This window comes from Martes martes (genome assembly GCF_963455335.1).
Source record: "Martes martes genome assembly, chromosome: X".
Lineage (NCBI taxonomy): Eukaryota > Metazoa > Chordata > Mammalia > Carnivora > Mustelidae > Martes > Martes martes.
The window spans coordinates 89,376,185-89,516,640 of NC_137897.1; the positions used below are offsets into that span (position 1 = coordinate 89,376,185).

Here is a 140,456-nt window from a genome sequence, read left to right on the forward strand (position 1 = left end):
AGAAAACACTTCATATTTGCATAATGCTATATGGTGAAAAAGGGTCTTCCTCAAATTTTTGTGCTCAGCCCTCACAGCAACTCTGATCAGAAAAGTGAGAGGCTTTTTGCGATACTACATAGTAATTGTGCCAAGAAGCTCGTATTCGGACTGAAGTCTGGCTCCTTATTTCACACTAGACTGCTTTATTATTGCTTAGGATCCCCTGGACCAACCACCTTGACCTCCCGAAACAAATTGTATACTGTACATTTTAGAAAAGTTTTTATTTGAAAGAAAAATATCTAAATGTTTGTAATATTATACAGAAATGTATTAGACTGAGGGTAACCAATGGAGTAGGCGTGATAGAATGCCGACCTCCCCCCAATCTGAAGAAAGTATGGGGTCCTATTTGTGACTGCCCCGCTCGTAGATTTAATCATGTTTCAGGCTCTAAAACCTTAGTGGTCAAACATCCTGTGAGGGACCCAAGGGGATTTTTATTTAAGAAAACTGTCAAAAGCAGATGGAGAACTTCTATGCTTCTACTTCATCTGTGATGAAAGATATTTTCATTTTGGCCTGGGAGCTGTTCTTTCTCCATCACTCAGATTACTTTATGAGCCATTTGCTTTGGAAGTAGGTATTTTTACTCTTTTAATGGAATGAAATGGCATAATGTTAAGGCTCATTATCAAATTGGAATGCAGAAACAACATCGGCCCATAGTTGAAATTTGCCTCTGTAAAAATTGGAAAGAAGAAGAGGAAAAAAATAACATATATATATGAAGAAGTTTGTTACCCACAGAAAGACGCTGAGGAGACCTAGATACATACAAAACTGTCAACTTTAATGATATGTTCGAATTCACTAAACACATACAAATGAAGCAACATACTTCGTATTTCATATTTCTTGAAATTTTAACCGTCCAGTTTTGACCTCTCTGAATATAAATAGAACAATATCCCTATCTATAGGTGTCCATGAATATTAAATCACTTAGCAGTCATTTAGCAAATTAACTAAATATAAACAAAATTTTGCCACTGAATATAAGTAGCTGAATGGAACAGATTAACTGATATGCGTGAATGAGTAAAAAAGGTTCATTCTAAATTTTACAAAAAGGACGATTCAAAGACTCATATTCTATATAGAATAGTGAAAGTTACATCACTTTCTGTTCTTTTAAAAAAATTTTTTCATTTGAATAGAGCTGACACAGTGTTACATCAGTTTCAGGTACACAAAATAGCGATTCAACTTCTCTCTACATTACGGTCTATTACGCTCTGCTCCCCACTAGTGTAGCTGCCCTCTGTCACCATACAGCACTATACAATGCCATTGACTATATTCCCTATGCCGTACCTTCTAGTCTTGTGACTTCTTCATTCTGTAACTGGAAGCCTGTATCCCCCACACCCCTTCACCCATTTTGCCCATCCCCCAACCCCCTTTCTTCTGTCAGTCATCAGTTTGTTCTCTGTGTTTACAGATCTGATTCTGGTTTTCATTTGTTTACTCATTTGTTTTGTTTTTTAGATTCCATGTATGAGTGGAATCATATGGTATTTGTCTTTCTCAGTCTGACTTATGTCACTTAGCATAATACCCTCTCGGCCCATCCATGTTGTTGTAAATGACACAGTCTCATCCTTTTTTATGGCTGCATGAAGTTCCATTATATAGAGAGACAGAGACATAGATATCTATTCATCTACATAGAGAGATACAGAGATATATCTCACATCTTCCTTATCCATCTTTTTTTTTAAAGATTTATTTACTTATTTGAGAGAGAGAGAGAGAGAACTGAGCAGGAGGAGGGGCAGGGGGAGGGGGAGAGAGGGAATCTCAAGCAGACTCCCTGCTGAGCATGGTGTTGACCATGAAGCTCTATTTCACACCCCTGAGATCACAACCTGAGCCAAAACCAAGAGCCGGCCACTCAGTCGGCTGAGACACCCAGGTGCCCCTCCATTCTTCTATTAACAGACACTTAGGTAGCTTCCATATCTTGGCTATTATAAATAAAGCTGCAATAAACATGGGGAGGCATATATCTTTTCAAATTAGTGTTTTCATTTTCTTTGAATAAATACCCATTAGTGGAATTATTGCATCCTATGGTGTTTCTATTTTTAATTTTTTGAGGAACCTCCATACTGTTTTCCACAGTGGCTGCACCAGTTTATATTCCATGCTCATGGATCGGAAGAACAAATGTTGTTAAAATGTCCATAATACCCAAAGCAATCTATAGATTCAATGCAATCCTTATAAAAATACCAATAGCACTTTTCACAGGACTAGAACAAATGGAACTAAAATTTGTATGGAACAACAACAACCAAAAAAAAAAAAAAAAACCTGAATGACCCATGTAATCTGGAGAAAGAGGAACAAAGATGGAGATTTCACAATTCCATATTTCAAGATCTACTACAAAGCTGTAGTAACCAAAACAGTATGGTACTGGTCAGAAAAAAATAAACACAATGATCAAAGGAACAGAATAGAGAGCCCAGAAATAAACCCACACTAACATGGTCAATTAATCTCCCACAAAGGAGGCAAGAATGTACAATAAGGAGAAAACAGTCTCTTCAGCAAATGGTGCTGGGAAAACTGGACAGCTACACGCAAAAGGATGAAACTGAACCACTTTCTAACACCACACACAAAAATGAAATCAAAATGGATGAAAAACCTAAATGAGAGACCTGGAACCATAAAAATCCTAGAAGAAAACAGAGGCAGTAATTATTCCAACATCAGCCATAGCTACATTTTTCTAGCTATGTCTCCTAAGGCAAGGGAAACAAAAGCAAAAATAAGCTATTGGGCCTACATCAAAATAAAAAGCTTTTGCACAGCAAAGGGAACCATCAACAAAACTAAAAGGCAACCTATAGAATGGGAGAAGGTATTTACAAATGATATATCTGATTGGGGGTTAATATCCAAAATATATAAAGAACTTCCACAACTCAACACCAAAAACAAACAAACAAACAAACAAACAATCCAATTGAAACATGGGCAGAGGACCTGAACGGACATTTTCCCAAAGAAGAAATACAGATAGCCAGCAGACACATAAGAAGATGCTCACAGTCACTCATCGCTAGGGAAATGCAAATCAAAACCACAAGGAGATATCGCCTTATACTGGTCAGATTGACTAAAATCAGAATGAAAAGAAATAACAAGTGGTTGGTGAGGAAATGGAGAAAAAGAAATCTTCATGCACTGTTGGTGGGAACTTTTCGTTCTTTTGAAAAAATATAGACATATTCAAAGAAAAGATTCATGATTTTAGACTTCAACACCTTAATGTGCTAAAGAAATCAGTGTAGGGAAATGAAAATAACATTATTGATAAGACACATAAACTGACAATTTGGCTATGTACTTGGTTGCATATAAAGCTATATGTGTCCTCGAAAGAGGGCGGAAATATTTAGCATAAGAATAAAACTGCACATTCTTTTGTTTTAAACGCTACTTTAAAGGCCTTGCAATGATCAGTTTGTAGTCTGCCTTATGAAAGCCTTAAAACTCTAATCAGACCATAAAGACTAGTACTTTGATTACTCTTAATCATTTGGTTTGGGAAAGTGCAAAATTTGGGGGAATTTATTTGATTTCTTTATGGCTAGCACACTAACACGCTGCAGATAAATCTATAGCCAATGGACAATTAAGACAATTATCTGAAATGATTCAGATAAAAAGTTCACTCTTGCCTGCATTTATAAAGCATTTTATTCTGTTCAATGTTGCTGTTTGCACTAGTGAGGTAGTAACTTAAATTCTTTGTAATAAATTTAATGTTAAACCCTCAATGATTTAGGTAAGAATTAGAAATGGGACAGGAGTGAGCGTCTATTAACAATCTTATTTCATGTGTGGGGAACTTAAGCCCAGAGAGGGGAAATGACTTGTTTAATATCACAAAACTAAATGCTGACCTGTTAGAACCCAAGTAGGTCTCCAGTTTTCCAGTCTAGTGTACTTCCAATTTCAAAAGACTATCTCAAGTTTTAATTGGTTACTGCCAGAAGTATATAATGATTTCTGTTTTATAGAACTTTTTGATTTTCAAGTGATAGCAAGAGTAACAATTCACTGAGTGCCTGGTAGGCGGCCTCTATCCTTGCTATCTACCATATATATTTGGGAGAATTGATATCATGACAATATTGAGTCTTCCAACCAATGAACATGGTATATCTCTCCATTTGTTGTTTGAGACAATATCTGACTTCTTTTGCCAGCTAAGTAAAGTCATTTCTCTCTGAGAAGTTTCTTTGCCCTCTAATTATTTCAGCTTTTCAGAACACCGGGTAAGCCATTCTGTTCTCATTGTTTTGTTTTGTTTTTAACAAAATAAGATAAAAACAGAGAGGAGGACAACCCATAAGAGATTCTTTACTATAGGGAACAAACTGAGGGTTGCTGGAGGGAGGTGGGTGGGGGGATGGGGTAACTGGGTGATGGGCATGAAGGAGGGCACTTGAGGTAATGAGCACTGGGTGCAAAATGCGACTGATGAATCACTACATTCTATCCCTGAAACTAATAATATACTATATGTTAACTAAATTGAACTTAAATTAAAAAACATTTTTAAAGATGAAATGATAACTAGTAAAATTCAAGGAAAGTACAATGTGTTCATCCAGGGAAGCCTGTCATTTGGCTTCAAATTAACATAGAAATGCCAGCAAGATGGTTATATGACATTCATTGTGAAAGCTTTTCAGGAAAGAATATCATAAGCTGATATTTAATTTTTTAGCAACTTCATTAGGATATAATTTGACATTCAATAAACTGAATACATTTAAATTGTACAATTTAATAAGTTTTGACACATGCATATATATACAAAATCGTCATCACAATCAACACAGTGAACAAATCTAGCACCCCCCAAAAGTTCCCTGTGCCCTATGGGAATCCTTTCCCCACATTCAATGCCCACTTTCCACATTCCCAGAGAATCACTGATCTGCTTTCTGTCATTATAAATCCATTTGCATAGTCTAATACTTTATGTATACATAGAATCATATAGTCTGAACTCTTTTTTGTCTAGTTCATTTCACTCAACACGATGATTTTGAGATTCGTCCAAATTTTTATTGTGGGGTCCCTGCAGGGCTCAGTCATTTAAGTGTCCTCCTTCAGCTCATGTCATGATCCTGGGGTCCTGGGATTGAGCCCCACATTGGGCTCCCTGCTCATCACAGAGTCGGCTTCTCCCTCTCTCTCTGCCCCTACTCCCCCTCCACGTGCACCTGCATGCTCACACTCTCTCTCTCTCTCTCTCAAATAAATGAATAAAATCTTTAAAAAAATTTCTTTGCATGTATCAAAAGTTCATTTCTTTTTAGTGCTGAGTAGCCCTCTATTGGGTACATATTTCACAATTTGTTTATCTTTTTGTTGTCCACGGCTATTTGGGATGTTTCCTGGCTGGGGCTATTTTACAGATAAAGATGTCTTGAACATTTACATACAAGTCTTTGTATGGACATATATTTTATTTTATTTAAGATTTTATTTATTTATTTGCCAGAGAAAGAGAGAGAGAGAGAGAGACCAAGCAGGGGGAGGGGCAGAGGCAAAGGGAGAGAAGCAGGCTCCCCACTGAGCAGGGAGCAGGTTCGGGACTCAATCCCAGGACCCTAGAATCAGGACCGGAGCTGAAGGCAGATGCCCAACCAACTGAGCCACCCAAGTGTCCCTAATTTTTCTGAAATAATTACTTAGGAGTTGGATAGGTATATCATACAGTGTGCGTACGTTTAACTTTTTGAGAAGCCACCAAACTGGTTGCCAAAGTGGTTGTACCATTTTACATTCCCACAAACAGTGTATGAACATTCCAGATCTTCCACATTCTTGCCACCATTTGGTATGGTTGGTCATTTTCATTTTTCCCTTTGAATAGCTGTATACTGGTATCTTATTGTGTTTTTAATTTTTATTTCTTTAATTACTAATGATAAACATCTTTTCATGTGCCTATTTGCCATTCATGTAGTTCCTTTGGTGAATTGTCTGTTCAAATTTTGCTCATTGTTTAAATTGGGTTGTTTTCTTACAATTCAGTTTTGAGAGTTCTTTATGTATTCTTTTTTTTTCTTTTTCTTTTTTTTCTCCTTATGTGTTCTGCATGCAAGTCTTTATTGTCTGTAATGCAAACATTTTCACCCAGTGACTAGCCTTTACATTCTCTTAACAGTGTCTTTCAAAGAGCAGAATTTTCTAATTTTGATGAAGTCCATTCTATCAACTTTTCATTTGTATGGATTGTACATTCGGTGTCATGCCTAAAAAATCTTCGCTGAATCCAAGGACACAAAAAATTTCCCCTCTATTTTCTGCTAAGAGTTTTATATATGCAGATTTTACATTTAGGTCTAGGTCCATTTTGAGTTAATTTTCACATATAAAAAGAGGGATGAACCCACATTTATATTTTCACATATGGATATCTAATTATTCTGGCATAGTTTGTGGAAAATGCTATCCTTTCTCCACTGAATTGCATTTGATGGGTTGTTAAAAAATCAGCTGTCCATATATGTGTGGGCTTATCCGAACCCTCTATTCTGTTCCATTGATCTACATGTTTCTAAAAATAACCACTGTAAAGATACTAGTACCTTAGGGTTTGGGTTACTATAGATTAATAATGAGTTCTGAAAACAGGCATTCTTTTTTTTTTAAAGATTTTATTTATTTATTTGACAGAGAGAGAGCAAGAGAGCACAAGCAGGTGAGATGGGAGGCAGAAGGAGAGGGAGAGCAGAGAGCCAGATGCAGGGCTCGATCCCAAGACCCTGGGATCATGACCCTAACCAAAGGCAGATGCTTAACCAACTAAGCCACCCAGGCGCCCCGAAAACATATTCTTCCTGTTCCAACTTTGTACTGTTTTCCCCAAATTCTTTTAGCTATTCTAGATCCTTTGTATTTCCATATGAATTTGAATCTATGTGGCTCTATATATTTAACTTGGAGCAAATGGACAAAATGACCAAATTGGGTCTTCGTATCTGTGGACACCATATATCTCTATTTGTAATTTAATTTTTTTCAGTAGTGTTTTATAGTTTTCAGCAGTCTGATCTTGAACGTCTTTTGTTAGATTTACACCTATGTATTTCATGAGGTTTTTTTTTTTTTTAACATTTTTATTTATTTACTTGACAGAGATCACAAGTAGAGGCAGACAGAGAGAGAGGAGGAAGCAGGCTCCCTGCCGAGCAGAGAGCCCGATGTGGGGCTCAATCCCAGGACCCCGGGATCATGACCTGAGCCGAAGGCAGAGGCTTTAACCCACTGAGCCACCCAGGCGCCCCTATTTCATGAGGTTTTTTGAGGCTATTATCAATGGCATTTCATTGAATTACAATTTTCAATTGTTAGTTGCTAGTATACAGAAAGAACATTGATGTTCTATTTTTATCTTATATCCGGCAACCTTGTTAAACTCACTTATTGTACTTAATATACTTTTTGTAGCTTCCATATCTTATACAGATGGTCACGTTGCATGTGAATAAAGATAGTCTTACTTCTTTCCTTCCAGTCTGAATGCCCTTTGTTTCTTGCCTGATTACACTTGCTAGAACACCCAGTACATTGAAGAGAAGTGGAAAGAGCAGGCCTCTTCTTGTTCCTAATCTTGAGCAAAGCATTCCGGTTTTTACCATTGAGCATAATGTTATCTACAGTTTGTGGATGCCTTTTGTCAAATTGAAAGTTTCTTTTTATTCCTAGTATTCTAGTATTTTGTAAGGAATGAACATCCTTGTTGTTAAGTGGTAACAGTTACTTTTAATTTCTGATTTCTGGACCCATATCAGAAATGTGATTGGCAAATATGTCTTCCCACTCTGTGCCTTGTCTTTTCAAACTCATGATAGTGCCCTTTGGGTTTTTTTGGGGGGGGTGCTTTTTTAAAAGATTTTATATAATTATTTCAGAGAAGAGAGAGCAAATGCAGGGAAGGGGCAGAGGGAGTGGGGAAGCAGACTCCCACTGAGCAGGGAGCCTGACATAAGGCTCAATCTCAGGACCTTGAGATCACAACCTAAGCCGAAACCAAGAGTCGGACGCTTAACCCACTGAGCGACCCAAGTGATAGTGTCCTCTGATGCACAAAAGATTCTATGAAATACAATTTATATGCTTTTTCTTTTGTTTCTTATTCTTTTGGTGTCATATTTTCAGAAACCATCACCAAATCCAAGGTCATGAAGATTTCGCTTATTTGTTTTCTTCTAAAAGTTTTATGGTTTTATTTTTTACATTTAGGTCTTTGATCCATTTTGAGGTAATTTTTTTAATATAATGTGAGATAAAGATCCAATTTTATTCCTTTATATGTGAATATCTAGTTGCCCCAACACCATTTGTTCAAGATTCCTCTTTCCCCATTGAATAATGTTCTTGGCATCCTTGTGGAAAATCAATTGACCATAAATGTGAGGGTTTATTTCTGGACCCTCTATTCTGCTGACCGATCTACACATTCATCCTCATGTCAGTACAACACTCTTGATTAATGTAGCTTTGTATTAAGTTTTAAAATCTGAAGTGTGAGTCTCCAAAAGTGTTCCTTTTCAAGGTTGCTTTGGCTATTTGGGACCCCTTGGAAATCCCTATGAATTTGAGGGTTGGTTTTTACATTTCTAAAAAAAAAAAAATTGAAATTTTGATAGCGATTGCATGGAATCTGTAGATCATTTTGAGGAAAATTGCCGTCTTAATATTAAGTTTTCTGAACCATCAACATAGGATGACTTTTCATTTATTTAGGGCTTCTTTCAGTTCTTTCAGAAGTGTTTTGTAGGGGCACTTGGGTGACTTAGTCCATGGGCTTCAGCTCGGGTCATGATCCTGGGGTCCTGGGATTGAGCCCCGCATAGGGCTCCCTGTTCCGTGGGAGGCCTGCTTCTCCCTCTCCCACTCCCATTGCTTGTGTTCCTGCTCTCGCTGTGTCTCTCTCTCTGTCAAATAAATAAATAAAGCCTTTTTTTTAAAAAAGTGTTTTGTAGTTTTCTGAGTATAGTCCTTAGCTCCTTGGTTAAATCTACTCTTAATTTTGTCCTTAGCTCCTTGGTTAAATCTACTCTTAATTTTATCCACGTTGATGCTTTTGTAAATGGAATTCTTAATTTCCTTTCTGGATTGTTCATTGCTAGTGTACAGAAATGCAATTAATTTTGGCATGTTGACCTCATATCCTGTAAGTTTGCTGAATTCCCTTATTTTAAAATTTTTATTATTTTTTAAAATTTAAATTCCATTAATTAACATATAATGTATTTTTTAAAGATTTTATTTATTTATTTGAGAGAGAGAGAGACAGAGATAGCATGAGTGGGGAGGAGGAGGAGAAGCAGACTGAATAGGGAAACTGTTGTGGGGCTCAATCCCAGAACCCTGAGATCATGAACTGAGACAAAGGTAGACACTTAAATGACTGAGCCACCCAGTCATTAGGGCCCCAGGTGGCCCTAACATATTGTGTATTGTTTGTTTCAGGGCTACAGATCTGTGATTCATCAGTCTTATATAACACACAGTGCTAATTACTACACATACCCTCCCCAATGCCCATCAACCACTTAGCCCATCCCTCCACCCCCCCTTAACTCCAGCAATGCTCACTTTGTTTCCTAAGATTAAGAGTCTCTTATGGTTTGTCTCCCTTTCTGGTTTTGTCTTGTTTCATTTTTTCCTCTTCCCCTATGATCCTCTGCCTTGTTTCTTAAATTCCACATATGAGTGAGATCATATGATAATTGTCTTTCTCTGATTAACTTATTTTGCTTAGCATAATACCCTCTAGTTCCATCCATGTCATTGCAAATGGCAAGATTTCATTTTTTGATGGCTGCATAATATTCCATTGCATGTATATACCTCATCTTCTTTATTATTTCATCTGTTGATGGACATCTAGACTCTTTCCATAGTTTGGCCATTGTGAATATTGTTGTTGTAAACATTGGGGTACACGTGCCTTTTCAGATCACTACTTTTGTATCTTGGGGGTAAATACCCAGTAGTGCAATTGCTGGGTCATAGGGTAGTTCTATTTTCAACTTTTTTTTTTTTTTTAAAGATTTTATTTATTTATTTGACAGACAGATCACAAGTAGGCAGAGAGGCAGGCAGAGAGAGAAGGGAGGAAGCAGGCTCCCCGCTGAGCAGAGAGCCCGACGCGGGGCTCGATCCCAGGACGCTGGGATCATGACCTGAGCCGAAGGCAGCGGCTCCAACCCACTGAGCCACCCAGGTGCCCTATTTTCAACTTTTTGAGGAAACTTCATACTGTTTTCCAGAGTGGCTTCACCAGCTTGCATTCCCACCAACAGTGTAAGAGGGTTCCCCTTTATCCACATCCTCACCAACATCTGTCTTTTCCTGATTTGTTCATTTTAGCCATTCTCACTGGTGTGAGGTGGTATCTCACTGAGGTTTTGATTTGTATTTCCCTGATGCTGAGTGATGTGGAGCAATTTTTCATATGTTGTTGGCCATCTGGATGTCTTCTTTGCAGAAATGTCTGTTCATGTCTTCTGCCCATTTTTTGATTGGATTATTTGTTCTTTGGGTGTTGAGTTTGATAAGTTCTTCATAGATTTTGAATACGAGTCCTTTATCTGATATGTCATTTGCAAATGTCTTCTCCCATTCTGTCAATTGTCTCTTGGTTTTGTTGACCGTTTTCTTTGCTGTGCAAAAACCTTTTATCTTGCTGAAGTCCCAATAGTTCATTTTTGCCTTTGTTTCCCTTGCCTTTGGCGATCTCTCTAGCAAGAAGTTGCTGTGGCTGAGGTCAAAGAAGTTGTTGTCTGTGTTCTCCTCAAGGATTTTGATGGATTCCTGTCTCACATTGAGGTCTTTCATCCATTTTGAGTCTGTTTTTGTGTGTGGTGTAAGAAAATGGTCCAGTTTCATTCTTCTGCATGTGGCTGCCCAGTTTTCCCAACACCATTGTTGAAGAGACTGTCTTTTTTCCTTTAGACAGTCTTTCCTGCTTTGTTGAAGACTAGTTGACCATAAAATTGAGGGTCCATTTCTGGGTTCTCTGTTCTATTCCACTGACCTATGTGTCTGTTTTTGTGCCAGTACCATAGCTGTAATCATCAAGACAATAGGTACTGAACCCAAATCAGACACATAGATCGCTGAATTCACTTATTAACTAACTTTTTCTGGGTAGATTCTTTAGGACTTCCTACATATATGGTCATGTAATCTGCAAATACTGATAACTTTATTTCTACCTTTCCAAATCGGATACATGTTATTTCTTCTTGTCACCCAGTTTTGTCTGACTAGAACTTCCGGTATGTTAAAATATGTGGTTTTTTTATCTTTGAGGATGTACACTAAGTTAAACCAAGCTAATGAATTTTTCATGCAAAGCTCTATCAAGATTTTTTATTGAAAAGAATATTCTATAATCAGCATATTAATATGTAATGTGTGTGTGTTTAATAGATTTAAAACTTTGATAAGCTGTCTCAGGGTTTCATAAAAAGGTTTCTTATGATAGAGTTAAGCAACTACTGAAAGTCTATAATCTTTCTTACAGTTTTTGTTTGATAATTTGATGCCCCTCCCAAAATTGTTATATATTTAGAGATGAGCCTGTCTTATTCATATTCATTCAGACAACTTGTCTACTTAGAATCTGTCTTCAGGGATAGCCTGAGGTGCAGGGAACCAACCTCCTTTATTCTTTTTAAGTAACTCTATACCCATTGTGGGGCTTTAACTCACAACCCCACGATCAAGAGTCATATGTTCTACCAACTGAGCCAGCCAGGTGCCCCCCAGTATCCTTTTGAGATAAGGAGAGATTAAGGATTCCTGGAAGCTGACATCAAAGTATTCAACTGTGAAGAAGATGCATTTTTACTTGCAAAATTAATAAGAACTAAATGCAGAATCATCAATTTTTCATACATTTTTTAAACTCTCTGATGGAGGTGTGAATTGAATGTTCACTGAAATGATCAGACAAGAGTTACTATTTGGGGAGGTGAGATTCTTTAGTTAAAGGAAAATCCCATGTTGAGGTCTACATTTTGGCTCACTAAATGTTCCTTTTGGGTGTTCTCCAAATTCTTACTTAAAATAGTTCAACTTTGGGGCACCTGGCTGGCTCAGTTGGAAGAGCGTGAGACTCTTGATCTCAGGGTTGTAAGTTTGAACCTCATGTAGGGTATAGAGATTACTTAAAAATCAAATCTTAAAAAAAATTTTTTTTAATTAGTCCTACTTTTTTGACTCAGTTCCTAGACTCTCCCCCTCCCCCACCTCAGCTCCACCTCCATCTGGTCGAACCTTCAGACCAAGAACAACAGCAAATTGAGACACTTATAGTTGAGGGACTTGCTCTAAATGACGCAACTCAGATCAACAAGTGAAGAGCCATTGGGACAGCACAAAAAGTGGACCCAAAAAAAAAGAGGCTTTTTGTTCTTTTTTTTTTTTTTTTTTTTTTTTTGCAGAATGGTAGAAGGCATTAAAATAATTCATTTATGAAATGAACGGTCTTCACAGAAGATCTTTCCATTCATTCAAATCTTGTATGTTGAGGAAACATGTAGGACAAGGGAAAGATGAACACTGGGGATTAAAAGCAAACCTGGGGGTGCCTGGGTGGTTCAGTCCGTTGAGCATCAGACTCTGTTTCGGCTCAGGTCATGATCTCGGAGACTGGAGATTGATTCCTGTGTCGGGCTCTCCCGCTCAGCAGGGAGTCTGCTTGAAGATTCTCTCCTCCCATCTCTCTCTCACTCACATACTCTTTCTTAAAGCAAACCTGCCCCCCAAATTTAACCAGCCCACTGGAATATCATATGATCAGGCAATGCCCCCTAAGGTTAGGGTTGCAAGATATTCCATGGGTCATACTTATCCTTAAAAACTATTTGTTGTTTATCTTGAATTCAGATTTAACTGAGTATCCTGTAGTTTTGTGAGGGTTGGTTTGTTGGGTGGTTTTTGCTAACTCTGGCAACCCTATTAAGGTGCTACTCCATCACACCTGTGACACTTAAAATTGGGAGTCAGGTTATATAATTGAACACTCTTTAAAGGATAAAGACTTTTTACACACCTATGTGGAGAAAAATTTTTTATCCCTTGACTGTAAAGAAAATTTGAACTCTGACTATCCTATTACTTTTCTGAAGGTTAGGATGGTAATAATTTCACCTACAGAAACTAGAGTCTAAGTTCTATGCAGTTTCAATATCAGTGTCACAGTAAGTTCTATGTTTATAAGTTTTCTGGCTATGCGTGGATTCTTGTCCTTTTCAATCAAGGCCCTATATCTATTGATACCAGGCTTTCTATTTCAGTGAACTTGGGGAACAGGGGGAAATTCGAGGACCACTCCTTTGCTATTTGTCCTGGCTCAGTGAGCACAATGTGGGCTCTGTGTCGGCTTCATGCTTGCTGAGCAACAGAGAGTTAAAATCTTTTTCAATATTGCCACTCAAATTGCTGTTTACCATCTAAAGTACAGGGTACAGAGTGAGGAGAAAGGCCACAAGGGTCATTATGCTTTGGTGCCAAAAGACCTATCATTATTTTCCTTCTATTCAATGCCAACAAACCGTTTATTAGAGGACAAAATTGGAAATTCTCGACTTCGCTCTTTGGAGGACTGTTTTATTTTATTTCCACAACCTGAGGAAAAGAAAGAAGGCTTCGCAGATGAAGCACAGCAATTGTCAGGTCTTCTGGTGCCCACGGGCTGCCCTCATCCAGTGACACTATGCTCATTGTTGGGACAATTGAATTTCATTTTTTTTTTTCTTACATTGAGTTGAAATATTTCAAGATCTTGTTACTGAAGCTCCGCAGGCTTTGTGAGACTGAAATATTTGGTCAGTCAGTGAGGGAAATGAATCACATGAGGTATTCAGCCTGGAGGAATCGCTCCCTTCTCTGAAGATGCATTCTCTTTCATTTGTACAGCGAACACGACTTTCATCCCTTTATGCTGCATAACATGGTGGCCTGTGGCTCACCTTCCTTTTGCAAGTCTGTGAGATCTCAGCAGAATTTAATTACTTAATTCAACTCATTTCATCCTCTCATCCGGAACTTCACACTGGATATCCTAAGTTCTCTATAAATATTTGTTAAATGAGTGAATGTAGGAACTGTTTTTAGGTTGTACTAAACTCCAGCCCCATCGTACCCAGATGTGTGGGGCTTCCAAGCAAATATCTCAGAAAGGAGTTTCTTCCGGTCTCACTAACTCAAAAGACTTTATATGTCTATTATTGGGAGCTACTTGACTGCAGAGAGAAAGAGGAGAGAGAGGTTTTGCGAGTTTCCCTGCTGACAAAGTCTAAAAAGTAAGTAGTGCTCAGCACAACTGGGTCTGTAACTCCTTGGTCCCCTGTGGGTCATCAGAGAGGTTTAGCTGAAGTGAGTACTGACCACAGTGCAGTGTCTTCTAGAGTCTTAGAACAGGTCTCTTGTCATATGCTCAAAATCAAGTGGTGAAAGCTCTAGCCTGGTTGGGATATTATTCATCATTAGTCAGGCTTTTGGTCAGCCTGTTCTTACATAGCTATGGGAAGACTCGGATGTAGCCAGAAGTGGATGACAAAACATGAAGGCTACAATAAGTTACTCTGGAGTAAGGTCGGGGGGGCGGTGATTTTCAAAAACCTGAGATACAAAAGCAGGATAGGACACGTGGATGGCTCGATTGGTTAAGTGTCTGCCTTCGGCTCTGGTCATGATCGCAGGTTCCCGGGATTGAGTCCCACATCGGGCTCCCTGCTCAGTGGAGTACCTGCTTCTCCTCCTCATTCTCCCTCTGTGCTCTCTCCACATGCCCCCCAATAAATAAATAAAATCTTTAAAAAAAAAAAAAGGCAGGATAAATGATGCAAAATAAACAAGTTTGAGAAGAGGCCAGGAAAAAATGTGGAGGCTAGTTGAAAGAGATTCCTCTGAGCAGAAAACCAAAAGAATATATTCAGTATTCAGGAGACTGAGGACAGAATTTTCCACCTAGAGAGAAGTGGTCCTAGATTCCAGAACAAAAAGAACCTCACTTCCTTAGAAACGAAAATGGGAAGGAGGGAGGAAACATGAAAGGGAAAGAGAAAGAGAAGGAAGAGCTGGGCTGGATGCTGCAAAGAAAGCTGAAACCAGGAAGGAAGCAGACCCCAGAGGATGAGGGCTATAGCAAGGAGTTGAGGTACTATATTAGAAAATCAGAGGGGCACCTGGGTGGCTCAGTGGGTTAAAGCCTCTGCCTTCGGCTTGGGTCATGATCCCAGGATCCTGCCTCTCTGCCTACTTGTGATCTCTGTCTGTCAGATAAATAAATAAAATTTTTTAAAAAAGAAAATCAGATAAGGAGTACGGAAATTGAAAAAAACAGTGGTTGAAATTTGATTAACCAACTAAAGAAGGACACTGCGCCCTTACCGTGAACCAGTCAATACACCAGGTTCTTTTGGTGTTATATCCGATTGAGTCCTCAAATAACTATTTGAGTAGACAATGTTATCTTTCTTTTCCAGAAGTATAGGATGGTGGCTCATAGACATCCTATTCAAGATCAAACAGTAAGAAATCGACAGGGAGTTCCAACTCAGAAATAATTCAGGTAGCTCCCAACAGACTGAAGCCCATCCCTTTCCACTAGACTTAATGAATAGTTTGCATCAGGCTGGTTCAAATAACTATGTGTATCTCTATTTACTGCTATATCATCTATTACCCACTGAGACTTAATCACTCTGGAATGTATTAACTTTGCAATAAAGGCAACTGAAATCCTATGGGAAAAGAAGTCAAAAAGGAAATCAGATTGTTCGGAGGGGGCAGCATACCTCCCATTTCCTGAGGCTGTCACAACAAAAAAAAGTACACACTTTTTGGAATCCTTCCACCTTCCCTCAAGCCCCAGAGCGTCCAATCCTCTAATTCCATGAACCTCTTCCGGGTGTCCCGTAATCTCATACCCTGACATGATCCTGGTTCTGAATGGGGAAGGGGAGTGATGAAAGAACTTGGTGGTTATTAGTCACATCGCTCAGTAAGACTGAGACCCTTGAAAGAGCCTGACAGCTTTGTTCCTTCCAATGTGGGTCAGGCGATAGTAAAGCATAAAGGGATGAATGTCGTGTGCGGGGTACAAATGAAAGAGAATGCATCTCCAGAGAAGGGAACGACTTCTCCAGGCTGAATACCTCATGTGATGCATTTCCCTCACTGACTGACCAAATATTTCAGTCTCACAAAGCCAGCTGAGTTTCAGGGGATGTATTGCCCTCTCCCTCCCCTCACCAACTCCCTCCCGCCCTGCCTCCAATCCCCCACCCCCACCATCCATGTCGGACTTCAAGTCCTTCCGGGGACAGGATTTCTTGACCCTGAACTCTACACTTGTCAACACTGAGTCTGTGGTACCCGGGGACACATCATCTGGGTGCTGACCACCACCAGTACTTCCTCTGATTCTATCACTAACAATAACGCCTACGAATTTTGCAAGACACTGTTAAATTCATATTTCCCCCAGTCTTCACCATCTTGTATGGTTGGGTACAAGGACTTCTTATCCTGATTTTATTTTTTTTAAACCTACCTTTAAAAAAAAAGGGTCTTATTTATTTATTTGAGACAGAGAGAGAACACAAGCAGGGAGGAAGATCAGGGGGAGAGGGAGAAGAAGACACCCCGCCTGGCAGGGAACCTGATACGGGGTTACTTTTTTTTTTTTTTTTTAAGATTTTATCTATTTATTTGACAGACAGAGATCACAAGTAGGCAGAGAGGCAGGCAGAGAGAGAGGGGGAAGCAGGCTCCCCGCTGAGCAGAGAGCCTGATGCGGGGCTCGATCCCAGGACCCTGGGATCATGACCTGAGCTGAAGGCAGAGGCTTTAACCCACTGAGCCACCCAGGCATCCCACCTTCTCTACTTTTGCTGCGATTAGAGCTGAATATGTCATTTCAAAATACTGCATTTTATCAGTGTTACTTTAAGTCAACAAAAAAATAAAGTAAGAATTCTTTGCAACAATAAAGGAAAGCTTCATGTGCTTTGTATCTTTTGTATGACTTCTTAGGGAAATCCAGAAAACTATCGTTTTCTATGAAATTGCCATACTCTATGAAGAGACTTTCGATGAGGTAGTTTATCTCTATTTTATTTTAACACTCTTCTTCCTTAAAGGTTTTGGTTATTCCCTTTTGACGTATGTCAGTCAACAAAAAATGTGCTGTGATACTATGTTCTAGTTAACTGGTTCTATGGAAAGAATTCAGTATAGAAATTTGTTCTTCTGAACTTTGGATAGGGTTCAAGGGGCTCGATCCCAGGATGCTGAGATCATGACCTGGGCCAAAGGCAGACGCTTAACCGACTGAGCCACCCAAGTGCCCCCACGGATCCATTTCTTAAACTAATGTTCCTTCCTAGCCCAGAGATTCTCAAACTTTAGTGGGCACAAGAATCACCTGGGATGCTTGTTAAAATGCGGATTCTAAGACCTCAGCCTTGATGGATCTGATTTATTATGTTTGGAGGGAGGACACAGGAAACTCCATCCTGAAAAGGAGTCGAAGTGATCACGGTGCGGGGAGTGCCGTTGTAGGTATTCAGAAATAAGATAATCCTTGAAGTGAAAATTGCTGGGGGAGTCTTCAGTTTGAGTGCTGTGTTGCCTTGAGTTACAGAGCCCTTGAACAATGTGAAGTGGATAATGTGGAACATTCAATCAACACAGTTGTTCACTGCGATAAAATGTCAACATTTCAAGTCTTTTTTTTTTTTTTTTTTTCAAAAGACTTCTTAAGAATCCCTCTCTTCAGACATGGTCCTGTTCAAAAGGAATTACAGCTGCTCCTACTTTTGTAACTAACACTTCCAAGTCTGTCTATAAAATATTTAAAAAGAACAAAGAGCGGCAATAGCTATATTTGCAGTTGTGTAGAACAAATCCATTGCCTTCAAAATTATAAATCTGACTAATTAAAGCTAATCAAAAAAATCTACTGAATAAGAATGGAATTTTTAAGCATATAAGCAGTGGAAGAAACCACAAATGGAAAAATCAATAGATTTGGACTACACAAAAATGGAAAAAATGGAAGCTCAAAAGCCATTACTAAATAAGAAAACCTAAGAGACCAGCCACACAGGCTAGGGAAAATATTTGCAACAGACTCTAAAAAGTGATGATAGATCTGAAGTATTAAAAAGCTCACAAAAATCAAAACGGAAAATGGCTAAAGAACAGGAACAGGGATAAATACACAGGACACAAGTTCAAGAACCTAGTGAATACATATTTTGGAAGGTTCACTATTTTAAAATACCAGTGATAGGGACGCCTGGCTGGCTCAGTCAGTCAAGCTCCTGTGCCTCTTGATTTCGGGGTCATGGGTTCAAGCCCCACGTTGGACATACAACATACTTAAAATCAAATAATAAAATAAAATGTTGTGATATATATCATTTTTGTCCATGAAATTAAGAACTTTCAAATAATCATTTGGGAGAGACATCAGTGAAATGGACAGGCACCTTCAAATACTGCTGGTGGGCAGGTAAATTGATACAATCTTTCTTTAAACAATTTAAAAATTATTATCATATATATGTATATATTTTTTTTATTTTTATTTATTTATTTGACAGATAGAGATCACAAATAGGCAGAGAGGCAGGCAGAGAGAGAGAGGAGGAAGCAGGCTCCTTGCTGAGCAGAGTCTGATGTGGGGCTCAATCCCAGGACCCTGGGAACATGACCTGAGCTGAAGGCAGAGGCTTTAACCCACTGAGCCACCCAGGCACCTCGTATATTTTAAAGATTTTATTTATTTATTTGACAGAGAGAGAGGGCTCACAAGTAGGCAGAGAGGCAGGCAGAGAGAGGGGGGGAAGCAGGCTCCCCACTGAGCGGGCTCGATCCCAGGACCCTGAGATCATGACCTGAGTTGAAGGCAGAGGCTTAACCCACTGAGTCACCCAGGCGCCCCTGTATATATTTTTTTAAGTAAATTCTACCCCCAATATGGGACTCAAACTTATTACCCCAAGTTCAAGAGTGGCATTCTCTTCCCATTGAGCCAGCCAGACACCACTCATGAGTTTAAAAAAAAAAAAAAATCACACACTTAGACCAAGTAAGTTCCTTTGTAGGATTCTAGTCTAATGAAGCAATCAGAAATTAATACAAAGATTAAGTCCAGAATTATTTTTAAGATGGAAAAATTGGAATCAAACTGAATGTCCAACAATAAAACGATATTCTTTTTAATAAACAACGTATGGTACAGTCATGACAAAAAGTTATCTAGCAGTTTAAAATGTTTTCAAATACTTAATGGTACTTGAAAATGTTTCAGATGTAAGGACACTTCGAAAACCCAAGATGTAGCACTTTATATCTAATAGAATCCCAATAAAAATATGTTATGCACACATTAGAAAGCTGTAAATAAATACATCAAAATGCTAACATCTGTTATCTCTAGGTGTTGAGATTTTTATTCTTCTCTTTTCTGTCCTACCAATCTCTACAATGACCAGATGTTACTATTACAATCAGAAACTGCAACAAATGGTATTTCAAAAGTCCTTCTGAAAGCATAACATAAAGAAGGAAAAGTTGTCAACTTATGAATTTATAGTTTGCAAGTGACAGAGAACACTCACCACTTGTTTCTATAGAAGGCACTGGAATCCTCTTATGGAATGTCAGTGACCTTATATTCTCAAGACAACTGCTTATCTGTCTCCCTAATTGAAAGACGGGGATATGGAGTAAAGACAACAATCTCTGGGAGCACATGTCTGAAGGGAGATAAGGCAAGCATCGGGATAAAGTTAAAGGAAAATTTTACTAACAATTCTTAGTCGAGCTACATTCTCATTTAAGACTCTGAGACTAAAAAGGTTTCTCCTTGTACAATCTGATACATCAATTGATCAACATAACACCATTAATATTAACGAGGGTTTTTTATTTTAACAGAAAAGGCTTTCCTTCAAGAATTTAAAATTGTAATCGTAAGGGAAATGTCTTCCTCCTTTCTTGCTGACACAGGCTAGACAAACCAAAGACCAGCTTTGTGTGAGACAATACTAAGGAAACTTAGGCATCCATACTAATTTTGTGTTGGTCACGGTCAACTTTGCATCGGTCAGCTTGACAGACTCTTAAAGCAGCTAATTCTAGTGTACTACTTGTTAGCTGAATACCCACCTAGAACACAAATTTCTTCACTTGAAAATCAGCGCGGAAGATGATCCCTTCTTGGTTGCTGGGCAAACAAAATGAACTGGGGGTCACATTAGATAATCTGGAAGGGAGGTAGAACTAAGATTTTTCTCCTAGCTCCATGGGAGGTCATGACTCGAGCATTCCCAAACTTGAGCGGACAATTAGACATGATGAGGTTAATTCTCTAATTAATGCTCTATATAAAAGGACAAGTTCAAAAAAAAAAAAAAACCAAGATATTTCACAGGTTGGTGCACTATCTCTAACTTATCACATCTCTGCCCAGGGCTAGACATGCCAACTAACACACTGGATAGTCACCATATACAATGGAATTTGGAAGATATTTTAAGGACTATGCATCCAAATCACCCCCTCCTCCCAAACAGGCTGTGGTGAAGCCAGATACACCGTCATTTGCTGGGACATTTACAGTACAGCTGCACTGAGGCACTGATTAGGAGAGAGAGCAAGGAGTTAGCTATTGAAACATTAGCACAGGGGCGGCAGGGGGGTAAAAAAAAAGAAACATTAGCACAGATGAGTTTACCTAATTTAAACCTATCCCTTGGTACTTAGCAAAAGAAAGCAAAAACTGAGAACATGGAAAGACAGATATTGTTATGATCCTGTAGTGGGAGGAGGTCCTGAAGTAGGAGGAGAGTTACTCAAATACAGAATAGGTGGGGGAGGGGGGCGCCTGGGTAGCTCAGTCTGTTAAGCGGTTAAGCGGTTAAGTGTTTGCCTTCCACTCAGGTCATGATCCCAGGGTCTTGGGATTGAGCCCGTAATCATAACTGGGCTTCCAGCTCAGCGGGGAGCCTGCTTGTCCCTCTGTCACTCCCCTGCTTATGCTCTCTTACTCTGTCAAATAAATAAATAAAATCTTAAAAAAAAAAAAAAGAATAGGAGGAAAAGCCCTAATGACAGATCTTGCCTACATTAATTCAACATTTATTGATTCAGGCACTGTGTCACTGCTGTGAATACAAGGAAAGAGGGCTTCTCTTAGATTTCGTGGTCTAGTGGGGAAAATATGTGAATTAAAAAGTATAGTCCAGGGGCGCCTGGCTGGCTCAGTTGGTAGAGCATGCAACTCTTGATCTCAAGGTCATGAGTTTGAGCCCCATGTTGGGTGTAGAGATTACTTTAAAAAAAAAAAAAAAGTATGGTCAAATCCTACATTCTAGAAAAACTTTGGCAGACAACTCAGTCTCTTCATCTTTCAACAAACATTTAGTCACTCTATCGTATACTTGGAACTCAGAAAATAGAAACACAAAGCCAAATAAGGTAAAATCATGGCCCTAAAGGAGCTTCCTAAACACAGTTGGGGAAATAAATAAATTACCAATGGCAACACAGTGTTCTGAGAGGTAGGTGTAAGATGCTATGGAAATGTGGAGCTAGAACCATTTGGTCAGACTGGAGGGGCTGGAGAAATCATCTCCAAAGACATGTCATTTGATGTGGGACTTGAATGGCTTGGGATTCAGCATTGTGCGGAAGTACAAATTCTCTGAATTTTCATAAGGCACATGGAGACTAAGTGATTTTTCTGAAGCCATACAGATAGTAAGAGGCAGATTCAAACCAAGTTCTGACTCTCTCCTAAGCACACATGTTTTCCATTCCACCCCTAAAACTGGATTGTATAGGTATACAGGCATATTTGGGAAATGATGAAATTTCTGGTTTGGCTAGGATATAAGAGAATGTGGGGAGGGGGTGGGAAGTGGCAGCAGAAAATTTGTGGAATGTTTCACTAATTTGCATGTTAAGGTTTACATATCTGATCATTTGCGTTTGATTTTAGAAAAGGAAAAATCGTTCTTTTTTTATGCCTTTCCAAGAAGGTCCTGGAACAGGTACAATAATAACTTTTTAAAGTTTTTAGAAACTTATGACCCCACCATGTTAAGAGGGAAGAAAATCCAAGAAGGAATTAAAATTGACTCTCGGGGAAAAAAATTGACTCTCAGTGCAACCATTTTTTACTTGCAATTACTTTAAAATATCATGAATATTTGTCACTCAGCTTTCCAGACAATATGTCAGAACGCAAGCAATGATAAGAGAATAGCTATCTGAAAAAAATATGGAGAGAAGTACCAAATAACCTTGACTTTGCATCACCACTGTATTGTGTTTATGAGTTGCATATTTACATATCCCAAAAAACATTGCCAAGATCTGCATATACCTTGACAAGTGTTTCTCAAAAAATTACATCTCATTAAACGATCTAAAAATAGGTTAAGTTGTGCTACAAAATAAAAGAAAATGTTTGGCAACAAAGATTGAGTTGCTGATAATACTCTATATGTTAATCGATTTTAAATAATTTTTTTTAAAAAGATTGAGTTGCTGAGTAGTGCAAACCTATAGTCACTTCATGAGACTTCTGTTTTGCCTTCAGGGCAATAATTGTAATGACCCATCTCAGAGTCACAGAAAAGAATTGCACCCAGCGTTGAGGTTAAAGATGTTGAATTTACGTTTGTAGACATAAATGTTTAAGCATATATTTCATATGCTTCTATTTCATATAGAAGCATATGCTTCTGTGGAGCACCAAAGCATTATAATTAAAGGCCCTTTAATTGGAATAACCAAAAACAGAGAAATTAGCTCCGAGCACCGCACTTTCATTTTAGATAAAGTAATTGGAAAAATCCTACTAATAGTTAGATATTTCTTGTATTTATATAACATTTCATGTTTTCATACACATCATAAACATTGTTATAAATTATGCACCAATTTTCTTTGTAGAAGCTGAAATTGTATTTCTAATTATTTACAAAATGCTATGAGACATTTGGGAAAAATGATACTACCACCGATAAGCCCTCAATTAGCCCGATTTTCTGACCTGCACTTTGGAGGCTGAGCTGTTCCATCCTTCAGAGGATTTTCTTTTCTCCACACGCACACACACAAACTGGGTTGATATAAATATTAATGGCAGTATTGATTCACTTTTAAAAAATTTATATTTGATTCAAAATGGAAAATAAAGCATAGGAACGACCTTAATGTTCTGAGTCACTTCTGGTAAAAAGAATGATGTATATTACTATTTTAAATATCCCAAGATAAGTTTTAAAGATGAAAGCATCTTGAACAAATGGTTCGAGTCTTGCACATCTATTCTGTGCACCTGGGGAGCTCCAACACATAATCATATGTCGCTGGCAGGTCGGAGAGGCTGGTATTCATAGCTGGGTTGAAAGGAAGTAATTCCAATTTTTTTTTTTTTTTTTTTTTTTTTGCAATCTGTTACCTCTACCTCTCTCTTTGGGGTTTTCTGCTCTGCTAAAGCTGTACATTCTAATGACCCAGAATGATGATGCTCTTTTAATGAGCAGTACCTGCTTCAATCAAGGTTAAAAAAAAAAAGGAAAGAAAGAAAGAAATTGGGAAGAATGAAACCAGAATCTCATTCACAGATTTGATGAAGACAAAGGGCTTCATTGTCCGTTTACAGAAGGAAAAGAATTTTGTATAGTCAACAGTAAGGTAGGGAAGAGAAGGGAACTAAGGAAGCAAACTAGATGAAGTCTTTCCATTGTGTGGCCAAATGACCTGACACATGACCTCTTTGCAGACACTGACTTGCTTCTAATGATGTAAATAATTCCCTCCAGCTTCCCAAGGAATAATGCAGTTCCTTCCTCGCCTCTTAAAATCAGGGTAATTAATCAGAAGACTCAAATCGCAGTCCAAATTAGCTCTCTGCTTAGTTGCTAGTCAGGTTTCCTTCCCCTTACCTGGCCTTCTTGTCAAGCGCTCACCTCAGATGAGGTTCTTAAAGCTTGGATCTTGCATTTCTTTTGGTTGACAGAGTTCCTGGTCTCCGTCAGTCCTGGCCCTAGTTTTGCATTGTAAGGTGCAAGGCTCTGGAAACGCACTTATACCCCATACGCTATTTGACTTCAGCCTCTACCCTCTGGTTGGCTTCCCTGGTCCAGGAAACTAGCAGCTCGAAGGGACCCCAGCCGGCTCCATGGCACAAGTTATGGCAATGCCTAGCATATCTGCAAATCCACACTTAAAGTTGAATTACATAGAAAGAAAATTTTAATCCTCAAAATGCCACCCTAGCTCTTTCATCAGGGCTGCGGACCTGCCATCCAGACTCAGGAAGACCTGGAATCATCAGGGCCACCGGAGCCAGGGAAGCCACGGGAGCCACAGGAGCCACAGCCACTGCCCCATGGGCAAGCTCCGGAAGCACCCAGGAGGCTAGGGGGATGTTGGCGGCAAGCGTCACCCAGGATCAGCTTCCACAAATATCACCCAGGCTCCTCTGGCCAAGCTGGACTGAGGCATCACGACCACGTAAAGAGGAACGGGAGCTTCTGCCCTACCGTCAACCTTGATACACTGTGGACCTTGGTCAGGGAGCAGACACGGGGAAATGCTGCCAGAACCACGACGGGGGCAGCTCCTATCACTGATGTGGTGAGATCGGGCTACTACAAAGTTTTGGGGAAGGGAAAGCTTCCCAAACAGCCTGTCATCGTGAAGGTCAAGTTCTTCAGTAGACACGCTGAGAAGATACAGGGTCGGGGGGGAGGAGTGAGGCCTGTGTCCTGGTAGCTTGAAGCTGAGTCAAGGTTGGCCGTTGGGCTGATGTTTAATGAACGGTTCCTGTGCTTTATTTCTTGGGATAAAGTAGCGAACATTACCTGTAATTCTCTCCTCCCCGCTCCCATACCCCACCCCGCTCCTGTATTACAAGCCCAATGACCTTGTGTAAAAGTTTACTTACTCTGTAAGCCTTAGCTTTCTCATTTGAAAATGGGGATAATAGTATGTCCATTGGTGGAAGTTACTAGTGTGAAATGAGGAAATATACATCAAGTTCTGAGTGTAAGTCCTGCCACATTGAAGAGCTCAATAAGGGATCACTGTAGATTTGTCCTTTTTTTCCCCCTTGGTACAATTTTGTCATTGTGATTATATTAAAATTTGAAAGCTGAAAAAGAAACAAGAGTAGAATATAACCATCTGTTTATTGCTTGGGATTAAAGATTGTGAAGACCTAAGATTGTAATGAGGGACGGGTGCTAATTTCTAAACGTTTCCTATGTCCAGTTGCCAACCACCTCTTCTTTTTTTTTTTTTTAAGATTTTATTTATTTACTTATTTGAGAGAGAGGGAGAGAACGAGCAGGAGGAGCAGAGGGAGAGGGACAAGCAGACTCCACACTGAGCACAGAGCTGAACACAGGACTTGATCCCATGACCCTGAGATCACGATCTGAGCGGAAATCAAGAATCGGAAGTTCAACCAACTAAGCCACCCAGGTGCCCCATGAATTAACTCTTACTTAAATATCCCTTTAAGAACACAAATTCATACAGATGCCAAATCCATATTGGAGCAAACACAGGAACCCAGACAGGGGTCTACTGGCAAACCAGCCCAATCTACTGCTGCTTGTTCTCAGAAATAAAGTTTTACTGGCACACCAGCATGCCCATTTATTTACTGATTGTGGCTCCTTTTGTACTACAACACCAGAATCGAGTAGCTCCAACAAAGACTGTAGGAACTGTATGCCAAAAGTATTTACTATCTGGTCCTTTATAGATAATGCATGTTTGCTGATACTTGAGCTACAATGTTCCTGAAGAGTTTGATCTCATTTCACATGATGTCCTTTCCGGAAGACTCCCACATATTTCAAACTTTTTTAAAAGCTTAGTTAAGTTTAGTTAATTATAGACCTATTCCATTCCATCCCCTAAATGAGATATATTTTCCTATAATGTTGCCCAGTGTGTGAACAGGAATGCTTCTCTGAATGGACAACTTCACATTCCGTTTACACCCTTGTCCAGGTGACCCTATGGCATTTATAAAGAAACAAACAGTGAAAGCATTCTTGGTTCTGAATTATCAGAGATGTTTGCTGATTCAAAATGGAACTTCTGTGACACTTTCTAAGGAACCTCTTGGTTATTTAGACCAGATCTTCTAACTGCAATTTGTTATGAAAATCTTGGCACAATTTAAATCTTTAAACCAATACAGTCATATAATTAAACTTTTCTAAAAATATCAAAAGAAATACATCATCTTTCACTGTCTGGGTTCTGACTCTGGCTTATTTGGTTGGCTTAAAATGTGTTTGCAACATTGAAATCTCTTTTGTGGTATATCAAAGCACTTTGTCCTTCTTTCAATGACAGTGGTGAACAAGGGCTCACACTTGACCAGGACATCGAATTCTTTATATTCCAAAATACTTTTGATTTATGAGTGTAGCTTGTCTCTTGCAATACGGATCCATATAATAAGTGTTTTTTGCCCTCACACATCATATCCTCATTAATATGGTTTTCCTGTGTTGAAGCAGCTTAATTGTGTCAATTTCTTTTTTAATACTAGCTTTACTGAGATGTAATTCCAGTACCATTCAATTCACCTGCTTAAATAGTACAGATCAATGGTTTTTAGTGTTATTTACAGAGTTGTACAACCATTATCACAATCTATTTTAGAACATTTTCATGAATGCAAGAAGGAACCCCATTAGCAGTAACTGCTCCATTTTCCTCCATGGATATCTCTATGAATGTTCCCTTCTTGTACATTTCATATAAATGGAATCACATAAGTATGTGGTCTTTTGTAACTGGATTCTTTCATTTACCACGTTCTCAAAGTTCATCCATCTTGCAACACTGTCAATCTCTTTTCAAAGTCACATTTTGCATATTTAGCAGACACAGACTCAAATATTTATAGCATTTTAAAATCTGATTATATTCTCTCTCTCACATTCACACACACAGACACACAACCACACAAACACATGACACACGCACTCACACACAAAGGCAGACACTCCTAAATTCACCAAAATCTAGCCTAACAGTTGAGAATCAAACAACCAAACATAATAGGCTAGACAGGACTGTTTCTTGAGGAGCCCGATTAGTGGTGTGGAAATCTATGGATATGAATTTTGAAATATGCTCTACAACTTATTCTGAAAGTCTGTAGTATATCTTTAACAGACCCTTCTCATAGGAAAACCTTCAGTATTTGAAATTATGTTCTGATGCAGGGTTAGGTTGAATATTTCATCCAAAAGAATGCTCTTATAACCCAGAGATGCAAAATAGTGAAGTCAAGATATGTACAGGAGCTAGTGTACCTACCCTGCCCCGTAATTTACAGGCATGTTCATTTTTCCTCCAGAACTAAACTGTGACATGTGCTAATTAGTTATGTAAACTTCACAGGAGGGACTAACAGGGCAATATCTAAAATGACTGTCAAAACTGCTGTAACCAAAGTCAAGATCCGGGGTGTCTAGGTGGCTAAGTGGGTTAAAGCCTCTACCTTTGGCTCAGGTCATGATCTCAGGGTCCTGGAATCAAGCCCCGCATCAGGCTCTCTGCTGAGCAGGGAGTCTGATTTCCTTCCTCTCTTTCTGCCTGCCTCTCTGCCTACTTGTGATCTCTGTCTGTCAAATTAATAAATAAAATCTTAAAATAAAAAAGGCAAGATCTTCTGTAATTTGCAATTTTGATCATTGTAAAACAAGATGCAGAAGTCTGTTCTGTCTCTAAAGGAAATATAATAAATATTTTATCTTTGAAGTTGATTAAATAGATGAGATGTCAAGCCACCCTTTTTCCTGATTTAACTGGCTGATTTTCCTGATTTAACTGATGTTATCACTGGACCTTTAAAACAGGCAAATTCAAAGCTTTTGTTTTGCAGATGGCGAAGTGGAAGCCTATAAAGGAAGCCCAATCCCAGAAACTCACCCAAAGCTGTCCTTTTGCTTTTCTCCTAAAAATGGAATGCCTTTCATTTCCACTTAGCCTTACCAAGTCTTATGCATCTTTTAAAACCAAACTCAAGTCCCATTGCACCAAAGATGCCTTTCGGACTGCTTCAGCCTAATCATTCCCATTTTCTCCAGAATTCCTACAGCATCCCTTGTATATTCCATCTTGCATTATTGTCTCAGTATTTCATCTACGTTGGTTTTGCTATCGAGTTCTTTGACTATTAACTCCATGTGTGTTGGGACCATATTTTTTCTGTGTTGCTTATATTTAATTCACTTTTTAAAGTTGTATTTATTTGAGCGGGGAGGGGCAGAGGGAGAGAGAAACTTAAGCAGACTCTGCGCTGAGTGTGGAGTCCAAAGTGGGGCTGCGGATCCCAGGACCCTGAGATCATGACCTGAGCCAAAACCAAGAGTCAGATGCTTAACCGACTGCGTCACCCCGGCGTCCCATAAAATGTAATTCAATGCCAAAAACATAATAGGCATTTAAAAGAATATTGTCCATTAATGATATATTTGACAGGAAACCTGAGGTTAACAGTTTAATTCTGAGCATTTCCAAGGATGGATAGTGACCTTTATTGGGTCTACATAATAGAAGGTTAAAGTTGATCAAATATATCCTAATCCTAGTAAAGACACTTCATTTGGCTGTTTTGGTCTTTTGTTCTTCTTTTTAACAAGTGAAAATGTGTAAACACCCTTGGACATGTCACAATTTTTTTATGAAAATGTGCTTATAAGAAAATTGGAAGGTTTCAACACATTCAGATTGATAATTGATAGGAACTGCTGAGACTTGAGAAATATTTGAAAATGCCTATTCAAGGAATTAACATTCATGTGTTTTGAGTTGGAAACATGAAAACCACCTTCACTTAGTAAACAATGGAAATAACTTGCAATTATTATTTTCTGGGTCAAAAAATTTTAAGAAGTTTACAGGTCTACCAAGATTACCTCCATGCCTAATATTTAAGGATAAGAGAAATCTTAAAAATCACACTTATTAAAGAAATTAAATGTCACTATTCACTATGGATATTATCATATAAGCTATATATTTTTCTTTTTTTATATAAGCTGTATTTTTAACCAGATACAACATGTTGAATAAAAAGAAGAATCAAGGATCAATCCAAGAACCTAAAATATCATAACATGGAATCAAATTATCACACTAAAACATAAGATGAAAGCAAAATATATTGGTTCCTGGAAATGAACAGCTAAATCAAGAAGAAATCAATTAAAATAGATTGGTACACAATTACACATTTAGACAGTGAGAAAACAATAATGAATCAGAAGAAATGTATTGAACTGATCGAGATTCTTGATTTCTTCTATCATATAATGGTTGTGTAGCAAAATCACATTTTAATGGGCTATAGAAAGAAGGCTTTAAAAAATGGGTAAAAGGGAAACAGAGAATTTACCCTAAGAAACTGTCAGGGAAAAAACTCAGAATATGTGCAAATAATAAATGGTGAACTGGACTGGTGAGAGCGTTGGCAAGATATACAGAAAGCAGAGCAAAGAAAAGGAAGGTATGCTTGTGGAAAGGAGGAAAGATACATCGGACAGAAATAAAACCTAAAGGTGAGACCAGAGCCTCGTAAGATGTCGAAAAAAATACAGGAAAAAAGAAACAGTTTTCAAAATTTTGTGATCTTGATTTGAAGCTATTTATTTTAAATATTTTTAATAGCTGTGGAATTGAAAATTGGAGATGGAAGGAAAGGATGAAAACTTACAGGCTGCTGATTCACAGAATCTGCAAGAGACATATATATATCTCTCTATATATATGTATATATGCATGTACATATATATACACATATATATGCATATATACATATGTATATATATGTACATATATACATGTATATGTATATACATATATACATGTATATGTGTACATATATACATATGTATACATGTGTATATATATGTACATATATATACACACATATACACACACACACACACACACACATACTTTTTGTTTTGGTTTTGGTTTTACAAGAATAGAACCATAAAATAACCATTAGTTCAATAAACATTTACTGAACTGCTACAGGCCAGGCTGTTGTGCAAGGTGTTCTGAGATGAATTAGGGCCTCTGTCCTGACTAGAAAGAACTAGAAAGGACGCTGGAGGTCGTCTGCCCCAAGTTTTTTTTACAAAGATAGAAAAACGACCAATTAAGGGTTTGTCTGTGAATGATTCTGTGGGAGTTAAATTGATGATGTGCAAGATCAGAAAGAAATGCAGTTTGAATAAATCTTCGAGTCTGAGGCTACTTTCTTAGAGAAAACCCTAATCTTTGAAGATGCCTTTCAGATTTGGGGCAACACAAAGGTAGCTTAGTTACACCAAAATGCCTATTTTAATAATATTCATGAAAATGCAGTTCTACCCAGATGCCCAGGTGGCTCAGCATCTGCCTTCCCCCCAGGTCATGATCCCAGAGTCCTGGGATCGAGTCCCTCATCAGGGAGCAGGGAGCCTGCTTCTCCTTCTCCCTCTGTCATTCTTCCACCAGTGCTCTCTGGCTCTCTCTGTCAAATAAACAGATAAAATCTTAAAAAATAAATAAATAAATAAAACGCAGTTTGACCTGGATTATACTGCTGAGCTTGTTACCTAGAAATCTCAACTAGTATCCAAAGAGGCGCTTTTGTGTTTAAGGCACCTTTTTATCTCTTGAGGTCATGAGTAGGGCCCCGCTTGGACACCCTGAAGCTTTCAGACTATAGACCACTGCACTGCCATTAAAGTGACGTTTCTCGGCAACAAACTCTTGGCTGAAGTCTGACATCTGCAGCGTTAGTGGTGAACAAAGACTTTTATTAACGTTTCGACGGAAGCTTCTCTGGTTGAGAAACAAGAAAGCAAAAAGAGGATATGCATAGGATTCTTAATATTTTGACTTACTCTAAATTCCAAAACTTGAAAAATAAACTAAAGTAGAAAATTAAGTAAGTGAGGCAAATATATCCATCCTCGAAAATGATGCTTCCCGAGTTCCTTCAGGAAATTGCTAAGTCTAAGTCTAAAAGCAGGTGGAAGTTTTCTGTGGTGACTCAGACAAAAGTTAGGAGTACCAGGGCTCCTGGGTGGCTCAGTCAGTTAAGCGTCTGGCTCCGACTCAGGTCATGATCTCAGGGTCCTGGGATCCAGCCCCCCCGCAAGGCGCATCTGGGCTCTCTGCTCAGCAGGGAGCCTGCTTCCCTCTCTCTGCCTGCCTCTCTGCCTACTTGTGATATGTCTGTCAAATAAATAAATAAAATCTTTTCTTAAAAAAGTACCATATTTACTGTGTCTAGAAAATCTGTGCAAAGAATTCCAGAAACCATAGCAAACCTCCGGACAATTATTGGAAGTCAGGAATCTCATTCTGGAGCCTATTGTAAATGTGTGTGGGTCAGGCTAACAGCAACGTGTTGAAATAAGTATTTTTGCAGCGACCCCAACCTGACCTGGTATGAAATCTCTCATAACAGAAATGTAATGTTTCTGAAAGCACTGTTGTCCTCTCATTTCTTTTTCACCTCCCTGTGCCTTTCATAAGTCCTTCTGGTTGGTTAATCATTAATAAATATTTAACGAGGCTTTTTTGCCAGTGCCAAATCCTTCTCTGCTTATCTAGCTTTTAGGCAGTCTGTGGACTCCTCTACGCCTTCCCATTTAAGAAGTCCCAGTACTCAGTACAGGTTAATTTCTTTAAGGAAGTTCATAAAGCAGATCAACTGGGGGTTTCTTTACAAGAGCATTCAATTTTTCAGGCCACTCTTAATTTAGCATTTTTCCAAAATGCGTGGAAAATGAGATGTATTTGAACCAATTTTAAATGTGTAAAAAAAAAAAATCCAAGTACGCATTTCTTGAACCAAATAGTTACGACTGGAAAGGGAAAGGGCTTAGACTTTCTCTTGGACAGCTGTCCCACAAGCCAATCACTTGTCCTGACCCTGGAGAATCCCTCCAACTCTGGTCCTCTGAGCTGACCTGGAGTGAGCCAAAGGATTGGAATGCAGATACGCAGGGGAAACCTCCCCGTGTATTAACGCAGGAAGCTAGCTATGATATGGAGGCAATCTCATGGGTAAAGAGGAAAAGGGACACTGGGGAACAGAAAAGGTATTTTGGGAAGCAGGAGCACGTCTCCACGTTTTCTCTGGTGGAAGGAGATTGTTGAGAATTGACATCCATTTCCCAACGAATGAAACGACGTGACTCCCACCATTCCTTCCCACCTCGACCTCACACCGCTTTCCGCATGGACAACCCTAACTGACAGGTGATTTTGGTCAACAATTCACTTGGCACCAAACCAAAGACCCGAGAGCCCCGTCCTGCCCATATTCTGCTCCCTAGACCTCCGAAGGGAAAAGGGAAGATTGCTAAGGTTTCACACCTGGGCTGATCCGCGCAGACGAAACTACTAGTAAATGGCCCTTCTTGGCCGAGACTCTCTTTACCATTCCGGAGAGAAACTGTACCCTCGGACTTAAATAGGGGCTTGGTGACTTTCAAACGCCCATTCCCAACATTCCTATCTTTCCATTTATTCCACTTCATTTTATTTTATTATTGCATATGATTCTGAGCCAGGCACCGTGGACTTCTAATCTCTTACTTTTTAGCCAGGGAGAGGGAGAAGCAGGCGCAAGGGACCGGTCTCCGCTCCCTGCCGCAGAGTTAGAGCCCCCATCCCTCCAGGGTGCCAGTCGATTCCTCCCCGGGCTCCCCACCCAGTTGATGTGACAGGCTCGCGGCCCAATCCCCTTCCAGGTTCCCAGGCCGACAGTGAGCACCACCCGAGCCAATGGCGGCGGCCGAGGGGCGGAGGGGGCAGGCGGGAGGGAGGGAGCGCTGGCTTTAGAACCACTGCCGCAAAGATTCCAAGAGGCAGAAGTTGTCTGGGTGCGTCGGTCGGAGGCTGTGGGGCCAGATCCGGGACTCTGCGACTTTATGTAAGTGCTTTGTGGACACGCCAGGGCACGACGGGAGCGGGTTCCCGGGGCGTGGGCAGGCGTGGGTCCAGCGGAGAGCATCTCTGGGAACCTCAGCTGGAACGTGCCCCGCGCGGGGGGACGCGGAGCGGAGAGGGGGCTGCAGAAATTTCGGTCCTGGCACCTTCGGCGCTAAAACGGGTCGTTGGCATCCAGGACGGGTGGGAGTGACAGTGTCCCCCACGACCACCCGCCGCAAACACGTTTTCTGCTCTTAACCACCGGGATGGTGCTTTCTCGCTAGTTGCTCGTAACTTGTTGCTTACCTGGGGCTGCAGTCCTTGACGCCAACCCTTGTCCTTCTCCCCTTCCGTGGCGGCGGCCCCGAAGTGGAAACCGAGCGCCTAACTTCCCTCTGTCGTCCTTCCCCAGCTACTGCTACCCTCCCCTCGGCCCCCCGCCCCCTCCCGCCCCGGACTCAGGAAATCCCGGAGCCGGCAGCCTGCGACGCCTCCGGCCCCCGCTCGCCCGCCTCGGGTGACCTCTCGGGCACACGCCAGTTCCGGGGCTCTGAGCCGCTGCCTTGGCCCGGGGAAGGAACCGGGCGGGCTCCGGCTGCCGGCCTCCCGCTTGCTTCCCTGGCCATTAGCGAGAGCGCAGCGATTGCACCGCGTCTCCCTATGAGTAAGCACTTTTTTCCCTTTCAGTAGCACAACATCTCCGGGCCACTGGGGCAGAACCTCTCGGTTCCCCATCTCCCTGCACCCCTCTGTCCGCCCCCTGCTCGGCTCCTCTGGCTCTGCAGCTCCGAGCGCGCGGTCGGGGCCGTGGCAGCCCGGGACCTCTCGGGGCTCCCGGGGACCGGGGCGGCAGGGGCGGTGGGAGGGGGGTGATCTCTCCTGCCCCCGCCCCCCAGCTGCACTTGCCGCTGTTTACTTTCCTCCACCCGCAGTACTTAAGCGCTCCAATAAGAGGCGGGGGGGGACGCTGACCACCCACCCTGGCTTCTTGCCAGTCCTAAAGTTGCCGCTGCCGCCGCTACTGCTGGTAGCGCGCTGGCGGCTCCAACGGCCCGGCTCCAGGACTGCAGAGGATCCCAGGCTGGGAGGTGGAGTGGGGTTAATGCTATCTGACATTTGCCCGACGCGCTCGCGGCTTCTTGCTCCCCGCCGGATCTGCACACCATCCCCAGGGGTGCAGGTTGGGCTTAGAACTAACTGTTGGAGAGCCTCGCCATTTAGGATCCGATGGAGGGGATGCTGGGGGTGCCCGGCCTGTTACGAGGGAGGGGGTGAGGTGGGGAAGAGAGCCGGGCTGGCCCCACGGCAGGTAGAAAACGTGAAGTGAAATGGCAAGCTCCTGAGAAGTAAGCACTCGGGCCACTTTAATGATGTCACAATGTGTTTGGGAGCCTCAACTGGATCCTGGAGATGCGGTTTCCAGTGAATTCCAGCGAAGTGGCTGAAGTCCCACACTTGCTGATTGGCATCACGTGCCCCAAGTCTCTGATGCCCCTAGGGTAATGGTCACATGACTTCTTTTGCCTTGAAAACTGGAATGTAATGGCTGAAGCCCATTTTCCAAAAACTACCACAACAACAAAAAAAAGAAAGAAAGAAAGAAAGAGAGAGAGAGAGAAAAAAAGAAAAAGAGAGGGAGAGTGTGAACTAGTCTATACTCCAGGGACTTCTACTTGGACTTGGAGGAAGGGAACAGAAAGGGAATTTGGTGCTCCGATTTTATCCAAAATAAAAACGGGAGCTGTTTTTAAAATAAGGGCTTGAAATCTGTTTGTGCCGGACATATATCTCCCTGGTAGCTTTCCTAAATTTAAAAAATATCTTACTAATTATTTTCTGGGAAAATCGACCTTTAATTCACACACACTTCATCCCTAGATGATAGTTTTGAAGCCATAGTCTGAGATAGTGTTAAAAAAATTAGGATTTACCCATATTCCTGGTTCTGGCCTATATTCTAATTGAACTGTTCTCTTTATTAGCCATCTACTTGAAGGTGGTGGATCATTTCTTGACTAAAATTAACCACCGGTTATTTGTGGTTTGCAATTAATTGGATCAGAAATGAGGCACAAGAACAGTGGATTCTAAATCTGACCAATCCAACTGGTTGGGTTTTGCCTTTCAATATCTTGATGGAATAACAAGAGGCCCCCCTGAAACAGCTCCGGTGATGACCAGGACCAGCCCATGTGGCCCAAGTTAAGATTGCTGTTGGAAAAATGTGGCAGTTCTGGTATTCAGATTATATTTTGCAGAGTATAGAAATGGGCAGAGGAGTCTCTGAGGTCAGAAGTTTAAAAGCTTTACTTATTTACAAAAATGGATCCAGTTGATACATAGTCAGCCTTGAAACTAGGGCAGCTATAAATGAAACGGGGAACATTTAAGAGATGTTGGTTTTGTATGCATTAGGCAAAAAAAAAAAAAAAAAAGCCCTCCGTCTACTGCCGCAACCTCGGAATGACTTGAGCATTCCATTTTTGTGCTGGGCTGGGGTTTCTGAGCTGAAGTACTAGAACTCCTTGAAAGCATAGAGTTCTGACCTCAAGGCTAGCCTTGTGGCACAGATTTGCTCAAAGTGGAATTAAGCGGCACCTGAGTTATTGAAATTAACTACACTGGTAGATAGAACCCCCTAGTGGAAGTGAGGTGATCGTAGAATTTTAGATTGAACTCCTAATACATATTGTAACCTCAAAGAGAGAATACAGCTAACTATCAAACGAGGTTAAAGTGGTAGGAAGATAAGCTCTTTTTAAAATATTATTAACTCATGTCAAAACAGGATCATCACTAGGCTCTTAGTCTGTGGAACATTTTCTTGTCTTCCAATGTCCACTCATTTAAAACCTCTGACTTTGTTACTGACTTAATGGGGGGGTATCATTTAATGAACTCGGGTTTTTATTAAGATTAGGGGGTTGTGAGTCTAATTCTTAATCTCTACTGTTAGATCTAGCAATTTATCAACCTCTCTCTTTACCCGGGGTGGGGAGCCAAGCAAATTATGCTCTGCCTTGACATAGTACAGACAATCAACATTGAAGTCCAGGGTCTCCAGTCTGATGCCATCATTTAGATTGCATTGCTAAAAATGTCTGGGTTTATGGCATTTGGGGTAGAAGGATTAATTATAACTGGTGAGTAATATTTTGGTTGAGATTACATCTCTTCTACAAATGGTTACATGCACATTAGACTTGACTATTTATACTGGCAGAATGTCAGTATCCAAGGCACTATCAGAAACCAAATGAAATTTTGCTCCTAGGCAAACCACATGACTGTTGCTGAAAAGAAGGGGTAGCTTGGCCATGTTGCCTGAGAACTAAAGTGATTCTTTCTGGCGAAACTGACAGGGAAAAAAGGGAAGAAAGTCCACTTTCCATTATTCCATGTTCTGTTTTAGACATCATTTCTGCTTGCCTTTCTAAGAAATATACTGACGTGATAGTCTTACCACATAAGATCAACTCCGGAATCTGCTGTTGTGTATCACGAGCACCATCTAGGCACCATGTGAATGCTAAACTCTTCTTGCTGTTCAGCACAGATTCCAAAAGTAGCTGGCATAAAACTGAAACTAAGCGTCTATTGGTACATGACAAGTCGGGTGTCTGTTTTTAAAATCATTTCATATTTGCTCATGTGATAATGTTTCTGTTGGTTAAAAGTAATGCAGAGAGGGAAGAATTTGAGCTGTGAAACCAATAAAACACAGTTTGAACGAAAACAGCTAGATCGAGGTTTGAGTCCGTGTAATTTCTCTAGAGACTGATCTACCATATATATATGTTCGTTCAGTGTGTTGGGAGGTTTCACAAGCTTTTTAGATACATTACACAGTTGGAAGTTCCTTTTTTTTTTTTAAAGATTTTATTTATTTACTTGAGAGAGGGAGAACAAGTGGGGGGAGGGGCAGAGGGAGAGGGAGAAGCAGACTCCCCACTGAGCAGGGAGCCCAAGGTGGGGCTCTGGGGCTCATTCCCAGGCCCCCAGGATCATGAACTGAGCTGAAAGCAGACCAACTGAACCACCCAGAAGCTCCCTGGAAGCTGTTTTAGATACCAATGGTCAGGACTGGCTGTTTTTAGTTATGGTACAACTTTGGTTACAGTTATGGCTTAGAAATATAAAATACTGTCTAATCATGAAATGTCAGTCTCAGAAGGTCCTAATTCTTGGGGCCAACTCACTGTAGTTATGAAGGTAAGGCACTGTCAAATTCAGTATGTTTAGTAATATCTAATTTGCCTTAATCTTGGCACTTGAAAGACAAATGTTAGTATAAAATGTTTTAGAGATGAAAAAACATGCTTTTAAGTGAAAATAGAAATACTGGGGGAAAACCATATTGGCCTTGCCTTCAGAAGAACTAAGTTTTAGACATGACTGTGCTACTGACTTCTAGTTCGACCTAGAGAAAGTCACTTAAAATAATTATACTGATAACTAACATAGAGTACATTATGCATCTTGTCATTCGTACAATTGAGAGCATGGCGCAAGGGTTTTTGTTTGCCGGGATTTTTTTTTTCCCCAGTAGTCATAGTCTTGCTTATTTCAGTTAATGTTAGTTGATTTTTTCTAATTTTAACGCACCTGTGTAGAAGTAAGCTAACTACCTTGTTAGCAAATTGGTAGCTGTGCAGGAAGACGATCACCAGTGACCTATTCCATGACTCATGTTAGTTCTTTAAAATATAGAGGTACCACGAACATCACTCCTTAGCGAGGACTTTGGTGCATTAAACCTACCTATTTTGTATTACAAGAAAGCTTAATTTTTCTTAACGGCCGAAAAGGTTGTTTGTGGGTAAGGAGGGAGTGTCGTTTATTGGAAAAGGCATCGAATGTGGAATCCAAGGGCTTGGCGTCCTCTGCAGTTTGGGCATATAGGCCATCGTCAGTAAATCACACAAGTTCTCCTGTGTCCGTGTTTGGATTTTGCTTTATCAAGCCATCTGTTTCCAATCTGTGTATGTCACAGCCATGCTAAAAGGATAAGAGAGCCTTGGCTCTTAGCAGACAGGTGCTATATAAACTCAAAGTACTGTCGTAGTCTGTCATTGACACACTAAAACTTTAACAGGAGTTTACAGAAATGGCACAGTCCTCATCACTTAAAGTCTCGCCCCCATTTGTACTCACCTGCAGAGATTCTCCAGCTATCCACGTTTACAAGCAAAGGAGAAATAAAGCCAGGCATAATCTATTTCTGGCTGATAACAAGAATAAAAACCTATATGTAATTGCTTGCTTATAATTTTTTTCCCCCTCAAATGTTGTGCCAGATAGCCTGTGAAAGCCATTCCTGTGATGGGTTTGTTTTTTTTTTTTTTTCCCTCCTCCTGAAGTAACTACTGAGCAGTATTTTAGTGTTTGTTGGTAATCGTACAGAATCTGTTGGCTTATCCTATTTCATTCTTAGTTTTGTGTCTGCCCATAATGGGAGGTCTTGTGTAAAACTCACAAAAAAGCAAGTGCTTCTCCTTATAATTGCCTTTTAAAGAAGTGCGGGTTTGGAAAAGCTCCTAATGGAGGAGATAATCTGTATATTTAACTGGTATGCCCTCATTAACACAGAAAAGATGAAAAGTTAATGTAGACCTGCATTTGAGAAGCCTATTGGATAGCTGGCTGCCAGAGGGGTCCTTTTCAACTCCCACCCTTAAAACTGTTAACCTTGGATTAATTTCCAGTGTTTATGTCATCTGGCCAATTCTATGATGGTTCATTAACTCTGTCATTCTTTGAGTTACCATGCATTTTTATCTCGTTGGTTAAAATTATGTTCTTATTTATTAAATTCCAGTATAGTTAACATAGAGTGTTCTATTAGTTTCGGCTGTACAATATCAACACTTCTATATGTTATTCAGTGCTCATCACCATTAAATGTACTCTTTTTTTTTTTAAGGATTTTATTTTTTTTATTTGCCAGAGAGAGAGAAAGTGCAAGCAGGGGGAGGGGCAGAGGGAGAGGGACTCAATCCTAGGACCCTGTGATCATGACCTGAGCCAGAGGCAGACGCTCAACCAACTGAGCCACCCAGGCATCCCCATAAATGTACTCTTAATCCCCTTCACCTGTTTCCCCCATCCCTCCTCTGGTGACCACCAGTTTGTTGTCCACATTTAAGAGACTTCTCTTTCATTTCTCTTTTTTCCTTTGTTCGTTTTGTTGCTTAAATTCCACACATGAGTGAAGTCATATGGTATTTGATAGTATTTGTGAAGATATCATTGGTAAAGTGATAGTGCTGAATTGAAATAAGCAGAAACATCTGAGTGAAAGAACTTTTGAAATCACTTGGTATCATGTGACTAGTTCTGAAGAGTGGGTTCTTTTTGCTCATAGAAGTCAATTTCTTTTATAAAGTCTGAGCTCTTCTTTCTGCTGTCTTTGGTTTAAAAGATTCAGTAGCAAGTTATTTTTTGTAATCTTGTAACCCTTTTATTGAAACGCTAACTCTGATTCTTTTAAGCTGCTTATAGATATGTAATTTTTATATAATATATATAAAGATTTCCTCTTCAATAAAATAAAATTTGTGAGGTCAGTATAATAGCTTTGAATATTTATTATATGCTCTAATTACATAGTGTTGCACTCAGATTGACATTCTGCTGTTGACACTGAGTAATACATTATCTTTCATAGACTAATGTAATCTGTAGGCTTTTTTCCTGTATTTCTTAATCAGCTTGTGTACTTCCAGTTTTGTCATTTCTTATCATTCTTTTTGACATTTGGGTGCTTGTATTTCAGGTCAGGGAGAATTACCATTATAGACTGCATAGTGTTTTCTAGAAGTGAACATGATGGGAAATTCTACAATGGTCAATATGTATGATTTAGTTAATCTACTGGAGAAGTATCTTAAGTAGCACACAACTAAAATGTTTTTAACCACTTCGCTTTGAGTTAAAAAATACAAAATCATTGTAAACATTTTAGAGGAAAATATAAAAGGATTTATAATGAGGAAAATTAAAATTATTCATAATTGTACCACCTGCTCATATTTTTTAATCTATTTCCAGTATAGAAAGTTACATATTCTAAAAGTTGGAATCATACAGTTTGTATTCCATTCTTTTCACTTACTACTACATGTTTCCATGTAATCAAAATTTTTTTAAAGATTTTATTTATTTGAGAGAGTGCACATGAGCTGGGGGAGGGGCAAAGAGAGAGGGAGAAGCAGACTCCATGCTGAACAGGGAGCTGGGAAGGGAGGCTGGATCCCAGGACCCCAAGATCACCATCTGAGCAGAAGTCATATGCTTAATGGACTGAGCCACCCAGGTGCTCCTGTAATCAAATTTTTTTAAAGATTTAATTTATTTACTTGACACAGAGAGAGCAAGAGGAAACACAAACAGGGGGAGTGGGAGAAGGAGAATCAGGCTTCCCACTGAGGAGGGAGTCCGATGTGGGGCTCGATCCCAGGACCCCGGGATCATGACCTGAGCTGAAGGCAGACACTTAACGACTCACCCACCCAGGTGCCCTTGTAATGAAATATTTTTGAAAATTTTTAAAATTGCTATAATATTCCATATAATGGGTATTTAATAACTTCTTTCACTAATTCTAGGTTGTTGCAAGTTTATATTGTTTCCATATCTTATAGATAATGCTTCAGTGAATATCCTTGCAAAAACCATTTTGCAACTCTGATTATTTCTTTGAGATAAAGATTTAGAAGAGAAATTGCAAAGGTTTTTGTTTTTAAAGATGAAGTTCTGTGACAATCTCTGAAATTTAAACATGGGCTTAAGCAAAAATAGGCCTTGATTTCAAACAGTGGTATTCCCAAAAAAAAAAAAAAAAGGACTGTTCTTTATATAGTGTATGGTATTTGACTCTAAACTGAAGCTAGTTTAGGTAAAGTATATGTCTTGGAAATATTTTGGTTTCCTCTGATCTACTTAACAGGTGCAAAGCAGGATAAAGGAGAATCCTGTGGGGTATACAATCATAGGAAGTCTATTTTTTTCAAACGGAACTGTTAATGGGGGAAGGGAGACAGGTTTTGTTTCTAACTTGCCTTTAGATTTTAGGTTGCTTTAAAACTCAGTTCAAGTATACAGAGCTTATTTGCGACCGTAAACCTTCAGTATCCTAAAGGAACTTTCAATCCTGGAGTTGGTTAAATGAATGTGTTTCTTGATAGTTTTTTTTCTGTCTTGCCCGAGACAGAGGGTTATAAATGAAATCAACATTAAATTACCTTAAATTACCTTGACATCAGTCAATAAATTCAAAGTTTTATATTTCATTCACATTGCCTAAATAACTAAGCAGAGATCCAACAGTGGTAGAAACTCTGATACTCCCACTTATTTTGTGCCTAAGTTCGGTGTATGGTGACTCACCAAATTGCAAATACTTAACAAATATTTTGTAGATTTGAATGGCTTGTTGTACACTGCATGTCCCTCTCAAAACTCACCCCATGCTGTTTCACAGACCCTTCCCTGATATTTTTCTCCTTCCACCAGGTCACCAGTCTCTTTAAGGTCCGTGTTGGTCTGGGCATAGCATGATGACCCGGAAGTGATATAGAAAATTTGTCTGACCTGGGGCGCCTGGGTGGCTCAGTCAGTTGAACCTCCGGGCTCTTGGTTTCAGCTCAGGTCATTTCTGGGTCCTTAGATTGAGCCCCACATTGTTGGGCTCCACACTCAGCGGGGAGTCTGCCTGAGATCCTCTCTCTCCCTCTCCCCCTCCCCCCACTCATGCACACACACTTTCTCTCAAATAAATAAATCTTTAAAAAAGAAAATTTGTCTGACCTGAGAACTCATTCCTACCACCTTCTTTTTTTTTTTTCTTTTCAGCATGATCATCTACAATTATGCTTTATTGTCAGAATGGATTTTAGCATAAAATATGTGTTCCAAGGGCTTTGCTCTTTACCATCTCTGTGACATTAGGGAAGTTCTGTAACTCCTTTAAACCTCAGTTTCACCATCTCTAAAATGGGGCTAATAGCACTTGTTTTCAGTGTTGTCCTTCAAATCAAATGAAAACGTGTATAAAGAAGCTAGCAGATAGTAGGTGCTCAATAAATACTCCCCTTTTATAGGTCAGTGAATGTTGCCTTAGATGATCTTGTTAGGTATGTATATCCTTCTGTTCATTTTCCTCTAATTCAAACACTTTTCCTTACGTATCACCATTCAAACTAAGATCGTTTATTTTTTCTGCTTTATTTAATGGCATTATAAAAATATTGCTTTCTGTTGCTTTTTATTATGGATAGGGAAGATTTTAACAAAGTTCCAGGTTGAAGAAGATTCTTGACTTAGCTAGGAAACCCGTTTACCAGTTCATTTATCCTTTTGTGAGGCTATGCCACCTGAAGGCTTAAAGAATTTGCCCTCAAAGGGAAATTTGAAACATTATTCATACATTATAAACCCTCTGCTATTAACAAATACAGCTTCGATGATGGTGAAAGGTAGTGATAGGTAATGTTGATCCTTGATTTGGCAGAGGAGGCAGAGGAAAAAAAGCTTCAAAGTCTTCAGTGTTTCTATAGTAGGAGAAATAGAAATGTGAATGTTAAGAAGTTTACCTTTATAAAAACAGGAGACAAGAGAAAATAAATTAGTGAGAACTTAAAGTGTTTGGGAAGACAGAGGGTTATAAATGAAATCAACATTTTCCCAAGATGACATGTAGCCTTTAGAAATGGGTGAATTCAAAACACATTAATCTTAAATTTATGATGCCCCTAGTTTCCTCTAGTGGAGGTTTTCAAAAGCAAAAACCAGGAAATGATGAAGGACACTGACACATTCTACAAATATTCTGAGCAGTTTGTGGGTCTCCAGTTTAAAGCTACAGTTGAAATCATTTTTACAAGTGGCTATGAATAATTAAAATGTCGTATTTTGTCTTATAATAACTAAAAAACAAAGATAGCCAAATTATCATTAGTATAGATAACCAAAAAGTAATACTGATAGATTTGCATGTTTTAAAATGTAAGCCAACCCACATATTTGGTGTCTGATCCTAAGTCAAAGTGTTCCAGCATTTTTTTTTCCTAGAAAAAGAAAGGAAACTAGAATATATTTATAGGTGTAAGCCAAAGATGGGAAACTTCCCTAACCAGAGATTTGTGTAAAGAGAAGAGAAGGATGGTATGTCAAGTCAAGTACCTTGAAATATGTAAGAATCACGTAAAAGAAGTCCTCTAGGCCATTTATAAATAGATGTAAACTCAGGAAAGCTTTCAAATGTGCCCAAAGTTGCCAAGTATGTATTGAAATAGTATGAACTACAGATGAAGTACTAGTTAACCAGGGATAGTAACGCAGACAATGCCTTAATTACTCTGTTTGTGGCATTGTTTCCTCATTCAATGAAATGAAATGTCCAACAAAGACTGCTAGGTGCCCTCGCTGTAAAGGTGGGTAAGAGACACCTGCAGTCTAGTAGAACAAAAAACACAAAATATTGGATGTCACGAACCCTAAAAATATCCTTTACATGTAGAAAATGAACTTAAATATGGCCCTTTTTCTTGACATAAAATAATTTCTAAATTTAAACCGTGTGTGAACAAAGACATTCATTTATAACCCAATATAATCAAATCTAAACTAAGAACAAATCAAATTTAAACATTGTTATTTCTTTGCAATAATTATTGTATCCCAAAAAAAGTGCCCACTATGAGTTAATTTTACTTAAATAGAACATTGCTCAGCCTATAAATGAAGGTCAGCAGACAGCAGTGTCTTGGAATAAAATAGCCCTTTGGCAAGAAAATGAGCCACACCCCATTTAGTTTTTACAAAAATAAAATTCTTTCCAGCTTTACTAAATTGTAGATGTTGTGCACAGTGCAGAGTTCTGCGGTAGCTGGATCTGCAGCTGTGGAAACAGCCGTGTGTGCAGAAGCCCTGGAAAACGCTGATAAGCCATGACTCGTACCTGCGGCTCTTGTACTTTCTGTAACACGGTGTTGCTGTGAGTTTTATCTGACTCAATGGCAGGAGCAAGTAACTACACCAGAATTTCCTCCCTTGAACTTCTCGATTGTCACAGACGTTAAAAGGAGCAGGAAAAGCCAGGATTCCAAATCTCATCCTTCCATTTTGGTGGGAGGGCATCAGATGCTCTTTGGACGGTGTCTGGAGGTACCACGGAAAGACCTGTGCTTCTGGAGAGAGAGGAAAAGGAACTCTGAGGGGAAGCCCCTTTCTTCTAGCTCTTTGCACTGTACCTGGCACGAGCCAGGTCTCCGTATATACATTTAAAAGAGTGAAAAATAATTGGCCATGAATGGCCCTGGTCAATAAAGATTAAATTGTGAAAACCTAACCAGCAAATTTGTAACTGAATCACACCGAATAAAATACAGAATGGTGTGAACCCTACAAGAAGACTAGGCAAATGGTTTCCCTGGTCGTCTCTCTCTTTCAGCTGTTTTAAATCAGTGATAGGAGTGAATGTCACGGATGGCCCTTGCATTGTGATATCTGCTTAATTTCAGACTCAAAGAAGAAAGTGGGACATACTAATATTTTTTTTAATGTGTTGCAGCAGTTTTATTAAGTGAAGTGTAGAGTTTCAGCAGATTTTGGTATATTCAGAGATATGTACAACCATCACCACGGTCAATTTCGAAAACATTTTCATCCCCTCAGAAAGAAACCTTATATTCTTTTTTTTTTTTTTTTTTTTTTTTAATTTTTTTTATTTTAATAAACATATAATGTATTTTTATCCCCAGGGGTACAGGTCTGTGAATCGTCTGGTTTACACATTTCACAGCACTCATCATAGCACATACCCTCCCCAATGTCCATTTCCCCACCACCCTCTCCCATCCCCCTTCCCCCCCGCAACCCTCAGTCTGTTTCTTGAGATTGAGTCTTTTATGGTTTGTCTCCCTCCCAATCCCATCTTTTCATTTTTTCTTTTCCTACCTCCCCCCAAACCCCCCCACCTTGCATCTCCACTTCCTCATATCAAAGAGATCATATGATAGTTGTCTTTCTCCGATTGACTTATTTCGCTAAGCATGATACCCTCTAGTTCCATCCACGTCGTCGCAAATGGCAAGATTTCATGTCTTTTGATGGCTGCATAGTATTCCATTGTGTATATATACCACATCTTCTTTATCCATTCATCTGTTGATGGACATCTAGGCGCTTTCCACAGTTTGGCTATTGTGGACATTGCTGCTATAAACATTCGGGTGCACGTGCCCCTTCGGAGCACCACGTTTGTATCTTTAGGATATATACCCAGGAGTGCAATTGCTGGGTCGTAGGGTAGCTCTATTTTCAGTTTTTTGAGGAACCTCCACACTGTTTTCCAGAGTGGTTGCACCAGCTTGCATTCCCACCAACAGTGTAGGAGGGTTCCCCTCTCTCCGCATCCTCGCCAGCATCTGTCATTTCTTGACTTGTTAATTTTAGCCATTCTGACTGGTGTGAGGTGGTATCTCATTGTGGTTTTGATTTGTATTTCCCTGATGCCGAGTGATGTGGAGCATTTTTTCATGTGTCTGTTGGCCATCTGGATGTCTTCCTTGCAGAAATGTCTGTTCATGTCCTCTGCCCATTTCTTGACTGGATTATTTGTTCTTTGGGTATTGAGTTTGATAAGCTCTTTATAGATTTTGGATACGAGCCCTTTATCTGATATGTCGTTTGCAAATATCTTCTCCCATTCTGTCAGTTGTCTTTTGGTTTTGTTAACTGTTTCCTTTGCTGTGCAAAAGCTTTTGATCTTGATGAAATCCCAATAGTTCATTTTTGCCCTTGCTTCTGTTGCCTTTGGCGATGTTCCTAGGAAGAAGTTGCTGCGGTGGAGGTCAAAGAGGTTGCTGCCTGCATTGTCCTCAAGGATTTTGATAGATTCCTTTCGCACATTGAGGTCCTTCATCCACTTTGAGTCTATTTTCGTGTGTGGTGTAAGGAAATAGTCCAATTTCATTTTTCTGCATGTGGCTGTCCAATTTTCCCAGCACCATTTGTTGAAGAGGCTGTCTTTTTTCCATTGGATATTCTTTCCTGCTTTGTCGAAGATTAGTTGACCATAGAGTTGAGGGTCTATTTCTGGGCTCTCTATTCTGTTCCATTGGTCTATATGTCTGTTTTTGTGCCAGTACCATACTGTCTTGATGATGACAGCTTTGTAATAGAGCTTGAAGTCTGGAATTGTGATACCACCGACTTTGGCTTTCTTTTTCAATATTCCTTTGGCTATTCGAGGTCTTTTCTGGTTCCATATAAATTTTAGGATTATTTGTTCTATTTCTTTAAAAAAAATGGATGGGATTTTGATAGGGATTGCATTAAATGTGTAGATTGCTTTAGGTAAAATAGACATTTTCACAATATTTGTTCTTCCAATCCATGAGCATGGAATATTTTTCCATTTCTTTGTGTCTTCCTCAATTTCTTTCATGAGTACTTTATAGTTTTCTGAGTATAGATTCTTTGCCTCTTTGGTTAGATTTATTCCTAGGTATCTTATGGTTTTGGGTACGATTGTAAATGGGACTGACTCCTCAATTTCTCTTTCTTCTGTCTTGTTGTTAGTGTAAAGAAATGCGACTGATTTCTGTGCATTGACTTTATATCCTGACACTTTACTGAATTCCTGTATAAGTTCTAGCAGTTTTGGAGTGGAGCCTTTTGGGTTTTCCACATATAGTATCATATCATCTGCAAAGAGTGATAGTTTGACTTCTTCTTTGCCGATTTGGATGCCTTTAATTTCTTTTTGTTGTCTGATTGCTGAGGCTAGGACTTCTAGTACTATATTGAACAGCAGTGGTGATAACGGACATCCCTGCCGTGTTCCTGACCTTAGCGGAAAAGCTTTCAGTTTTTCTCCATTGAGAATGATATTTGCGGTGGGTTTTTCATAGATGGCTTTGATAATGTTGAGGTATGTGCCTTCTATCCCTACACTTTGAAGAGTTTTAATCAGGAAGGGATGCTGCACTTTGTCAAATGCTTTTTCAGCATCTATTGAGAGTATCATATGGTTCTTACTCTTTCTTTTATTAATGTATTGTATCACATTGATGGATTTGCGGATGTTGAACCAACCTTGCAGCCCTGGAATAAATCCCACTTGGTCGTGGTGAATAATCCTTTTAATGTACTGTTGGATCCTATTGGCCAGTATTTTGGTGAGAATTTTCGCATCTGTGTTCATCAAGGATATTGGTCTGTAATTCTCTTTTTTGGTGGGATCCTTGTCTGGTTTTGGGATCAAGGTGATGCTGGCCTCATAGAATGAGTTTGGAAGTTTTCCTTCCATTTCTATTTTTTGGAACAGTTTCAGGAGAATAGGAATTAATTCTTCTTTAAATGTTTGGTAGAATTCCCCTGGGAAGCCGTCTGGTCCTGGACTTTTGTTTGTTTGGAGATTTTTGATGACTGTTTCAATCTCCTTACTGGTTATGGGTCTGTTCAGGTTATCTATTTCTTCCTGGTTCAGTTGTGGTAGTTTATACATCTCTAGAAATGTATCCATTTCTTCCAGGTTGTCAAATTTGTTGCCATAGAGTTGCTCGTAGTATGTTCTTATAATTGTTTGTATTTCTTTGGTGTTGGTTGTGATCTCTCCTCTTTCATTCATGATTTTATTTATTTGCGTCCTTTCTCTTTTCTTTTTGATAAGTCTGGCCAGGGGCTTATCAATCTTATTAATTCTTTCAAAGAACCAGCTCCTAGTTTTGTTGATTTGTTCTATTGTTTTTTTAGTTTCTATTTCATTGATTTCTGCTCTGATCTTTATAATTTCTCTTCTCCTGCTGGGTTTAGGCTTTCTTTGTTGTTCTCTCTCCAGCTCCTTTAGGTGTAGGGTTAGGTTGTGTATTTGAGACCTTTCTTGTTTCTTGAGAAAGGCTTGCACTGCTATATATTTTCCTCTCAGGACTGCCTTTGTTGTGTCCCATAGATTTTGAACTGTTGTGTTTTCATTATCATTTGTTTCCATGAATTTTTTCAATTCTTCTTTAATTTCCTGGTTGACCCATTCATTTTTTAGAAGGATGCTGTTTAGTCTCCATGTATTTGCGTTCTTTCCAAATTTCCTCTTGTGATTGAGTTCGAGCTTCAGAGCATTGTGGTCTGAAAATATGCAGGGAATGATCTCGATCTTTTGGTACCGATTGAGACCTGATTTATGACCCAGGATGTGGTCTATTCTGGAGAATGTTCCATGTGCACTAGAGAAGAATGTATATTCTGTTGCTTTGGGATGGAATGTTCTGAATATATCTGTGATGTCCATCTGGTCCAGTGTGTCATTTAAGGCCTTTATTTCCTTGTTGATCTTTTGCTTAGATGATCTGTCCATTTCAGTGAGGGGAGTGTTAAAGTCCCCTGCTATTATTGTATTACTGTCGATGTATTTCTTTGATTTTGTTATTAATTGGTTTATATAGTTGGCTGCTCCCATGTTAGGGGCATAGATGTTTAAGATTGTTAGATCTTCTTGTTGGACAGACCCTTTGAGTATGATATAGTGTCCTTCCTCATCTCTTATTATAGTCTTTGGCTTAAAATCTAATTGATCTGATATAAGGATTGCCACCCCAGCTTTCTTCTGATGTCCATTAGCATGGTACATTGTTTTCCACCCCCTCACTTTAAATCTGGAGGTGTCTTCGGGTCTAAAATGAGTTTCTTGGAGGCAGCATATGGATGGGTTTTGTTTTTTTATCCATTCTGATACCCTGTGTCTTTTGATTGGGGCATTTAGCCCATTAACATTCAGGGTAACTATTGAGAGATATGAATTTAGTGCCATTGTATTGCCTGTAAGATGATTGTTACTGTATATTGTTTCTGTTTCTTTCTGATCTACTACTTTTAGGGTCTCTCTTTGCTTAGAGGACCCCTTTCAATATTTCCTGTAGAGCTGGTTTGGTGTTTGCAAATTCTTTCAGCTTTTGTTTGTCCTGGAAGCTCTTTATCTCTCCTTCTATTTTCAATGATAGCCTAGCCGGATATAGTATTCTTGGCTGCATGTTTTTCTCGTTTAGTGCTCTGAATATATCATGCCAGTTCTTTCTGGCCTGCCAGGTCTCTGTGGATAGGTCCGCTGCCAATCTAATGTTTTTACCCTTGTATGTTACAGACTTCTTTTCCCGGGCTGCTTTCAGGATTTTCTCTTTGTCGCTAAGACTTGTAAATTTTACTATCAGGTGACGAGGTGTGGACCTATTTTTATTGATTTTGAGGGGCGTTCTTAGCATCTCCTGGATTTTGATGTTTGTTCCCTTTGCCATATTAGGGAAATTCTCTCCAATAATTGTCTCCAATATACCTTCTGCTCCCCTCTCTCTTTCTTCTTCTTCTGGAATCCCAATTATTCTAATGTTGTGTCGTCTTATGGTGTCACTTATCTCTCGAATCCTCTCCTCGTGTTCCAGTAGTTGTTTGTCTCTCTTTTGCTCAGCTTCTTTATTCTCTGTCATTTGGTCTTCTATGTCACTAATTCTTTCTTCTGCCTCATTTATCCTGGCAGTGAGAGCTTCCATTTTTGATTGCACCTCATGAATAGCTTTTTTGATTTCAACTTGGTTAGATTTTAGTTCTTTTATTTCTCCAGAAAGGGCTTTTATCTCTCCGGAGAGGGTTTCTCTAATATCTTCTATGCCTTTTTCGAGCCCGGCTAGAACCTTGAGAATTGTCATTCTGAACTCTAGATCTGTCATGCTACCTATGTCTGTATTGATTAGGTCTCCAGCCTTCGGTACGGCCTCTTGTTCTTTTTTTTGAGGTGAGTTTTTCCGCCTTGTCATTTTGTCCAGGTAGGATTTGCTTTCTCCTGCTGTGGAATTCCGCTGTTCTTGGTGACTGAAGTTGGTTTTGGATGGTTTCTTGTTGATCTTCTGGGGGAGGGGCCTGTTGTAGTGATTCTCAAGTGTCTTTGCCGCAGGCGGAATTGCACCGCCCTTGCCAGGGGCCGGGCTAAGTAATCCGCTCGGGTTCGCTTTCGGGAGCTTTTGTTCCCTGAGCGCTTTCCGTAGAGTTCCGGAGGACGGGAATGAAGATGGCGGCCTCCCAATCTCTCGGCCCAGAGGAGCCGAGAGCTTGGGGTTCCGCTCCTCAGTGCGCTCTCAGAGCAAAGCGCCCAATAGCCCCGCCTCCCTGGCTTGCGGTCGCGCCTCGAGGAAAGCAGTCAATTGTTGGAGCTGGAGAAAAGCGCCGGGTCGCTTTTGTCTCCGTGGCCTCCGGCCGCGCTCCGAGCCCACCCAGCCTGCGACCGGCACAAGGTAACCCCGGGCTTAGAGCTCACTCCTCGGCTTTGTCGCTATAGCCGGCTTCCCCGCTCTAATACCTGGGAGCTCTGCGGCACTCAGACACCCCCAGTCCTTCTGTGACCCCGCGGGTCCTGGGGTTATGCTGACCCCGCCTGGGTTTCCCCCCAGTTTAGCCTCTGGAGCGATGTCTCCCAGTGGAGCCGACTTTTAAAAGTCCCGATTTTGTGCTCCGTCGCTCCGCCGCTTGCCGGGTGCCGGCCCCTCCCCCCGGGGTCTATCTTCCCGTCGCTTTGGATTCACTTCTCCGCAGGTCCTACCTTTCAGAAAGTGATCGATTTTCTGTTTCTGGGATTGTTGCTCTTCTTCTCTTCGATTTCCCGTTGGATTTATAGGTGTTCACAATGGTTAGATAAGCTATCTAGCTGATCTCCTGCTACCCGATGTCGTCTCAGCCTGCTACTTCTCCGCCATCTTGACTCCTCCCCCCAGAAACCTTATATTCTTGAGCTATCACACTCTCCCCAGCCTCCCACCTCTCCACGATCTCCCCAGCCCCCTACCTCCCGTTCTTAATCTACTTTCTGTCTCCATCAATTTCCCCCATTCTGGATTTCCATATGAATGGAACATATAGCCACGTGGTCTTTTGTGATGGGCTTCTTTCACTTAGCATAGTGTTTTCAAGGTTCATTCACACTGAAGCATGGACAAAGACGTCATTCCTTTTTACATAATAATAATTATGCATAATGTTCCTTTGTATGGATGTACCATGTTTTGGTTGTCCATTTATCTGTTGCTAGATGTTTGGACTGTTTCTGCTTTCTGGCTATGAGGAATAATGGACAATGCTCATATTAAGTGTCTAACCACAGGTCAGCTAATGGGGTAGAGGTGCTATTGACAAGATGACTTTTCATTTATCGTGACTCGGTTGCTACTGTAAATCTTGGCTTGATTGACTCTGAGCAATACTGATTTCTACGTCTCAATGTAGCTAATTTTTGGTTTCCTTATGTTTAATAGCATATTATCGACTTGTTGCCAGATCCTTTTTCCTTCATAATATTTTCACTTGAATTGAAAGCCTATAGAGTTGTGTAATCACCTTTTCTAAAACTTACTGTGTAATAGAGCTATAGAAAATTTCTTGTTTATACGCCTTTATCAAACACGTACTATTAAGTATTGAGTAGTGCACAAGTAAATGATAAACACTTTGAAACACAACAGTTTCCGTTGACCTAGACCATTATTGAGCACATCTGATATGTTTATTTTTTAATTTGCTTCTCAACTGCGACATCTGTTCACAGAACAAAATTCAAAAGCTATAAAGGAACATAAAGAAAAAAAAATGAGTCTCCTGCCCCTGACCCCAGTCCCCCATTTCCCTTTCTAGGAGCTGACCATTAGAACTAGTTTCTTGTGTATGCGTCCATAAATAAGTACATTTAATGCTTGCCATTTTCAGGAGAGCTTGATGTTTTACATTTAGGAAGTCTGATGTTAAGGTTGAGGGATTCTTTACCTACTGACTTAAAATATGAGAATGAGAAATTATCAAAGGATGATAAAAAGAATCCCCTTCAGTTTCGGATCAGAGTTTTTCTTTTAAGCACCCTTGACCACCTCAGATTCACCTGCATGGTATCAGGTCAAAATAGCTGATGATACCTAGAACCCACCTCTCCCATTATGTTCTGGATTCAACCCACAGAGAAGTTTATGGACCCAGTCTCCTTAGTCTTTTTTTTTTTTTTTTTTTTTTTTTTAAGTAGGCTACAGACCCAGCATGGAGCCCAATGCGGGGCTTGAACTCATGACCCTGAGATCAAAACCTGAGCTGAGATCAAGAGTCGGATATTTAACCATCCAGGCACTCCTTCACCCCTCATCTCCTTAGCCTTATGGGCAGTGCATATCTTGGGAACCCTTACATAAGGATAGGCCTCCCTGAGAGAGGAGGTTGGTTCAGCCAAGAGAAGATATAATTTCCAGGAGAGCCATTTAGAACTTCCTATGTAATTACTTAATTCATTTAACAGGCCTTTATTAATTATCAGCAGTGTGCCAGGCACTGGTACCAGCAAGATAAATAAAACGATGTGCCATCGTTTGAAGAGCTCAGAGTCTAATCCAACCACTGATTTTTACAGATAAGGTGACAGAGGTCTAGTTGATTTTGTCTTGCCACAGCATACAGTGGTAGAGGACAGTGATGGAAGGTGGGGTTTCCTGATACCTAATTCATCACTTTTCTTACATAAAGCTAAACACCGCATTCAGAGTCCAACTTTGTTTCCTGAGAAGGCCTCTTGCTCTCTGAATTCCCTTATACTAAGTGGTATTTTCCTTCAGGTGTTAACAAAATGGCAGATGCCAAGTCGTTCAAGTTGACATGAACTCTAGGACACACACTTCACGCATAACTTAAGCAGCTTGGTTTAACTCGGCGAGCTCTTCTATCACTAATGGAAATCCATTAGTGATGGCTTTAAGTGGTAAATTATTTTTCTAGGTCATATATTCAGTCCAGAGTATTCTCTTTGTGTCTCTCTTTTTCTTTTTTAAGAGTTTATTCATTTATTTGACAGAGAGAGACACAGTGAGAGAGGAAACACAAGCAGGGGGATTAGGAGAGGGAGAAGCAGGCTTCCCGCTGAGCAGGGAGCCGCTGAGCAGGGAGCTGGATGCCAGGCTCAATCCCAGGACCCTGGGATCATGACCTGAGATGAAGGCAGATGCATAACCGACTGAGCTACCCAGATGCCCCTAGTCCAGACTACTCTTAACGCTAACAAAACTGCAGTCCTAATTACTGATCTTCAAAGAGTTTTCTATATTGTGATGTATCCAAAAGATTTTGAAAACTGTAGTGTCAGTATATTGGATATATGTTATGGGATTTATCACTCTTGATTTCTTTTAAAGTGGCTTTTATCACTCTGAGAGAGCCAGTATTTCCTCTTTGTTTTACTCTTCACATACACACACAAAATTCCATGTCATTCATTTATTCAAATATTTACTGAATGCCTTCTATAGGTCAGGTAGTGTCCTAGGCACTGGCAATAACTTTGAAACAGACAGAAATTACCACCCTTATGAGGTTTTCATCCTACTGGGGGAAGATAGAAAATTAAAATGATATAGTGTATTTGACGGTACTGTGAAGAAAATCACAGCAGGATTGAGGGTCTAGGGAGAGGGAAGAGGGGCATTGCTATTTCCAAATCAGGTGGTCACAGAAGGCTTCACTGACAGGAAGATGTTTGGGGCAAGCCATGAAGGAGATCAAGGAGTGAGCCACGTGAATATCTGGGGAGAAGTGCCCCTGAAGTAAATAATTCCAAGAACAGATGCCTAAATTATCCTACATCGATAAGTTTAGCTCTGAAATTCTCCTTTATTTCAGCTTTTTATTTTGTTATTGAACAGAAAAAAAAAGAAAGAATCTTTGACCCAGATCAGATACTCTAATGGAATCATGAACTGACCGTCTATACTAAGGCTATTATGTTAAGAGTTATGTCAGTAATGTTTCTGCAAGATTAGCGGAAATAATTGAAGACATAATATGGAAATATTGCAAGTAGATTTTCTTCTCTTTTCCTTATCAGTTTAATGATACTATATTCTGGGAGTGCCTGGGTGGCTGAGTCATTAAGCATCTGCCTTGGGCTCAGGTCATGATCCCAGGCTCCTGGGATTGAGCCCCGCATGGGCCTCCCTGCTCGGTGGGAAGCCTGCTCCTAGCTCTTCCACTCCCCCTGCTTGTGTTTCCTCTCTTGCTGTGTCTTTCTCTGTCAAATAAATAAATAAAATCTTTTTTAAAAAATTATACTATATTCTGTGGTTAAGTCTGAATTGGGTTTTTTTAGAACTTTTACTTTGCCATAATTGTAGACATGTACTTGTAAGAAAGAACTTGGAAAGATCCTGTGTACCCTTTATCCAGTTTCCCCCAGTGGGAACCTCTTGCAAGACCATAGCACAGAATCAAAGCAAAGTTCCATCACTGCTAGAATCCCTTTTGTTACCCTTTTATAACAACACAACCTCCTTCTCCCCTTTTCCATCTCTACCGCTGGAAACCATAATCTGTTTTGCATTTCTGTAATTTTGTCATTTCAAAAATACATAAATGAGGGGTGCCTGGGTGGCTTAGTCAGTTAAGCATCTGCCTTGAGCTCAGGTCATGATCTCAGAGTCCTGGGATAGAGCCCTGCATCAGGCTCCCTGCTCGGTGGGGAGTCTCTTTCTCCTTCCCCCTCTGCCTCTCTCCTTACTTGTGTTCTCTCTCTTCTCACAAATAAATAAATAAATAAAAACTTTAAATATATATATATATATATGTATAAATGAAATCACAGGGGTGCCTCAGTGATGTAGTCGGGTTGAGTGACAGACTTGGTTTTGGCTCATGTCATGTCTCAGGGTGGTGAGATCGAGCCCTGCATCAGGCTTTGCGCTCAGTGTGGAGTCTGCTTGAGATTCTCTTCCTCTCCCTCTACCCCTCCCGCTTGTGCTCACTCTCTCAAGTTGATAAAGAAATCTTCTTAAAAAAAATTAATAAAGGGGCACCTGGGTGGCTCAGTGGGTTAAAGCCTCTGCCTTCAGCTCAGGTCATGATCCCAGGGTCCTGGAATCGAGCCCCGCATCGGGCTCTCTGCTCACTGGGGAGCCTTCTTCCTCCTCTCTCTCTCTCTCTGCCTGCCTCTTTGCCTACTTGTGATCTCTGTCTGTCAAATAAATTTAAAAAAATCTTTAAAAAAAGTTTAATGAAATCACAGGGTATGTAATTTGGGGATTTTTTTTTCCACTGGGCCTAAGTCTCTGGAGATTCATCCAAGCTGTCTGTAGCAACAATTACTTCCTTATTATTGCTGATTAGTGTTCCAAGGTATAGAAGTACTACAGTTTTATGAACCACATGCCCACTGAAGAACATCTGGGCCATTTCCAACTTTGGGTATTACAAATAAAGCTACTGTAAACATTTGCATACAGGTTTTTGTGTGAATGTAAGTTTTTATTTCTTTAGGATTCATGCCCCAAAAGTGCAGTTTCTGGGTTGTAGGAGAGTTGCATGTTTAGTTTTGTAAGAAATTGCCGAAGTGTTTTTCCAGAGTGACTGTGCCATTTAATCTCCCACCAGCAATGTAGGAGTGGTATAGTTTTTCTATATCCTTGCCAGCATTTGGTGTTGTCTCTGTTTTGTTTCTCTTTTTTTAATTTTAGCCATTCAGGTAGGTGTGTAGTGATTTATTATGGTTTCATTTTGCATTTCCCAGTGGCTAATGATGTTGAACCTTTTTTTATGTGTTTCTTTCCTACCTGTATATCCTCTTTGGTGTAATATCTATTCCTGTCTTTTGCCTATTTTTCTAACTGGATTTTTTCAATGTTGAGTTGCGAGAGGTCTTTCTGTATTCTAGATAATAATCCTTTGTCCAATATGTGGTATACAGCTATTTTCTTAGTCTGTAACTTGTCTTTCCATCCTCTGAACCAAGGTCTTTCACAGAACAAAAGTATTTATTTTGACGAGGCCAAATTTATCACTATTTCATTTTATGGATTGTCTTTTTTATGTCATATCTAACAGGCCTTCACCAGACATGGTTCTGGAAATTTTTCAAATTTCTTTTCTAAAGTTGTATATTGTTATGCTTCACATTTAAGTCTGAGACCCATTTTGAGTTAATTTTTGTGTGAAGGTGTGAGGTTTAGGTTCACTTTTTTTTTTTAATGGTTCTTCAGTTGCCTTCACTGATGTGCTTCTGCACCCCTGTTACGAATCAGTTGAGCATACTCGTGTAGGTCTATTTCTGGGTTCTCTGGTCTGTTCTATCATTCTATGTCTGTTGCTCTGCCAATCCCACCTTGTCTTGGTTGCTGCAGCCACAAGATAGGATTTTATACCAAGTGGAGTGATTGCACCCACTTTATTTTTCAATATATTTTACCTGGGCTAAGACCTCTTTGTTTCCACGTAAGTTTTTAGAATAAGCTGGTCTGTGACTACCCCAAACTTGGCTAGAATGTTGATAGAAATCGCATTAATGAGTTAGAATTTTGAGATTTCATATGTAACGTTAACTAAGTTAAAAATGGTAATTCCAGTAAGAAAGACAATTTAATGTTTTCTATGGTCTCACACTAGGTCTTATTTTCTACAGTGGTCCCAATTTTTATGATTTTTATTTTTTGTTTCCCTTTTTTAGAGGTTTGTTTATTTATTTAAGCAATCTCCACACCCATTGTGGGGCTCAAACTCATGACCCTGGGATCAAGAGTGAGCCAGGCACCGCAACTGCTATGATTTTTAAATCATTGAATGACTATTAATTGGTCATTTCTCTTCAGACATAACTTGAATGCCTTTTTTTGATTGCCAAATTTGGAAGTTTCCTTTTTTTTTTTTTTTTAAAGATTTTATTTATTTATTCGACAGAGACAGAGATCACAAGTAGGCAGAGAGGCAGACAGAGAGAGAGGAGGAAGCAGGCTCCCTGCTGAGCAGAGAGCCATAGGGGGCTGGATCCCAGGACCCTGGGATCATGACCTGAGCTGAAGGCAGAGGCTTTAACCCACTGAGCCACCCAGGCACCCAGAAGTTTCCTTTTTTTCAAAGGAGTGTCACATTCTTGATTTAGATACATAACTTTCAGGTTCTAAATGATTGATCCATTTTTTAATTTAAAACTTTTTTGATGGCTTACTTCCAGAATTTTTAAGACCTCACCCCAGCCTCCCAACCCTGCATTAGATTTTTGTGTATAAGATTCCTAAACCTATTGTTCTGCCTTAAGGAAATTATGGTTTACCTCTCCGGTTGTTTTAAACAAATGCATTTCCTCAAATAGCAAGATAGAATATGCCACTAAAGCATTGGGATTTAGGGTTTTGAAGTTTGGGATGTGTTTGTCGTTCACGAATAATAAATCAAAAAGTTTTAAATGGAAAATTTTGTGCATTCTCATGCTTTGATGTTTGATTCTGCAAAATCAAATTTTAAAACTTACAAATGGAATCTGGTAGACCTCTTAATTCAAATAGGACACTTGGAAACTTACTCTTAGGTGTAAAAAAAAAAGTGGGGGACTGTTGATTAGGGCTGAAGAGGAATGGAAGCGAAAATGTCCCCTTGTTGCTTTTGGATGAAGGAAAGTGAATGAGATCATGCATTCATTTCTGTCTTGCTTTCTCAAGATAAAGCTTTTCCACCCTTCTTTCTGCTTACAGATTCAGGGTGGAGACACCAAAAAACCTCTGGCGATCTTTCCCATCCTGTTTCTATTCTAGATCAGCTTTTATCACTTTAACAAAATATATCACTGGTGGCCTATAACATTATGTATGTGGTATTAAGGGGTTAGGCTTAGATAGGAATTTGAAAATCACAGTCCAATTATTCTATCGTAAATACAGTTAGAGAATTAACTTCTCAATAATGAATACTAAGTTAATTCATTAGAGCCCAAGTTAGACCCTATGGCTCATAGTTTTAGTGTAATCATTACCACTGATATCAGCCCTTGTTTGTCCCCCGTCTCCTACACCTAACTTTGTTCAGGCACCATACCCTTCCCCATAATCGATAAAACGTGTAATTTAAGGAAGAATGCAATGAAATGGCACCCATCATAAATGGATATTCTGGTTTCTTTTTTCACATACAGGTTATCTGCGCTTGTTTGTATTTCGGTCTAATGAGAGACTTAAAAGGGCATTCTTTAAAGCGGTGAATTCTCAGAATCGTTAAGCCCATGACAGTCTACCCCATCAAAAGAACACTGCTAGAGGCTTTAGCCAACGTCTGAGGTAGGTAGCGTAGTACCAGGGAGAGGGACAGATTGAGAGAGGGAAGAAGTTACCCTGGTGTGGGTGACTTTTTGCTAACAATATGATTTTTAGCAAGCGAGGGCCATACAAGCCATTTGCTTTGTGGCAGAATTATAATGAGACTTTAGTTGTACCAGCTAACAGATTGCCAAATAAAATATTGAGCAAGCAGCACTCTGGTCAGTTATCATTTTGTCTCTAAAAACCAGAGCCCGCATAGTGTAATGCTTATGGGTTCAGCTTCATCCTCAGAGAAATAAAATTGGAGCATCTCAGCAAAAATATAATTAATAACATTTATGGGGCATCGCCCACAAGTTTGAATAGTAAGGGCAGATAACACTTTATGAGACCACAGTATTTTTGCGGCCAGTCTTAAGGATAACCCTACATTGTGTTCAGGATTCTTTGTTGGGCTAAATTTAACAAATGACCATTATGTGTGGAAAATAGCAACCATTGTTGTCGAATTAAACTCTCTGGAGATGCAAAAAAATCTTTTAATTAAGCTAATAAAAATTAACGGCAACATAACCAAAGAAAGTAATCATAAAAGAATGGATAGAAGCAGAAAACTTCGTGCAGTTGTTGAACGATACCTAGGAAAGGAGCCCTAACCTGGGATAAAGCTGGGGACTGTGTACTTGCCTAAAATATTCCAAAAGTATACATACACAAAAATTTGGATTTGTAACCTAGACCTTTAAGCTGGCTGTTCATGACAAACTCCCAATGAAATGCATTAATTTGTGTTGTGTTTTGAAACTGTGTATATAGGTGCAAGAATTACATGGAAGGGGGATTCACTTAGAGTACTTGGTGGTTCTTAAAGTGAATACTGGCAATCCCTTTTTTTTTTTAATTTTTTTTAATACTGGCAATCTTAAAGACGTTTTATTAGACAAAGAGGCAACAGTTTTTCCCTGGGAACATGTCTCCACAGTAATAGTAGGAGTCAGAAAATATTTCACATGCAAATATATCTGAGCCCCTTCATGAATGCATTTAACACTTTGAAGTGATGGCAACATCTGGTAACAAGTAGAAACGAGCGTCTTATAAACTACGGCTTCATGTTACCACTTCATCTGAATTAGTCATTTAAAGGGGTTTTATATGTCTTCCTAAGAACTGACAAGGTTAATCTGGGACTAGAGCAGGCCGGCAGGAAATGCTAAAGCCGCCCTTTCTTTTTTCTTTTGAAGGTTTCGGTATTCATTGTGAGGTTGAAAAGTACTTGTTTTAAAGTTTAGAAAACAATCAGCGGTGGGGTCTTGACAGCTAAGTGAGATCTTTCTTTCTTTCTTTCTTTGTGTGGTAAATTTGAGGGGAAAGTTGATAAAATTCAAAGTTCTTTCTACTTTCTGTTCCACTGATTTTCTCTGAAGGGCCTGAATTTTCTAAAAGCGGAGAAATTTTAAGAATCCTTTCCGTCATATTTCGTTGGGATATGATTGTGGATTCGGTGCCACTAGGAAGATGTCACCTACTCTTTGTTCTGCCAGATTAGCTCTCAGAAATTGTCTTATTTTGTAGAGTCACCCAATGTGACAGGAGTGGATGCCTCTTACATGTGTATGTGTTTGGTTTGCATTACAAGCACTCAAAGTTTGTTCTTGGTTATGTGATAAACCCCTATAGGAAATGAGTTTAATTCCTTTTGGATGCAATGTCGTTATCATATATTATGTGTGCCAAGCAGTGTTCTAGATGCTGAAATAGATTGGTAAACAAAGCAGACAAATCAATGCCTTCCTAGAGCTTAATAAATATTAAATATTGAAGCAGTAGAGCAATTTTAAATCACTTCGTACTCTCAGCTTTTCAAGACTTTCATTGCAGGAGTTTTGAGAACACTTACACATTTTATCTGAACCTGGAATAGGGAAAAACTGGCCATTTGTTCGGACTCTATGGCAAGAAGCTGGAGCCTGATAAAGAAATCATTGACTTTTTGCTTGCCAGTTTTAGTTTTCATTTATTAATGTTATAATCAGATCCTTTGAGTAACTGAGGAATGTTACTCATTTACCGTGTGGATCTATTCTTGAGGATGGGCTGAGGTCGTGTGGAGGAACGTGGTGAAAGGGACACGGTAGCCCTCACGTCTGGCATTCATAAATGTTGCCTTCAGTCATTTGAAGGATTCTAGAATACTTAGTGTTCTCCGTGGAAAATGAATGCATTGCTTAGTTATTTTTGCCTATGTGAGTAGTACAAGTGCTGACTCAAAGGATATGACATGATGGTTCCTGTCCTGCAGCGAAATAAGATGATGGCTTGTGGTGGAAACATGACACGGTCATGCCCATGTTCGCTCACATCCCTTGTTCATTTCCTTTTAGAGAAGAACTCCAGAGAGACTCTCGTCTCCTAGCTTCTTAGTTTCTTTTTTGTATTTTCTTTTCCTGCCCTTTGTTCTTTCTCTTTTCTGAAAAATTGCGTTGTGATGACTGGCTTTGCGTAGTATAGGTGCCCCTGAGGACGGTCGGGGCAGAGGCATTATACCCATTTTGTACCCATTTTAAGGAATTCATGACATATATGGATGCAGACGCTCTGAGTGAGCTCTTTGAGTGTGGATAGAAACATCTAATAACCTTTATATTTCCTGAGCCTTCTAGTGCAGCGCCTTTTACTGAATGCACACTCATTCTGTGTTTGTCTCCTTGAATGACTATGAGCCAGGAATTTTATTTGTGCTTGCCGGTGTACTGAATACTCTCTTACAAGCGCATGGAATTTTTTAAAACACATTTTCATGGAAATTCTCAAACATACAAAGTAAAATAGCATAGTGAACTCCGCCCCACCCCACCCCACCCCTGGCTTCAACAATTTCAATATTTGATGTTCTTATCGCCATCTTTTTGCTCCCCTTCCTTTTTATTTGTTGTTTGGGATTTGTTTTAAAATACCCCATGTACTACTCCTAAGTACTATAACACACCTAGTTTTAGTTAATTTTATTTATTTATTTATTTATAGATTTGTTTATTTGAGAGAGAGAGAGAGAGAGAGCACATGCGAGTGTGGGGAAGGGGCGGCAAGAGAGGCAGAAGCGGACCCTCTGCTGAGCATGGAGCCCAGTGACATGAACCTCCATCCCCATACAGGAGATCACAACCTGAGTCTAAACCAGAAGCTTAACCCACTGAACCACCCAGGTGCCCCAGAGCACACCTAGTTTTTTAAATATTTTATTTTTATTTTTTTAAAGTAAACTCTATAAAATAAGTCAATCAGAGAAAGACAATTATCATATGATCTCCCTGATATGGGAAATTTGAGAGGCAGAGTCAGGGGTTTGGAGGGGAGGGAAGGATAAAATGAAACCAGATGGGATCAGGAGGGAGACAAACCATAAGAGACTCTTAATCTCATGAAACAAACTGAGGGTTGCCAGGGGATAGGAGGTACAGATAGGATGGTTGGGTTATGGACACTGGGGAAGGTATGTGCTATGGTGAGTGCTATGAAGTATATAAGCCTGACGATTCACAGACCTGTACACCTGGGGCAAGTAATACATTATATGTTTATAAAAATAATTAATAAAAAAAGAGATTTATCCATAAGCAAATAATAAAAGATTATTATAAAGAAAAAATAATAAGCTCTAAGCCCAATGTGGGGCTTGAACTCACAACCTTGAGATCAAGAGTCATATGCTCCATTGATTGAGCTGGGCAGGTGCCCCTAGGTTTTAATATTTTATAACTTTTTTTTAAGGATTTTATTTATTTATTTGACAGAGAGAGAGAGAGATCACAAGTAGTCAGAGAGGCAGACAGAGGAGGAGGAGGGGAAGCAGGCTCCCTGCTGAGCAGAGAGCCCGATGAGGGGCTCCATCCCAGGACCCTGAGATCATGACCTGAGCCGAAGGCAATGGCTTAACCCACTGAGCCACCCAGGCACCCCAGTTTTTAATATTTTAAAATAGTAATACTTTGTGCATTTTGCACAGAATTTAACTTTCAAACCCTTGCTTTCTGTTTTAGCTTATGTCAGAGAAGCCCTATTTATCAGAAAAAAAATCTGATGTGCCACCCATGAGCTGGGGATTTTGTAACAGTGTTATAACAGATATATTGCCATTCTTAATCTTTTTAAAAAATTTATTAAAAGTTTCTCAACTACACTATCATGATAAATTCATGTCTTACAGACATGAACCTGATTCTGCCAAATGTGCCTTGGAATGGTAAGCTATAGAATGATCCCCTCAGAACTGATATCAACGCATTTGTTTTTCTTTTCGTAATTCAACAGCCACAGAACTCACATGGAAACCGCTCCATGCAATTCTGGCAATTGTATTCTCAGTTTTGAAATTTCACGTCAAAACCTACACATCTGGGGTGCCTGGGCAGCCCAGTCATCCGTTAAGTGTCTGACTCTCAGTTTCAGCTCACATCATGATCTCAGGGTTGTAAGATCGAGCCCCGCATTAGGCTCCACACACAGTGCAGAGTCTTCTTCAGATTCTCTCTCCCTCTCCCTCTGCTGTTCCTGTTCATGCACACACTCTCTCCCTCTAAAATAAATATTTTTTTAAAGATTTATTTATTTATTTATTTGACAGAGAGAGAGAGATCACAAGTAGGCAGAGAGGCAGGCAGAGAGAGGGGGAAGCAGGCTCCCTGATGAGCAGAGAGCCTGATGCAGGGCTCGATCCCAGGACCTGAGATCATGACCCGAGCTGAAGGCAGAGGCTTAACCCACTGAACCACCCAGGCGCCCCTAAAATAAATATTTTTAAAAAGTGCACACTTTATATGTTTTGTCTCTCTGAAATTCAACAACTCCATGATAAATGTTACTAAATAAAGTACCAGTTCTCAAAAAACATGTTGGCCTACAGGCCCTTGGGGATCAAAATTACTTGCATACTGACGCTAAGATGTTACTTGCTTTTTCATCCGTGTTGACATTTGCAGCAGTGGTACCAAAGCCCCGGTGGTAAAACTAGCACCTTAGCAAGACGCGAGGCAGTGGCAGGGCCCTCTGTGAGTGGTCACTGTATTCAACTCCATACCCTTAAAGACCTACAACATGGGTTTCATTTATGAATGTCGTTCATGAAGCAGGAAAAACTAATTTTATTAACTCTGAACTCTTGGGCATACATCTTTTAATATTCTGTGTGATGAGATGGGAAGGATACATATGGCTTTTCTTGTGTACCCTGGTTGTCTTGAGGAAAAGTATGCGTGCAGTTGTTCGAGCTGCAAGCTAAATTAGCCGCATCTTTTCAAAACAGAAAACCATTTTTACTTGAAAGATGGAATGACATGTTAACTGATTGTTCAGACGTGAGTATGTGGCAGGCAGATATTTTATCACAAATGAGCCAAGCAAGGGGCACTTCACTGGCTTGGTTGGGAGAGCACACAACTCTTGATCTCTGGGTCATGAGTTCAAACCCACACTGGGTATAGAGATTACTTAAAAACTTCTAAAAATGAACCAAGTGGGCCTGTTACTACCAGGCAAACAGTTGAGAGTGTTTGTTGCCAAAGATAAAATTAGAGCTCTCGAGCAAAAATTCAAAATTTTGAAAACTTGCCTCAGCCATTGATTGAGTGTCAATAGTTAAATTTTTCTGAGATCAGTGGTGTTTTTAAAGAAAGTGTTTTGTTAGATATAGTAAAATGAAGTGGAACAACATTTGAAAGATCTGCATTAGTCAAACAATATTGTTCCAGATGACCCATGCATGATGTTAGAATAGGAAGAGGCCCATTTAATGTGCAACATAGACCATGGATTTTAATGTAAGAGAGTAGGAAAAATTCATCTGGATGGTATCAAATTCCACACTGCAACTAACATTTAAGAAACTACCACTTCTCAAGTTTTGGTGTAGCATTATAAGAAGAATATCCATAATTATCTGAAAGGGCTCTTAAAATACTTCTTTCAACAATGTATCTGTGCGAGGCCTTATTTTCTGAATACACTTAAACCTAAAACAGTATTGAGTGCAGAGGCAGATGTGAAAATCCACTTGTCTCTGTTTTAAGTTAAATGATAAAGCAGTTTGCAAGAATGTAAACAATATACTCTCCACTCATTTGGGGTGGGGGGGCGGGAATCTAGTGATTTTCATTAAAGAAGTTACTTATGTTAACATTTATTTATACATTAAAATTTTTTCCCAGTTGTAGTTTCTAATATGATGGATGGCTTGATAGATCTAACCCTTATATCAAAAAACTCTTTGGGGTCCTCAGGTCCTGAGCCAAAAATGTAGGAATTGTTGAGCTGAGCTTTTGTTGTTTCTGGTCCTTTCCTTTTTTCTCTCCTGTTTCCTTTTCTTCTTTCTTTTTTTGAATGAGAGACCCTCGGGATAAAAAGGTGGATAGCATCTGAGTTGTTCCTTTGTATGGTTTTACTAGCTATGAACGGAACACAGATGGATTTTTCCCCCCAGTGTTCTTGAGATGTAATTGGCATCAACATTGCATTAATTTCAGGAGTACCATATAATGATTCGATATATGTATATATTGTGAAATGATCACCACAAAAAGGCTAGTAAACATCCAACACCTCACATGGAGATTTTCTTATGATGAGATCTTTTAGGATTTATTCTCTTGGCAAACTTCAGATATACAGTTCAGTATTGTTAACTGTAGTCACAACAGTTGCCTTTTAAATCGGTTCCTTGCCCTGTCTATAGTTCAGCTATTTTTGGAGGATCAAATGCTTAAAACTACCTTCTACTTATTGCAGCCTTTTGTTTTAGTGCATTAGGACAAAGTATATAATTTGATGTGTAATAAGACATCCTATTTTAAGATTTCGATTACTTTGTTACACAGATGCAGAGCTAATAAATCCTTACTGTTGAGGAGACATCCCTTGGAATACTGGAATAATTAAGATGTATTTGTGGCTGATTTCTGCCTCAAATATGAAAAGAATGATAACATAAACCAGACACGCTTGCTTGTTAAAGCGGACACATCCGTGCCGCAGGAAGCTCGTGTACCTAATATTACTCCTAGTATAAATTTCCTAAACTTTCCAGGATAGTCCAAAATACAGTAGCGGTTCCCTGCCTGTGATTTATGTACGATCCCTTTGCCTCGATGCTGCAGTGTGGGTGTTACTGTTTGTTTGTTTGCCTTATAAGGCGTGCAGATGGGTAAAATCCTGTTGTGTTAGAGGACAATAGGTCAGTGTTACTGAGGTGTGTCTAAGCACGGTGGGAGAGGCCTCCAGGGTTTATGTCACACATGGAAAGAATATTCTCTGTACTGGGTGCGGTGGAGAGCATGACGTTTGAATGAGAGTTACCCTGATACGTCTGTGAAACTCTCAGGCAACTTCAGGTGTGCCTCTTTCCTTCCTTTCCACCCCTAGGGGTGTGTGTGTGTGTGTGTGTGTGTGTGTGTCCTGAGGTGCGCATGTGTGAACTTTTCACTTTATGGATCTGGTTGTACCATCCAGACATTCATCACGATGAATTTGGAATGCAGCGCCAATGTGGTTTTCAATGTGTGGCCTGCTTAGAGAAGATGTGAAATGTCTCCCACAACGCCTGCTGCCATTTTCTGTTCTCACCCTGACTTTCACTACCCACAGGACAGAGCTTCTCTTCCCACACAAGAGTCACACACAGGCACACGCACCAACACGCCCCGCCCCCCACCCCACTTCACCCCACCCCGGCCCTGCACACCCACACATACCTCAGAGGGTGAGACACTGAGGTTACAAAATGGGCCGCAGACGGAAACTGGTTCAACTACTGATGCAGTAGAACAGTCTTTCAGAAAATGGCCTTATGGTTCCTCGGGAGAAGATGTGCCTTTCTGAAGGGAGTATCCATCCATCCATCCCTGGAACTTTCATGACCTCACGAGGTTTTGCAGTTCACATGAGTCCTGTGATATTGTTGATAGACTTTAAAACCAGAGACTGGGTGTTGATGGTATCACCCTGGGATCACAGATGAGCCTTAGAGTTCACAAAGGTAGAAAGGAGACGCATTCCCTCCAGATGGCCATGGATGGGCAGGTCAAGAGAAGTGGATTCCAGGGAGCATTATTATTGAAGAGGTCCAGAGGTCCAGAGACAGTCCTGAGGTCTGTCTTGAGACAGACCCATCCAAGTGGTTGGGAGTGACAAGTGTGGCGCAGAAAAGCGAAGGCTGGGAAAACCCACTGTTTCGGGTCTAAGGTAGATACTGTCATCTTGCCTGAGGCAATTGTCTGCACCCCGGTTTTCTCCGTCTGTAAGACGCATGATAACACATCCGAGCGTCTCCTTCCTGCCAGTTAGCTCCAAGTGTTCGAGACGTCCTTACCGTGTCTTGTGTTCCCTGGCAGGCCGCAGGCGGATAGTGCTGTGCTTATTTTCACAAATGGAGAAATTGAGACTCTGGAAGATTGAAGGGGCTTCATGTAGTGAGTCAGCCCTGGAGACAGATGGAAAAACACATCCTTTGGCTCCTGCCGCTATATTCCTTCTGTTCCGGATTTGGTGCCTTTTGCTATTTCATGCAGTTTTTGTGATTGACGAAATAAAGTGTTTCCATTAAGGAGACAACATGTAATCCAGGGTCTGCTAGTGGTGGTCAGTGATGAGGACAGGAGGACCGTCTGCCTCCGAACATGGACTACCCTGAACCTTTTTACAATTGAGTGTAGTCGGAGTCGCCTCCTCGTTTTGAGAGTTCAGTATGTTGTCAGAAAATGCTTTGGTTTGCTTTGGATTATTTATAAAGGGCAGGAGTATCTCTGATCTCACTTCGTTCATATTAGGTAAATAGGGCAGACGGTATTACACATGTTATATCCCAGAAAGATTATGATAATGTCTGCCACTTAGCACCTCGCCAGAGCCAGACACACTTGCGTACTTCTGTCATCTCCTTCATTACAGTAACCCTGTAAAGTACATGGAATGATCTCGATCTATACAGATACGAACCTAGGGCTCAGAGAAGCTAAGTAGTTGTGTGAGGTCACACAGAATTCACATCTCGCAGACTCCTAAGACCCTGACGCTTGCCCTGTGCTCCCTTTCCTTTCAGATGATCAACTTGCCCCATGTCAGTATTAGAAAAGGTCTCCTTTTTTTTTTTTTTAAGATTTTTATTTTTATTTTTATTTAATTTGTCAGAGAGAGAAAGAGAGAGAGAGCACAAGCAGGGAGAGCTGCAGGGAGAGGAAGAAGCAGGCTCCCCGCTGAACAAGGAGCCCAATGTGGGACTTGACCCCAGGACCTTGGGGTCATGACACAAGCCGAAAGCAGATGCCCAAGCGACTGAGCCACCCAGGCATCCCTAGAAGTGGTCTCTTGAGCCTTAGCACAGTACCCCTATGGATTTTCTGTTCTCTCCCCTAAAAGGCACTCGCAGATAACCAGTTGCTTAATTTAGCAATTGACTGACTGGAATGGCTCCATTGGTTTAAAGGCAAATTTCAATAGAAGATTACCAGTTATCACATACTGAACGCCTTTCATGTGCAAGGATATGATCTCAACTGGGAATGCATACTCTATCACTTACTTAACCATCTCAGCAACATAGAAAACAGTGACTATTACCTGAAGTTGTTACTATTATCATCTCTGGATGAGAAAACAGAGGCACAGGAGCATAAGCAACTTGCCCAAGGACTCACACAGCCCTTCACTACTCTGTGGGACCGCCCCTGAAAAGAAAGTTATTCCATTTGGCTGAGTATTGGCTTACTCCCCATGTGCCATGCCTGTAGAAAATACAGTTCCCACACTCAATAGCTGACCTTTTCGAAAGAAAACAAGACCTAGATCCTTGGCAATAAACGCTACAACACGTAGCATATGGAGCATAAATGTTGTATGAAGGCACGAATAGGTATAGACTGAAATGAACAATAGAGAACACAAGTAGTCTGAGAACCGTTCATTTGCCTTTCTAAGTACTGTACCTTCCTGTGGACAAGTGACTTGGGCACTGGGGAGAAGCTGGTTCCAGGTGTTCTAAAATAAGCAGGTTACTTGGCTAATGTTCAAGCTCTAAATAGGTATGTGGGTTGTAGCTATTTGACCTGAACCAACTTTTAAATTCCCCTGTGTTCTTGCAGGATTTCAGCAGAGCTGGAATTTAAAAAAAAAAAAAAAATTAACTTTTTGCTAAACCTCGTAAAGTTAGAATTTATTAATATTTGGCAGAATCCCACAAGGCTGTCCGGAAGGGGATTCGTAAGCATTGTATCATTCCTTTGTCAGGGTGTTCTCTTTTTCTAGCAGGAAGTGTTGTGACTTGCTCTCCAAAGTTGCAATTGTAAGAAGAATGTTGGGTTTCCAGATTGGCTTTCTGGGCGTGGGAGGTTCCTTCTATTAGTGCTGCGAGAGAGAAAGAAACAGGTTGGCTCTCGTCGCAGAAGGGTAACTATTTTAATACTATTTTGTTAGGCTCTAACTTCTCGATGACTGAATATTTAAGCAGAAATTTATTTCAAAAGTTTGAGATTCTTACTCTGTGTTTGGGTAGTTAAGCATTTGGAGATGCATTCTAAACCTCCTTACTCGAGGAGGACCAAGTATGAGAGAAAATTTTTGAGGTTTTTCAAATCTAAAATTTGTCTTTATATTATGCCTTTTTGTTATTTGGGGAATATTCTAAGGACTTTGTACTTGCTTTAAAAATTGGTTTTAAGATCTTAATTATATACCTGTTTCTGTCACGTTAGAGGCTCGGAGGTTTAAATGACAGAAACTATTACTTTATGGATTGGGGGGGTGGGGAGTGGATGTCTTTGATGCCTTTGATCCATAAATGGTTCTTCAAAATTCTGTGGAAAAGATGAGGTAGTTGTCATGACAGAATTGGTTATGGTTAGACCAGTATTCTGTTTTTATGAAATGACTTGTGACAAACGTCATGTTACTGTTTGTTTATATTTTACAAGGTGCATGAAAATCACTGGTGTTGAAACTTGGGTGCTGTTACTGTAACGTGGGAGCAATGGTGATTTCCAGTGCCCACAGACTTGTCAGGGATTTCCATCCGTTGGTGATCACATGCGTTTTCTTTCTCCCTTTTTCAGCAGAGCTAGATACTTGACTCTGATGTGCTTATGCAGTAAGAAGTGTTTTCTCAATTTGAGAACATTGCAGGAGGTACTTTCAGTGACTAACAGATATTTTGTCTTGAATTGAAGTGTGTTAACTAGTCTGATCTTGCCTTGTGATGTGTGTGTATGTGTGTATATGTGTGTGTGTGTGTGTGTACACACACACACACACACAGACGCGTACGCACACACCTGAAGGTTGCCCTTGGCTTCAATGTTAATTTTCATAGAAAGGACAATGAAATACCCCTCCGATGTGAAGGTTAATTAATTTCATTAGCAGCAAATGTATTTTCTCATGAATTATTCAGATATTTGGGGAAAGTGTCAGTGTTCACTTAGGAAATATAGACGGGCTCAGACTGTTGTAAAGGGGAGTGTGCTGTTTCCATCCAAGGAGTTCACACAAGCTTGGCTATTGGTGGGAGAAGGAGAGGTGTCACTTTGTTATTTTATCTTTGGCTTTGATTTAGTATTAGTCAAGGGGAAAGGGGCTTTTAGAATATGATTAGGACATATGTAAAGTATCTGTAAAACTCTTGACTTAAGAATGTAAAGAATGTCTTCAGTCTGACTAAATTGAATTGAATGTTTCCATTATTGGAAAAGTTACTAACTTTTTTTAAAAATAGCCATTACTTTAAGGTCTTACCTCTCTCTCTCTCTCTTTTTATTGAGTACAAAAAGAGGAAACGTTTACTTTAAATGGAAGTATTTGATATCCCTCCAGGAAATGACACAGGATTGGGTACCCTTGGGCATTTAAGTGACTCATAGGTATTGGTACTTGAAAAAAAGATCAATTAGAATCTAGCTTATGCCGGATTTGAGAAGAGAATAGAGGTAATTCCAGAAAATGAACTCATCTCTTAAGAGAGCTATGTAGGGCAAATTCATGAGATGTCTGTCTGGGTTTGCTTTAAAGTAATTCAGGAGAGGGGCGCCTGGGTGGCTCAGTGGGTTAAGCCTCTGCCTTTGGCTTGGGTCATGATCTCCAGAGAGCGCTGCCTGCCTCTGGGTTTATGAGTGTTTATTGTACTATTTTCTCTTTCGTGTTTATTGGAAATTTTCATAAGAAAACATTGAAATGTAGCTAAATTTAGTTTGGGGCAATTTACATTTTTTTCCAAACATTACTTTTACCTATAAATTGCGGGTTTGTCAAAGAACGATTTGTGTCTGATGGGTATTATTTGATTGCAAAATTGTAACAAGTAAAAACAGTTTCTGGGGGATAAAAAACCTTTCTGTTTGACTTTCGGCTAAATTCAGAGGACAGGCTGCAAACATCTTGAGTAGTTTTGTAGTATCTTGGAGCATTAAACAAGAGTAAATAGCTAAAGCATGCTAATAGGCCAATTGCATGTGAAGAATGCGGGAACATTATTTTGTCTTGACTCTTTTGTTCACAGCTTTCTCTAATAGAATATGCATTTTTAAAACCACAGGAGATAACTGTTTAGCCTGCCTTCTGCTTAGGGATGTTCACTTTCCTTACTTGCCTCCGTCAGTTTATTTATTCAACAGACATTTAGTAGGTGCTTATGGTGAGCCAAGATAACAAAGTCAAATAAGATACCAGCCCTGCCTTCAAGGAGCTCCCACACAGGTGGGAGAAATAGAGAAGTAGGTGGTCATCCCACAATGAAAGAGGGCGGGGCTACGGGAATTGGAGAAGGGGAGTTAGTGGTTAGCAACTAGGACTCAGTGGGGCATCTCCTTTAAAACAATGCAAACATAAAAATACATTATATGTTTATTAAAATAAAAAAATTAAAAAAAAAAAACAATGCAAACAAGGGGGCACCTGGGTGGCTCAGTCGGGTTGGGCATCTGCCTTCAGCTCAGGTCATGATCCCAGGGTCCTGGGATGGAGCCTTGCCTCAGTGGGGAGTCTGCTTCTCCCTCTCCTTCTGCCTCTCTCCCTGCCCCTGCTCATGCTCGCGCGCTCTCTCTCTCTCTCTCAAATAAATAGAATCTTTAAAACAATGCAAACAAGAGAATTTGAGATGGCGTAATTATTCGTAAGGGCTAGAGAAGTCAGTAGAGGGCTAACATCGCTTAGTTTCATTAACTCTATGCAGTTGCCATGCATGACTTCCCAAGTAACAGCCATGTTTGCTTGCCTGCACTTCTTAATAAAAGCTCTACACTTCCCTCCTGCATCTCAAGGGTTGCTGGAGCAGCATACCTGCAGGAGATAGCAATCTCTTTGGCACATTAAATAGTAAGCTAATGTTTAAGTCTCCTTAAACATTCAAGGGTACCTCCAAGGCCAAGTTGCATTTGTAGGTGGGCAGCTCCTTGGGTTGGGACAAAGGGGAATGTTAGCCTTCAGTCACTGATGGGCCTTCCAAAGTTCATTTCTCCATCCATCTGTAGTTTGAAACCTATTCTGTCATGGAAGTAGCAGGTAAGGTTTTTCTGGTCACCCCACAAATGTCCCTGAAATGATACACTGTATTACCCGAAGTAACATGTTCATGTTATTTTAATCCAAATGAATTATAGAAGCGTAGTTGCTAAAGATAGCCAGATTTATGTTCTGTCGGCCAGTTGCTTTACTCTTAACCACCCTGAGAGTATATAAGGCGTCCTCAACACCCTATAACCTAATGGCATATACAGCAGTGCCTCATGGGAAAACGCTGTCCGTTTTACTTGGCGTCATCTAGCCGTGTCCTCTGTTCAGTTTGACCAGTTTGTGGCTGAAATGTCAGGTAGAATCAGCCAAAGATCTAGGCCCGAAAGACAGCCTCAATGAATGAAGTATGCCGTACGTGTTGAATATTGCTCTTGTACAACTTTGCTCTCCACATTGGCTATCGGAAGCAATTTGTAATTGACAGTAAAATCTGTCACCCCTTCTTAGTGCTCTAACCTTTCCTAAACTGTCAGGACTAGGAACCCATGGCACATGAGGGCATTTAGAGTTCGACTCACTTGTTTGACGTTCAGAGCAACAAATTATTAAATTCAGCAAGATGCACATAACGTCTTAAGCTCTCACAATTACTCCTGTCCCAAGATTCCATTGAAAATTTTTTTAAGATTTCATTTATTTGAGGGAAAGAGAGTGGGAGCAAGTAAGCAAAAGAGAGAGAGAGTGAGCCGGGGGAGGGCAGGGAGAGAGGGAGAAGCAGACTCCTGGTTGAGCAGGGAGCCTGACACAGGGCTCGATCCCAGGACTCCAGGATCATGACCTGGGTCCAAGGCAGATGCTTAACCCACTGAGCCATCCCGGTGCCCCTCCATTGAAATTTTCTAAAAGGAAGCGCTATTAAATTTAAGAACTAATCACTAAAAACGAAAAACAAAACAAACAAACAAAAAACTATGGGTGTCATAGTGATGGTTTACATATGGAAAGAATTCTTCAAATAAAAGTAACTCACGTAGATACTTGAGTGTTTGGTTATGTTTATACTAAGTTATTAGCACTGATATGGTTGGAGTGGTTGTTCACAATACTTAGCATTTAAGAGGCTGAAATGAAGTCATATGAAATCCCGTGAAGCACAAGCCTGTCATATCGAGGAAGGGGAATGGACCATGGGAGAAGGGAAGCATTGGAGCCCTTACTTTTTTTTTTTTAATATTTTATTTATTTGACAGAGAGAAATCACAACCAGGCAGAGAGGCAGGCAGAGAGAGAGGAGGAAGCAGGCTCCCTGCTGAGCAGAGAGCCCGATGTGGGGCTCGATCCCCGGACCCTGGGATCATGACCTGAGCCGAAGGCAGAGGCTTTAACCCACTGAGCCACCCAGGTGCCCCTGGAATATTTTTTGAGCCACGCCTCTCTACCTGGGATCCAACAGTGGATCATTGTGGTGGGAGTATAGAAGAGGAAGACGGAGTTGCGGCTCTGTTCCTGAGATACAAACAATCTCGAGATGAGACCAGCAGAGCAAGTAGTTAGACAAGCAACTGTGTGCTCTTAGTCAAAGAAGGAATCTTTTATTGGGGAAGATTATTCTTGAAGCATGTTTGAGGAGCTATGTGGGAGAGGTAGGTGAACTGAATCAAGTAGGATGATGGATGCCCCAGCCTGACGGTCCTCACATCCACTGATATGACTAGAGCAGGAAGGCCACCAGGAAATGGCCGGATTTTGTCACAGGATTCGAAAGCCTGCAGGATTTGAAAAGGAAGGGTGCCAGGGGTGGAGGCTTTGGGAAACGTGCTTTGGGGGAGGAGGGTGAGGCTTCTGCTGAACCTTGAAGGGTAAGTAGGATTTGGATAGGGAGAGAAGAAAAATTATGAGGAGGGCGTTGTAAGCATGAGAGGTGGATGCAGGAGAGGGAGTGCTTGGCGGGAGAGAAGGAACAAGGAAGAAGGACAGGATACAACAGAAGGTCCTAATGTAGGACTTAACAGGACAAGCTCAGGAGAATAGCTGTGATCAAAAAGCTGATTGTGAGTGTTGTGGAGATGTAAAACTGGTTAGATGTGTCCAGTAGGGCCACTCTAGAGGACCTGACTATCAGGCAGAGATTAGATAAGCTATTTAAGGCATAAGCAATGATATCTTCCTATAAGGGAACAGACATGATCAGTAGGGGGGTGGGCACTAGCTGTGGGCCATTTTTTATTCAGAAGAGATGTAATGCTTTGTCGGGGCCCCTGGGTGACTCTGTCAGTTACGAGTCTGACTCTTGATTTCGGTTCAGGTCATGATCTCAGAGTTGTGAGATCTAGCCCCCGTGTCTGGCTCCGTGCCGGGCGTATAGCCTTTTTGAGATTCTCTCTCTCCCTTTCCCTCTGCGCTCCCCTCCCCCATTTGCATGCACTCTGTCTCTCTCTGAAAAAGAGATAGAAAGAAAATGCACTGTGTTTGTGCATTATTCTAAGGGCTGTGGTAAATACAGAGATAAGTAAGCTGTGTCTCCATTCTAATAAGGTTAACGTCTTGTTGGGGAAACAAATCCATCCAATAAGCTGTTGTTGAGGAGCCTCCATAGCAAAATGGTTGAAAATGCGGGCTTCAGTGGCTGGCAGACCTGGGCTTGAGACTTCGCTCTACCTCTCAAGAGCTGTTTGCCTTTTGGAAAGTTACCCAACCTCTCTGAACTCACTTGCCCTTCCGTCAAATGGGAGTAACAGTATCACCTGGTTTATAGAGTTTTTTTTTCTGAGACATAACTTACATAATGTATATAAAGCATGTTGCAGAATACACGTACATAATAAGTCCTCCGTAAATGTCAGCTGTCATGTAAACTTACAATAGCATGTTATTATATTGTCTTAGTTATTATTATTACCTACTCTGTAGGCACTGTGAACAGGGCTGGGAATTTGAAGATGAATGGGGTATGCCCCTTCTATCCAAGAGCTTTATTATAAATGCTATCCTCATGGGGACCGTATGTTCCCACTCAGACATTGATACCTAGGCTCCGACGGAAAAACAAGATACTTAGAATCCGGGGCGCCTGGGTGGCTCAGTGGGTTAAAGCCTCTGCCTTCGGCTCAGGTCATGATCCCAGGGTCCTGGGATCGAGCCCTACATCGGGCTCTCTGCTCCGTGGAGAGCCTGCTTTCTCCTCTCTCTCTGCCTGCCTCTCTGCCTACTTGTGATCTTTGTCTGTCAAATAAATAAATAAAATCTTAAAAAAAAAAAAAAAAAGGTACTTAGAATCCGAGCTGTCTGAAAGAATCCTGCACTGGCTGTCAGAGAAGAAAACACAGCCGGTCCTGGGCAGAGAGGATTGGGATCTCAGGTGGGGCTTCCTTAAAGATGCTTTGGAAGAGCAGTTAGGAGATGGGTGGAAAGCATTCCACTAGAGAGAAGCACAGAGGGGAAGGAACAGGGGGTAGGAAACTGGTGGCCTGCTTGGGAAATGGAATCTTTCCAGAGTGTGGGTCAAGGAGGCCATGCATGTGAGGGGAAGTGACATTGGAAAGATAGGCAGGTATCAAAACAGAACCCCTTGAATGTCATGCAGGAGAGGTGGGGCTTTTTCTTTTTCTTTTCTTTTTTTTTTTTTTTTTGTAGAATTGGTGGTAGATCTTCTCTCCAGGGAGCTGGCAGTGTGAAGATTACCTTGGAGGGACAAAAGACTGGAGATAGACCAACGCAAAGGCTTTTGGAATAGGTCAGACATGAGGTGATCCAGGGGTATGATGGAAGAATCCAGACTGCTTATTTATTTCGCCCTCCCTTTGTTTCTGTGGCCAAACTCCAGTCCCAAATTTGTAAACCTGGAGATGGAGCTAAGTGGGGAATTGGAAAGGGATATGGGATTTGGCAGGGGAAGATAGCTGAAAATGGGAACGAATGCAGCGGGAAGTTCAGTGTAGACACTCAGACTTTCCTGACTGGAATCCTCCTCACTCAGCTTCCTTCTCCCTTGGCCAGAGGGTCAAGTCCGGATTTTGAGTGGAGCATCTCTAAATTTTTTTTTTAAGATTTTATTTATTTGAGGGGCACCTGGGTGGCTCAGTGGGTTAAGCCGCTGCCTTCAGCTCAGGTCATGATCCCAGGGTCCTGGGATCGAGCCCTGCATCGGGCTCTCTGCTCAGCAGGGAGCCTGCTTCCTTCTCTCATTCTCTCTCTGCCCTCCCTTCTGCCTACTTGTGATCTCTGTCTGTCAAATAAATAAATAAAATTAAAAAAAAAAAAAAGATTTTATTTATTTGAGAGAGAGAGAGCGCAAGCCGGGGAAGCAGCAGGCAGAGGAAGAGGGAGAAGCAGGCTCCCCGCTGAGCTGGGAGCCCGATGTGGGGCTCAAACCCAGGACCCTGGGATCATGACCTGAGCTGAAAGCAGAGGCTTAACCAACCGAGCCACCCAGGCGCCCCGAGTGTAGTCCTTCTGTGGTGGACCCTGGTGTTCGACTCTCAATCATGTCTGTCCTAAACCCCAGGCACAGTGCTCCAACAACCCTGTTTCTCTGCCTCCAGAACAGAACCTTCTCTTCACCTCTCTGTATCTAGAATGCCTTCACCAGGGTTGTCTGTCTGAGGAATTCCTACTTACGTTCTGAGATTAAAGTTCAAAAGTCATCTTTGGAAAATCTTTCCTGACCCCCACGGCTCTCGTTCCACCACTCAGGAAATAGGACTCTAATAGCATGACAGCACTAATATTATGTCTTTGTTTTTCTGTCTGATTTTCCCACTAGACAGTAAGCTCTTCGAGAGAAGGGAACTTCGGGTCCTAATTCCCTAAATGTGCAGCACCTGACACATTGCCTGGTACCCACTAAGCTTTCAATTAAGGACTGGGTATAAGTGAGTAAGTGAGTGAATAGGGTAGACAATCAAGTTGAAACCTTTTAGAAAGTCATTTGGAAGGACAGGTGTGGAGCTTGAGTAATCATGGGAAGAGGAGGGGAGCTCTAGCTGGGTGTTGAACACCCATGTGACCTGGAGACCAGCGCTACTGACTTACCTAACGAGGGAGGAGAAAGGGCGGCAGTTTCTGTTGGTGCAGGTAAGTATGTGGAGTGTGGGTGTTTCAGAGCAGTGCCTGATTTGGACAAAGGAAGGTGACTAATACACCCCTTCTTGTTGACCACTGTTGAATTATTCACCCTTAGCCGTGGCTATGGGTTTGGGGTTGGGGTTTTGTTTTGTTTTTTTTCATTTATTGTGAAACTGTATTCTTCCATGTTTTGTTTTCTCCTTCCTGATGTGAGCTTGCCAAAGCTCTGATTTAAGTAACCAGCCTCGCTTTCCCAATCGTTTTTTTACCTGGCCTGCTTAGTGGCTGGGTTAGAGCCTCTGGCTGAATGAGTATCCCGATTATCCACGGATGAGTTTCCCAGCGTGTGTGTGCCCTGCGGTCCCGCCCCACATGCTGCTGAGTGACAAAGATTAGTAAATAGATTATTCAGTGGCTGCATTCCTCCACTGAATCGCTGTAGGGGGTGAAAACAGGCACCCCTCCTCCTCTCCCATCAAATACCTTCCAGAATTTTTGCCTGATAGTTTCAGGTAGTTAGTTGTAGGTACACCTTTCTCAGCAAAGATTTGTGTTCAGGATTTCAGTGTAGTTAAATGAGCCAGTGGAGTGGTTTCATAATTGCCGCATTGTTAGTCCAACTCTGTAATTAGAGATGACTTCATTGGCGTAAGGTTTCTCTATGGGTGACGCCCTGAATTCAGACCCAGTCGTACACCATATCCTTTTATGAAAAAACCAACAAACAAGGTTTTGTTTGCTTTTTGTTTTATTCCCTTTTGGGAAATTCTGTTTTCCTTTGTCTCAGATGTTTAGGGAGGGAGAGGATCTGTGTCTTTGCTGTTGTTGTTGTTTTTCCTGAGCTAGGGAGAAAACAGAATTTAGGACAGATCCAAGTGCTTTGCAGATGAGGAAACTCAGAAATATGCAGGGACCCTGGGAGTTTTTACTTTTTTTTTTTTTTAAAGATTTTATTTATTTATTTGACAGAGAGAGAGAGATCACAAGCAGAGAGAGAGGGAGAAGCAGGCTCCCTGCTGAACAGAGAGCCCGATGTGGGACTGATCCCAGCCAGGACCCTGAGATCATGACCCCAGCCGAAGGCAGAGGCTTAACCCACTGAGCCACCCAGGCGCTTCTTTACTTTTGATTAGTATTTCATTGGCTACATTTAAATGGAAGGAAAATATATTTCTTTCTTTTTTTTTTTTTTTTTAATATCAGCACACTTTGTCTCTCTCTTTCTCTCTCCCATGTAAATAAAGTTCACTTTTGTGGGAAGACAGACTGGGGAAAAGGACATATTTCAAAAGCCAGACTTTCTTTTGGCCTGTCAATTACATACTGGGAACTTGAAGTTAAACTTTTATTCAGCAAGTAAATTTACTTTTTACCTCTTTACCCTTTTACTTTTCATCGCTGATGAAAATGTGCAGATTGGGAGGACTATGATAATATTGACAAGCTGTTAGTGATTTTTTAAAAGTGGCCCCAAAATATTTAAAGCAAAATTTGCATTTTTGCCATTATCTCCTGGCTGCTCTTCAAGTTGTAGTTAGAAACTGGCCTTAATGAAGGAGCCAGATTGAGTCATGGATGAGAAGTGGCTGACAGGTTTTCGTGGGGCCCATCCTTCTTAAATTACTTTGAGTAAAGGCTTATAATTTTTATGTACACAGGACATCTTTATACTCTGGAGTCAATAATTATAGGGCAAATGGAAAAACTTCATACACCCCATTGAAAAGGTTCTTATTAGAACTTACGCCTATTTTTATATAGCCTCTCACAACTACTTAGACATTCATTTATTCCACGATTTTTTTTTTCTTAAAGATTTTTTTTTATGCATTTGAGAGAGAGAGAGAACATGAGCAGGGGTGGGCGTGCGGGGCAGAGGGAGAAAGAGACAAAGACACAGACTCTGACGTGGAGCCTGATGCAGGGCTTGATCCCAGGACCCCCGGGTTCATGACCCGAGCCAAGGGCAGATGCCCAACCGGTGGAGCCGCCCAGGTGCCACACCCTATTTTCTTTCATTAAGGATTTGAAGTTACTATGTAATATTTTATGGTTTACAGTATGTCTTCACATATGCCATCCTTAATTTTCATGAGGGCCCTGGGGAAGGAGGTATTGTTGCTATTTTCAAATGAGGACACTGGGGGCCAGATGGATTTAACTTGCTCATGGACACCCTGCTAGGAGAGAGCAGAACCAGGACCCTGCTTGATGCTTTCTGATCGCACGTTCATGACTTTCCATCTTGCCTTTGTAACACCCTACAGCCTTGAGTAAGGAACAACTATTGCCCGTGTACAGGGCAATAATGATGTCAAATCCTCGGTTTTGCTTCATAAGCCCCAGTCTAGGATGTTTTAGTTGCTTTGAGGGAAGAAAGTCCTAAAGTGCAATGAATGGCCCATGAAGAGGAATAGGGCATCTATAATTTTAACTTGTACGATTGAGATTTTTGAAATCTTCATTTTAAAAACTTACTGGCAGTCTTTACTAAATTACTTAAGTGTGATATTTTTTTCCCCACGATAGTACTTAATTTCTTAATTTCCTTAAAGATACCATCAAATATCTACTAGTAGTCTTAAGAAATAAACTTTTTTTATTCATGATGGGAAAAGGCCTGCATTACATAAGCTACTTCAAAAATTGTGACTTTTGGGATGCCTGGGTCGGTTAAGCACCTGCCTTTGGCTCAGGTCATGATCCAGGGTCCTGGGATCCAGCACACTGCCCCCCCATCATGCTTCCTGCTCAGTGGGGAGCCTGCTTCTCCCTCTCCCTCTGCCTGTTCTGCCACAGCTCTCCAGAGACTCCTAAATTCAGCAGTTCTGTTATCCTGGCCCAACTTACCTGGCAATGTTATTTTGGGGATATATGCATATTCTAGTTCTTTTTATTCTTTCTTGTATGTGCCTCTTGAAGTCTCCTGTGACTTATAGGTGTTGTTGGGGAGAAAACAATTTTTCTTCCACCCTCCTAGGTTCTTTGGCTGCTGTAAGTACATTGACATAAAACAGATTAACAAGAGAAAAACAACAGCTTAATAACCTGCATACCTCGTGTATCCATGGGAGAGACCCAGGAAAACTGAGTAACTCCCTAAAATGGCTGAAGCCACCACGTTAAATACCACGTTCAGCTAAAGACAAAAGAAGATGCTGGAGGGGTGGTCAGTTATGGGACAGAAAACAGTGTAAGCTTGTTATGCAGATTTAAGACTATGCCTTCCTCCATTAATAAGAATTTCTGGAGATTTAGATATTTTCTTCCTTTTAGAGCAGGGAGACACTCTGACAAATGGAGATTTCCCTTATGAATGTATATATTTCATATATTAACTTCTCAGTTTTCAGAGCTTCACCACAGTTTGCTATCTTAAAAATAACCAGCTTAAAATAATTAGTATGCCAAGGAGGAATATTTTGGGGTGATATTGTCTGCTCCCCTTCAGTGTTAAAGAACTCACTTTAGGCTTTCATTAAGACAATTAGACAGGGACACCTGAGTCGCTCAGTCCATTAAGTGTCTGACTTCAGCTCAGGTCATGATCTCAGGGGTTGTGGGATGGAAAAGGAGCAGCATTCTCCCAGCTCGGTGGGGAGTCTGCTTGTCCCTTTCCCTCTGCCCCCTTCCCACTAATGCGTGTACATGCACACACTCTCAAAATTTAAAAAAAAAAAAAGACAATTAGACAGGAATAAGAAAAGAGAAAGCTTGAAAGTATGCTTTGAGTTTTATTAATGCTGCATTATATTGATCTTTAAAATTTTTATTTTTGAAGTACAGTTGACATATAATGATAGTTTCAGATGTACAGCATAGTGATTTGACAATTCTTTTTTTTTTTGTGATTCAACAATTCTATACATTGCTCAGTACTCACCTCCATAACTGTAGTTACCATCTGTAATACTATTTTTTTAAGTAAACGGTTGTTTTGAAATCATTTCTGTGAGATCTAAGTATTTCCTAACTTTGTAGGAAGAACGAAAGTACTTCTTTCCTCGCCTGTCTGAAAAGAAATTAATGACCTTTAAAGTCTCCAGAATCTTTCCCTTCTATACCTTTATTGCAGCCACTAATTCCCTTTGTGTCAAATTATAATTATTTTTATGTTGCCTTCCCCAGATTGTAAATTCCTTGAGGGCAGGAACTAGGCGTATAACAGATGCCTAAAATATTGGTAAAACTGTGTGAGGGTAGAGGTGTGTGTCTGTGTTGGGGAGAAGTATGAAGAAGAGGGAAAGAGATTTCTGCCTTGATCAGCCTTGCTGCCTGCAAAAGGGAGAAGCCAGGGAGAAGGGTTTAGTCAGCAGGTTGAAGGGTGGGACAGGAGAGGGAGCTGTATCTAGGACCATCTTTGTCTCATGGTCTCTTTCGTAAAGAAGGGATACGGTAGTATGAGAAGAAAATCACTCATCTTCTTCTTCTTTTTTTTTTTTTTAATTCACACACTTTAGATCATTACTGATGCCCAAACTGCCCAAACTGTGAAGGACCTTTAGAAACACAGGAGAGGCCACATGTTTTGGATTTTCTGAGATGGTCTCCCTTTCAAACTTTGTGTCCCATTATTCTATGTGGTATCGTTCATGGGGATGGTTAATAATTTCATACTGAAAACATTGCTACTTAAATTTTGCATAAAGAAAATTGGAGTAAATCCTATATAGTCTATTCATAATCAGAAGTGTTAAACATCATAATAGTAAAATAAAGGATGCTTTTTAAAAGTGCCACCATTAGATTGTAAGTTAACATATGAAAAATAGCTTATAACTCTTAATTTTTCAGATGCCTGCTTCATATCTAACTGAAGATCTTTCTTTACCTTCTAGAGCCTCAGACTACTCGGAAAGGTGATTCACCCAGCTTATCTGCTGAGAAGTTTGTCCCTCTTGAGTGAGATTTTAACATCACAGGTAAGAAAAGTTTATGAGGAAGCAAGTTCTGTTTTCTTTTCTTTTTTTTTTTTAAGATTTTATTTATTTATTTGACAGGGAGAGAGAGATCACAAGTAGTCAGGCGGAAGCGGGGGAGCAGGAGGGGGGCCGGTGTGGGCGGGAAGCAGGCTCCGGGCTGAGCAGAGAGCCCAATGCGGGCCTCCATCCCAGGACCCTGAGATCATGACCTGAGCCATAGGCAGAGGCTTAAACCCACTGAGCCACCCAGGTGCCCCTCGTTTTCTGTTTTTTAAGACTCTTTTGGGGGCACCAAGGTGGTTCAGTCAGTTAAGCATCTGCCTTCAGCTCAGGTCATGATCTCCGGGTCATGGGTTCAAGCCCTGTGTGGGGCTCCCTGCTCTGTGGGGAATCTGCTACTCCCTCTCCCTTTCTTCTCCCCACCCCCCACCCCCCACCCCCACCCCCGCTCATGCTCTCGCTCTCTCAAATAAATAAATAAAATATTTTAAAAAGTAAAATAAAATTAGAAAGATACAGTCTGTTTTGGGTGTGCCTGGTTGGCTCTGCCAGTGGAGCGTGTGAGTCTTGATCTCAGTGTCATGGGGTTTGAGCCCCACACTGGGGGTAGAGTTTACATAATAAAAAAATAATAATAAAATGGTTAAAATATAAAATGGTTAAAAATAAATAAGTAAATAAGTCTGTTTTTATTTAATTTTTGAAAATAACCAGTCTTTAGAAATGGGTATTGTGTTGTGGTAGAAACATAGCTCATGGTATCATATGGTTGATTTAAAACATCCCAGGGATTTGAGAAAGCTGAGTGTGAATTCCAGTTTCATGGTCCCTCTGAACCTAAGTTATAAGAAAAAAGAGGAGAATATTTACCCCCTAAGGCTGTTGTCAGGGTTCAGGGAATTAATACAAATATGAATTTATTTGACGTAGTGCTTGGCACATGGTTGTTGAATGGATGCATTTAGTAAAAAGCTATTTCATCGAGTACCTTCCTATGTGTCTGGGACTGTGGTAAGTTCAAGAGAGAACAATTCTGGCTCTGAAAAGGACAGGTGTAGCCCAGCTCTCTCTTGATGAATTGGTGGGTAGATGTTTTTTTTCAAGTTTTCATTTAAATTCCAGTTAGTTACCATAGAGTGTATATTAGTTTCAGGAGAATTTAGTGATTTATCATTTACATACAACAGGTGGGTAGTTTTTTTTTTTTAACTAATAACAAAAATATCGAAAAGGGGTAAATATACAATCTCTAATTTGTGTTTTGTATAGATTGTGAAATTTAATATACAGAGTACTTTTTAAAAAATATTTTATTTATTTGACAGATAGAGACACAGCAGGAGAGGGAACACAAGCAGGGGGAGTGGGAAAGGGAGAAGCAGGCTCCCCGCTGAGCAGGGAGCCTGATGTGGGGCTCCATCCCAGGACCCTGGGATTATGACCTCGAGTCCCAGGATGTTGGGATCATGACCTGAGATGAAGGCAGACGCTTAACAACTGAGCCACCCAGGTGCCCCCAGAGTACTTTTTTGAAAGAGGAACACAATTAAGGCCATGAAACTATCCTGTTTAATACTGTAATGGTAGATCCATGATATCATGTGTTTGTCTAAACCCATAGAATGTATAGCACCACAGATGAACTCTAAGGTATACCCATGGACTTGGGTGAGTGTGATGTGTCAGTGTAGGGTCATCGACTGTCGCAAAGGAGCCACCTCTGCTGGGGGAAGTTGATAACGGGGTGTGTGAGGACCGAGATCTCTTTAATTCCTGCTCAGTTTTGCTGTGAACCTAAGTGTTCTCTAAAAGTAGAGTCCTCACAAAAGATTGAGAAAAAGAAAAAGCCAAAACAAAACAAAAAAGAGCCCCAACCAAACCCAGAGAACACGTAATCATTTTCATGGCTTTCCATCCAAAAGTTGTTGATAAGTTTGTATTTGAGGATTACCCATTGTAAAACAGACCTCCTTTCTTTATTGCAGGGTTCAGTAAAGTTTTTCTGTAAAGGTCCAGATCACAAATGTTGTGAGCCAAGAGGCAAAATCAAGAATATTATATTGTTTGTTTTATTATTTTTGTAAAGATTTTATTTATTTATTTGACAGAGAAAGAGAGTAAGAGAGGGAACACAAGCAGGGAGAGTGGGAGAGAGAGAAGCAGGTTCCCCATTGAGCAGGGAGCCCAATGCTGGGCTCAATCCCAAGACCCTAGGATCATGACCTGAGCCAAAGGCAGATGCTTAACCAACTGAACCACCCAGGCACTCCTTCACATTGAATGATTTTTAAGTGACTTAATGGGAAAAAATGGTAACAATGTGAGGTGACAGATGTGCTAACTAACCTTATTGTAGTAATCATTTCATGATATATTAGTGTATCCAATCATCGTGTTATACACCTTAAACTTATACACTATTATATGTCAGTTACATCTCAGTAAAGCTGGAAAAAAATGGAAGCAGCCAGTAAGAGAGAAGGAGCGAGAGAAGGGCTTAATAGAACCGTTACATATTCCCTCCATCTTCAGTCACGAAATTTGGACTTTCAGTTGTAACACGTAAAACCACAGATTTCTAGTATGTATCTCTTCCTGTCATTACTAGGTACCTTGGCTCTTCCTTTCTAAGAATTTGTCCATGAAAGGAGGATTCAGAGCCATTTTTTTTTTTTCTGAATAACTTTTGGTAAATAAAGTTTACCAAAGACTTCTCATGTGTTTGTTTTTCTTTATTATGGCTTTAGCTGTAAATATGGAAATGTATTGAGATGGCTTTAGCAGTTTGCTGTTCTGTTTAAATTACCTCAAGATGAGACTTTCATAGGAATGTTTATAGTATAAACATCACAAACTTCTTTCAGTCTTAAACCTTTCTGGTTTCTCTTAGATCTTTAAATGGAGGAGATGGCTACCACTCAGATCTCCAAAGATGAGCTTGATGAACTCAAAGAGGCCTTTGCAAAAGTTGGTAAGTATTTTTTTAATAGCTTTAACTATAGTAAAGTCATTTTTGTTTGGCCCTGATGGAGGTTAATTCTCTAAAAAATCATATGAATGGTTAATCACAAACCTTAGGGCAAGGTAGTTAAAATCAATGGGGTAAAGTTTTAGAAGCTACGCCCTAAACTATTATTTCTAATTACATCTGTCTACTATGGTCAAAGGTTTTTAGTCTACTGTGGCTCCTGAAAAGTTGGGACAAATTTTGTGTTGTTATTGCATTGTGTATCTTATTTTTCCGAGGAAAAGATTTGGAGCTTTCACCATATTCTCAGAGGGGTGTGTGAGACCGCTGAAGACGTTAGAGGATGATTAGATGATGTTTTACCTTTACCTCCTTAGCTTGGCTTTATTGCATTTTCCATTGATCTTCTAGGCCTTTGGATAACGTAGCCCGTTCTGCTTTCTCACATTATGTTCTAGTATCAGCATTACATGGGAAGACATAGCATGCCATTTGGTTTTTCCTTAAACCTCGTTGAACATGTCTTAGAATTTAGCTGCTATGGAGTTTGTGGTATTTATATTCCAAATTTCAGTGCTCAGGTCAAATCAGTCAAAGCTAGTGAGGAAACAGGGTAAGAACCGATTATTGACACGTGTACTCACATGAGTCAACGCGGGCTTAGAGAGGTAAACTACTATTTGGTGTCTCCTTGATGAAAAGGTATAAAGTTAGATCACAATGATTTGTTATTTAAATCGGACTTGACTCTTGGACCTGTGATGCAAATCTCATTAATGAAAAGTAAGAAAGCTTACTTACATCTCTATTCCCATAGATTCAAGGCCAACATTTTCTGTGAAGGCATTTAGTAAGTAACAGCTTGCCTTGGGAAGAATAATGACCGCTCCCACAACCAAAGTGACTGTTCACAATCTCATCAGAATTCTAAGTAGAAAAAAATGGATAGACCTGATTCTAACACACTTTTCTGTGTGTGTATGTAAAAAAAAAAAAAGCAATCTGTTAACTGGCCATAGGTACTACCTACTGTAAGAAAGAGTACTATCAGTCTGATACAAGATTGATTAGGAGAAAACAAGCAGGTGAGTTGTTGGCTGCAAAATTTTTAAAATCTCATTGCTCTGTAGAAATAGCCTTATCAGGGGCGCCTGGGTGGCTCAGTGGGTTAAGCCTCTGCCTTCAGCTCAGGTCATGATCTCAGCGTCCTGGGATCAAGCCCCACATGGGGCTCTCTGCTCAGCGGGGAGCCTGTTCCCCCTCTCTCTCTCTGCCTGCCTCTCTGCCTACTTGTGATCTCTCTCTCTCTCTCTCAAATAAATAAATAAAATCTTAAAAAAAAAAGAAATAGCCTTATCAGAATTGTTTAGGATTGCACATCCTTTGAACCTTCTTTTTTTTTTTTTTTTTTTTTTTTTTCCTTATAATCCTCCCTCAGTGTTGGGGACAGCCTCATTTGTTTCTTTATGAATAGAAGTTTGGGTAAGACCAGGACTTACTATGGCCATTATTGAATCTTCAAGGCCTCGCTTCCTTAAAAAAAAAAAAAAATGTTTATTATTGAATACAGGCCTTGTTCTCATGAGAAGCTTCTTGGAAATAATTGTGTGCAGTATCTTTTTAAAATGTCGAGCTGTTCAGTTGTGGCTTACCTGACGGAACTGAATACTCTTAAATCAGGAAAAGAGCTTCATTGCTCCTGACAAGCTTTAATGACATGAAGAGGGCTTACCAGTTGTCGCCATGGAGGAACCAGGGTTAAATTGCCCTACGTGAGGGATCAACTTGGACTGCAAGAAAGGGTCATGGTAGAACTACTGTCTTGGAGGTGGTAGGGTAGACAAAGAGATTCCCAAAGGCACAAGATCAGACCGTACATGCTGTTGATGTCCCTAACAGGCATATATTCATTCCTAAGATATGCAGGCTCTTATTACTCTGTGTGCTCTATGTGGAAATTCTGGAGTCCCCAATTTCTGCCTGCTCTGTATATTATTCAGTATCTGGCTCAGTGTTGCACACATGGTAGGTTCACAATAAATATTTAATTAATCCCAAGGAATTACACGTAGTCTTTTCACATACTGGGACTTTTTCATTACCCACTGTAAACTAAAAGGGCCTTTGTCGGGGCGCCTGGGTGGCTCAGTGGGTTAAGCCTCTTCCTTTGGCTCAGGTCATGATCTCAGGGTCCTGGGATCGAGCCCCACATCTGGCTCTCCGCTCGGCGGGGAGCCTGCTTCCTCCTCTCTCTGCCTGCCTCTCTGCCTACTTGTGATCTCTCTCTCTGTCAAATAAATAAATAAAATCTTTAAAAAAATAATAAAATAAAATAAAAAAATAAAAGGGCCTTTGTTATAAAGATTTTCATCATGGTGGAATTTATTGCTAGAGGTTTTGGCCATCACATTGTAGCACATAAAATTTATATATATATTTTTCGGCATAATAAAGGCTTGTGTGGAGTCTGTCTTTTCGAAAAGTGTTTAAAGACCCAGCTGAATCTTTTGATTTTTTTCCTTTAAAATCTTTGTAGTTTGTAGTTATTAGTTACGGAGCCCTCAGGCAACTGTCAAAGGTGTTATGGAAATCTTTTTTTTTTTTTTTCTTCGTTCAGGGAAACGTGATTTGAAAAACAAGCTCTAGAACTTACTTTCCTGTCAAGGACAATTCTTTCTTATTGGTGGGGGGAGGGCAGGGAGGACCACTTTGTCTCCAGTTGTGACAAAATATGGAAATCATTATGTGATTTTTCCCATCTATTAACAATAATAGCCTTGATTATCTCTTTAGAAATTCAGCAAAATCACAGTGTGTGAGGAAAATCTCTGTAATTACCACTAACCATAGGTTTTGTCCAATCAATTAATAGTGCTTTGAAATTCTCTTTACTAGCAATAAATGGAGTATTAAGACTTAAAGTTCTCCTTTCACTCACTTTCTGCACCTGCTTAGTGTTAAGCTCCCAGCAGTATATTTTCATTTAATTATTTTAATTTTCTCAACATTTCTTTCCAGTATTTCCCACTAGGATAGTAGAAGCCTTGGCTCTGGGTTTTTTTTTTTTTTTCCCTACTTCATAATGTTTCCCTATTAATGTAAATGCTGCATAAGTTCTTTCTAAAGAAGAATAAATAAAACTTTCAGAGTACTTAGGAAGTAAATATTTTACCAACTATAAAATGTCTTACACAATCTGAGAATTTAATCTTGTTATGGAAGCTAGAAGTCATTTAGATGATTACTTGTCATAGAGATAAATTCACATAATGTAAATCTTTTCAGATTGGCTTTAGTCCCACAAACACTGACATCTGACTTTTTTCTCTGCTAAGCAATTGCTACTGAGCTTTAAAAAAACAAAACAAAACAAAAAAAAACAGAAAAAGCCCCCACAAATTCAGCACTTTGAAATAAAAGAATAATGGGGTTTCGTAAATGACAAGGAATACTGTTGGGTATATCCCTCTGTGGCTGCCTACCACACGAAGTCAAAAAGTTTTGGTTATGGTGATTTTCTCCTCTCAGGAAGTTGAGTTGTTTCCAATTACTTGATATTCTGTAGTACATAAAACCCACATCAGGATGATGCCACAAAAGGCACAGTGGTTTAGTTTAATTTACTTTTAGTATTCAATAAAAGTCCACCAGTGCATATTTGTTTAATTATGACTTAAAAAATAAAACCTACAGGCCAGCCAAAAAAATAAACTAACCAGTGCTATTTCACTGAACCATCTGGCTAATTCTCAGTGGACTGTTGGAGACGAAGGCCTTGGGATGGTCTGCAGACCATGTTCTGGGGGTGTGGAAGATTGGAGACATACACACATGTGGATGGGTGGGCTTCAGAGCAAGAGCGCACTTGTGTGGAGATGTGTGTGTACTTTTAAAGTGGGAGAGTGGCAGCAGGTGGGAACCGGTGGCCAAACTTGTTGGAAATTTTGAGTTGGAAAATGATCGATAGGTGACATTTTTGATTGCCTGGTTTCAGCCTTCTAATCTTGCCTGGCCTTCAGCTGTCCTTGACCTCTACCTTTGAGGATCCACCATTAGGATGAACTCTTAGATCGCGACCTCACTTCTACCCTGAGCTGGGACTCATTAAACTGCCTCTTCTATTTGCTGGAATGAGCTATCTCAAAAGGTGTAAGCTGTGAAAGGCAAACCTCACGTTTAGTGAAGCATCTGGAGACGTTTAGCAGCTGCCTTTTCTGAAGTTTTAATGCCTAATGAAAGCTCGACTTTACCGCTTAGATCTTAGGATAGAATATAACCTAAATTCTTCTACACAAGTCTTTTGGCTGAGTCTTCCGAGTCAATATTTCGTGTGCTTTCGCGGGCATTCGAGATGGTGTATGTGCATGCGTACACGTGCATAAATCCATTCCTGTTAGACGCATAGATTCCTTTTGTCTTTGTGTTTTTTGTTTTGTTTTGTTTTGTTTTTAGTGTGAAAATGTTTGGGGTATGTTGGTTAAACTAAATGGAACTTTTAAACCCAGCTTTTCTGAAAGGATGTGGATCTGTACTTGATTGGTTTTCTTCTTTATGTCCTAATGCGCACTGTCCGTGATGGGTTAGTGAAGAGGTTGCATGTGTGTTACAGATGAGGACACACATATGCAACCTCTTTATAGAGACACTGGATTTAGACTGATTCAAGGATGGTTAAAGCAACACACACACACACACACACACACAGAGAGAGAACCTGGGGGTCAAAGGAACCCAGTCTTTCTTACTGTCAGATTTATAAGACGAAGTAGCACTCCAAAAGATGCATTTGAAGTGATAGATTTCGCCTTGTACCACCTGGACATGGGCAGTGTAGAACAGCTAAAATCAAAACCACTTGAATTCTGGCTCAGCTTTCTCCAGACAAGTACTTAAAATAGCTTAAATAACAGGATGCAAGGGGAGGGAAAACATTTCCTTTTAAGGATATGCATTCTTGGTGTGATTCAAACTTCTGCAGGAACACGGCTGTATAATAAGTTTATTTACTTTAAGGTTACTTGGGGGAGGGTGTTGAGAGAGTTAACTGGCATTTTAAATAATACTTGGTACAAGAGCATAATGGGGTTTCTTTTAAAACAGAATGCAGATGTGAACCTACACGTGTCATCAGAGAGAGACACACACACACACACAGACAGAGCGACAGACAGAGAGAATCTGTTGTTACAAACAGTTGGTTCCTTTCTGAGGAATTCTGCAGCCAGTATGAAAGATAGGCCTCTCGGGTGTAGCACTAGGAGCCTGCTGGTGATTTTTCTTTAGAAAGAAGAACACTTGGTCAGTGGCCTGAATGTTTAGCTGTTTACTTTCTGCAGGAACTTTGTTCAGCGGGGATGTGTCTGGAGTTTCTTTTTTTCCTGCCATTTGTTAATGTCAACTCCTTATTGACCCTATTTTCTGAACCTAAAAGTTGAGACTAGCTCCCACAGAAGCATTAAGAAAGGTCTAGATAGTACAGGCTGTAGGATAGTATCTAGCTTATCAGGCAGTTGAAAATAGGAGTCTTCGAAATGCAGAACCTGTTTTACCCCATGCCAATGTGTAGTTTAATGAAGATGTGGCAAATGAGCCAGAAAGGGCTTCCAGAATATCGGCAGCTTTAATGAGAAAATAGAGGGCTGCCGTTATGCCAGGACGTTGTGATGTTAGTTTCCAATTGTTCAGACTGTTTTCAATACAGGTCTGTGTTTTTGGGGTCAGTTTATTATTAAATTCTCATATTTATGTCAAAACTCCGAATAGAAAAAGATCACAGCCAAACCTCGTTTTGGGCTCCCAGTAATAATGTCCCCGATAAGATGGAAGCTTTCTAAAATAGCCAGTGTGCTATTTCATTTTCTGGCTTTCCAAAGCACAGCATATTAGATCTCTGATAATAGTTTAAGGATGTGTGTGTGTGTGTGTGTGTGTGTGTGTGTGTGTGTGTGTGTGTTGGCGGGGGACTGGAAATAAAATTAGCATAAAACTCTTTAAAAATAATTGCACCCTATTTTGTCTTTCAAGTACTTTTCCAGCTGGGAGATTTTGTAAAATTAATTGCAAGCTGCCTTTTTAGGCTCCCTCTGCCTTTTTATTGAAATTGAAATTGTTGTCTTCAAAAAGATACAATTTAGGAGTTCTAAGAAAGGCTGGCTCTAATTTACTAGTACTAACACTAAAATGTCTTTGATTACGGGAGGTAGTACAAGCTAGATCTGCTGATAAATTATAGGAAAACAGCAGAGTAGGTAAAACTTTTTTTTTTTTAGATTTTATTTATTTATTTGACAGAGAGAGACACAGCGAGAGAGGGAACACAAGCAGCAGGGGGAGTGGGAGAGGGAGAAGCAGGCTTCTCGCGGGGCAGGGAACCCAATTCGGGACTCGATCCCTGGACTCCGGGATCATGACCTGAGCCGAAGACAGACGCTTAACAACTGAGCCACCCAGGCGCCCCAAAACTTTTAAAATATGTAAAACGCGATGCATATGTTCAATGATGTTTTTTCCCTCTTGGGAAAGATAGAGGCTAGCTAGGTATTCCAAGTGACTCCTGTTTTCACAAGGATTTTAAAGCTGCAGTTGCAAGTAAGAACCAGGAGAGTCCCTGTGATTAATTTCTGTATCTCTGGTGTCTAGCTCAGTGCTGGCCACACAGTAGGTTCTCCATTTGCTCTGGAGACTGCCTTCTGTCAACCCAGTGCACACAGTATTTCTTAATACAGACAAAGCAGGTTTCTACATTTAGAACGGAACTCCTGACCTGACAGCCATCACTGGTTTTCTACCAGGGTACTCCTCTGTGGGTGTGTTCACTTAGAAAACCAAATTACAGATCTGAAGGCTGCCAGGGTGGGGACAGGATTAGAACAAAGGGAATGAGATTGAATGTTATTTAAGGGATATTTCTGTCGTTATGGTTTCCTGGTGAATTGCCATTCGGTCTTTCAGTGCTATTTCTGTTATGTGTTCCTTATTGTTTGTTTAATTCTGTTTTTTAAAATGCTCCTTAGATTAGAACATTCTTTTCCTGGTTAATACCTGAGAATCAGTGGTCCTACAAAAATGGTCTTTTCCCATCGCCTGTTACATGCAAGGGACTGGGCCACATACTGGGGTTGAGGTCAAGAGATTTGCAACCTAATAAGGAAGATTGCTGTATTCTGACCAAGTCCTGCTCCTCCAACCCCCTTTAAAATGGTCCTTTCAGTTACTAACAGCATCTGTGTATTACCACTCTTACTTCAAAATGGAGTTTCCACACGTGGTTATTTTATGTTAGTTATATTTTAGGGTGGGTACTTCCTGGCATCTTTTAATCACGTCAGTGAGCTGTCTTCTAATTAATGCCCAACAGGTTATTTCAGAGAGGGCTCAGGCAAATGTTAATTCTCTTCATTGCCTACACCTCTATTCTACCTAAGGCTGATAAACTGCCAAATGGCCTAGACTCTCGGTGCCCTGGTTGGTTTCATGTCATTTTGAATTCACAGTTCTCCAATACTTATTTTAAAAATCTCTGTCTTCTGCTTCTGTTAGATCACTGAGAATACAAAAGGAACAATTAAGCACCTGTTGTATGCTAGGTCAAAACTGGAGTCAATCACAGATTAAATTATGCTCAGAGGGGCCCCCGGGTGGCTCAGTCATTAAGCGTCTGCCTTCTGCTTGGGTCATGATCCAAAGGTCCTCGGTTCGAGCCCCACAGCAGGCTCCCTGCTCAGCGGGGGGCCTGCATCTCCCTCTACCTCTCCCCCTGCTTGTGTTCCCTCTCTCGCTGTCTCCCTCTGCCAAATAAATAAATAAATCTTAAAAAAAAATAAATTGGGGCGCCTGGATTGCTCATTGGGTTAAAACCTCTACCTTCAGCTCAGGCATGATCCCAGCGTCCTGGGATCGAGCCCCACATTGGGCTCTCTGCTCAGGGGGGAACCTGCTTCCTCCTCTCTCTCTGCCTGCCTCTCTGCCTACTTGTGATCTCTGTCTGTCAAATAAATAAATAAAATCTTTTAAAAAAATAAAAAATAAAAAAAGTAAATTATGCTCAGATACATCATTTCAGAAGTCAGGATAAAGTAGAATACATTAATAACCAAATCTTTTAAAAATATTTTTAAACGATTTGTTTATTAATTTAAGAGAGAGAGAGAGAGAGAGCATGAGTGGGAAGGGCAGAGGGTGAGGGAGAGAATCGTCAAGTGGACCCCGTGCTGAGTGTGGAGCCTGACACAGGCCCCGTCCCAGGACCCCAACATCATGACCTGAGCCAAAATCAAGAGCCGTCAACTTAACCTACTGAGCCACCCAGGCAGCCCATAAAATATTTTTCTATCAGAAATTGCCAAGCGAACAAAGTTGTGTTTTGTTTTTTTTTAAGACTTTTTTATTTTTATTTACTTGACAGAGAGAGGGCATGAGACAGCACAAGTAGGGGGAGCAGCAGAGGGAAAGGGAAAAGCAGACTCCCTGCTGAGCAGGAAGCCTGATGCTGGGTCTCTGTCCTAGGACCCTGAGATCATGACCCGAGCCAAAGACAGTCACTTAACCAACTGAGCCACCCTGGCACCCCCCAAGTGGACAAAGTTTTGATAGTGGCAAGGAATAAGCCATCTTTTCCTAAAAGATCTAAAAATGAAGGAATGTTATATTTAGGTAATGTGATACAGTAGTGATCAGAATGTTATTATTATATATTTGTTTTTATTATGTATTACAATTTTATCTCCAATATTTTTAGAAGTGCGTGCGTGCGTGTGTGTGTGATTTGTGAAGTCTTGGCTACTCGAGTTTAGAATCAGAGTGTGTTAGAGTCAAAAAGGGAATCTAGGGATCGTTTGATCCAAAGACATCTTTTACAGATGGGAAAATGAAGACCTAGAGAGGTGACTTATGCAAATCCTATGTCACATTACTCCCGCTTGTATCCTTTCAGCCATGCTGTGTATCTTTCTCTATGCCATACTTACATCCTAGCAATGAGCTCTGTTTTAACTTTTTTTTTTTTTTGAGAGAGAGAGAGGGAAAGGAAGAGCGAGAATCTTTTTTTTTTTTTTTTTAAGATTTTATTTATTTGACAGAGACACAGTGAGAGAGGGAACACAAGCAGGGGGAGTGGGAGAGGGAGAAGCAGGCTCCCTGCTTAGCAAGGAGCCTGAGGCAGGACTGGATCCCAGGACCCCGGGATCATGACCTGAGCCGAAGGCAGATGCTTAACTGAGTGAGCCACCCAGACACCCCAAGAGTGAGAATGTTAAGCAGGTCCACACCTAGCACAGAGTCCAACGTGGGGCTCAGTCTCATGACCCTGAGATCATGACCTGAGCTGTAATCAAGAGCCAGTCACTTTATGACTGTGGACTCAGCCACACAGGCACCCCTCTATTTAACTTTATAAAGAAAATGGGAGAAACAGATTAGTTTATGCATGGGAGGAGGTGTTTTTAAACTCAAGAATTTCATTCATCAAAAGTTGCTAAAATCCTGCCACAGTACCATGTGGATTACTTTGTTCTTTTTAGCAATTGCAGATGTTGTTGCTGGATTGACTTCGTATAAACACTTTACTAGTAAAGTGTTTGATGTATGGCCTTTTATTAATTCAAAGCAAAGAAAGCGAAGATGTGCCCTAGGGAAATTATGTACTCTTTATCGAAGGAAATATTCATGATTCTCAGAAGTTTGGGGTAGCTTGGGGATGATGTTTGAGAAGTATAGATACTCTAATTGGTAGATTTAAATGTGCCAATTATGTTTAAGAGTATTTGTTTGAATCTACAAATATACTTCACTAAAATTAAATATAGAATTTTATCAGCCCTCAAAATATTGGGGAAATCGTTTGATATAGGATATTTAATATTTTAATAGTTGACAAAAATTAGCTGAAATGAATTACACTTAGATCACACTTAAAATAAGATCTGTGGGGCGCCCAGGTGACTCAGTCAGTTAGGCATCTGCCTTCGCCTCAGGTCATGATCCTGGGGTCCTGGGATGGAGCCCACATTGGGCTCTCTGCTCAGCGGAGATTCTGTTTCCTCTCTCCTCCCTATGCGTGCCCTCTCTTGCTATCTTTGTCCTCATTCTCTCTCTCTGTCTCTCAAATAAATAAGCAGAATCTTAAAAAAAAAAAAAAAATCCCAAGTACTTTCCATGATCTGTAAGCGTGTATGTAATCAGCTCCCTAGCCTCATCCCTGATTCTCTCCTTTGTTTACTCTGCTCAAGTCCTGCGGGATCTTTGCTGTTCTCAAACCATACCAGACACTCTTCATATCACATACTTTGCGTTTGCTCTTTCCTCTACTCGAAATCTCTTCCCCCTAGATATCTGCCATTTGTTCCCTTGCTTCACGTAAGTCTTCATTCAAATATAACCTTGTCAAAGTGGCCATCCTTGACCTCTGCCATTTTGAGCTGCGGAATTCTGTTTTGCGGGAGGGGGTCATATGTGTCGTAGGGTCTTGGGCAGCACAGCACACTGGATGCCAGGAGCCTCTTCACACCACCCCTCACCCTGGCCTCCAGTCTTAGCTACCAAAAATGTCTCCAGACATTCCTGAAGACTCCCTGGGGGGGGGGGGCAAAATAGCCCCCAGTCTGACCCCTTTCCCTGCTTTATTTTTCAGCACAGCACTTAAGTTGTATTTCATTATATTATATTTTTATAGTCTTACCTCACCTTAGATGTTATTTGCTTAGTAGTTGTCATTAGAGTAACAGGACTTCTCTTTCAATCCCAGCAGCACCCCCCATTCCCAGAACAGCACCCAGTCAGGTTTTAAAGTAACGTATCAGATAGATTAATTTCACAATACATTTTCTTGAACAGTGCTCTGGTTTCTCTATTGAGATTGTATCCTTTTATTGTAATACATTTATGCGTGAAATTCAGTGGGGGAACCTAAGGAAAAGCATTGTTGAAACAGTAGGTATTTGAAATTTCTGGTGAAAGTCCAGTTTTCTTAAAACTATATATACCCAAGAGATTACAACCCTCAGGACATTAACCCTCTTTCTCAGTAAATTACCTTCTGGTCATTGATCAGTTTTTTGTTTTTTTTCTTCATTTTGAATAATTTCAGACTAAGCATTATCAGCACTTAAGATATATACTCCGTTAGAACGGTCCTAGCACAAAAATAAAAAGGTTATTTATAGAGTCATGGTAAACGTTTGCATTACTCGGGACTGCATTTATTTTTATGAACTCTGTATTTATTTACATTAACTCTTGGGGGAAAAAATGGCGCTGAAGAGGGTAGTTTAATTTCAGGTGTGCTTTGTAATATAATCAGCATCCATTCATAAACTGTTCTACCAGACTAATGGAAGAATGAGGGACGTAAAACTCCTAAGTAGATACAGCAGAAACCGTTTTCTACCATGGCAGTGTTTTATTGGTACGTAGTCAATTAATTATTTTTTAGAAGTCCTGTCAGCTTCATGATTGAAAAATAATTTATTAGGCAACTCCGCTTTGTTAGTATTGGGGATGCTATTTTTTTTTTTTTTTTTTTTGACAGAGAGAGATCACAAGTAGGCAGAGAAACAGGCAGAGAGAGAGGGGGAAGCAGGCTCCCTGCTGAGCAGAGAGCCCGATGCAGGGCTCAATCCCAGGACCCCGAGACCATGACCTGAGCTGAAGGCAGAGGCTTTAACCCACTGAGCCACCCAGGCACCCCAGGGATGCTATTTTTAAGTGAAGCTACATATATATTATTTAAAATACAGAAAACATGGTGTAAAACTGTGCTCTTTCCGTTAAAATTTGTGTTTCCCTTTTAAACAGCCTTAGGTACCAAATAGTAAAGAAGAGCAAACACTGTATTCAGGCGAGCTTAGTAGGAACTGAGTCTCAAATAAAGACGAATGCTCATCGTAAGACTACTCCAAGAGGTTCACTTTTTTCTTCTAATTTTTTTCCTTTTTTTTGCCTGCTCTCCCTCTGTACAAAGATCTCAACAGCAACGGATTCATCTGTGACTATGAACTTCATGAGCTTTTCAAGGAGGCCAATATGCCATTACCAGGATATAAAGTGAGAGAAATTATTCAAAAACTCATGCTGGATGGTGACAGGAATAAAGATGGGAAGATAAGTTTCGATGAATTTGTTTATGTAAGTATGTGAAAGTCCACCATTAGTATAAGGAGTCATGACTGTTCCTTTGTCTAGCGGGATCTTAAAAGTAGTCAATCCTGTGAAGTTGCTAAATGTTTCGTATTAGTACTGTTCCGATTAATAACGTTTCCGTCATCCCACCAAGTGTCCTGAGTTCTCTTAGCCATTAGAGTATCTTAGCAAACAAATTGGGAAAAAGAACACTGACAGAATCAAAGCTACATCACGCTACTCTACTCGCTGTGAAAGGCGAACCATTTCCTCTAGGGCTTCACGAAAGGGGATTTTTCAAGGTGCTAAGTGTCCTCCTTGAAGTGCTCTTTCCGTCTCCCTTGGTGTCTGCCTTGGGGAATAGGGTGCTCCCAGATGTTAGTTAATGCTACACCCTGACTCACAGTCTTGGAAGCTTCCTGAGTTGAGCTTTCTGATTAAAAAAAGATGTTTGCGACTCTTGTCTTAGTAGTATTTAACCGGACGGTTTTCTCGAGGATAATAATTTTGATAATTAAAAGTTAGAAGCGTATCTTTTTAGTCCATTGGAGGAGGCATTTAAAATTTCCGTCTTCCTCTCTAGTATCATCACATACTCCTCAGGGTTCGGGGCTGACTTAATTCTTCTACTTCCAAGCACCGAGCTTAGAGTTCCGCACTCAGTGCTTGGAGAGGGGTTCTGTAGCCCTCCTTCCTGAAGCCTGACGCCGTGGCTGCCAGTGAGCGAGGTGACCGGCGCCATTTTCAGTCCATAGCCATTGACAGGAGTATTTGAGATGTAGTGGTTGCCTCTTCCCTCCATGAAGAACACCCTGAAGATTTTATTGGTTGGGTTTATTAATTTAAGGCTGAGTTTGTCTAGATCTAATTAGGCATTCCTTTTACTGGGTTACAAACAGGTAATTAGTTGCCTCATTTTTCACCAACTTCCCAGCTTTCTCATCCTCCTTTTCCATGGTAACTGAGGCTCCCTATAGCCAGTGAAATTCTGGTATGTTCTCTCCCATTAGAATTAACTCCTTTAGAACATTGTTAAGAGCAGATTGGCTAATGATGTCTCCAGAGCTGAGGGCATTTGGCGGGGCGGGGAGGACTGCTGTTTTAAAAATGTAGACATGTGTCATGATGGCGTTCTTGCCGGCTTCTTTTGAAATAATGATTTCCTACCCACTGTTTTTTGTCTTCAGTTCTTGCCAAAGCCTTTTGTTTTGAATTCTCTGTTCAATAGTAAGTTGCAATTGACTTGCAGTATGAGCACTTGCATGTCTCTGATGTGAACGTGCTCCCCTTGGAACTGCATGTTGAGTTGTGAATTTAAAGCAGCTTAGAGCAGTAGTTAACTATGATGGGTTAATTTTTGAGATAATTTACTGCCCAGAATTTTAATCTACTAGAAAGAACAGACCTAAATCGTGAAGATCTGCAGTGTGGCCAGTATTATTAAGGACAAAATTGTGAAAGTGTCTTTGAGAAAAATGATCTTAGGGAAATGCTTTTGTAGGTCTTGAAATGTTGCAGGTTCTCCCATCCGAGCTGTCGGAGGCTTTTAAGGGAGAAGGTTTGATTCCCCTAGTATATTCTTAAAAAGTAAATGACATGCATACTAATTTTGGCATCGCTAGGAATTTTTAGAAAATATTAATGAGGACATTTTAGGTTAAAATGTACATTTCTTTCTAATTGGAAGGAATCAATATGTTTATACTCTTTCATTTTTTTTTAAGATTTTATTTATTTATTTGACAGAGATCACAAGTAGGCAGAGAGGCAGGCAGAGAGAGAGAGAGAGAGAGGAAGGGAAGCAGGCTCCCCACTGAGCAGAGAGCCCAATGCGGCAGAGGCTTTAACCCACTGAGCCACCCAGGCACCCCAGTATACTCTTTCATTTTTCAAATCAAAAATAAAAGCCTGGAGTCCTGAAAAAAGGAAGTAACTTCCCCAACATTACGCAGAGAACTAGTGGCTTTTTCCAGTTAGTTCCCTTCTGTTCAAGAAATTTGAAATGTGAAGGACAGTAAAATAACCTGCCTGAAGTTTCAGAATGATACCGCCATGACCGGACCGAAAGACGGGTGTCTGAGCAAATGTCCGTCTGCTTCCGTCTTCTTTGTCACTGATGAGACATCTTAGAAATTGTCCAAATATGGGTAGATTTTCGTCATCTGTGAAAAAGCAAGCGAGTTATTCCTATCAGGTGTTAACATAAGGAAGTAGAAATAAACATGTTCTTGCATCTTGGGGTTTTTTATTTAAATTGCTGCATAAGAGGTGTTAATTGCAAAGCAGCCTACAGACAAAATCAGTTTATGTTAATTTTGGAGAAGAATATATATAGGGCAGAAAAGAGTCCCTAAGTTATATGTACACTTCAAATGTTCAAGTTAAATTTAATACCCGGATTTTGTTTCTTCTAAGTCTCTCAAAACGACATTACTGGATTTTTATACCTACAAGGTAATGGTGGGGTTTTCGGGGTGTTTTTTTTTTTAACCCGTATCTTTAAAAAGACTGGTATGGCCCTTCCTTTCAGCAGAGATGTCTGCATTAAACTCTTGTTTTCACAGTGAGAAATTTGCTCTTGCATAATGGCACTAAGTTGTTGACCAGTTCTAGGACTTTTGCTAATAGCACCAATCTCATCAGATGAAATCACTTCATATAAGTAAAGTGCTTAGAACAGTGCCAGGCATATAGCAAACACTATGTAGATGTCAGCTGTTGGGGGTAGTGATTTCTGTTCTGTTTTGTTTTGTAAAGCAGTGTTCTTTTCCTATTATTACTAAGCTCAGGCCTACAACAGATTCCAAAAAAAAGAAAAGAAAAAATTCAAGTGTACTACTTTGGAAACACTTTGGAAGCAAGCCTCAAACCCCGGAAGCCAGTCAATATTTTGCAATTCTTTCTGAAATCTTTCCTTCCTCCTAAGTCATTATGCCCCTGGATTGCTTTGTCTGGCTGCTAGTCCTGCCCAGAGCTAGAAAGGTGATGCGAAATTTTAAAAAGGGATAAGAAATATACACACACACACACACACACACACACACGTATTCCATAAAGGGGGGGGATGCATAGAACCAGAGCAGCAGGGTCCCCAGGAGTTTGCTCCAGGAGTTTGCTCACGCATGACAAAGCCAGTCCTTCCTCCTCGAGGGAAAACAGCACGAACAGTGAGCTCATTAGTATCACAACGGGCAGCTTTGAAAAGATTCATTGAGAAGACTTCAGCACAGTAGCTGGCCTTGTGTTATCTCTGATTTCAGAGATTCTTGTTAAGCCAGGGTTTTCTACTCAAATAACTTTATCATCCGCTGGAGCAATTCTTCCCTAACGTAGAAAACAAAATGCAAGTTCTCCTGTGGTGAATCCATTGAAGAGACGTAAATCTTCAATTATCCCTTTTAATTTCCCTTTTTTTTTTTTTAAATCTACGCAACAGAGGAAAATACTGTGAACCTGAAAGTTTGAGCATGGCTGGAAACATTTATTTAAAAATATTTAGAAAATGAAGGTCCTATAACCCCTGTAAGGCAATTAAAAATTAACTGATTTAATTGCAACTTTGCTTTCGTTCCCAAGCATGAGCTTAACTACAGTGACGTAAGTAATTGCATTAGGATATTACACAGTAGACATTCTTTTCTTTAACTTATTATTTGTATTGTTCCTTTTTTCCATGCTATATATAAATTTGCATTTATTTTTCAGCTGCAGTTGTGATCATGGAAACCAACCTAATTTTTAGAAGCAAACGATCTTGAGGCAAAAATAGGCCTAATAAAAAAATAACTTTTCATAGGTCATTTCTGAGGCAATAACACTTTGTATGCTTTTTTTTTTTTGTCATGCAAGTGATTTATGGTACCTCAGTCATGAGGGAAAACACACATTTCAGATTTTAATTTACTAGACAATGTCTAAATAAAGTGGAGTTCAGAGTGGGGTAGAATAGTGAATATTGCGTTTTTACTAAGCAGATACATAGTTCTCAAAGGGGAGTTATGGGAATCAAATGCATCACAGTGAAGACTGCTACATTCACTGGTCACCATTTTATCATATAATCTTGGCTTTGAAGTTAAAGTAAATGAAATGAAACGAAAGTTGGATTTAAAAAATCAGTGTGCATAAAAATAATTTTATGATTTATGATTTCGTCGGCTGTGTGCAATATTTAGAGTAGTCTGTGTGTATGTATCTATAGACATAAGTAGACATAGACACGCTCGCACACGTGCACACCCATTCTGAAATTCCACCTCTGACATTACAGGTACCGCAGAGAAATCACAGCTCTGAAAATTAAGCTTGATCTTGTGGAACTTACCTACTCCCTAGTTTCCTAAATAAAATTGGCTTTGTAAGTCCAAGGAAAGTCAGGATTTTAGAAAGGCAAGAGGAAAAAGCATGGCTTGGAGAGAGGGCCACCCATAACACCTGTAACAACTTTTACACCAGTTACAGAAAGTCTCTCTCTCTCTGATTTGGATTAATGGATTAGTGGATTAATGACAAAAAGGTACCCTCCTGGGAAACCTAAATAGAAAAAGGCCCTCCCAGCTTTTGGACCCATGTCTTGTGCAGGACACAGGGGTTGGTCAGTGGCACGTGGGGCTGGATTTCATACTTATCCTCGTGCCTGTTCTCATAGATACAACCTGAACTGCTACATATTGTGACCCTGGTCTATGAACTTCAAACATGGGCTGCAACTCCTGAGATGTGTGTGTGTGTGTGTGTGTGTGTGTGTGTGTGTAACTGTCAGTAATGCCAAAGGCCTTTGACTCCTGTTGTGTTTGTTCAGCAACTCTTCCATTAGGGTAATATGTTTCCCTTTGTAAGTCCACTTATGTGTTATAAACACCTTTTTAAAAAAAGATTTATTTATTTAGAGACAGAGTAAGAGAGAGCACACATGTACAATGTGGGGGGCAGAGGGAGAGGAGGAAAGAATCCCAAGCAGACGACCTGCTGAGCATGGAGCTCTGCACGGGGCTTGATCTCACGACCCTTGATCTCACGACCCTGGGATCCTGACCTGAGCTGAAATCAAGAGTCGGAGGTGTGCCTTTTAAAGAAATTTTTGTGAAGATGCTACATCTTTCTCTCATTTTACTGGAAGTAGCTACTTTTAGCCATGTGCATTGGTAGATCAGAAACAAGTTTGGGCTTAGGTGAGTTCCAGTATTTAAAAGTATATAGTTAGTCCTGGGACACCCGGGTGGCTCAGTCTGTTGGGCTTCCAACTCTGCATTTCAGCTCAGGTCGTGATCTCAGGGTCCTGGGATCCAGCCCCGCCTCTGGGCTCTGCACTAAGCAGGGAGTTTACTTGAGGATTCTCTCTTCCTCTCCCTCCCCCCATCTCTCCCTACTTGTGCTCTCTCTCTAATAAATAGATCATTAAAAAATATAGAGAGATCTTTAAAAAATATGTAGAGCTGCATAGTCCTTTAGAACATCCATTCATTCAATCAGGCAGTTAGGAAAGGGTATGAAATCTGCTTTGTTACCACCTGCTTTGTACAATTAGAATGCACACATTCATTTTGTTCACCGTGCTCTTCATCATGACGAGAAGCTAGATTTCATAAGCACTCAAACAAGACAGTTACTGAAAAGCCTCTTTTGTGTGTTTATTCTCCAAAGTTGTCTTTTTGCTGCCAACTCAACCCATTTTTTTACCTTATTACTCTGTAAATTTTGATTGAATAAGCTCTTACCATTTTACCCCCAAAAGAGGTTTTTTGGTTGAATCATTAAATTTTCGTCTTCCTTTGCATTAAGAGTTGTGGTTAAAGAAGGGGGATCCTTCAGCTTTTTCTCTCCAGGGAACGAACAAAGCCTTACTTGTTGGTAGAAAATTAGCAGATTTACCTACGCCTTTGAACCACACTAGTTGGCGGCTTAAAGCGGATTCAATGCATGCGGCACTTAACGTTTTTGACCAGTGTGTGCAATTGACTGTCTGGCTTCATTTTCAGTAGCAGTATTGTAGTATTTATTTAGCATCTTAAAAGTGCAAGCCCAGTTTTCCATCTCCTTTTAAGACTCACCACCCATATGGGAAAATGTAGGTGAGCGGAGTCTAAAAGAAGATAGAAGGGCTTATCATTGCACTTGATTTAAAACAAACTGTGAATTAACAACATATTTTCATTCGTAGATTTTCCAAGAGGTAAAAAGCAGCGATATTGCTAAAACCTTCCGCAAAGCAATCAACAGGAAAGAAGGGATTTGTGCTCTGGGAGGCACTTCCGAACTGTCCAGTGAAGGAACGCAGCATTCTTACTCAGGTAATAATAGTACGACTTCCATGTGCATCAGGGTAACGCAGTGACCTAAGGAGGGGTGCTAGAGAAACATTGCTTCCTAATTAAGAATACAGCAGAAGCCCACTGTGGTGTGTATTTAGACCTGGGACTAATACTTGCCATAACGGCATTATAAGTATTTATCGTATGGCTTTGTTAGGTTGCAAGACATATTATATGATGTGAGCAATGATCGGCTTTATTATAGTAGAACTCTACAGGAATGTAAGTAATGTTTTTTAAGGAATTTGGTAACTAACTTTTCTAAGGATCGGTTAACCCTGCTCTCTCTCTGTTTTTTGCTTTTAATTTTGTACTTCATAAGAGCCATGTTGTATTCAAGCATCTGGGTTTCCAAAGGGGAGAAACCATGTTGGTGACACGTTAACTTTCAGTACTACTGTACAAGTTATTTTGGCTTTAGAGTCAACCTAGAATGTGAACTAATTTCTTGTTATTCAACATGACTATAGAGGAAGAAAAATATGCCTTTGTTAACTGGATAAACAAAGCTTTGGAAAATGATCCTGATTGCAGACATGTAATACCCATGAACCCGAATACTGACGACCTGTTCAAAGCTGTTGGTGATGGAATTGTGCTCTGGTAAGATGTTGGTTGATTTTGTGTCCTGATTTCCAAAACAGCCTTCCACGTAATTGATATATTGGTTTTTGGGTGCTTGACGGCTTCAACTCAGGAAACAGAACTGAAAGTTGTCTGGGTGTGTCTAAGAAAGTACCACCAAGATACAAATCTAAAACTCACTCATTTAGACTGGGGACTGCTTTATAAGGAAGCTGCCAGCTTCTGATTTCTGCTGAAGTACAAGCAGAACATGACGACGTTGTTGGACTTAAGTATGTCAGTGTCTACTTATTTTTAAAGTACCATAGCTTCAAAATACAAAGAAAGCTTCCTCTTCAGTTCTCACTCTCCAGTTACTTAGTTCTGAAAACTGTGTTGGTCCTTGCTGCCCCAGAGCCAACAGTATCTTGGTAGAAAGGATGTAAGATGATCAACACTTTGTCCCATTGATGGTCTAAGAGCATATGCTCCGTAATCAGTCAGCCTGGGTTCGTCCTCTGCCTCTGCCGCTCAGGAGCTTGTAAGACCAACCCAAATGCAGTCAGAATATTCAAACCCCTTTGCATTTCACGCTGCATCTACTATGATCCCCATTAAAAACCATAAGATAATCCCGTTGCGTCCATGTATAGGCACTAAAGAACTAATTCTCCCATGTGTTTTAGTACAGAGAGATAATCATATGATGCTGTTGATTTGATGTTTAAATCTGACATAGGGGCACCTGGGTGGCTCAGTCTGTTGAACGTCTGCCTTCAACCCAGGTCATGATCGTGGGGTCCTGGGATCGAGCCCCACATCAGGCTCCCTGCTCAGCGGGAAGCCTGCTTCTCCCTCTCCCTCTGCAACGCCACCCCCCGCCCCTGCTTGTGCTCTCTCTCTCTCCCAAATAAATAAAATCTTAAAAAAAAAATAAATCTGACGTGGAAAGAAGCATGGCTTTCCCTGTGTGGAATCACATATTTTGGGGCAGTATTATAAACACCTAAAATGTTAGTGTCTTCGTCCAGATTTTACCGAGTGAGATTCTGCCCGAAGAAATCACAGATTCTAGTCTAATTAGCAGAACATTTCTTTATCTCACGACTGGATTAGCAGTACCAAATATCGTGCCTAGCTCTTCATTTAGGCTCTCAATAAATATGGTGAATGAAAGAATCTCATGCTCAATAAATTGACCTCCTTGTGAATAAATGGTCGTTCTTATTTGTGAATTTTACAATCGAGAAGAGAACAATTTCCATGTGGGATTTTATCTGTTTTTAAAATGTATGCAGTAAGGTTTTTTCCAGTATCCAAGTTATGCATTCTTACAAAATGATGAGAAAATACAAAAAATTAAAATGATAAGGTGTGCCCCAATCCCCAACTCAGAAATACTCAACTACTGTAAGCATTTTGGTCTTTTTTTTTTTCATGTGCATTTTTCATGTATAGTATTTTGTGTGTGTGATCAACATGATAAAAGTCATATATTGCACTGATTTTTTTTCAGATTACATGAGAGACATGTCATGTGCCTTAAAACATTTGTGAATATTTACAGGCTCTTTAAAAGTAAACCAACTCCCTGCTAATTTGTGTTTCAGTAAAATGATCAACCTTTCAGTTCCTGATACAATTGATGAAAGAGCAATCAACAAGAAGAAACTGACACCCTTCATCATTCAGGTACTAATGGATATCCCTGCCCTCTTCCTGGAAACTGCCTTGTGAGATCCTATTCTGTAGCCCATCAGTTCTACCCTTCATGTCTTCCCATTTAATTCTTCTAACAACTCTTGCGTTTAGGACTATTACCCAGATTTGACAGAGGAGAGCTGGGACTCAGGCTCCTGAGCTTGCCTAAGGTTAACATTGGAACTGAAGTTCAAATCCAGGACTAACTCCAAAGCCCTGTGTTCTTCTCATTACATGCTGTGTTCAAGCATGCAGAAATAAGCAAAAATATTTAAGCTCTTAATTAATTAGCATGCTTAAGCAATGGAGCATTTTTCTTTTCTGTCAAGTGAGTATTACACTCTGAGATAGCAAAATTCCCTCAGGCAAGAGCACCTCTTGGGACGCAGAGATGACAAATCTAGAACTTTTTTCAGGTGCATGGATTAGACCCCTCTTTTAGACATTTTTAGAAATACAATGACTCTGGTGCCTGGGTGACTCAGTTGGTTAAACATCTGCCTTGGGCTCAGGTCATGATCCCAGGACCTGGGATAAAGGGACTCCCTGCTCAGCGGGGAGTCTGCTTCTCCCTCTCCCTCTGCTGGTCTCTCTCATGTGCACTCTCTCTGTCGATAGATAGATAGATAGATAGATAGACAGACAGATAGATAATCTTGGGGAAAAAAGTAGAAATACAGCCACTCTTGGGGCACCCGGCTGGCTCAGTTGGTAGAACATACAAGTCTTGATCTCAGGGCTCTAAGTTCGAATCCCAGGTATAGAGATTGCTTAAAAATAAAATCTTTAAAAAGAAAAAAAGAAATACGACCCTTAACCTGCATGGAGAGCCTGACTCTAGTCACTCAGCCTTTTCTTTTCGTGACAATGTCCATGTACTTCAAAAGAGACCAAATAAAAATACCAAGTTAACTTCCCACGGAATTCTGGAAAAGACAGTAACAATAATAAAGCTGAGATTTGTTTTAGCTATGCCTTTAACACCAAAGTCTGGAGTTGGTTGTCTGGACTTTGTTTTCTGTGGATCATGAGCGGCTGAAATTAATTTCCTCGTTGAGCATTATTTTCAGTAAAGGGAGTAGACTCCTAAAAACTGGAAAGGTCAAGAAGCAAATGTGTACGTTGGCTCTCTTGCAGGAAAACTTAAACTTGGCCCTGAACTCTGCTTCTGCCATTGGGTGTCACGTTGTGAACATCGGTGCGGAGGACTTGCGGGCTGGGAAACCACATCTGGTTCTGGGACTGCTTTGGCAGATTATTAAGATCGGTTTGTTTGCCGACATTGAATTAAGCAGGAATGAAGGTAATGGAACACAGTCATTATTTTGAAAGTTGTTTATTGGGTAGTTTTCCTGGTCACACAGACTGTCGTGCTTTCACTTAATTGAGGTGATTAGATGATAACTAGAATTAACAGAAGGTAATGCTATAGTGTTGTTGTGGAAAACCGTCTAATTACAACTTTTCGTCTTTAGTAGTAATTCACATTTGCCTGGTGCTTTAGAATTCATTTTATAATAAAGACACAAAAGCACAGAGTTGAAGGAACTTTCCCAAGGTCCCCAGTCCGGGTATCTTTTCATGTCTAATCTGTCTGCCCTACTGCCGCCTCATCTTCAACCCTGGATTTTGAGACTTCTTCAAACTAATCTACCCCACCCTTGATGGTCCCGTTTTCTGAACTTCTTACAACATGGGGTTTCCCGTCACACCGTGCATTTGTAGATTCTATAAGCACACATGATACAATTGTCTTATGTCCTGGGCAATTCTACATGATCCTTGTCCTGCAAAGCTTAAACTATGAACCACCACTCCAGATAGTCCTATTTTATTCCAGAAATCGCACTCTCAATCCTTGTCACTTCTGGGAAATATCTCTTTGGGGTACTTAGTCTTTTCAGGGTCCCCCAGAATATCTGTCAATGGTTTTATTATTTTGCACATTGACCCATGATAAGACTTTTTTGCACTTTTGAGACTGTTGCCCTTGCCTTTGTTTCAGTCTGCTCAAAGGTACCTATATTTGAACTATATTTGAACAAAGACGATTACTCTCATTGCTGCCTTTCTTCACGGTGGTGTTTGTCTTGTTAAAGAAGCTGAAGTCCAGGGATACCTGGGTGGCTCAGTCGTTAAGCGTCTGCCTTAGGCTTAGGTCATGATCCCAGGGTCCTGGGATCGAGCCCCACATCAGGCTCCCTGCTCTGCGGGAAGCCTGCTTCTCCCTCTCCCACACCCCCTGCTTGTGTTCCTCTCTCTTGCTGTGTCTCTCTCTGTCAAATAAATAAAATCTTAAAAAAAAAAAAAAAGCTGAAGTCCGTTCGGAAAGGCAAATACAATCACATTGGCATGTGGAATAAATCAAATAACCTTTCTTTGACAAGGTCTCAGGTGCACAGATGTCAAGCTGTTTAATCCTCTCTGGCCTCTGACGTGGTGGGGATGGGGAGCAAAAGGACAGTCTTGGACAAGTGACCTGCTGCTTCTACCCTTGCTTAAGTCCCTCAGCATCAGAATGACGTGGCATGAGGCAGAGTCCATGAGAGATGAGATTTGCCTGATAAAGGCATCACTTAGACCTCTTCAGAAATCAGGCAGTTTCAGTCTTCTTGTTCAAGCGAAACCTCCTTTTATTTCAGGGCGGGTAATTACTGCATTAGGGACCACACAACATACTCCTGCAACCATGCCGGAAGTTCAGCTGTTCTCCGTGCAGACACCCCCTACTTCTACCTGGTACCCATAGGGAATACTTACCAGGAACCCTTGGCTTCTTCACATTCAATTCAACAACAAAAATAAACTGAGCAGCTTTTACATGTTAGGTGCTATAGAAAATATTAAGCTAAATTATATCCCTTTAAAAATAGATTTAACCCGGGGCGGCTGGCTGGCTCAGTTGGTGGAACGTGGGACGCTTGATCTCGGGGTTGTTGGAGCCCCATGTTGGCTGCAGAGATTATTTAAAAAAATAAAACTATTTTTAAAAATAGATTTACCCCGGGGTACCTGGGTGGCTCAGTGGGTTAAAGCCTCTGCCTTCGGCTCAGGTCATGATCTCAGGGTCCTGGGATCGAGCCCCGCATTGGGCTCTCTGCTCAGCGGGGAGCCTGCTTCCTCCTCCCTCTCTCTCTGCCTGTCTCTCTGCCTACGTGTGATCTCTGTCTGTCAAATAAATAAATAAAATCTTTAAAAAAAATAGATTTACCCCTTCGAGAGTCCATAAATTACATTTAAATATAAGTACCATAAGGTTCTATACTCCTTTAGTCAAAAGGTTAAGTATAAAGGCACCACCATTTTAAACATCCTCCCCCAAATCTCTAATTTTAACATAATTAAACAAGGACAGTTTAGGGGGCGCTTGGGTCCCTCAGTTGGTTGAGTGTCTGACTCTGGGTTTCAGCTTAGGTCAGGATCTCAGAGTTGTGGGATCAAATCCCAAGCCGGGCTTTGCACTCAGTGGGGAGTCTGCTCATCCCTCTCCCTCTGCTTCTCTCCCTGCTCACTCTCTCTCTCTCAAATAAAATAAAATCTTAAAAAAAAAAAAAACAAGGTAAACATATGTCATAATGTAAACTGTTTTAAAAGCTGTAACTTATTTGCCATTTGGAACATAAAGACTAATAAAATATAGTATATATTTGCTGTATATTCTCATAACAGTGTCTTTATCTACATCATCATATAATTATCTACTAATATATTATCTTTTATTAGAGAGACAGTACCTGAAAATGAGGAACTAGGTCAGACCAGTTATTGTCCCTCTGTTACCCTAACAGAGTGTCCAAAGAACGAATGAACTTGTAATGACCATTGTCATGTAATATATCTTGGTTGTGGGGTTTTTTTCCTTCTAGCCTTGGCTGCCTTACTTCGAGATGGTGAGACTTTGGAGGAGCTTATGAAGTTGTCTCCGGAAGAGCTTCTGCTCAGATGGGCAAACTTTCACTTGGAAAACTCAGGCTGGCAGAAAATCAACAACTTCAGTGCTGACATCAAGGTAACCATGCAAAGAACCGTCATGCCTTTGGGCGTGGATACGATGGCTTGGGTGACTACCAGCCAGACAGAGGGAAAATCCTGCCAGGATATTGCCAGGCCTTGTTGGCCCTTGGCCCTGATGGTAGATTTCAGGAGAGCTGAAACCTAGAAGGTACTCTCCTTCTGTGGCAAATGGTCAAAGTATTACAGTCCTAACGCTTTCTATTCTGCTCCCTGTTAAACATGGAGTACCAAAGGGTGGGCCATGACCATTCTCTTCCTAACTGCCTTTCCCAGACCTCAGGGTACCTGTTAGTAAATCCTGGGAGAGAGAGAAAGGGCCCCAGGATTCTCCTCCCCCTTTCTTACTTGGCTTCTTTCTATCATGTGCTCCCACCGTTAGCCATTGAGTTCATGAGGGTAGTGATGAGCTCTCACATAGGGCTGTCTCTCCTACCTCAGCCCTGCGCTATGGTCCTCCTACCAAAGCCCACTTCTAACCACAAGACCCGCCACATAAAAGACCTTCAAACATTTCTTGTGTTACATTTTGGCGTTCGCGTCTCAAAGGCAGTAAGGAAAAAACTAGCAGAGGAAGGAGACATTGGTAGCTTCCCAAAGAGGGGGCCCAAAATTACGATAGCAAAAAAAAAAAAAAATTCTCATTCATTGACTCCACTCTCTCCCAAATCTGAGTGTTGGGACACAGGGAACAAATTCAAGGATCTTCACCAGATGTCACGGATCCACAGGGCTATGAAAACGATAGTCTGTGATCCTATCGATGTGCTCAGCGGGGAGAGGGAGCCTTGGGATGTTTGCATTACTGGTTACACAAGATGTTTGGTCGGGTATATTTTTGCTTTATGCATGAGCTGTGTTCCCAAAAACTACTCTTAAATGGATTTTCTGTTTGGGACCTCTTTGAAAGGTACAAAAGGAAATACTGTTTAAAAATGGAGCCTGCCATGGATCTTTTTAAAAAGCAAAGGATTGTACAGTAATGTGAAAAAGAAAGGCTTCCATTTGGTCTATACTCCCAAGTGTAATTTTGCCCTGTAAATTCTCCCCCTTTCTGGGGGAGAAGACCCTGCTGGGTCTGCTCTTTTTACCCACTCTTGTCAAGGGCAGAGGATTAGATTATGAGCTGTTCATGCACCATTAGGAAGAATTTGTAAGCACAAGCGCTTTCACAACGGCGGTAATGCACCATTACGGGAAGGCAAATCCTGGGCCTGCTAATGACAGGATCTGGCTTTGCATTTCATGAATGGCTCCGAAGTAGATTTCACTGGCGTGATTTTCCCCTCTTTTAGAGTCATTTCCGGCATTCTGTATCCACCTCATTCAGGGAGCTTCTGTAAGATGCAGCTCCCAGACATTTGTATTTGGTAGGTTTGGGGCTGAACCCAGTCACCTGTGTATTGAACAGCTTCCCCCAGGGGATTATGGTGCCGGTTATCTACAGAGTTTGCTAGGAGAGACGTTCCTTATAAGCGTGTCTGGACTGTCAAGGTTCAGTAATAGAATCTGATCACTGCTGGGAGGGTTGTCTTCCAATTCAGCAGATTAAGGAGTCTTGATCCCAGTTTCTGTCCCCTCAAGGCAGACGCTTACTTGACATGGTTGAAGACCGTTATGAAGTGTTTGCCCCGGTGCCATGGTTTTCAAGTTGTCCTCTGTGGAGGGTCCACACAGCCTGAATCCACCTAGCCATGTAAAACCATTCAAACAATGGATGAGTTCAGGAGCTTAAAACAAAAAGAAAATCTTCAGGGGCACCTGGCAGGCTCAGTCGGTGAAGCGTCCGACTCTTGATCTCAGCTCAGGTCTTGATCCCAGGGTCGTGAGTTCAAGCCCTGCGTTGGGAGCCTAGTTAAAATAAATATCTTGTTTGGTTAACTATGTTCAGGTCATACAGGGTTAAATGTTACTTCACCAACTCAAGTGTTACTTAAAAAATGTCATTTAAATTTACAGTTAAATACATCTTTAACATAGCTAATCTCTTCTCCATAGGTTATGGTATATATTGTGTTTTGTAATGATGTAACCTGTCTGTTTTCTCTTTCCCTACGCTTCCTGGATTTCTGCTCCTCCTTTCTTTTCTTGCTTGTTTTATCTGCCAAGCTTATTGACTTCAGTAATTCAGTGAAGGTACAGAACTAGTTATGTGTTTACTAGCTTTATTGTATTGGCAATGTTAATCAGTTATGAAGTCATGATAAAATCCAGTTATCCATATTCGAGGCAGAAAGTAGGCCAGATGGCTGGACTTTTCTGGGGGAAAGACCTGTTAGATTAGAAGACAGCGATTTGTGCCATATAGTCTCACAAAATCCCATGCAAATATCCTTCCAAACATAGGACAATGGGATACATTCATTCTTTGTAGATGTGATCTCACTGAGATTTTCAATTCATTTATAGGATTCCAAAGCCTATTTCCACCTTCTCAATCAAATTGCACCAAAAGGACAAAAGGAAGGTGAACCGCGGATAGATATTAACATGTCAGGTTTCAATGTAAGTATAAGTGTTCATTTGAATTCAACAGTCTTACAAAATGATTGTCAATTTCTTCTCAGTAACAAGAAGTTTTATAATTGCATGTAATGGTGTTAAAAATTTTGAGCATTATTTTAAAATTTATTGCTGTGGGTATAATTCAAAGACCGAAAGATGAGCTTTGGTGTATTTTGGTAGTTTATTAATGGGTTCCATAACGATGGCGCTATTGGCTTGTATTGATTGCATAAAATATTCAAAGCCAGGGTCGGGAAATAAGTGCTAGAAACTAACCTTTTCCAAGTGTTTGGATTATAATCACAGTGAGAGATATAATGACAAGATAGTCGTATATGCATCTGTAGTCTTCGTGTGTTGAGAGTAACATGACTATGTTCACAAACTGCAGATCCAACTTGGGGACTTACTCATGGACCATATTCCCTGGTTATAACACTCAGTTGTTCAGTGACCTTGGACAGATTTCTTCGCCAAACTGGATCTCACTTTGCTCATCCATAAAGGAAGGAGTTGGACTAGACAATTTAGTCTTAAGTTTCTATGATCCCCTGGTGCGTTCTTTGTATCCATTAGGTATAGAATGCATTGTACTAATTTAGAGAATCCATGTTTCTAGCCCAGTAGGCAGTAGGATCGAGTAGATAACATGGGCTAAACCACTTACAATGCCCTTATCGGAACTGAATTTGTAACTGACTTGTGTGCTTCTATTTCTGTCTGGATGTGGGATGTGAGACTCTTTGGTTCCGGTGACTTGGTATGGATCAGGAGCTGTCCTGTGCGTGGGGCAGCTGTCCACGCAGGCTCGCCGGGTGACCTTGGGCCTGCGTAAATGGCACCAGTATGCTAACTGATGCTGATTTTAAGACCGCTCTTCTCCCTTCATTCTTCCCTGGTTGATCTTCAAGCACTCCTTTGTCTCTTCCCTCCCCAGAATCCTTCAAGGATTCCCCATTGACTCTAGACTTCAGTCTGAAGTGTTCTGCTTAGCATTTAAGGCCCTACATGGTCTTGCTCCCCGTCTGCCGGCGAGTGCTCTTTCCCACTAGTCTCCACCCCCACCCCCTCCCCCAACACTCATTTTACCTCTGAACCTTTGCTCACACTTTTCCCTTGTCGGTAGGTGTCCTTCTTCATCTTTTTCAGCTTTATTCCCTTCTTTAGGGCCTAATTGATTGATGATTGATTTTTTTTTATATCCATTATCACATCAGGTTTTCTCATGATCCTTTGTAATGCCTTCTGGCTCCCATCCTATACTCCCCCATCCCAGGCAACCACTCATTTGCTTTCTTTTGCTTTATATTCATTTGAGTTTTTACAAATTTTATGTAATGGACCCCTACATTATGTATTCCTTTTTTTTTTTTTTGCCTAGCTTCTTTCACTCAGTGTAATATTTTGAGATTCACTCATGTTGTCACATGTATCATAAATGCATTCCTTGTTTATTGCTAAATTATATTCCACTGAATGGATATACCGCAATTTATTTACACATGTACTTGTTGATGAGCATTTGGATTGTTTCCAGTTTGGGGCTATTACAGATATAGCTGCTATTGAACATTCATAGAGAAGTCTTTGTATAAATATATGCATTCATTTCTCTTTGGTAAATACCTAGGAATGAAATGGCTGAGTAATCAGGTATGTTAGGAAGTGGTCAGTTCATTTTCAGTGTGGTTGTACATCTTACATTGCTACCGGCAGTATACAGAAGTGCCGATTCATCCATATCCTCACCAATACTTTAGTGTGGCTAGTCCTTTTAACTTGAATCATTTTAACAGGTGCCGAATGATCTGTCATTGTAGTTTTAATTTGTATTTCCCTAGTGACACATGGTGTCGAACATTTTTAATGTGGTTATTTGCCATCTATGTATCATCATGTTCAAACATTTTGCCCATTTTTAATTGCATTGTTTGTTTTCTTACTAGCAAGTTTTGAGTGTTTTTATGTATTTTGGAGACAATGCCTTGATTGGATATGTGATTTGCAAATATTTTCTCTCAATGTTTTTTAAAGAACAGACGTTCTTAATTTTGGCAAAGTCTGATTTAGTCATTTTTTTCTTTTATGGATCATGCTTTTGGTGTTGTATCTAAGAAATTTTAGCCTAACATAAGGTCACTAATATTTCTTCCTACGTGTTCTCCTAGAAGTTTTATAGTTTGAGGTTTTACCTTTAGAAATATAGTATGTTTGGGGTTAACTTTGCATATGGTGTGAGGTAGAGGCTGAAGTTAGTTTTTCATATATATTTTTATTTGATTATTTATATTTCATTATTGTATATTTAACTATTTAAAGTTGATAAATAGCATAAAGCAAACAATATTAAAGTAATAACTGACAGGTTACAAGAAATGAAATAGGCTCTATGAGAGGAACTCACTATGCTCAGAGAGAACCCTGAAGAAAGGTTGAACCCCACACAACTGCCCATCCGCTGGTGGTTACTGATTGTTTTGCAGAAGGTAACAAGGGTAACACAATGAATACACATTGTTCGGGAGTCTTGTACAATCAAGGCACCTCACTGGGGGTTAAAAAACTAATTAAAGATAGCATCACCCATTGAAGACAAAGCTAAGATTGTCAAATTATACATTCTGGGCAGCTTTAGTTTAAAAGTAACATTCCTCAAGTTTCATTTATCTTTATCTCTTCTTCTCCCACCAGATTGTAAAACCCTTCCTCCCATGACACTGTTCCGCAGAAGTGCTTACGTTTGCCCCCGGGCAAAACTGTACCGTGTATATGTAGGAAGTGCCCAGACTGCCACTCTGTTCCTTTCCAAGTGTAGGTCACTAGAAACAGATCCAAAAGCACCCGTTCCTCCCACAGCTCCAGGTTTTTTACTTGTAGCCTTGGGAGGTGGGCGTAGTGGGTGTTTGAGAAACTATACTTTTTACATCAGGCTGAAATGATTGGATAACTTAAATTCTTCACCAAACCCTGTGTTAATCCAGAGCTGGGCACTCATCTTTTGGGGTGGGTCAGAGGGGGTGGGGAGGAATGGGGGGTAGAGGGATGGGTAACAAGTTAGGAGTCATGGGAATTAGTTGGAAGTACTCTTTACAGAAATGAGCAACTCTGCTTCTGCCTGGGTGGAAAAGTTAAGTCAAACAAACCGTAACCAAAAAAAAAAAAAAAATCCTTGCAGAGGAAAACTACAATTTGAAATACGCAGTTTAAACCTGAAATTAAATTATTGGAAACTGCTATTCTTGATGATTATCTTTTAAATATTTTCTCATAATTTCTCTACCCTTTTCAGTCTTACGCCTTCCTTAGGGCCCAGTTGAAAAATCGCAACAGTTTTAGCTTTTTTCTTGATGAGTTTTCACAGGAGCGATGTAATCCCATTTGAATTAAATGTACTGTCCTTCGATAAATGATCTGGTTCCACCTAGCGTGCCTTTGAGGTACTGCATTCAAATACCCCCAACCTTTTTTTTTTTTTTTTTTTTTTGCTGTTGCATTCAAAACAATTCTATAATAAGTACCATATGTCGGCTAAGAGAAAGTAGAATTGTATATCCAGCCTATCATTGTAGGGAAACAGATCTATGTTTTTAGTATAGCCGTTTAAAAGATGGCTTCTTCTTTTACTTCAACAGGAAACGGATGATTTGAAGAGAGCTGAGAGTATGCTTCAACAAGCAGACAAGTTGGGGTGCAGACAGTTTGTCACCCCTGCTGACGTTGTCAGTGGAAACCCCAAACTGAACTTAGCCTTTGTGGCTAACCTGTTTAATAAATACCCGGCACTAACCAAGCCAGAGAACCAGGACATTGACTGGACTCTATTGGAAGGTAATTGAAGTTTTCTCACATTCTAATGTGCGGGACTACAGACCAGAAATACATAGGCCACGATGATTCTAGGATCTTGGCCTAATAAATTTCCTTCCCCACTTTCCTTTAGCAAATCTCTGCTGGAAGTAGACCCGAGGGCTGAGTCGAAAGTGGCAGCTGATGGAAAGGGATGATACTGGGAACCTTGTAAAGTAGTCAAGGTTCACCTAGCTTAAGGCCACTTAGTAAACCAGTTTTATTTTAATATTTTAGAAATAGATCACCTTCTAAACCCCTCACCAGAAAAATGTATATATGCATTAAATTTGACCTATCGGTTTATAATATTATTTCATTCTTCCACAGTCAGACTAACCAGACAGAATTAGCCCCAGTTCCTTTTCTATTCACCTACTCAAAAAATCCTAATACAGGGGGCCTGGCCGGCTCCATCGGTATTGCATACAACTCTTGATCTAGGGGTTGTGAGTTTGAACCCCACATTGGGTGTGAAGATTACTTAAAAATAAAATCTTTAAAATGATTAATATATGGCAATTATTTGAGTTTGGGGAAGGTAGAATTTACCTTTTCCAGATTATAAATGCATGAAGTATAAGATTCAAAAATGAGCAAATGTAATAGTCATTCCTTGAATATCCACTGGCAGGACTATAAAATTTTTAAATTTTATGCTTTTCAAGTTTCATGTAACTTGCTGCTGTAACATAGGCGTGTAAAAGAAGTGCTTGTGTGTAGCTTATAATTTATAAATATGTAGAGGGACGGTGTAAATTCATGAGTATAGAGGGTTCATATGCTCACCGCCCCAAAATTTGACCCCCCAAATTTCTTTAAAGGTAAAACCGATAACATCAGTTACTTTTGAGGTATGGGGATTTGGGGAAATATTGGGGAAGCCTTAGAAGGGGGAGGAGATTATAAAAAATTCATAAATCTCTAAATTGTTTAACTGGTTATAAAGTTGTATTCTTCAATATTAAATCAGCAAATTTTTTTAAATAAGCCTATACCTAGAGAGAATGTATTTAGAGAAAATATTTGGAGATTCGTATTAGAGAAAACCTCTAGATTTGTACAGAGAAAATGAATTCATCTTAGCTAGAACTGATATTATATGCACGTATAAAAGGTGTTTAATTAATATCTAAATTTTGTAAATATTCTTAATAGGAGAAACTCGTGAAGAAAGAACCTTCCGTAACTGGATGAATTCTCTTGGAGTTAATCCCCATGTAAACCATCTCTATGCGTAAGCCTTTCTACTGTTACTATCAGTTAGGAACAGCGTGCATGGATGCCGCAGAAAGAATTACAGCTCTAAACATTTCCTAGATGTTCATTTACACTGGTCATTGAGGTCGGAAGATGTTGAATGGTGACATCCATTATCATTTTCCAAATACACAGAAGCCCAGATTCTTTCTTTACATGATCATTAAGAGAAAGAGTGTATGAATGTCTTCCTGACACCCTACGAAACAGATCCTTTATATTTTGTAACAGAGACCGGGGAAAGACTTAAGTGCACTGCCCATGATGTCTTGAGGCCTTTGTACTCATTGTTCTCTCAGCCTGGAACGTTCTTGTCCACCTAGAATGCCCTACTCCCTTACTATCCTCAGATTCAGACCCTGACCACCACCTAACGCTCTGTAACCCTAACCCCGGTTCTTTTCATCTTCATAGCAAGTATATACGCCCCCAAATCAAATTATCTATTGATCCGTAACTTGTTTATTGTCACTCTCTCTCTGACTCTGGTGTAAGGCCACGGATTTTCGTCCTATGTGCGCAGCTTCTAGTCGTACCTCGCAAACCGGAAGCTCTCAAGTATTTTAAGTGAATGGGATGGTGTTAGCTCTATTTTTAGCACAGACTGCTAGAAAATGTGAGCCGTGGGTCTTATCTGTGGTCTTATATGTTTCAGTTGCCAGTGTACTGTTATTGTGTTTAAGGAAACAAAGGCCCAGCTGTCTGAAGACACTGATGAAATTATTTTTAACTCTTTAGCGACCTGCAGGACGCCCTGGTGATCTTACAGTTGTATGAACGAATTAAAGTTCCTGTTGACTGGAATAAGGTTAATAAACCTCCATACCCGAAACTCGGAGCCAACATGAAAAAGGTAGATCGGAAGTTACTGCATACAATTGTTACAGGCAACTGTTTTCAGTCCCAGTTCGTTTCTTTTGCTTGGGAAACTTGCCTCTGAGCTTCCCGAGAACAGGAGCTGTGTCTCACGTATCCCGATGTGCTAAGTACCCAGCGTCGCGTGCACTCAGTACTCGCTCACGTGTACAGATGAAGCCGATGGGAAAAAATCCTCAACCGTTTGCTTTTTTGTGGGTTTACAGCTGGAAAACTGCAACTATGCTGTTGAATTGGGGAAGCATCCTGCCAAATTCTCCCTGGTTGGTATCGGAGGGCAAGACCTGAACGATGGAAACCAAACCCTGACTTTAGCTTTAGTCTGGCAGCTGATGAGAAGGTATGGCACCCAGTTTTAGCCGCTCAAGCACCACTGTCCTAGCGGTCTGTGATCCGGCCCTTGTCATTTTCAGATAGACATGTCAATGACTACACCTTGGAAACTTTTGGCTTTAGGCTCTGAAGTGAGCTTAAGTGATGGATAGTTGCAAAAATGCTGAACAGCCTGTGTATCCGTTTGAAAAAAGACCTCTTAGCTAGAGTGCTGACATGCATTCGTTACACCCGAGTGCCGGCCGGAGCACAACTGCCTTTAGGTCACGGCCACTGTCAGACTAGTACAAAAGGTATATTTTGTTTTTTTTCCTCATGAAGTAGCTTGGGACCTCTTCTTCCACTTCTCCTTCTAGATATACCCTCAATGTTCTGGAAGACCTTGGAGATGGGCAGAAAGCCAATGATGACATCATTGTGAGCTGGGTGAACAGAACATTGAGTGAAGCTGGAAAATCAACTTCCATTCAGAGTTTTAAGGTAAGAATTGCACGTTAGAGGATTAACCATTCTGTTTGCCAGAAAGGATCAGTAATTTGGAAGGACGGCCTCTGGTTGGTTGGTTAGTGTGATTTAGTGTTGGGCTAACAGCGAGCTTCTCTTCACCCGCTGGGCTTGGTGCATGGCTACTTGATACAAGTAATCACGTGTTAACTTGTACAAACCGGAAACTCTCGGATTTATTGTCCTTCGGCACTAGGACAAGACGATCAGCTCCAGTTTGGCCGTTGTGGATTTAATTGATGCCATCCAGCCAGGCTGCATAAACTATGACCTTGTTAAGAGTGGCAATCTGACAGAAGACGACAAGCACAATAATGCCAAGTAAGAGACACTGACAATAACAGTGATTAATACCCATGGGCTTTGGGTAGCCAGGCAGCTCTGCATTCTTGCTCAGGTTCGGCCACTTTATGAATGGTGGTGCCCTAGGAGCACCTGGGTGGCTCAGTCGGTTGAGCATCTGCCTTTGGCTCAGGTCGTGATCCTGGGGTCCTGGGATCGAGTCCCGCATCGGGCTCCCTGCTCAGTGGGGAGTATGCCTCTCCCCCTGGCTCATCCTCTCTCTCTCTCTTTCTCTCTCTCAAATAAATGAATAAAATTTAAAAATCTTAAAAAATAAAACAAAACAAAAAAAGAATGGTGTCACCTGTGGGAAACCTCTCCAAGCCTCAGACCCCTCATCAGTACATATGGGAGCAATAATACTTATCTTAGAGATTTTGATATGAATACAAGATATAAGAGCCTAGACTGTGCCTGACGTCATAGGCGCTCGATCAGCTGTTGCTTTAGGGAATTACCAAAATAATATACTTTATCTGACAACAAGGAGAAAATAGGCTAAGAATATTCATGCCATAGATAAGAATATTCTGTCTTGCTCTTTTTCAGAACGCATTATTTATGGATGTCTTTTTTTTACTGTGCACAGATCCCCTTTTCTACGTATGTTGAGTTTATTATCTTGGTCCCTAAATGAACAGGATGCTTAAGCCTCCATTGAAACTATGCCTTGAAAGTTTCTTGCACCTGGGTGGCTCAGTCGGTAAGGCATTTGCCTTCTGCTCAGGTCGTGATCCTGGGGTCCTGAGATCGAGCCCTATGTCAGGCTCCCTGCTCAGTGGGGAGAAAATGATAATGATAATTTTTTTTTCTCAACTTTGTATCACATCAGCTTCAAAATTAATTCTCGTTGCAGAAAAGGGGTGAATAAAATCATCCCCAAGTAAGTCATAGAGCCAAAAAACCAGGTGTCACTTAAGAGTGACCTCAAAAACTAAAATGGTACCGCTCCGAAGTTTCAATATGAAAGTTTCGCCTCCCAGCCAAATGATCTTACAAGAGGAAACAGATGTCTCCTGTCATGTCCTTGACTAACAAGAGGTTCATCTTGATTTTTGTTTCCTCTGACAATAGGTACGCCGTGTCAATGGCTAGAAGAATCGGAGCCAGGGTGTATGCTCTCCCAGAAGACCTCGTGGAAGTAAAGCCCAAGATGGTCATGACTGTGTTTGCATGCTTGATGGGCAGGGGAATGAAGAGGGTGTAAAATAACCAATTTGAATAAAAACAGCCTTGCTCCCAGGTGCATGATTAGCAGGTCAGCTCTTTCCAGGGGAAGCGGTCATGGCTTAAAGAACTGATGGTCACTGCAAGGACTCATAGTTTTGATAAACAAGATTCCTCATCTTGAGAGCTCACAGGAGAAGAGCTTTAATGGCAACAGCTCCTCTTTCCCTTAGTCACAGTTGGATTTGTCAGGCACACCTGAAATGCACTCACGGCCAGATCATTTACTCTCTCCTCCTAGATCGCTGCCCGTGACATTTCCCATTGCTGTATGTCGTTTCTGTGTATCTTTGCCGCCCCCTTAGAATGTCTGCCTCTTGGGACTTGCTTAGATGATTGGATATGAATACCATTAGACCGTAACTTTGCTTTTCCATCCAGGATGCTAGTTCTTATTCAAGAACAGGGCTCAGAGGGTGTCTGGATAAGAGTATCCTTTGCTTATCTTTGTAGTACAGAACATTGGCAGAAGTAATAGAAGCTTTTCATATTCTTTTATTCTTAAGATCAGTATCTTTTTACAGTATTCTTTCTACGTGATCTTTTTTGTACATTTAAGAATATTTTGATTACATTAAATAAGACTGCTGATTTTGCTACTTTTTTTAAGGGGTCTCCAAGTACGTAAAAACCATACATTGTAGGTATGCACTTGATTTTGCATCTACCCTCTCACACCCAAGCTGTAAACAGCTGACAGATTTTGTCTTCACACACTTGGTTCCATATATGCTTATTTGTTTTAAAAACTTGTATCGTCAAACTCTCTCTTTAGATTTAAAATGCTGTTGAATATGACACTTTTGAGGAGAGAGCGTGCTCAGAACGTAGACAGGAGACGGTAGGCCAAGCATGCTAAGTGTACCATAAATTTTCTAATTTTCCACCTAAAACAAGGAGATGTGGTCACTAAAAAATAAAATATGTATGTAGGACGTAATGTACTCTTGCTTTGTCAAGCTGTTTGCTATAGTTTCCAAGATCATAATGTTACTCTAACTCTGAAAAGTGATGTAATCTGGTAGCAATGTATTAGTTCCAATAAAGGCATTTACATAATAAGTAGTCTCCTCGTGTTTCCACCCTTCGTGGTTTGCCAGTCATGTTTGCCAGATTTTTCCCCCCGATGTTCTCTTTTTCTGATGTACTGTACAAAATGACGTCTGTTCAATCTAAGCTCTTGGAGCTGAATGAAGGAGAGCCCCAGTGGGGTCAGAGGGCCTTCTCCAACTTACTCTAACTTCCTTATCCAGTTCCTCCCTTTTTCTTTTTTCCCCTCTCACTCCATCTTTCCAGTGTTCTGTGATATACAAAAGACCTGAACAATGGGGGAGCCGAATAACCAGTGACGGGAGTTGGTCTCTGGCAGGTTTTCTTATCCTTCTAGTCATCAACATTTTGGGGGCTGGCTGACTCCTTGCTGGAGGGGGGAGGGGCTAACCCGTGCACAGTAGGAGTTTTCCTTGGCCTCCCTGCCTCTACCCCGGAGATGTCCTTAGCACAGCCCCAGTGCACAGAACAAATACGTCTCCAGACACGGCCAAAGGTCCCACGTGGGGCCAAATCATCCCTAGTTGACAACCAGTGGTTTATGGTACCATTTTAAGGCTTTGTGCAAATGAGTAATATGTAATCCAGTCCTTTGACGAACCTCATGGTGATGGTGTAAACAACTGTGTATTTATAGCTCAAGTAAGAAAGATTTTTCTGAGTATGATATAAACCCCAAAGACCTAAAGTAAAAGAATAAGAAATTTGACAACTCTGCTTTGGAAAAAAAAAAAAAAGGAAACCTATATCAATCAATACAATAAGCAAAGTCAAAATATAGATGACCAGGGGCAGGGGTGGGGTGGAGTGGGGAGTTTAGTCCCATTGCCTTAAGTGCATTTGGGCAGCTCTAACAGAATACAGACCAGGTCACCTATAAACAACACATTTGTTTCTCACAGCTGTGCAATCTGGGAAGTCCAAGATCAAGGTGCCTGCTGCCTGGTTCATAGAAGGCCTTCTTCTAGCTGTTAACTTCACATGGAGGTAGGAGCAAGAGAGCTTTCTGGGGTCTCTGGTGAGGGCACAAATCCCATTCACAAGGGGCTCCACTCTCATAACCTAAGCACCTCCCAAAGGCCCCACCTCCTAATACCATCACATGGGGGATTAGCTTGGTGGGGAGACAGAAACATTTGGTCCATATGATAAGTTAATTTTCTTAATATAAAAGCAGCTTTAATGAGTAAAAGGCAAGTCTTCTGCAAACATATAGAGAAACTGATTAAGACAATCCCATCTAACCACCTGTCTTCTGCTAAAAAAAAAAAAAAGGTTCCATTAGAAAAATGGGCAGAGGCACCTGGCTGGCTCAGTCGGCAGAGCGTGTGACTCTTGATCTCACAGTTGTGAGTTCGAGCCCCACGCTGGGTATTGAGATTACTGAAAAATAAAATCTTAAAAAAAGAAAAATGGGCAAAGGATTTGATTACCCAATTCAAAAAATTATAATTGGCTGATGAACATAAAAAGGGAATGCTGATTCTCAAAAGTAAGGAGGGTTATGTCATTGAAACCGAGAACTGCTTTTTTTTTTTTTAGTAGACTTTATTTTTGGAGCAGCTTTAGGTTCAAAGCAGAATGAAGTGAAAGGTATGGAGCTGTCAGGTACCGCCCCCCAACGCAAATGCATAGCTGCTTCGATTATCAACACCACCCCTGGAGTGGTACATTTGTTTAAATTGATGAACCTAGGGGCGCCTAGGTGGCTCAGTCATTAAGCGTCTGCCTTCAAGCTCAGGTCATGATCCCAGGGTCCTGGGATTGAGCCCGGCATCAGCATCAGGCTCCCTGCTCAGCGGGGAGCCTGCTTCTCCCTTGCCCTCTGTCCTTCCCCCCCAACCCCGCTCATGTGCCCACTCGCTCTCTCTAATAAATAAATAAACAGATAAATATTTTCAAAATTGATGAACCTATGTTGACCCATTACATTTTTATTTTGAAATGATTATAGGTTAAGAGGAAGTATTAAAAAATGAACAAGTGGTCCCATACACCCTTTATCATGTTTCACCCAATAATAACATATAGCTATAGTACAAACATCGGGAACGAAGTGGGTGAAATGGGTGAAGGGGATCAAGAATTACAAATTTCCAGTTATAAAATAAGTCATGGGATATAACCTACAGCATAGTGACAATAGCTGAAAATAGTGTATAGTGTATTTGAAAGTTGCTCTAAGAGTAAATCTTAAAAGTTCTCATCACAAAAAAAAAATTTGTAATTGTGTGTGGTAGTGCTGTGTTTTTTTCCCAACCCATTCATTTCTTTTTATTTTTTTAAAATTTTTTATCATTTATTTTTATTTATTTATTTGACAGAGAGAGAGAGAGCACAAACAGAGGGAGAATCAGGCTCCCCTCTGAGCAGGGAGCCCAATGTGGGACTTGATCCCAGGACCCTGGGATCATGACCCAAGCTGAACGCAGACGCTTAACCAACTGAGCAACCCAGATGCCCCATGGTGATGGCTGTTAACTTGACATTGTGGTGATCATTTCACAATATAGGCAAATATTACACCATTAAGCTGTGTACCTGGAAGTAATATAATGTTATTTGTCAATTATATCTCAAACAAAACAAAACAAAAAAACCCCAGGAGCTAAAAAGGAGTAAACAGTGAAAACTGCGGGGGAAAAAAACCAACAGGAAAACACAAAGAATTGACACTGGTGCAATCCAGAGCTTATTCATAGTTCACCAGTTTTACATGCATTCATGTGTGTGTGTGTGTGTGTGTGTGTGTGTGTACTGTGCAATTGTATCATGTGTAGATTCATGGAACAACCAACACAATCAATGCTCCCTAGTGCTACCCTTTTAAAGCCACTGCTACCACCCTTCATCCTTAACCCCTGGGTCTATTTGCAAGTTCTCTATTATGTTCTATCAATCTATGCATCTAGCCCTCTGTCAATTCCACACTGTCTTTACTAATGTAGCTACATAATAAGCCTTAACATCAGGTCAAATGATTCTTCCCAGTTTATTTTTCTTTTTCAAAATTGTTTTAGCTATCCTAGATCCTTTGCTCTTCCATCTACATTTTAGAATAAGCTTTTCTATGTCTACAAAAAAATTTTTATTGGAATTTTGATAGGAATTGTGTGAGATCTATAGATGAATTTGGGGAATGATGTGACATCTTTAGTAGATTAACTCTTCCAATCCATGAACATGGTATATCTCGCCATTTATTTAGGTCTTTGATTTTTCAATCAGCGTTTTAAAAGTTTTAGTATAAAAGTCCATATAGTTTTCTTTAAGTTTATACATAAGTATTTCCTTTTATTTGGGGTGGGTTGTTTTTTTTTTTTTGTAAATTCCTTAAGATTTTCTACAATCCTGTATGTAATCTGCAAATGGGAAAAGTTTTCCTCCAATCTAAAAATGTATTAAGGGGCACCTGCATGGTTCAGTAGGATGAGCATCTGCCTTTGGCTTGGGTCATGATCCTGGGGTCCCGGGATGGAGCCCCATGTCAGACTCCCTGCTCAGCCAGGAGCCTGCTTCTCTCTCTGCTCCTCCCCCTGCTCATGCTTTCTCTCCCTCTTACTCTCTCTCAAATAAATAAATAAAAATCTTTTTGAGGGAGACAAGATGGCGGGGAAGTAGGAGGAGGCGCCTTTTCAACCTGCACCCTAAAGTGAGCTGATTACCTACCAAAGAACTCCGATCACCCATGAAATCAGCCTGAGATCAGAATTATACACGTCTGGATCTCTACGGGGGCCAGAAGACGCCAGTGGGCAGGTAAAGTGGAGTGGGAACGTCGGACTGATATCGGAAGATAAACAAAAGGGGGAGGGAGCCACCAGAGGCGACCGACTGGAAAATAATACCCCAATACGAGAGTGCCCGGCATCTGGGGACCAGCATTAACTTGGAGTCTTGTTGAAAGCACTCAAAAGAGCAAAGACTCGAGCAGGGAAATTGTGGGAATCGGGGCGGATAGGGATAGGGGCTTAAGTCCCCAGACCCAGGGCAGCATCCCCTGGCGCTGAGCCGGAGAGTGCGGCGGAGAAACCTGGTCTTTGTCCCGGAGCCGCCAGTGCGCCCGAGAATGGGTGGAGTCCGGCTCCCGTGAGGGGCTGGGAGCCACACCAGACGGCAGAACGCGCACCTTACTGGAGATGCGCGCGTGCCTCAACCTCCCCTGAGAGAGGTGCACGCCCAGCCTGGTGTTCTGGGACCCACGCGGCGATAGACCCACGCGGCGATAGAGCCGATAGAGCTGGAGGCGCCGCGCCCCAAACCATCCCCTGGGAGAGGTGCGCGCAAGACCTGAGCTCTTAGCCCCAGCCAGCGGGAAAATCTCAGTGTGCGATTGCTGCTTGGAACCTCTCTGGCGGTCTGGAGCTGCCCAGACAGCCACAGCTGCCTTGGTTTTGCGTACAAGCAGGAGATCCTGCGTCCCCAGGGACCGTGACTCAGAACCTGCTCTGCCAGCGGCCCAGCGGCTGCAGCACCTGCAGGGGAGCAGACTGAGGCTTCTCTCTGAGAGGGAGGTTGGGGTGCAGTTTTCTTTCCTCTAAACCTCCAAAAACCATCAAAAGCTGTCAAGGCGAGAGAAAAGAAGTAAACAAACATAAAAACCTCCAGAGAACAAAAACCTGAAAAAAAACGTTTTTCTCAGAGCCCACCCCCTTGAGGGGGTCGGGAGGACTTAACTCAGGGAACATCATTGACTGAAAACCCACGTGGCAGCCCCCTCCCCCAGAAAACAAATCAGGAAAAAAAAAAAAAAAAAGACTACAAGAGAACAACCACCACTACTTCATAGATACAACTTTTATTTTTAATTCTTTCCCACTATTCTGGTTCATTTTTTTTTCTTTTTTTATATAGATAATTTTTTAACCTATTTACCATCACAGTGAGACGTCCAGTACATCAAATTCCATGATAAACTTCTAACCTGAATTTTTTGATACATACACATGTGTTTTTCTTTTGCTTTTCTATTTTCTTAATTTTAAAAAAAATTTTTAATTTAGTTTAGTCCAGTTTATTCCTTTTTTATTTTTATTTTCTAATATTCATATAGAGTTAAACTTCAAGGTAATCCCCTTTCTCCAAGCAATGCTACCCCTATAGGTGAACCAATTTTTAATCCCCCTTTTTCTTAGGAAAGTTGAGTCCTTTAACAAAGATATCAAGATACATCCAGGAAGAATCAAAATAACCTTCCTCGCCCACACCGAGAATCTATAACCATGCTCCCATCTTTTTCTTCTGCCAGTGTCTCTGTGTATTTATGTTTGTCCGGATAGTATATAAATCTTATACTTGGGGTTCTTCTTGACGAGGCTCCTCCTTTTTTTTTGCTTATATATATATATTTTTTCTCTCGTCATATACTTTTATCAGTCTTTTTGTTTGTCTGTTTTTGTTTGTATACGTCATAAACCTTACCCTGGGGCCCATTTGGGCTGAACCTTCACTTTTATCTTCCCTTTTTTTCCTGTCTCTCTCTCTCCCTCTTTTTTCTTTTTCTTTTCTTTTTTCTCTCATTTGGGTGGGGAATCCTGAGTGCTCAGAAGCGTTCCAGGGTGCACCTTGACTGCACCACGGCCAATACATCCAGCTACATCTGTCCAGTCATCTCTCACCAAAATGACTAGGAGGAGGAATCCCCAACAGAAGAAAAATACAGAGGATGGGCCTTCTACAACAGAGCTAACGGCTATCAACATAGACAATATGTCAGAAAGAGAATTCAGGCTAACAATTATCCAGGCAATAGCTAGGTTGGAGAAAGCCATGGATGACCAAACAGAATTGATTAGGGCAGAATTGAAAGCGACCAGAGAGGAGGTTCATAATGTTAGGGCAGAGCTGAAGGCCACCAGGGATGAGGTTCACAACGCTCTCAATGAGTTCCAATCTAATCTAAATTCTCTAAAAGCTAGGGTAACTGAGACAGAAGATAGAATTAGTGATCTGGAGGACAAACAAATAGAGAGAAAGGATCAGGAGGAAGCCTGGAACAAACAGCTTAGAAGCCACGAAAACAGAATCAGGGAAATAAATGATGCCATGAAACGTTCCAACGTCAGAATTATTGGAATCCCTGAAGGGGAGGAGAAAGAAAGAAGTCTAGAAGATATAGTGGAACAAGTTTTTCATGAAAATTTTCCCAATCTTGCGAATGGAACAAGTGTTCATGTACTAGAAGTAGAAAGGTCCCCCCCCAAGATTATAAATTCAAAAAAAACATCCAGGCACCTCATAGTAAAATTGAGGAATCATAATTGTAGATACAATCTCTTGAAAGCCGCTAGGACAAAGAAGCTCCTTACATACAGAGGAAAGCCCATCAGAATAACGTCAGACCTGTCCACAGAGACCTGGCAAGCCAGAAAGGGCTGGCAAGATATATTCAGGGCACTAAATGAGAAGAACATGCAGCCAAGAATACTTTATCCAGCAAGACTGACATTCAAAATGGATGGAGAGATAAAGAGTTTCCAAGACCGGCAAGGCTTGAAAGACTATGCAACCACCAAGCCGACACTGCAGGAAATATTAAGGGGGGTTCTATAAAAGAGGAAAAATCCTAAGAATAGCATTGAACAGAAATATAGAGACAATCGACAGAAAGAAAGACTTCAAAGATAACACAATGTCAATAAAAACGTATCTCTCAATAATCACTCTCAATGTGAATGGCCTAAATGCACCCATAAAACGACACAGGGTTGCAGATTGGATAAAACGACAGGACCCATCCATATGTTGTCTACAAGAGACCCATTTTGAACCTAAAGATACACCCAGACTGAAAGTGAAGGGATGGAGAAGCATCTTTCACGCCAATGGGCCTCAAAAGAAGGCCGGGGTAGCGATTCTCATATCAGATAAATTAGATTTTAAACTAAAGACGGTAGTCAGGGATACAGAAGGACATTACATCATTCTTAAAGGGACTATCCACCAAGATGATCTAACAATTGTAAATATCTATGCCCCCAATATGGGAGCAGCCAATTACATAAGAAAACTATTAATCAAGATAAAGAGTCATATTGATATGAATACATTAATAGTAGGAGATCTTAACACGCCTCTCTCAGAAATAGACAGATCATCGAAGCAGAAAATCAATAAAGAAATAAGAGCATTGAATGATACATTGGACCAGATGGACCTCATAGATATATACAGAACATTCCACCCTAAAACAACAGAATACTCATTCTTCTCAAGTGCACATGGAACCTTCTCCAGAATAGACCACATACTGGGTCACAAATCAGGGCTCAACCGATACCAAAAGACTGAGATTATTCCCTGCATATTCTCAGATCACAATGCTTTGAAACTGGAGCTCAATCACAAGGAAAAGTTCAGAAGGAACTCAAATACCTGGAAGCTAAAGACCACCTTGCTTAAGAATGCTTGGATCAACCAGGAGATCAAAGAAGAACTTAAACAATTTATGGAAACCAATGAGAACGAAGACACTTCACTCCAAAACCTATGGGATACAGCAAAGGCGGTCCTAAGGGGGAAATTCATAGCCATCCAAGCCTCCCTCAAAAAAATTGAAAAATCCAGAATACACCAGCTGTCTCTACACCTTAAAGAACTGGAGAATCAACAACAAATCAAACCAACTCCACACGTAAGAAGGGAAATAATCAAGATTAGAGCAGAGATCAACGAGGTAGAAACCAGAGATACAGTAGAACGTATCAACGAAACTAGAAGCTGGTTTTTTGAAAGAATCAATAAGATCGATAAACCATTGGCCACACTAATCCAAAAGAAAAGAGAGAAAGCCCAAATTAATAAAATTAAGAATGAAAAGGGAGAGATCACAACTAACACCAAGGAAGTAGAAACAATCATCAGAAGTTATTATCAACAGTTATATGCCAATAAGCTAAGCAACCTAGATGAAATGGATGCATTCCTGGAAAACTATAAACTCCCAAAATTGAACCAGGAAGAAATTGACAACCTGAATAGACCGATATCTAGTAACGAGATTGAAGCAGTGATCAAAAACCTCCCAAAAAACAAGAGCCCAGGACCTGACGGATTCCCTGGGGAATTCTATCAAACTTTCAAAGAAGAAATAATACCTATTCTTCTGAAGCTGTTTCAAAAAATTGAAGCAGGGCGCCTGGGTGGCTCAGTGGGTTAAAGCCTCTGCCTTCGGCTCGGGTCGTGATCTCAGGGTCCTGGGATCAAGCCCCACATCGGGCTCTCTGCTCCGCGGGGAGCCTGCTTCCTCCTCTCTCTCTGCCTGCCTCTCTGCCTGCTTGTGATCTCTGTCTGTCAAATAAATAAATAAAATCTTTAAAAAAAAAAAAAATTGAAGCAGAAGGAAAACTTCCAGACTCTTTTTATGAAGCCAGCATTACCCTGATCCCCAAACCAGGCAAAGACCCTACCAAAAAGGAGAATTTCAGACCGATATCACTGATGAATATGGATGCTAAGATTCTCAACAAGATCCTAGCAAACAGGATCCAACAGCACATTAAAAAGATTATCCACCATGACCAGGTAGGATTCATCCCTGGGTTACAAGGATGGTTCAACATTCGCAAATCAATCAATGTGATAGAACAAATCAATAAGAGAAGAGAGAAGAACCACATGATCCTCTCCATTGATGCAGAAAAAGCTTTTGACAAAATCCAGCATCCGTTCCTGATTAAAACGCTTCAAAGTATAGGGATAGAGGGAACATTCCTGAACTTCATCAAATCTATCTATGAAAAACCCACAGCAAATATCATCCTCAATGGGAAAAAGCTTGCAGCCTTCCCATTGAGATCAGGAACACGACAAGGATGCCCACTCTCACCACTCTTGTTCAACATAGTATTAGAAGTCCTAGCAACAGCAATCAGACAACAAAGAGAAATAAAAGGTATCCAAATTGGCAAGGAAGAAGTCAAACTCTCTCTCTTCGCAGATGACATGATTCTTTATATGGAAAACCCGAAAGACTCCACCTCCAAACTACTAGAACTCATACAGCAATTCAGTAATGTAGCAGGATACAAAGTCAATGTCCAGAAATCAGTGGCTTTCTTATACACTAACAATGAAAATACAGAAAGGCAAATTAGAGAATCGATTCCATTTACTATAGCACCAAAAACCATAAGATACCTCGGAATAAACCTAACCAAAGAGGTTAAAGATCTGTACTCGAGGAACTACAGAACACTCCTAAAAGAAATTGAAGAAGACACAAAAAGATGGAAGACCATTCCATGCTCTTGGATGGGAAGAATAAACATCGTTAAAATGTCTATACTGCCCAGAGCAATCTATACTTTTAATGCCATTCCAATCAAAATTCCACCAGTATTTTTCAAAGAGCTGGAGCAAATAATACTAAAATTTGTATGGAATCAGAAGAGACCCCGAATTGCTAAGGAAATGTTGAAAAACAAAAATAAAACTGGTGGCATCACGTTACCTGATTTCAAGCTTTACTACAAAGCTGTGATCACCAAGACAGCATGGTACTGGCATAAAAACAGACACATGGACCAGTGGAACAGAGTAGAGAGCCCAGATATGGACCCTCAACTCTATGGTCAAATAATCTTTGACAAAACAGGAAAAAATATCCAGTGGAAAAAAGACAGTCTCTTCAATAAATGGTGCTGGGAAAACTGGACAGCTATATGTAGAAGAATGAAACTTGACCATTCTCTTACACCGTACACAAAGATAAACTCGAAATGGATAAAAGACCTCAACGTGAGACAGGAATCCATCAGAATCCTCGAGGAGAACATAGGGAGTAACCTCTTTGATATCAGCCACAGCAACTTCTTTCAAGATATGTCTCCAAAGGCGAAGGAAACAAAGGCAAAGATGAACTTCTGGGACTTCATCAAGATAAAAAGCTTCTGCACAGCAAAAGAAACAGTCATCAAAACAAAGAGGCAACCCACGGAATGGGAGAAGATATTTGCAAATGACAGTACAGATAAAAGGTTGATATCCAGGATCTATAAAGAACTCCTCAAACTCAACACACACAAAACAGATAATCATATTAAAAAATGGGCAGAAGATATGAACAGACACTTCTCCAAGGAAGACATACAAATGGCTACCAGACACATGAAAAAATGTTCATCATCACTAGCCATCAGGGAGATTCAAATCAAAACCACATTGAGATACCACCTTACACCAGTTAGAATGGCCAAAATTAGCAAGACAGGAAACAACGTGTGCTGGAGAGGATGTGGAGAAAGGGGAACCCTCTTACACTGTTGGTGGGAATGCAAACTGGTGCAGCCACTTTGGAGAACAGTGTGGAGATTCCTCAGGAAATTAAAAATAGATCTTCCCTATGACCCTGCAATTGCACTGCTGGGTATTTACCCCAAAGATACAGATGTAGTGAAAAGAAGGGCCATCTGTACCCCAATGTTTATAGCAGCAATGGCCACGGTCGCCAAACTGTGGAAAGAACCAAGATGCCCTTCAACGGATGAATGGATAAGGAAGATGTGGTCCATATACACTATGGAGTATTATGCCTCCATCAGAAAGGACGAATACCCAACTTTTGTAGCAACATGGACAGGACTGGAAGAGATTATGCTGAGTGAAATAAGTCAAACAGAGAAAGTCAAGTATCATATGGTTTCACTTATTGGTGGAGCATAACAAATAATATAGAGGACAAGGGTAGATGGAGAGGAGAAGGGAGTTGAGGGAAATTGGAAGGGGAGGTGAACCATGAGAGACTATGGACTCTGAAAAACAACCTGAGGGTTTTGAAGGGGCGGGGTGGGAGGGTGGGGGAACCAGGTGGTGGGTATTAGGGAGGGCACAGATTGCATGGAGCACTGGGTGTGGTGAAAAAACAATGAATACTGTTACGCTGAAAATAAATAAAAAATTTTAAATAAATAAATAAATAAATAAATAAAAATCTTTTTAAAAATAAATAAAAATAAAAATTTATGAGGAGGGTAGATCTCATGTTAAATATTCTTACCACAATAAAGTCAATTTTAAAAAAAGACAAAAACAATCATTGCTTTTTTAATGGGAAGTGGTCATCTGTCCTTTATATACCTGTATATACCTTCCTAGGAGCACTACATGGGAAGGTATATTTAAAGGACCAACAAGATGGAGATAACCACCACTTACTGGGAAACATAGTATTTGTGAAAGATTTTTTTGTATGAAACCATTCAACACCAGGTGTAGGAACTGCAGTGACTCCAGAGGAATTTTTCAGATTTTTTTTAAAGGATTTATTTATTTTTAGAGAGAGAGAGAGAGTGCCACCTGGGGCTTGCGTGGAAGAGGGGGCAGTGGGGAGCAGAGAGCAAAGTGAGAGAGAGAATCTCAAGCAGACTCCCTGTTGAATGCAGAGTCTGATGCAGGGCTCAATCCCACAACCCTGAGGTCATGACCTGAACGAAACCAAGTAGGATGCTTAACTGACGGAGCCACCCAGGCGCCCCCAATTTTTCAGATTTTGTTCACTTTATGAAATGTCCCTCTGTGAAGAACTTAGGACTTCAATCTTCCTCTTTTGCCACTTTTTATTCAACATACTTCCCAAGGATGGAGAAGTTTTCAAAGTTGTATTTTTCTGTTGAGTCTACTGTTAAACTATTTTTCATTCATAATTAATAGATTCGACAATATAGAGACCTTCTCTAAGTCCTGAATAGGATGAATGAAACACATTCTTTTCTGAGCACTAGAGTTGTGTATCTGGAACACAAACACTTATCATAAAGTAAAATGTAACAGTGGAAGTTTGTATCAGGTAGGGGCACAAAGTCAGAAAGTATACATTTTGACAGTGGTAGAACGTGTAGGGGTTAGAAATGGTGCTCAGTAAAATCCCCAATGTGAAGGGATGTTTTAGCTGGTGATTAGTTTCTGACAAATTGGACTGGAGATAAAAGGGCTGGGTAGTTTTTGTTTGTTTGTTTGTTTGTTTGTAAGATTTTATTTATTTATTTGACAGACAGAGATCACAAGTAGGCAGAGAGGCAGGCAGAGAGAGAGGAAGGGAAGCAGGCTCCCCATTGAGTAGAGAGCCCTTATGCGGGGCTCGATCCCAGGACTCTGGGATCATGACCTGAGCCGAAGGCAGAGGCTTTAACCCACTGAGCAACCCAGGCGCCCCGGCTGGGTAGGTTTTTTTTGTTTGTTTGTTGTTTTTTTTCCTGCGTGTTCCTTTTTGAGGTCCCGATTTGATCCATACTTGTTTCCTGGTTTCCAAATCCCATTTCAAAACTGTGCTGCGTTCATTACATTTCACAGAAGGGGCTCCTCGTAAGGCTTGGCAGCTTAGACTTAAAATACGTGTAAGACAGCCTTCTCATAGTCCAATATCGCCGATGAAAAATGGAAATAGCCCCTCACATACGGGAGCTGGCCTCGCACTCACAGCTAAGTCTTGTTCTCTCTGAGCATAAACAAATTCGTAGACCGGCAATATCTTCTGTGTTGGTTGGTGATGAAGGGGGCCCGCCCATGAATGAAGTCCAAATCCCGGAAATGAGCCAACATCTCCCCCTCCTGGCGAATATGAGACACTGCGCGGCTGCTTAACTCCCCTCACGGCTTTCAACTCGCTGTAATCGAGTATAGTTTTGCAATGTCGGTTGCAAATATGTCTTGTCTTTAGATACTTAAGACTTAAACCTTGTCTCGAAGAGCGATTCTTGATTTTGCCTTCCCCACACCCAGGCTCCAAATTCAGAATACATAATAAAATTATTAAGATGTCTTTTGTGCTTAAACTATCCCTGGATTTCCTGAAATGGCCCTTAGAGAATACAAAGATTGCTCCTTAGTCCTATACAAGAAAGGACAACAAGAATACATTTTCCTAACTTTTAGTGAGGTCAAAACTGCTATAAGAGCTTTTGTCTGTCTGTCAGATGTCCTAATGATGATGATAAACTTGACAGAAGAGTTTAACTTCCTATGTTAGCTAAGCATAAATAGAATATGATAGTTGTTTTTTTTTTTAAGATTTTATTTAGTGTCGGGCTCCCTGCTCAGTGGGGAGTCTGCCTCTCCCTCTGCCTCTCCCCTCCACTTGTTCTCCCTCTCAAATAAATAAATAAAATCTTTTTTTAAAGAAAGAGGATATTTTACATCAATAGTAAATATGATTTCAGGTTAGTCCAGGATGTCAACATAGCTTAGAAACAAAGAGATTTCCTGACCTCCCCCTCAAAATAAATGGTGAGTGAAAAGATCTTGAGATGGTTTGCCATTATCTAAGAAGAAAACCATGATAAAAATGGATTTTAGGGGGTGCCTGGGTGGCTCAGTGGGTTAAAGCCTCTGCCTTCAGCTCAGGTCATGATCCCAGGGTCCTGGGATCAAGCCCCCGCATCGGGCTCTCTGCTCAGTGGGGAGCCTGCTTCCCCCTCTCTCTGCGTGCCTCTCTGCCTACTTGTGATCCCTGTCTGTCAAATAAATAAATGAATCTTTAAAAAAATGAATTTTAGCAAAAATGCTTCATGATAGCAGAGATAATGTGGCTACAACACTCTGGTGACAGGGAAACACATTTTGCTGGTACTGGCATTCTAAAATCCTTTTTTTTTTTTTTTTTAAGATTTTTAAAGTTTATTTATTTGACAGAGAAAGAGAGACAGCGAGAGAGGGAACACAAGCAGGGGAAGAGGGAAAGGGAGAAGCAGGCCTCCCGCTGAGCAGGGAGCCCGATGTGGGGCTCCATCCCAGGACCCTGAGATCATGACCTGAGCTGAAGGCAGACGCTCAACCACTGAGCCACCCAGGCGCCCCTAAAATCCTTTGAAGCAGCACATTTTACTCAGAAATTCCTCTGTGCTTATCCTATTCTAATTCAGAAAAATAAAGGCAATTAATCGAGTTCTAAACTTATAATTAGCAAAGCCCTCTAAACCCTTGAACTTGACAGCAATAAGATCAAACCTCTCAGGGATACAAGTTATCTCCTAATACCGTAATAGAAGTCTGCCTTGTGCATTTGGGAATTTTACTTCCAATCCCAGATTCTACTCTATTACAGGCTAACGTAACTGAATATTCCTAGAGACTCACAAAATTTCTCCAGCTTTATGACCATCGGATACAACGTACATTGTCAAAATATACACCTAGATAATTCTCTGCACAATCTGCTACCTGGAGATTCAGTCTTCCAAAACAGACAACAGGTATGAAACTTTCCTTGGGCCTCGATTAAAAAAATCCCGTGTTTCTTGGTATTGTCAACAACCGGCGTATCAGTAAAACTCCAAGATATTGACACTTGGGTTTTTCTAAGGCTATAAAACCTCTAACTTAACAGATATACATCACTTCCTCCCACACACTGCAATCCATTCCATCAGAAGACCTTTTTTTTTTTAAAGTTTTATTTATTTATTTGACAGAGAGAGATCACAAGTAGGCAGAGAGGCAGGCAGAGAGAGGGAGGAAGCAGGCTCCCTGCTGAGCAGAGAGCCCGATGCGGGGCTTGATTCCAGGACCCTGAGATCATGACCCGAGCGGAAGGCAGAGGCTTTAACCCACTGAGCCACCCAGGCGCCCTCCATCAGAAGACCTTAAACTGAAGGCTCTTGGGAATTCTCCAGAAGCTGCTGACAGTAGAAGTGGACAACTTCTTATGTCTTATGTCCAAGACAACAAAACAAGCTGCTGACTTCAGAAGTGGAGAGATGCCACCCAAGACGACAGAATGAGATTAATTTTCTGATTTTTCCACATTCTTTTGCCATCCTTTTCCCCTCTACTAATATTACTATTATACTTTTACATTCTTTGAAACACTAATGTGATCTCCCTTATCTTCATCTTATAATTTTTGCAACCTATGGTCTTTTGTTTTATTCATATATTTTAGAAAGAGAGAGAGAGAGAGCACATGAGCAGGGGAGAAGCAGAGGGAGGAGGAGACCATCTCCAGCAGACTCCATGCTGAGCACAGAACCCAGGACCCCGATTATCATGACCTGAGCCGAAACCAAGAGTCTGTTGCTTAACTGACTGAGCCACCCCGGTGCCCACCTCTATGGTCTTCTTCTAGAACATGAAGGAGAGCAAAATTCTGTGCATTTTCTTCCCAGGTCATAGCAACTGCTCTGAATTTTTTTTTTAAGATTTTATTTATTTATCGGACAGAGAGAGACACAGTGAGAGAGGGAACACAAGAAGGGGGAGTGCGAGAGGGAGAAGCAGATTTCCCGCGGAGCGGGGAGCCCGTTGTGGGGCTCGATCCCAAGACCCTGGAATCATGACCTGAGCCTCAGGCAGATGCTTGACCAACTGATCCACTCAGGTGCCCCAATTTTATTTATTTTTTTTTGTCAGAGAGAGAGAGAGAGACAGACAGAGCACAAGCAGGGGGAGAAGCAGAAGCAGACTCCCCACTGAGTGGGGAGCCGGACAGAAGGATCGATCCCAGAACCTGGAAATCATGACTTGAGCTGAAGGCAGATGCTTAACCATCTGAGACACCCAGGAGCCCCAGCTGTGTACTTTTAGATATTGAAAAGTACCATCCCTCCAGTGGATCATGTTTCTCTGGAAAAAATACTACCAGAAACTTCCAAACATATGAGCTTATTTTATTTTCTTTTTTAAGAGTTATTTATTTATATGAGAGAGTGGGAGTGGGAGGGGCAGAGGGAGAGAGAGAGAATCTCAAGCAGATCCCGTGCTGGGTGCACGGGGGCGTGGATCCCAAGCACCTGAAATCATGAACTGAGCCCAAACCAAGAGTCAGACACTTAATTGACTGTACCACCCAGGCACCCCACAAGCTTATTAACAACAACAACAACAACAACTCCTAAAAGCCATAACTGACTCTGTTTTTATGCATACTGTGTAAGTGGCAGTTCCCCCCATTAGGGACAGTATCACTGGCAAACATGGCCCAAAACTTGGCACGACCGTAATAAAAATCATTAAGTAACACAACTTCAACTCTGAAAGCCAAACTAGTCTAAACTCGTTAGGATTGTTATGCACCATCACGTACACAGCCCTCAACTGCCTCTCAACGGGTCAAGGAGCAATTTATGCTACAATTTATGCTACGGCAATTTAAGCACTCCTTGCCATACCTACTGATAAGGTTGATTTGTACATCAGGACCCACAAAACGGAGGTCCCCCCCCAGTGGGCTAGCCCACATCACAAATTTAAATGTAAGTCAGCCTGCACTTAGGAGAAACACCTGTCAAGGAAACCGCACGTACTCCTGCCCCAGCCCTCTGACTCAGCTTTAGCTGCTCTACCTTCCCCCAGAAAACAGGACCCGCGAGCCTTTCTAAGGAAATTGCCTTCCTCCCTCCCCATCGTGCCCTGTGTCCGAGCTGCCTCTTCTAAAGCTCATTGTAAGATTTACTCTTGCCCAAAATCCTCAGGAAGAGGGTTCCACCACTTATGGGAGGCACTGGCCACCCCCAAACCGTGCATCGTTTCCCCTTGAATCAAGGACATCAGACTCGCTGCCCAAATGTTGTTTCCTGGTTTGGGTGATGAGGTGGAACCGGAGGAGGGCGGCTGAAGATGCCAGGGAGGGCTCCCCGGTGCAGGGGTGAAGATACCGACTCAGGGACCTCCGGTAAGCTTCTCTTGCACCGGGCTCTGCTTCTTCTGCATTCTGCACTCCTGGAGTGTGTTTGTCCTAATCCTTCTGGTTGGAAAATTGGGGTGTGAGAAACTCCAGATTTTTCACAGGCTATGAAAAATTGGGGTAGGAGAGGCTGCAGAATTTTTCCAGGTGGGACTTCGTGGGCCCCACCATTTGGGTGTGTGGCTGAACTCATCTACAAAGTAAGAAGCTTTGGAAGGTCCTTACCAGCCTCAGGAGTTGTGCAGGAGAGCCAGAAACAGGAAGTCTAAGTTAGGATTATTTCAACAAGGGAAAATAATGGGTATCCCTCAGTCTAAGAGCCAGATGGCAACCGTTAGGGGATTCACAAAGCCTTGAGGCAAGTCCACAGCATAAACCGCTGGGGGATTTAGGGAAATAAATTAAGACAAGAAGTTCAGACTGCTTTGGGGCACCTGGGTGGCTCAGTCAGTTAAGCGTCTACCTTTGGCTTAGGTCATGATCCCAGGGTCCTGGGATCAAGTCCCGCATTGGGCTCCTTGCTCAGTGGAGAATCTGTTTCTCCCTCTCCCTCTCCCTCCACCCACTCATGCTCTCTCTCACTCTCTCTTCAGTAAATAATAAAATCTTTTTTAAAAAGTGTCCCAAATCAAGCAGAATGGGATACCTATTTTTTTTTTTTTATTGGACAGACAGAGATCACAAGTAGGCAGAGAGACAGAGGAGGAAGCAGGCTCTCTGCTGAGCAGAGAGCCCCATGCGGGGCCCAATCCCAGGACCCTGGGACCATGACCCGAGCCGAAGGCAGAGGCTTTAACCCACTGAGCCACCCAGGTGCCCCTGGGATACCTATTTTAATGGGCATGCAAAAGCCTCTAGAAGACCTCAAAGTTCCGAAATAGCTTCTTTGGAAGATTTGTTGCAAGAGGCTAATGAAAAATGAAAGATTTAAAAAAAATAAAAAAGGAAAAGAAAGATACAAGAGGTACCTAAAACAAGAGGGTAAAGCTGATGTGACTCTTACTGCCCATCCTGTCCTCATTGACCTGAGTACTCACCGGCTATTGATCTGTTTAAATTACCTTTCTGCTCCGCGAAGACTACAGTATCCTAAACTCCCAGAGTTGGCATGCCCAGAACCAGAAGCTCTGATACCCAAGGGCAGGATTAAATGGATGGCCCTACTTCAAGAAAAGAGAGAGAGAATTCACATTCCTCTGCCTTCTTGCTCTATCCAGACCCTCAACAGATCGGACAATGCCGGTTCACACTCCTAAGAGGGACCCAATGCACTTTCCAGTCCCTTTCCCCTCCTTGGAGGTCAGTTTCAACCGTCTAATCATGCCTTGGTCTTTCAGGGACCAGCCATGAACTAGAGGCCCCCAAGACTCCAGTCATCTCATTAGCATATAAATGACACTCATCACCCAGGAGAGTCCAAGGGTTCTAGAAACAGTGTGCCAGCAGCCAAAGACAAAGACCAAATATTTATTTCTTATTATAGCACAGCATCCAATTAAGAACAAAGCATTAATCCTTTAAATTCTCTATAAAACCATTTCTTACAAATTCAAATCCTAAATTAAGTCCTTTCTAATACCCTTTTATAGAGGCAGTTCATGGTTCCTTCAACAAACCAAAAAATCCCATCTGTTTTATTACAAGTCTCGGTGGTCCTGGTGTTCTCAGACACTGGAAACAACTGTTTCCATCTCCAGGTAGTTTATAAGGAAAGCAATGAGAAAATGCACCGAAGATCAAACTTGGGCGGGGTGGGAGGGGTGTCTGGGTGGCTCAGTCGGCTAACCATCTGCCTTCAGCTCATGTCATGATCCCAGGGTCCTGGGATGGAGCCCCACATCGGGCTCCCTGCTCTCGGGGATCCTGCTTCTCCCTCTCCTTCTCTTTCTCGAATAAATAAATAAAATCTTAAAAAAAAAAAGATTGGTGGGGCACCAGGCTGGCTCAGTCAGGAGAGCATGTGATTCTTGATAGTGTGGTTTGAGTTCGAGCCCCAGGTTGGGTGTAGAGATTACTCAAATAAATAAATAGATGGATGAGTGAATGAATAAGAATAGTTTCTATGTTAAAAAAAAAAAAAAAAAACCAAACAACTAACTGTGATAATTGTTCTGAATGAAATTTGGATCTGTTGTTCATGTTTGAAATCACATGAAATCACATGAGCTCAGGAAACTTGCTTGAGGATTCCTGGACACTGTCTTTGAAAGATATTTTCCCACAAAAGTGGAGCCTCTGTCTTTGCCCTATATTTCCATTTTTTAAAAAATCTGATTTCATTTGCTGATTAGAGTGGTTTTCCTTAGAGGGGTCCTTAAACGTGGAGACAGGTTGTAAACAGGATAGACTTATCAATGTGGAAACCATGTAGATCAGAATTACACTTGCTAACGTCATTCTCAAGATAAGGATAGACTTGGGAAGACCCATGCATGAAGAATTCCTTTCACCAAAACTTGGTAAATTCCTCTTGCTTTGCCTGCGGCTCGCCAGAGTGACCACTTGGGGGTGTTCTGAAGCAGTTTCTTGTGATGCTAACCTTGGACACTCCTGCCATCTAGTGGC

At 40.7% G+C, this 140,456-nt stretch overlaps 1 protein-coding gene across 2 annotated transcripts; it reads left to right on the top strand.

Moving 5' to 3' along the window:
- The first annotated feature begins 33,028 nt into the window (after positions 1-33,028).
- PLS3 (plastin 3) lies at positions 33,029-121,288 on the top strand. 2 transcript variants are annotated; one of them, XM_080795449.1, is made up of 17 exons: positions 33,029-33,112; positions 81,581-81,664; positions 84,555-84,635; positions 96,589-96,752; positions 102,907-103,036; positions 103,528-103,660; positions 105,232-105,313; positions 106,460-106,625; positions 109,189-109,331; positions 111,743-111,838; positions 115,471-115,666; positions 116,843-116,921; positions 117,683-117,797; positions 118,027-118,160; positions 118,510-118,633; positions 118,854-118,978; positions 120,074-121,288. In XM_080795449.1, exons 3-17 carry the CDS (start codon positions 84,563-84,565, stop codon positions 120,204-120,206), a joined length of 1,893 nt encoding a protein of 630 aa, XP_080651575.1. In that variant the 5' UTR covers positions 33,029-33,112; positions 81,581-81,664; positions 84,555-84,562; the 3' UTR covers positions 120,207-121,288. The 2 variants fall into 2 exon arrangements, with proteins under 2 accessions (XP_080651575.1, XP_080651576.1); XM_080795450.1 differs by lacking the exon at positions 33,029-33,112 and adding an exon at positions 68,579-68,624.
- Positions 121,289-140,456: the final 19,168 nt, after the last annotated feature.

Coding starts and splice junctions, on each gene's coding strand:
- PLS3 (XM_080795449.1), top strand. CDS start 84,563: ATGGAGGAGATGGCTACCACTCAGATCTCCAAAGATGAGCTTGATGAA. Junction 105,314..106,459: donor TGACACCCTTCATCATTCAG/GTACTAATGGAT, acceptor GCTCTCTTGCAG/GAAAACTTAAACTTGGCCCT. Junction 118,634..118,853: donor CTTCCATTCAGAGTTTTAAG/GTAAGAATTGCA, acceptor CTTCGGCACTAG/GACAAGACGATCAGCTCCAG.